The 144,179-nt window shown below is 40.5% G+C and overlaps 2 protein-coding genes across 2 annotated transcripts; one reads left to right on the top strand and one right to left on the bottom strand.

Moving 5' to 3' along the window:
* The first annotated feature begins 15,425 nt into the window (after positions 1-15,425).
* Positions 15,426-43,904, top strand: ATF7IP (activating transcription factor 7 interacting protein). Its single transcript, XM_053469114.1, has 16 exons — positions 15,426-15,477; positions 26,336-27,714; positions 31,527-31,616; positions 32,053-32,198; positions 32,742-32,876; positions 34,109-34,174; positions 35,743-35,822; positions 36,363-36,448; positions 38,181-38,321; positions 39,218-39,820; positions 40,035-40,102; positions 40,301-40,370; positions 40,664-40,798; positions 41,448-41,636; positions 42,678-42,778; positions 42,977-43,904. Exons 1-16 carry the CDS (start codon positions 15,443-15,445, stop codon positions 43,391-43,393), a joined length of 3,741 nt encoding a protein of 1,246 aa, XP_053325089.1. The 5' UTR covers positions 15,426-15,442; the 3' UTR covers positions 43,394-43,904.
* Positions 43,905-48,483: 4,579 nt separating this feature from the next.
* On the bottom strand, positions 48,484-140,123 carry GUCY2C (guanylate cyclase 2C; the record flags this gene model as incomplete). The annotated part of the gene is made up of 25 exons (XM_053470278.1): positions 48,484-49,225; positions 54,941-55,017; positions 59,053-59,147; positions 59,400-59,498; positions 67,698-67,872; positions 73,426-73,618; positions 74,627-74,785; positions 77,568-77,659; positions 81,026-81,114; positions 83,465-83,602; positions 84,065-84,197; positions 87,963-88,049; positions 88,659-88,763; positions 93,045-93,113; positions 95,235-95,297; positions 95,694-95,799; positions 100,496-100,577; positions 101,405-101,516; positions 112,017-112,102; positions 119,273-119,408; positions 122,964-123,078; positions 130,962-131,052; positions 132,107-132,228; positions 134,128-134,343; positions 140,056-140,123. Coding segments are annotated over 25 exons (2,883 nt in total), but the record flags the coding sequence as incomplete, so codon positions are not given.
* Between the last annotated feature and the right edge of the window lie 4,056 nt (positions 140,124-144,179).

The raw sequence follows: 144,179 nt of genomic DNA, 5'->3' as shown, positions 1-144,179 counted from the left end.
GGTACAGCATGACTTATTGTTATAAGGTGATCCAGACACTAACGGGGTTACAATATAACGCCTATCATTATACCATGATCCTGACAGAGAGGGTGGTACAGTGTGATTCCTATTGTTACGCTGTACCACTGTCCGCATGACTCCTATATACACCGGTATAACTCCTATCATTATAGAGTGAGCCAGACACAGACTGGAAAACAGCATGACTCCCATCATTATATACTGAGCCTGACTGTCACTCCCTCGGTATCGGGTGCTCGCGTGCAGAGGACTGCTCGCGAGCAGTGGTTACAGGAGGTGACCGTTAACCCCTTCGATGCAGGCGGTCGGGTGTCCGACCGCCGGCGTCGAAGTCACAAAACAGTATCTGGGGACCTTGCTGCGGTCCAGCTTCATAATGCCTGACGGAGCATTGATCCCAAGTATTCTGTACTTACCTGCTCCCGGTCCAGCGGTGTTCCTCCTATCCTTTTAAATATCCTTCTTGTTCGACCAAAAAATATATATCTATGCAGTCCAGGCAACATATAGTTGCTAAAAGGGGGCACATATCCTAACCCTTATGCAACTATGAGCTACTGAGTCTCTTACCTTGGACTGGTCCGGAGGCGGGATCCTGGGAGACTGCCCAGAACTGCTGTGATGTGGTCAGGGGGCAGAGCTTGTAATGGGCACCGGATTAAAAACCCCGGAAATGCTCTATTCAGGACCCTGTTGTAATGTCACGCCCACGAACACCAAGGCACTCACCACAGAAGTTCTTCTGCCCAGAAGCCCACCACCAAGGGAGACCCCTAGTGACAGGGAACTAGGACTAGGATGATTCCAACAGTGAGGAGGCCTGGTGCCAGCGGATAGATAAAGGGCCAAGTTTAAATGCAAGGTGCAGGAATCACGACACCAAGAACCAGGAAAAAACACAGCAGAGCAGGGGTTAAATAAAACAGGATAGTCTGGATAGCCGGGTACACAAAAGCAGGTAGTCAGATGAGCCAGGCTGGTAACAGAGCGGGTAGTCAGACAAGCCAAAACTGGAAACCAGGAGATACAGGCAAATGTACAAAATCGCTAGGCAAAGAATGGCCAGACAGGCAAAGGGTCAAAAACTTGGTAACGAACTTCAGAGAATCACTCAGGCAATGAAGACCACAAGAGGGTACTGAATAGAGCATTTCCAGGGTTTTTAAATCCGGTGCTCATTACAAGCTCCACCCCCTGGACCGTATCACAGCAGTTCTGGGCAGTCTCCCAGGAGCCCGCCTCCGGACCAGTCCAACCGCGCCCCCTTCATCACAGAGAGGAGGAACACCGCTGGACCGGGAGCGGGTAAGTACAGAATACTTGGGATCAATGCTCAGTCGGGCATTATAATGCTGGACGGCAGCAAGGTCCCTAGATACTGTTTTCTGACTTCAACGCCGGCGGTCGGACACCCCGACCACCCGCATCCAAAGGGTTAACAGTCATCTCCGGTAACCGCTGCACGCGAGCAGTCCTCTGCACGCGAGCACCCAATACCGAGGGAGTGACACAGACACTGACGGCGGTACAGCATAACTCCCATCACTATATACTGAGCCAAGCGCTGATGGTGGTTCACCATAACTCCCCTCACTATATATTAAGACAGACATTGATGGTGGTATAGCATAACTCCCATAATCCTCCTTTTTGTTTGGAGTTCATTGCTTTTTCACTCTCAATCACTCTTACATACACTCATACCCACTCACTCACTGACACTCAAGCTCTCTCACACTCTTATTCTCTCACACTCTTACTCACAGTTTTCCACACTCTTGCTTACTCTCTCAGTCTTACTCTCATATGCTCTCTCTCAGTGCCTTCCTACCTTCTTCTCAAACTACTTTTACTTCCCTGTCTTCTTTCCGGCAGCTCTGTCTCTTCTCTTGCCTCTTGTTTTTCTTTGTCTTCTTTCTTTGTCCGCATCCCACCCAGTGACAGCTCTGGATCTCTTTCATATAAAGGCCTCCGTGCACCACGTGGACAGTCTTTCCCCTGTACCTCCGATCAATAGGCGTGGAGGCTCCGCCATTTTGAGGAAGCCTGCTCCCCAATCCCCTTGCCGCAAAAAGTACCAGGTTTGAATTGCTGTTATTTTGCTTATGCCGGTTACTGGCTGTCCTGGTAACTTCCCGGCCAGGTGACAACCCTATTTGTAGCTTTGGTACATAGGGTAAACTTTTCAGCAGTGTTTGAGAGTGTCTTCAAAATACTCCAGTCCTCACTGGTGGGTCCCTCAAACACAGAGACATTGTATTCTACATGGTGCAAATCTGGCAATCTCTGCAATCTGTATGAGATAATTACATATCTTGCATGACTGGTCTGTTGCTAAATCCCATGCTGTTTAACAAGGACTAAATCTTCTTATTGGGCTTCTATAGCCACTGCCCAACTGCTAGGACAATCTCACTCATTCCATGGAGGTGATGGAATGACTATGTCAACAGTCCCAAAGTAAAGTAGGGTCCCTGGGTCACTCGCTGTGCTTTTAATAAAATGGCTGCTTCTCCTCTGATTATTGAGGGTTTTTTTATCTTCATGTGGCTTTGTCTTTATACATATATCTGTTCCCAACAGACTTTAAATGACCTCTTAGCAGTGTTGTCACACAAAGTGTTTGACATAGCTGGGGTTCAGCTGGGGTGTGGTGTGTGTGTTTTGCACACACTTTAGTGCATATATTAAAAAGAACGGCACCCTTTTTTGTAATTTGTGAATGATCAGTACATTTGATTTAAGGCTAACCCAATAAATCACCAGGTCTGTCATTATAAATCATTTACATAACTTTAATTACTTATATCAATTATTTAACTGTGCAGTATAATTCACATAGCTAATTTTTGGCATTCTAAGGTTATTATTATTATTGATTGATTTACATAAAACAATCATATCCCACAATGCTGTACAATTGGTAAACAAGACATAGCAAATGGTGCATAACATAACAATTTTCACTTACAGAAACAAGTTAAGGGTCCTGGTCAAAAGGGTTTTGAGTCCAGAAGGAGTTAGGGTAAATTACATATTTGCTCAATTATGAGTTTTTTTTTCAGAAAAATTGGTCTGAAAAATGACCTTATCTTATAATGACCTCAGATCCACAGCACCACTGCACAGCCAACAGGGCCAGGGGGCTTGTCAGTCGCCCTCACTCATGCTCTTTTACACACGCTAACACTCTTTCATGCTCTCATTTACTCTCTTACACTCTCTCTCAATGTCTTTCTACTTTCTCCGATAACTGCTTCTGTGTCCCTGTGTCCTTTTCTTCTCTTGCCTCTTCTTGTTCTTTGTCACTTCTCCCCAGTATCAGCTAAATTATCCAGGTACTTCTGCAAAGGGGTAAATGGGGGGAGAGGATGTCCCCGTGGTGCATGCTGTGGCTCTGCCCTTTTGCACTACAAGATGCCAGAATATGGTAGATTTGCATAGATAGAGAAGCGTTTCTGCACCTCCATTTCTCTGTGAATCTGTCTAGTATCATTTAAGAGTAACAAAAGCTGTGCCACTAAGTGGTAGATTACACACACTCACAGACCGGGGCCACCGACTGCTGAAACATGTAGCTTGTAAAAACCATCCGCCTTCTGTAGCATCAATCACTACAGAGTTCCAAACAGTCTCTGGAAGCAACATCAGCATAAACACTGTGAGTCGGGAGCTTCATGAAATTGGTTTCCATGGCGGAGGAACTGCGCACAAGCCAAAGATTGCTATGTGCAATGCCAAGCATCGGCTGATGAATCGGAAAGCACACACCCACTGGACCCTGGAGCAGTGGAAACGTGTTCTCTGGAGAGATAAATCACCCTTCACGATCTGGAAGTCTGATGGACAAATTTGGGCTTGCCAGATGCCAGGAGAATACTTACCTACCGTAATTCATAGGGTCTACTGTGGAATCTGTTTTCCAGGGGTTGGGCTAGGCCCCTTAGTTTCAGTGAAGGTTAATGTTAATGGTACAGCATACAAATGGATTTTAGACAATACATGCTTCCAACTTTGTGGCACCAGTTTGGGGAAGGCTCGTATGGTTTATTAAGTTTAGTGTGGAGGAACTTGAGTGGCCTGCACAGATCCTTGACCATATCCCTACTGAACATCTTAGGGATAAACTGGAATGCTGATTTTGAGCCAGGGCTTCCCATCCAACTCCTTTTAATGAATAGGCACACATTCCCCCCTTCCCACAAAAGTGTAGGATTTTATAGTGACAAATGGAGGGGCTCCATATTAACGCCCATGGTTTTGAAATGGGATGTTCAACAACCACATATATGTTTGATGTTCAGGTGTCCATATACTTTTGATCATATAGCATAAGTGATGGAGAGGAAAAACGATCTGGTACAATATTTGAACATATTTAGCACCAGAATTCTTTATAAATGTTTCGTGGCCAATGTTTCAGCTTAAGTTAGTTATTTGGAAGCTGATAACATGACTTTACCACCTCAACGTTTATTTTGTGTTAGAATTGAAACAAAACTTAAACCTCATTATCCATAGTATTGAATTTCAAGAAGCTACTCAGAAATGGTTAACAAAGAAATGCTTTTTCTACCTCTAATAGAGCTAATATAGATACCCGTCCAATATATCTGGCTAATTGCTAATCATAATTCTAATATAATGTCTATATATTATTATACAGTCTTTTTTCAGTTACACATACATTTATTAAGAATTTACATTTTAATAGTATTGATTGTAGCTGCCCAATACTAATTACTTGCATAACATCTATTAAGCTGCACATTTATTTTCTGCACTGATTGTTTAGTATTTTTATAGCAGCATTTGTGAAATAGTGTCTTACATACAGTATGTTTGCTTCATATTAAGGGTTCATTCACTGATTTAAACATAAACAGGCCCACACCTGACTTTAATTTCTCACTGCAATCTAATAATTACCAACAGGCTTTACACACATTCCCCTGATTTGTAAACTGTGTGTAAGGTTAAATCTTTAGTCAACTAAATTCACATGGAAACCTAATAAATTATCCAGTTACTATAGCTTATGTTTCCTATCTTTTCATGAATAACCAGTGTATGGTGGAACGGTTTAGCAGTGCTTTTTTTTTTCTTCCTTTTTTCTTTCCTGTAAAGGTCAGTTTGCTCTTGCTTGCATGCCTGCCTGTGAGCCACACAGCTAGAGCTAACTACTGTGTGATCATATCCTCATTTAATCTGCAATAGATTGTTTTTGCCTTTTTGTGCTGCTCTGTGATGTGGGAGGTGCCTGACTGCACACAGTTGCTGCAGTACTCCTAGTTGGCAAGCAAAGAAAGCAGTACAAAGACCTCAGAGCCTATAACTACACTATATCGGTTAGTCGAATGCTTTTACCTTGGATTTTTCATCATTTGCCTTAACAGCACAGCTACATTCTACAGTCAAGCTTCATTTCTACGAATCGCAAGGTTGTACATATTTTTATTGTTAATTAGCAGATTACCATTATTTTAAATTAGAAAATGATCTTGGTACAAATAATTGCACTAGTGTATAGTTAATGCATGTTTTATTGTGCTGGTGTCTTGTCTCAATGGCGAACCGATTGATACCTTTGTCTTTCCAAGGTAAGATATGAAAGTTTTTGTCTTTTGATGTGAATCCACATTTAGTTTTGTGGATATGTGCGGGAATGACGCTGAAACATGGTTTAAAGCAGTGTATTGGTGTAACGCGAACGTTGAAAGTACCGAAAGAAAACCTATTCACCGATTGCAGATTACCAAACTTGCGCTACCTAATGCTGCATAGGCCTAAGTGACGGAGAGCGCCAGGATGTGATGTCATATACTGTGATAGTCCTTATTAAAGCACATATAGTGCGATATGGAAATTACATGCCGGCAAATGCACGGTTCTTCAACTTCCTGTCGGTTTACTTGAAGGAAGAGGCTATATCCTCCCATTTCCTTGTTTTGTGTGATGTCACATGCATATATCGCTAGGGCCTAGTGCACTAAATTAGCGGAAACCTCACACCTGCTAGTGTAATGTATATATTAGTACTTTTAATACTGTTACAGCTATGGTAACTTTCATCTAAGGGCTGCTATGTCTTTTATTAACTACCTTTTTTCCTTTTTTTTTTTTTTTTTTTAAAAAATCATGATAGATGATTATTTATGTTTTTTGTAAATCGACATGAGCCAATACAGACATTCTGTGTTTTCAGTAGCCTTTCTAAAATATTTTAGGAATATTTTAATGAAATTTCTGCATACATAAATCCAATTTAAATGCAATGGATGGATATTGGCTCTTTAATTCTTAATTACATTAATACATTAATTTTCTATTAATGTCTTAAGTACAGTGCAGTATATTTGCAGTACAATTTAATACACAGCTAAAAAAGAAAACAATTGTTGCACTTATTTTATCTTACTAATGTATACTGTAGCTTTGGTGTTGTCATTTTGCATGAAGAGCACACTCTAGTGTTTGAACTGTGCCTAACAAGATAGTTATGTCAGATGAACTGTGTGTAACAATAACATTCACATAATGAAATTAGGACTTTATGTAATGTCAGAACGATACCTAGATTACCTTATATCTAGGTCTATTTTGTATTTAACATAAAGAAATGATGCATACCCATTTTGCAATGCATGACATTTCGATTAGGTGTTTAATGTCAGCATAGAAGCTGCCCCTTGGCATTCTACTCTGCACCATGGTTGACTTAATTATGGGTTATAAGTTGGGTTGTCATATCAGCCATTTTTGTTCAGTTCACGCAGTTTTTACATTTTGCTTACCACCACCTATGAAGTAGTAGTATGTATAAACTGGACTATAGTTATTTTCCTTCTGTGAGTTTATACATACCACATACTGCAGGATAGTGGTATAACATTTATAAACATATAACATTTATAAATTAGATGTTCTAGAAAAAAGATACAGCAAACAAGTAACAGGGGACTTACAACCTGTTTTAAGACATTTGCCTGACCACTGACTCATGCTGTCAATTTGTTAAGTAATTGGTGTAGAATTGTTTCATCAATCTAGCATGGTTTAGCTCGCTATTGATTGTAATAGGAACGATAGAAGAAGGAACACTCCAGCCAACATATGCACTTTTATACATATAATAGCTGTATGGTCCCTTTAAATTTCCATGTGGTCCATTTTGCAAATGCTGAATGCACCTGTCTGCACGTGATATACTGTCCTTCTTTCGGCTCTTGTGCTTGCTCTGGAGAAGGCCGGGGTCTCTTAAGGGTGCATTTGTAAAGTCTTCTCACTGATTTAAATGGGAGCATATTCCTGCCACCGATTTGACAGCTTCAGGCAGCCAATAAACATCAAGAAATGTCAGATCATCAAAGAAAAATGTAACTCGCTGCAGCAGGTCTGTAAGTGTTATATTTTTTTTTCTGTCTTGGAAGAATGCATATTTAAGTACTCGCATAGTACATGCATTAATCTATAGTAGGGGTGTCGGGGACATTATACTGTCCCTTTTAAATTCCAGATTGCAAAAAATGCAACGCTTGCATGTTAAGTAAACAAATTAAATGTTAAAATCAGCAGTTCAATGTGATGCATGGCTATTGCGGTTTTCCTCCACGGATGGGTCCAACGAATGTACTAACTAGTATTACTGTGAAAACACTGCTGAAACACTCCATACCTGGTGCCTTCCCAATTGCTACAGGGCCAATGAAAGGACACAGCTAATGCACACTGGTAGGCTTGCCTTTATAATAATAATTATTAGACCAAATCAAGCATGTGTGTGAGCATCTTGGAAATTCCACCCTAGCACTGAATGAATCACATGTGAAATCTTGAGCAGGTAAGTATGCTAAATGCATAAGGAGGAAAAAAAACACATGTGTCGAGGAACACCCAGCTATTGTGCATATGAGGACTGGAGTGCACCATAAAGTTACATAAGGCTTATGGGTTTTATTATGTTTTTTCATGAATCAACGTAATTGCTTTTGGGATATTTGGTTTAAAAATACGGCAATATTTTACCTCTGAAAAGCAGTTTCATTGGTCTCAACACATCTATTATACACAATTTCCTTTTTCTTAACTCTGCCCATCTAAGCCTAGAGCCAGTAAGCATGCACCAAAGGCATAGACTAACTTAATGAGCAGACCAGAAACTTAAGCTTATTACTCACACTGGTATTTGTCCTGAAGAGCACTTACAATTACAGTAATGCAGTTTCAAAGTTTACATGTGAAAGCGGATACTTAGAGCAAATACGTATAAACATAAAGTGGGTTGTTAATACATTTACACTGCTTATCTTTAGTGAAAAGGAAAGCCACAGATTCACTTTAAACAGTCAATGCGTTTTCTGACAATACCATCTTTGATTGTGAATTAAAACAAAAAACAATTTTTAGGGAGCCCGGTGATGTCACTATGTTCCCTATTAGTGCTGGGAAAGTATGGAAATTCTATATGTATGAGGTATTTCTGAAATCAGGACACCTAAGTTGATAAATTTCCATCACTTTACCTAATTTTGTGAGGATTCGGAGGGTAAAATATATGTAAAAAAAAAAGGGGGGGTTCTCTAATTTTTGCTAGGTTTTTTCATCCTAAATTTTCAGCTAATTAACTATGGTATCAAAAGAAAGCCCTTGCTCTCGTTCAGAAAACAATATATAGCTTACATGGGTACACTATTCTCAGGAAAGGGGAACAATGGCTGAACCAACATGATGTATGCATTTCAAATATGGCGGTGCCCTGCTGCAGGAACAAGCTTATGAAGTGATCTATGATCGCTTCCTTCTCTTAGCCGGTGTTGTTAAAATGTCTTGATATCAAGGCATTCAGCTGCATAAAAAAACAAACAAACCCCAGAGTGATCACAAGCGCCATATTTAAGGACCGAGTAGCTTTTAAATATGGTGCTACACTTCTCTACACATTGGTGAGGATGTGAGCAATGATAGTTTTCCTCGCTCAGGTGATGTTGCCGCATCAGCAACATCCAATCAGGAACATCCAATGATTTTCATTGGAATATTAATTGACAAGGAAGGGGTTTATCATAGGCAGTGGTCTTGCAAAACAGCACTTTTTTAATGTCTGTGAATTCTTGGGTTTATTTTTTTTAATGTAATTTTTTAAAATTCATTGTTTTAAGATACGTTAATTGCGCATTTCAGTTTCAACTTGGAATTTCGATTTTGTCATCCTGCCCCAATGTCCTATTTGGGAAATCTTTGAAGCAGGCCAATTCAGTTTACCCCTGTCAAACCATATCTTTATGAAAACTAGACACCCCAAGGTATTTAAATTGGTGGTATTTTAACACCTTTCCATGCTCTAAATCTACCATCCAATTTGTGGTTGTAATTTGTTTAATGTTTTTTTTCCACACACATTGTACTTCAGGATGTTACAGCTCCTGGTATATCACTGGCAAACATACCAATATGCATTCAGCAATGTCTCTTGAGTACAGTGATACCACCCATGCATGGAATGTGTCATATTTTGGGGCTAAAAGGCCGCATTTGGGAGACGGGCATTTTTTAAAGTCTGACAAACATCAGTTACTTCAATGTGGGGCTTTTCCCTTCGCATGGATCAGCAGACAGGTTGAACGAGATGGACTTGTGTTGAACTACCATGTTGTCCATCGATTACTCAGAAGTCCATATGATTTACAATTGTGTTCCAGTGGTGGTAAGTAATACATACTTTGCACCATAAGTGAGTCGACCCCATTTTAGTAAACAATGAGTCTTAGTCGTTTCGCAAGCCAATGTGCTTGCACAAAACTAGCAGGACTGCAAACTAAGTGTGGTATCGCTGTTACTAAATAAAACTGACTTGGCTTGAGGTCGTTGGTATGCTTATGTGTGACATTACTATGTTGTTCTTTTCTAAACCCGGTCTGGGAGATAAAATATTTCAAAGGCACGCTGCTGCCTGTTGGATATACCGTATTTGCTCGATTATAAGATGACCCCCCTCCGATTTTTTTTTATAATTTAGGAAAAAAAGCCTGAATATGACTATCCTATAGGACAAATGTTTTACTACTAAATATTCACATGTAAACACTTTTTTTTCATATTTAGTAACAATGATTTAGAAAAATGCATTTATTGTGTTGGGTTTTTTGCCACTCTGCCCCCCCAGATGTAACTTATACCCCCTATATGCCACATCTCTGATATACCACTCTTGCCCCCCCCCCGACTTACCAATGCATCCCCAGACTTGCTCCCTGGTATCTCTCGGGGGCAGCCGGTGAAAATCTGCGGGATGCGCGGATCCTCCGCTTCCGCCGGGGGTTATGACTGATGAGTGGAAGGTCATGTCGCGTCACGCCGGTGCTCCGTCATAGCGGAGGTTGTCTGCGCGCATTGCACAGACATTTACCGGCTGTCAGAGGAGGATAGAGGTTGTCTGCAGCGCTGTGGGTGAGGTCCGAACATAAGACTACCATGAATATAAGATGACAGGTATTTTTAAGAGCATTTGCTCTGAAAAAAATCTTGTCTTATATACAAGCAAATACGGTAATTTTACATCAGCCGCTCAGGCCTGATGGTCAGTCCAGGCCTGTTCTGTACAGATATGTACCAAGGTTTATTGTATAGATTTCTAGCTGGGTTGTTTATTTAACTGGACCATACTCCAAATACAACCTTGTCTGCAGATAAAGCAGCCATGCAAAACAAAAACACCACTTGCTGCCCCTCCCCCATAAGGCACCACAGCATAACTATAATTACATCCCTGCCATTTGGGATCTACCATATTGTTAAAATCTTCATATACCAGGTAGTAACTTAGAGCGCAAGATGTGCTCCTTTTTAGTGCAGAAAGGCGTAAAACGTCATTGCTATGCTGTTGAATGTGCGCTAAAGTACTCCTAACAGGCATTATAGGGACTAATTTTCTTACTAATGTAGCTATTTCTCATCCAATCCATGATGTTAAGAGCCCCTACCGTGCAAATAACAGTATCACGTGCGCAGGGACGCACAATCACGACCAAGCATCAGCAAGATTAGTCCCTCCGCGGTGTTAAACTGCTACCGCTAGAGGACCTTGTGAATCAAGCACAGTCAGTCCGCCTAATGGCGGTAGCTTTGTAAAGGCCAGCGTAGTGTGCTCCTGGTTTAATAATAAAACAAAGCATAAGGAACCAAGGCTCCTCCGCGTTTTTTATTTTATTTTATTTATTTTATCATACGCGCTTGTACCTGAACTTACTTGAACTTGTCTGAGCCAAGCACATTTTTGGAAAAACGACATATTGGCTACAGCGACATTTCGGGGCCTACCGGCAGTGATTGCTCGATAGTTCGTTACAAGACACGGCAGTGCTGGCACTGTTTCTGTGAAGGGACTATCTTTCCCGCGCTCCATATTGTTGCGAAGCCTCTCTACCTCAGCAAAGACGGTAAGAGATTTGCCAGCCGAAAGATCGCACATCGCTGTTGTATGTTCACGTGGGTAGTCACTCGGGTACACATTTAAGTACGTTTTCAGGGGCCGGTACTTGCTGTCGGCGTGCAAATGTTTATATTTGTACCGTGTACTATAATTTTATTGTTCCGTATTCACTGACAACATTGACAGAGAACATCCTGGAAGCTTATTCGAGCCTCTAGAAAAGAGACATGAGGAGAGATTTTACTGCCGAAACCCAAAATCAGACTGTAACTTAAATGCTTTCTAGGGTGACTGTATCGGTATATTTTTCGAGGACACACTTTTTACGTATTGCTGAACAGCTCATGTAATACACTACCTTGCAGAATGTGGTGCTCAGTGGTTGTTGTTTTTCTCATGTACATGAAGCCTGGAAAACAAACTGGCAAACGTGGACAGCCTTTGTGGCTTAGGGTTTTACGCCCCTTAGTTGCCATAGCTTTTTTTTTTTTTTTTTTTTTTTTTGCATTTTTGCAGCATTTGTTCCATTTCCCGTGTTTAGTGTACCCACACAAATTTTATATATATATATTTTTTAGGACAGTTGGGATTTTCTCCTTAAACCACTTTAGTCTATTTAGCATGAGTACATTTTAAAAATGTTTTTGCAATTTTTATATGTTGGGTGCCTGATAAAATAAAACAAAAACATTTGTGTTAATATCCCCTGAGTAGAACAATACCCTACATGCATAGTATTTTTGTCTTTGGGGTTATTCTATTTTATACAAAAAAATGCTCCCTTACATACATTTTTTTTTTTTTTTAGGTCTCGGGTACTAATCTTGGAGGCAGATTGTACCCCTTTATTAATTTTCATTATATTTTTTTAATATTTTTATCCATTTCTAAAAATATTTTTGTTTACATTTTTCTTTTGACTTTTTTGATCCCTCTTCCTTTTGATTGCAGTGATCAACTCAATGGAAAAACTGTTAGCGGTAGAAAAGGTTCTCAGGAGGTTAATGTCTTGGTTAATCTGGTGTAACCGGCAATTAGCTAACCATATTGGCAGGAATCCGGTGATGGTGGCTCCTGCTGTCAGGCAGCCTGGGATGTCCCTTGTCGGATGTATCTTCCATGTATCAGTAAGAAAATGTCCCCGTCTGTACAAAACAATCTGACATACTATTATGTCCTTGGTCATCTAGGCCATGTTTTGCAGGACGTAATAGTACGTCATATTGTTGTGAAGGGGTTAAACTATTTGCTAAGAATTTTTTTTCTTTCTTATCATGGCACCTGTCCACTTGCTGCCTAATATATCCCTCCCCTGAACATTTCGTCCTCAAAGTTGATGTGTTAGAAGTTAGAAGCAGGACAAATTGAGGACCAGATTGTGATGCCTAGATGACTGGGTCAGAGCATCTCCAAAACTGCAGCTCTTGTGGGGTGTTTAACTGGCGAGCTACTGTGGCTCAAATTGCTGAAAAAGTTGATGCTGGTTCTGATAGAAACGTCTCAGAAGGCACAGTGCATCGCAGATTGTTGTGTAGTGATCACTGTGTTTTAACTTGTTAAACCTTCGTGACATTCCATGCTGTCATAAAAACATACTCCAGAAAACCTAGTGTGACTACGTTGAAGGTCATAATGCCCATAAGTTCTCATCTGCACACACCGCTACCCGACGGTTCCCCGTCTCCCCGAGGCTCCATTCACTTGGAATAACTGCTACTAATGGGTAGGAGAGTGAGGTGGTGAGGCATTTCAGCAACACCATTGAAGCTTGGGTTGATCGCTTCCTAAACCCTTTTAAGACGAGCAGGGTGTTGACTTAAGGGGCTAAAGACTAGAATTATTTTATTTTTGTCATGTGGCAGGATACCTCGGAAGAAGAAGCTGCTGTTCAAATTAACATTGCCAAAGACCGTCTTGACACTCCAACGCTACTGGGAAAATGTTTGTGGTCTGATGTAACTGTGGTTGAATTGTTAGGGAAGAACATGCTGCACTATGTGTTGCTTAATAGGGCACCATGTACCTACATTCATAGAGCCATTCACAACAGACATTCTAGAAAAATCCCTGAGCTTAAGCAGTTCTGAAAGGAAGATCTGCAGCTGCCAAAGGTGTTTCTACCATATAAAGCCAGAGGTTCACTTTTGCCACCAGCATTGTGAATGTTTAATGGATGTCTGGAGAAGCCCTCTTGGAAACTTTTTTTTTTTTTTTTTTTTTTTTTTTTTTTTTTTTTTAATCTTATTTATTTATAGCCTGCCTATGCCTCTGCCTATCCCAGGAAAACTAGGAAACGTGTTTATTTTTATTTAAAGAACGCCACCATCTTGCGAGAGGCAAAATCTCTTGCAGTGGCGCTTGTGATCGCTTTCTGGTGAATGCCTTGGTGGCGAGGTGTTTCAGCGACACCATTGAAGCTTGGGTTGATCGCTTCCTAAACAAGTAGGACTTTTTTGAAGTAATTGTATACGTAAACAATCATTTAGTATGAAAAAATTAAGAAAAAAAGCCAACTTTTCGCACTTTCGCCTATTAAAAACTACACCTAGCCAGTGCAAATAAAGAGAGAAAAAAAATATTTAGGTATTTGTCCTGATTTTGGAAACACTTCAAATGCCTGGTATTTCCGTTTATTTTGTTGGCTTTGAGGCTAAATATGAATGATGCACAATAGTGGCTAGAAAAAGCAAAATTGCTTAACAAAACTATTTTACTAGGGTAATTTTAACACTTTTTATTTAACCATTTTTGCTCTAATCTTTCCCAAACATTTTTAGAAATGAAAAAAGGTAAATTTTAACACACACACACACACGTCAGTACATTTCTTTCCCAGAATACGCACAAATACTGAAACATATTATTTGTATTATTTAACACCCCCTGAGCACAGCAATACCCCACATGCATGGGTAAGTCATGTTTCCCAGACATTGGGGACTCAAAAATGAAACTTACATTTAAGATTTCAAGCTTGGAATTTAGCCAGATTTAAACCCATATAATGGCACCAAATAAGTATTCTAGAAGCCCCACTGACCTTTGTAAATGGCCTACTGCAACCACAAAAAAATTAACGGGAACACACTTTTCTCCCTTTTTTGCCTTTCTGTCACGTTTTGGGATTAATGCCACCCTCAAGGCTACCTGGAACTTGAAAAAGCACTATTAAGTTCACGCTTTTTTACAGTTAAAGGAAAGTGCACCTCATGCTTTTGGGGGTAAAACTACCCCTAAACACTGAAATAACCCCAAAAACCTAGATCACCTGAGGATTTCAGATGCCCCACTTACCTTTCTAAGGCACCCACTGCAGAAATAAGCTGAATAGTAACACAACATTTTGGGGTGGTCCACCTTTTGACATGTCAGGAGTTTTTGGGATATATGCTGCACAACTGGGATACCAATGACGGCAAACAAAATGGAGGAAAAAAGTGCCCTCTTCTCCTGACCACATATGTGTGGTATGTCTTGTCTGTATCAGACGGTCACAAGACATCCCCAAATCATAAGTGCAAAGAGGTTTTTGCACACATGGACTGGGGGTAAAACCCCTGAACATCAAAATAACCCCTTATAAACTATAAATTCCCTGAAAGCAGAAAGCCCCAGACACAGTTGGACCTCCGCAACTGTGACATTTCACATGGTTTAAGGGGTGGTTTGCAGTGCTTCCCAAGGGGTGCAAGATGCAAGTTCAGAGGGTGTGATAAGAGTGGCTTGTGTCCTAACAACTGATTGTCAGTATTGCTGTGTTATAACTATTTCAAAAGCATCTGATGTAATCGTTGTATATTGTTTCATTTGTAGATTCACGATTGCGAGAGTTCATTAAGTGTTTCACCCCGCAGGGCCTCTCAACTCTCCCGTCGCCTCTGCTCACACACGCACACTGTGCCTTCCTCCTGTCACTTGAATTCACTCGGCCAACTCCGTGAATATCACCACTTTGTCCAGCCCTCGTTGCCACTGACTTCCCCATATATAATGCGAAGGACTGAGGAGCGCAGAGGAGACAGGAGGTAACACTTGTCCAAGCACACTCCATTCTACTGCTACCCGAGTCGAGAGACGTAAGCTCCTTTGTGTGAGTTTCTCTTCATGTTCTGGTAGCCAACACTAGTGAGATTGAACAACTACTACACAGTGTCATTCACTTGTCCAGAAGCTGCCCCCATGTAAATTTTAGCAATGATTGAGTGCCCCTTGACACAATGTTCATCACGAAACTCATCACTCAAAAGCTTTTTTTTTTTTTTTCCCCGAACGTGTTCACCTGCAGTATTATATGTAGTTCAATATATTAGAAATTAGACTTCATGTTCAAATGTGATATGGCTTTTGTGGGGGTGCAAATGTTAATGAAACATTTCCTAGGGGTGTGGGGCCTAGAAGAGCTTGAGAACCATTGTATTAATGGATCGTGAAAGTGTTATGTTGGCTTACAGTTTCAGTATAGTGTTAGTGATGGGGAGGATGATCAGTTGATCATGTTGTGATAATTACGGATAAAAAATGTTTTTCTCTCAGGTGGCTGTCATAATAATTTGATCACTCCCATTGGGCAGTTGTTATTTTATTGACAAAGGAAAGTATGAGTTGTCTTAGAGGTAGAGGTCTCGTGTTTTTATACTCGTTTTCTAAATTAGTCTTTATGAAGCGTTTACCTTTTATGGCAAGGTCATAGCTAATAGACTTTACCATAGCCTCATACCAGTCATCCTTAGAGCCCCTCTATCAGTGCACGTAGGATAAAACACATGTTCGTGTCACTCGTGTTTCACTTAAACCTAGTGTGAATATATATTCTTACATTTCCCCCCCCGAATATGGTTTCGTAGTACAATTAACTGTGTGTCCTGTACATTAACTCGTCGTATGTCTCACTTTAAATGCGTACAGGGAAATGTGTGCGCAAAAACGTTATAAAAGCGGATCTACAGAAGAGTTGTACAGCTTAATGTTTTTCTAAATAATATATCTCCCTGTTTTATGCTTGCCTGAATCTGTATACATTTTTTCTAACTTTGCATAACCAACATATTTGAAAAATCATTCATATACAAAAAAAAGATACAAATAAAACAATAACAAATGGCTCTAACAAAACATTTGTGGCGGTGGGGCCAACCGATGCAGTGGGACACCACCAAGACACATTTTAAAATCTACCCGCATCGATTGCTTGCAAAATGGTGCTACCTCTTAAATATTCAGTGTGAGAACATCAAAAGCAGGGCCCTCTTTATGTTATTTATAGGTTTGTATATTCTAGTTTCTTGAATATACAGTGGCACGAAAATGTAAATGAACCCTTTGGAATTACCAGCATTTATATATAAACTTGTCTTAAAAGATGATCTTCATCTAAGTTAGAATAATAAGGAAACAGAATCTGTTTTAACTAGCAACACACAAATGATTGTATTCTTGGCCATGTTGAATACATTGTTCTAACTTTCACAGCGTGGGTTGGAACAAATATGTGAACTCCTTGGCTAATCACTTCAACAAAAACTTGAAGTCGGCCATTAGCAAATCAATAAAAGGGGACTGGTAGTGTGTGTTAGAGCTACTTTGTCATTAAAAAAAAACAACCATTTTGATGTTGCTACTCAGGCAGCATCTGCTGATGTGAACCATGCCTCACAAAAAATAAATCTCAGAAGACCTACAATCAAGAATTGTTGATAGGCATAAAGCTGAAAATGGTTACAAAGTAACCCTTAACGTTTTACTCATTCATAAGTCCACAATTAGACATTGTTTGGAGATGTCACCAATTTAGTACTAGGGTTACTCTACCTAGAACTGGATGCCAAGTCATGATGACTCCAAGTCACAGTAACAGCTTGAAGGAATTGCGGGAACTGGTTAAAATCTCATGAGTCTATCGTATGCTTTGAGCATGCATGAAGTACATGGCAGGACACCTCGGAAGAAGAGGCTGCTGTTCAGTTTAACATTGCTCTTTGCCAAAGACCATCTTGACACTCCAAAGCTAATGGGAAAATGTTTGTGGTCTGATGAAACTATGGTTGAATTGTTTCAGAAGAACACACAGCGCTACGTATTGCTTAAAAGCGAACCATGTACCTACATGAAAACAACATCCCATTGGCGAAGTATGGTGAATGGAGCATCGTGATTTAGGGCTATTTTGCTTCCAGGGTATCATTATAGGATAGTGCCTGGATGGCTGTCTGTCTGAAGCTCAGTAGAAGTTTTGTAATGCAGTAGGATAATGGCCCTAAGCATCAAAGAAAATGTACTACAGAACATTTGAAGAATATATAAATGCCTTTTGGAGTTCCATAATCAGAGCCCAAACCCTAACTCATTAGAAATGTTGTGGAATGCCATCAAAAAAGCCATTCACAACAGACATTCTAGAAAAATGTCTGATCTTAAGCTGTTCTGAAAGGAAGAACAGTCTAAATTTCTTCCTAAACGTTATGCAGGTCTGATCTGCAGCTGCCAAAGGAGGTTCAACCATATAAAGCCAGGGGTTTCATTTTGCCACCAGCACTGTGAATGTTTAATGGATGTGTTTTTAAATGACAAAATGAATACAGAAAACCAGGTAATTCCTAAGGGTTCACTTACTTTTTCTTTCTACTGTATGTATTGTAAGAATGTAAACTGCTATGTAAATTGTTGCCACTATATTAATAAAAGGCGATACCTGTGACAAAAGAATCATGCCTATGTAGGGTAACTAGCCATGAGCTGTGGTCTTGGTGTGCTTGAAGTAAGGAAGATGTATATCAGGAGCAGTTATCTATATGTAACTGAGGTAATGTAGGTTCTGATCAGAAGGGAAGATTTTGTTTAGCCTTTGTGTTTGATTTATATTCATATCAATAAAATTCTGAGGTCTTTCAGAAATTAGCATTTCCTAAGAGTAATCTGTGTTGCTGACATGCCTTGATATCAAGGCATTCAGCAATACAACCCCTCTACCCCGATTACCTTGTGGTTGCTCCGAAGAGTAACCACAAGCGCCATCAGTGAATGGTATGGCTACCACTCACAAGATGGCAGCGCCAACTGTCAGATCAATGAGTTCAGTGTGTCTATCTCCTACAGGCTGATACAGGTACTGCATTCAACCATGCAAGTGAATGGAGCCCAGCTTACTAATCACAACGTAATTGGTAAAATAAAAAACAACTGTTAACATGTAAAAAAAAAAAATAAAAAAAATTCCCCACTGTCACCATAAAAAGTTATATATATACACACACAAATACTATGGCAAACTGCAACAAAGGCTGGTGGTAAAATGTGTGCATGGAAAAAGTTCCAGCATTTGAATCTCCAAGGGGTGTATATCTTTTCAAAAATATATGGTTTGATGGGGTAAATTGTTTTTTTAGTTGATTAAAATCTGCTGGAGATTTAGTCGACTAAATTCTACTGGAGAAGAGATCTAGTCGACTAAATCTACTGGAGATTTATTCGCCTAAAACTAAAACAATTCAGATGACTAAAATCCAAGTAAAACTCAAATGGCATTTTAGTCAAAAGACTGACTAAAATGAAATCGACATTTCCCATCAAAATTAACCTGGTCTGAAACTAATTCAGCGAATGCAAAGGCAGCAAGGCAGGTAAATCCTAGGGCAACTAAGGGGAAATAAGCATACATGCTCATCTTGATGGTTTTTGTACAGCCAGAAATGTCTCTGGTACACACAACAGTAGAATTTACAAGAGTAGGTGTATGGAAGTCCTAAGTGACTGTTTTACAGGGACATTCTATTTTTATATTGCTTTTCCTTCTTTAATATTGTAGATCATGCGTCTCTTGTGCGTCGTAAGTCCATAGCTAGCAATGATCAACAGTAACGTGTTTCCATGATATATTCTAAAAATCTTAGGCTCTTTATGCCATCTTTAAATTAACCTAATATTACCACAATGCTGTTATTCCAACTATGTTAAAATGGGACTTGTTTACAGGTCAGGTCTAAGTATTTTTTATTTTTCCCATGTTATTTCTGTTGCTGGGCAGACCTCAGCATTCCCTCCTCCTTTATGCATTGAGCTCTCGGAGTGCCTCATGATTGGCTTGCATAATATGGAGCTCTGCATCCAATGGTAAGGAGCATGCAAATTGTTAACTCGGTTAACATCAGGCAGGTTTTGTGTAGTTTTGTTTGCCGGGAAAGCAGATCTTTGATGACACCATGGCTGCAGGGGGCTGTCTTCCTGGTATGTGTCTGGTTTAAAATATTTCTGAATTACTTCTGTGAGCATTAATCTTCAGTAACCTGCAGAATGATTTCCAGAGTATTGTTAGTTGTGTGTGTATATATTTTATATAAGTGTGTGTATAAATAGTCAAACATAAATTTGTGGTATACATATTTAAGAATATAAATGTGTGTTTATAACCACCATAAATGTGGATATAACAGAATTGTTCAGTTTCATCACTGTTATAATATGCACTAATTTACAGTGTGGATTTCACACAATAAACTGGTAAAAGTTATACTAAAATGTATGTAAAACATTGGTCTCCTTATTTTCTAGGCGGAAAGTTGTCATCCTGCTTTTCTCTCGTTAGAAATGCTGCTGACATCATTGAGGGATCTTGATTTTATTCTAGTTTCACACAGCCCTCACCACTGCACCAATGAGTGTTTTGTTTGATTGTTCCCCACCTCGCTGACGATTTTTTTTGGCGCTACCTCCTAAAATGGTTTTGTTTTGACCAGTGTATATTTGATTGGTGCGCTAGTGGTGGGCGTGAGGTAATCCTGTCTCTGCATTGGACAGAAAAAAACGGGGGGTGAAACATATTTTCAATTTTAATTGAAATGCATTTTATTTTAATGTTTTCGCTAAACATAAATTGTATCGACACTGTTATATTTAATGCATTTTATCTACGTTTATTTGAGGCTGTTGGTACAATGAAACAAAATTTAAACTCTATCCAGCATTTTTTATACAGATAAATGGTGTTTGGCGTGGGGTATTTTTATTTCAAAAGAGAATGGGGGGCTTCCGGCAGCCATTTTTTAAATAAACTAGTATTATGAGAATCTGCTAATGGCTTTTACTGTAACTTAAAAGAAAAAATACACCTATTGTTTATAACACATCCGTTTGCACGCTCAGAGACCACTTGTTAGCAGCTTTAAAAAATTTTTTTTTTTAAAAGATGCAGTTCAATATGCTAAGATCATAACATAATCCCTACTAAATATCTATTGAGACTTCCTTAACATAGGTATCACCCTACATTTGAGCCACTATATGAAGTAGGAATTTTCTATGTTCTCTCTAGATAATACAAGGAACTAATATGTTTTATATACTTATTTGCAAGGTGCCTTCCATGCGCAACCGTTTTTTTAAGAAGTATTTTTATCCAAATAACACAAACTCCTAGGTACAAAAGATACTTTAATGTTGGATTAGCATTTTTTACCCCTTGTATAACAGTTTAGCTGTGGTTTCTGTTACAGTTGCACGTGGTAACGTGTTTTTATTTTAATTTTATGTGAGATGTTCAGGTTCCCCAACAAGTTTATCATTGTTTGGGGTATTTTGATGCTCTTTATAAAATTGTAGGAGAACCTGAACTTTGCCTGTAAAAAAAAAAATAAATAATAATAATTAAATAAACGCATACAATGAGTTCTCATAAAAAAGGGCAAATTGAATATAAAATTGTTTACTTGTATCGTATTTTTTTGTGATCTTTATAAAGTAAAAATGTCTAAAATGTTTTAACAATTTGCCCTTTGTTACGATGACTAAAAACTCATGTCAATGTTACCTTTCAAATATGTTAAGGTACTGCCTATAAGGCTCCTTGCAAACCTATTCCACTATCTTTGTGTACCAGTTATCGAAGGATGCTAGTAATTGTATTGTTTCAGTATAAAGAAATACAATGGTTTCCATGCTGGTCTTTACACAGTGTGATATGCCACAGATATAAGTGTATACGTTACGTGGTACCAACAAGATATGGCATGGACACTGATGTATTTTGAGTGCAAGTGCACATATGGCCTTAAAGGCCAGACTAAGCAGTGAAACATTCTTCTAATTAAGTTGAATTTTTGTAAGTGTGTATACACACACACACACACACACACACACTATATGGACAAAAGTATTGGAACACACCTCTTAATTAAATTTAGGTCTTTCAATCAGACACATTGCCACAGATGCATGAAATCAAGCACCTAGACCTAGAAGAGCTCAGTGAAGAGCTCACGCATGGTACTGTGATAGGATTCCACCTTTGTAATAAGTCACTTAGTGAAATTTAATCTATGCTTGATATTCCACGGTCAACTGTAAGTGGTATAGGATCAGCAGCAACTCGGCCAGGAAACAGAAGTCCGTGTAAAGAGACAGAGCGGGATCGACAAGTGCTGAGTTTCATGGTGTGTAAAAGTCACCAACGCTGGTGTTAATGTCGGCACAGAAACTGTGCTGCTGGAGCATCATGGAATGGGTTTCCATGGCTGAACAGCTCCATCAAGTCTCCCATCTCCATGTACGATGTCAAGCGTTGAATCGAGTGGTGTAAAGCATGCCGCCACAGGACTCTGGAGCAGTGGAAATGTGTTCTGTAAAGTAGTGAATCACACTTCTGTTTGGCAGTCTGATGGGCAAATCTGGATTTAGTTGATGCCAGGAGAACAACGTTGCCTGCCTGTCTGTATTGCGCCAACTGTAAGGTTTGGTGGAGGTGGGATCATGGTATGTTGCTGTTTTTCAGGAGTTGGCCTGGGCCCCTTTCTTCCAGTGAATGGAAATCATAATGCTTCAGCGTACCAAGGCATTTTGGACAATGCTATGCTGTTTGCCTCAGTGCTCAAAGCAAGGTTTAAAAAATACATGGTTTGATGAGTTTGACCTCACCCCATTGAATATTTTTTGGATGAACTGGGACCAACATAGGTGCCTGAACTCACAAATGCTCTACTGGATGAATGGTCAAAATTCCCACAGAAACCCACCAAAATCTTTTGGAAAGCTTTCCCAGAAGAGTGGAATTCGTTATAGCTGCAAAGTGGGGACCAAATACATTTTAATGTGTATGGATTTAGAATGCAATGTCATCAAAGTCCCTGTTGGTGTAATGGTCAGCTGTCCCATATTGTCCACATAGTGTGTGTATATATAATTTATTAATTGTGGGTGAAAATTTGCCTGTGTGATATAAGCGAAATACTCTAATGCTCACGTTCACCAGCGTAGGTTGTAGTACCCCTGGGGCTTTATAATCTTTCCCTTTTCTTCATCCCACCTATCGGCAACACAATAGGAATGGTAATGTAATGAGAAATAATCATGCAGATCCTCTGAACAACAAGTTAAGATAGATGGCCCATGGAATACTCATAAAATGAATTGTATAGTGACTGAATGTAGGATTTGGGAAAAGTGTCTGAACCACATTAAAATTTGTCATATTGCTTCCGTGCTTTACATGTGCTGAGCAGTCCTACAAATTTTCCTTTAGTTTGCAAGTGGAGGTAAACCATAATATATTTTTCCTGCAATAACATGGTTGAGTACTGTACAAGTTATTTAGTTATCCATTACAGGCTGCTACTTTTATCTTTTTTTTTATTATTTTTTTTTTTTGTCTTTTCAGCTAGTGTCTTGTTAACTATAAGTATAAATATTGTGTCTGCTAGAACACATCAAAAATATGGTCATAAAATTGCTGCAATATGCTGACTGTTTCTGACATCAAATCCGAAGTGGGGAAGGTTTGAGACCCTGGGTGTCTGTATGATGTATTTTGCACTCTTCAGTATCAAACGGCAAAAATTCAGAGTAGTGCGACATTATTTATTTTTGCTGTTGAATTAGGTTGAATTTGTTTTATCAGCATAATTTGGAATACTTGGAAACTTCATTAAAACAATAAATGTGTGCCTGTATTTGTGTGTATATACTAATGCATTTTTCCTGAATTGTTTGTTTTTTAATCTCTATACTAAAAAAAAAAATCTTTGCACATGAATTAAGATTATATTGGGTTTCATATACATATGTTACTTCAGACTTGTCATCCTTCATGCATTGATTTACATTTAGGCATTGTTTACATTATAGAACTGTATTGGTCTATGCAACTCGTGATTTGGTTTTCTTTACACATTAGCAATGCTATTGTATGGATTGTTTTTTATATATATATGTGTGTGTGTGTGTATATATATATATGTGTGTGTATATATTACGTGTCCTTGTCTACACAGCATCTAAGCCTTCCCTTGCATATCATTGTTGCTAGGCAAGCTTCTACAGTCAGACGTCTGGTTGGTTAACTTTCTGTGGAGCTCATATGAGCAGACACATCCAAGCCTATAGGGGGCCTGTATGCAAATGTTTCCCATTGCTGGTCACTGATTGAAAAGCCTCAACTGAGAAATGTCAAATTTGGCGGAGGGGACAAGGAAGCCCTTGGTTCCTCTTAATAAATCGGTAATTCATATTTGTAAGCTGCTCTGTTAAATAGTGTATCGTTGAAAAGGTACAGACATATGTTTTGAACATATATTGTTTTGGGTTTTTCTGTTTTGTAGGCTTCCACTCTACTCATTCTAATTCATTTAGCTTTGCTGTTAATGAATGTGGCTTAACTGTGACAACAAATAACATGTTAATACCATATGGCAACCAGATTTACCTAAAGGCTTGTAGGTTCATCATAAAATATATATTAATGGCGTATTTGTAATCTGCATCACACAATTACATTTCATGTATGCTTTGAGTACTAGAAAGCTTCACCGTTTCTAGGCTATTAAACTCGCTGATCTTAACCTATGAATAAGAGTAAAAAAGAAAATCACAATGCTTATTGATGCAAAGCACAGGAGGCACATTATTGGCTTGCACAGTTGTGAGCAGTCCCTTCTGTCCCCTCATGTAATTCTACTGTCTGCTTTTGGTTCTGCCTTCCTCCCGCATTCATGTTCAGTTGCTGCTGCAGGGAGCTCTCTTGTGGATATGACTGGAAATTCTTCCTGTTGTGGGCCATATTTGAGCAGTTTGCTAAATGTCACTTGCATTGCAAGGTTTGTGCTTAAAAGAATAGGGACTTTGTTTTGTCTGTATTTATATTTCTTTTTGATTTGGCCTAGCTTTGTTATAGGATCTAACAATGTTTGATGCTTTTGTGTAAAGTGCTCTAGGTCGCGCAAACAAATCTCTCCGGTTCTTCAAGAATCGGCCTCTGAATGTATTTTTTATGATTAGTTGCTCCTCTTTGGATTCTGAGATTTTAAAATGCTTAATTCATTGAGTGGACCATACGTGTGTGCCCTTGGATCATAACAGCTTGGTTAAAAGCTCTAATTTTAAGCAATAGTAAAATCATACTTTATCCACATAAGTGATTTTTTTAAAAATGTGTTAGGAGATATGATCTTTGCAGTGAATGCTAGGGACTTAGTTCATATTTTAATTATCAGCGGTTGTGCTCTTTATTTTTCATTCGGATCTCAGGTTAAATTTTAATGTCTTGTGGTTTTTCTTTTTTATAAATAAATTGGTTAACATACTTTAAGATTCTAAACTTTTATTTACATTGGTGTATTTTTAACCCCTTCTTTACTGATGAGTGTTTTGTGCCCAAAAAGCTGAGACTTTTTCAGCATTTTTACAGTTTCATTAATCACTTTCCGTGCACCCACAACATTTAGTATGGCTAAGACACTCAAATTAAAAAAAACAAACAAAAAACCCACAAAAACACGTTTTCTAATATTTTCCAGTTCAGTTGACCAAAATACCACAAATTATATTAATATAAGTTTCTTGAATCGGGGGGAAAAAGCTATTTTATATGGCCGTTCGCTTTTCGAAACATGAAATTTTCATTTTCTGAAGCCTATGTCTCGTTTCACGGTTAAGCAGCCCGCCAGCTCAAAAATACTACTTTTGGAGTAAAGTCAACCCAGGGTATTTCGCTTAGCGCATATAGACACTTATCATGCAACCAGTTGGCCACTAATCCTAGGCAAAGGGAGTCGCAACTTTAATTTTAAATAGAAGAAGGCTCCAGGCACGCAGGGGTTCCATCAGACAGATTTATTGTAGGAAACAGACAACAACGTTTCGACCTCACAATGAGGTCTTTATCAAGTTGATAACAACGTTTCGACCTCACAATGAGGTCTTTATCAACTTGATAAAGACCTCATTGTGAGGTCGAAACGTTGTTGTCTGTTTCCTACAATAAATCTGTCTGATGGAACCCCTGCGTGCCTGGAGCCTTCTTCTATTTTTGATTAACTGGGGAGCTGGCCCTTCCTGGCACAGCTAAGCACCTGAGTTCCTGTGGGGAGTGAGTGCAGATTCCTAATTCTGGTGACTTGCAACTTTAATTTTAGTCACTTTTTTTTCACACTTTTTTGCCCAGATTACATATAACTACAGAAACCCACCAACATTGTGTTCAGCTGCATGAGTGTTTTAAGGGGTTGAGGAAGTGATCCATATTCCCTGTATTCCAATTGGATATCTGCTTGTACTTAATTTAAGATGCTACACCTGCTCCAATTTAGTGTGTGTGTGTGTGTGTGCGCTCATGTACATGAGTGCACAAACTGTTATTTTGGTAATACCTTTTTGTTTGACAAATGGCAACAAGAATGGTTTTAAACTTTCTCGTGTGCGTGGTTCTTAAATGCATCAGTATGTTTAATATGATTTATTATTGTAAATCATTTCGTTCTTGTTTTCTGATCTTGCTACACTTGTGCTGATTGCCACCACCTTATGTCTAAAGAGTTGCTTTTAAAGGAAACTATAGTTAAGAAACGTTGAATGGTGTTCATATATTAATGTAAATGTGAACCTGCTTTGTTTGCTCTGTTTTAGGTTTAAGATGGAGACTTCAGAAGAACCTCAAAAAAAGGTATTTAAAGCACGCAAAACCATGAAAGCTAGTGACCGACAACAATTGGAAGCAGTGCACAAGGCCAAAGAAGACCATCTGAAACCCACAGAACTGAAATTACTTAATGGAAACCATGAAAACGGAGACTCGGACATTAACTCTTCCTACCGTGGTCTAGATTACGTGGAGGAGAAAAAGGAACTAAATGGCATGATAGTTATAAACTCTGATCCCCGTGAAGTTCCTGTTGTCAAACTTTCTGACATAAAAGGAAGTTTGAGAAATACTGACCAAGTAAGAGACTTGAAATTAAAACTTGATCTGCAACCCTCTGATAGCATTACTTGTAAAGAAAATGAAAGTGGTGAGGATATGAGTAAGCCAGATGGCCAGGCCTACACAGATTCAAATGAACAATGTAAAGAAAAGAGTTTTCTTGGAGTGGACCAAAACGACTTGGCTAAAATGCCAGTAGAGGAAGAGGATATGTCATGTGACACTGAAATCTCAATGAGACAACCAAAGTTAAGTGTTTCAGATGAAGAAGAAAGTCACATAGTTTTGGAAGGAATACATGAACTGGAAGATGAAAGTCCAGAGGAGGATGATGCTGAACGAGAACAGGACAATATAGAATTGTTACCTGATAAAGAAGTCAGTGATAATAAAATAGTGGGGGGTAATGTAGAGGGTATTTTAGATTCACCTAGTGGAGATTTTGACAATGTAGATAGAAAACAGGATATTCTGAAGGAAGAACTGCAAAATAAGTTTGATGACAAAGAGGAAAATAAATTTGTAAAAACTGAGGTCTGTGAAGAAGAGATGTCTGGAAAGCAAATAAGTGACTTGTTAGATGAGGCAAATGAGGCAAAAATATCAGAGAATGTTGTAGCACAGGAGAATATTTTTTCAGAGAAAAATAAAGAAATATCAGACACGGCATTGGATCGGGATACTGTTGAAGAGGCCATAACGAGTAGTATGGAGGTTGATCAGAATTTCAAGGCTGAAGGGCAGAAATCCACTTCTGCAACAGAGATTGGCTTTGAGAGAACCCTTTCAGAATTGCAGACTGGTTCTGGTTTAGAAAGTCTAGACAATATGGAGACTGATGAAATTATCCCAATTCTTGAAAAACTGGCTCCAGTGGAAGATGAACTACAGTGCTTTTCAAAATCTGTTGTGAATACTGAAAGTGACCTAAGTATAGATGAAGATAAGGCTGAACATGGTAACACCTCTCCAAGCAAACAAGAAAGTAGTGAAACCCTACCAAGTGAAGCTTTTTTAGTGCTCTCTGATGAAGAAGAACCTTGTGATATTCCAGCAGCTGAAGAAAAAGCAACAGCCCTACCTGGTAATTACCCCTTTTTGATTTTTCTGTGTACTTATAGTTGCTGTCTACTCCAGGGAAGTAATGTTAGGTATTTTAAAAGATTTGGTAAAGGTGCAAGGTGGGAACTTTTCCTTCAGAATTAAATGTGTGGTAACTAATGCTTTGGAAGCTGAGGGGGTCTGAAGGAGAAGAACCTAACAATTTTCAGCTTCACCTCCTCTCTCTGCCCCACCTACCTTCACTCCCAGCAATCTCTCTGTTCACTCAAGTGCCATTCTCACCTTCTCTCACTCTCTCCTCTTCTAGCAGCTAGGGATATTTCCCCAAATCCTGGCCACTTCTGAAGCTTCAATAATCTTGTCCACATACCTTGTCACTTCTCCTACACCCTTTTACCTTTGCACTCTGGAACAAACACTCTGTGTGTAACAAACTAACAGCCTTACACGACTACTTTGCCTCTAGTTCCCTGCATCTTCTCGCTCTAACTGAAACCTGGCTAACCTCTTGTAAGTCTTCTCCTATGTGGCCTCCACCTCACTCACACTCCCAAACCCGATGACACAAAGGGTGGTAGTGTAGGCTTCCTACTCTCCCCTACTTGTACTTTTCAACCCTCTGCTCCATCACTCTTTCTCCTCATTTGAAGTCCATGCTATCAGACTATTTAATCCCTACACATTGCTGTTTATATACCGCCCCCCTGGCCCGGCTAACATCTTTCTTGACCACTTCTCATGGCTTCCTCTGATGTTCCTTCTGTCATCCTTGGGGACTTCAACATCCCAGTTGACACCAGATTGTCTCCCATGGCTTCAAAATGTATTTCTATTAGCGCCTCTTTTGATCTTACACAACACGATGATGGTCACACCCTGGACCTAATTTTTTTCTAGCATATGCTCTCTCACTAACTTCTCTAATTCCCTTTTTCCATTATCTTACCACCACTTTCTATCCTGCTGTCTAACCTTGCCTCCTACTTGCTCCCTTGCACCCCAACCTAGCCTAACCAGAGACCTTACCTCTGTTAAGCTTCGGAAATTCAACAACTCTTTAGTACTTTAAATTCCCTTTTTCATACTACCCATTCAACTAATCTTAATACCTCTGACTTTGCCGCATACTTCAACAATAAAATCTCTGCACAGTCACCACCCTGCCCGCACCCTCCTTCTATGCGCCCTCCTACCCACTGACCTCTTCTTCCTTTGCTACCTTAAAGCAAATCTCTGCTGTCACTGAAGAGTATGTCCATGTTCTTCTTCTCTCCTCTTCTCCAACCACATGTCCCCTTGACCTGATCCCATCACATCTTACCCAGTCTCTTTCGTCCACTCTTGAAAAAGCCCTCCTGGGACCCGACTGATCTGTCCAATTACCGTCCCATCTCACTACTTCCTCTCACCTCCAAGCTTCCTGAAAGAGTTGCTTATACCCAACTAACTAGGTTGCTTGATTCCAACTCCTTACTTGAACCTCTTCAATCTGGTTTTCGCACTCGACAATCTTCTGAGACTGCCCTTACTAAATCCTGACTCTTGATTTCAAAGCCCTTCGCAACGGTTCCCTTACATTCATCTCATCACTCTTCTCTAAGTACACGCCTAACTGCTCTCTCCGCTCATCCAATGATCTCCTTCTATCCTCTCCTCTGATTTATAGGTCTTATGTGCGCTTACAATATTTACAGACTTCCAGATTATTTTTACACACTTCACCACTCGGCGTCTGTGCTTTGTGAGTGGTCTGCCGCTCTGTGGCTGAGCTGTGCTTCCACTTCACAACGGTAGCATTAACAGTGGCCCGGGGCAGAAAATTTGTTATTAGTGACTTGTGGCATCCTATGACTGAGCCATGTTTAAAGTCACTGAGCTCTTCAGTATCGCCCATTCTCCTGCCAGTGTTTTGTGGATGGATATGTCATTCTGTGCTTGATTTTACAACAATCTAGCAATCTGTTATCAATTGGTGTCACGTATTTTTGGTCATGTACTGTTATATAATTTCCTTCCTGAAGAATATGTGATAATTATGGGTTGAAAACAAAACATTATTTTTGAAGATATGTGGAAAAGTTCTCTTCTAGGGCTGCAACTAACGATTATTTTCATAATCGATTAGTTGGCCGATTATTTTTTCGATTAATCGGATAAAAAAATGAATGTACATTTTTCATTTATTTAAAATAATTTAATAAACAAATGATGTTAAATACAAACAGCAGAATAAAAAAAACTTTTATAAAATGCATTTCTTGTCTTTATTTCCCAACCAGCCCCCCCAATTTATGCACATTTGAGCCCAGGCTTGCCACGCTGCCTCCCACATATGCCACTCCACGCTGCCTCCCACATATGCCACTCCACGCTGCCTCCCACATATGCCACTCCACGCTGCCTCCCACATATACCACTCCACGCTGCCTCCCACATATACCACTCCACGCTGCCTCCCACATATGCTACTGTGCCTGATATGCCTTATACCCCCTGATACACCACTCCATCCTCCCCAGACATGCCACACTGCCTCCCAGACATGCCACCCTGCCCTCCCCACATATGCCTTATATAACGTATATGCCTTATACCCCCAGATATGTCACTCCATCCTCCCCAGATATGCCTTATACCCCCCCAGATATCTCATAGTGCCCTCATAGTCACAGACCTGTTCACAGCACACTGACACCATACTTTTATAAAGAATCTTCACTGCCCCCAGGATTTAGATTCCCTTTAGTCTGTCCCCCTTTACCTCTAACTGCACCTTAAGTTAACTTTATTAAATTAATTAAATTAACCCTCAGTCCTCATCATTAAATTAACCCTAAACACCCCATTAACCATAACTACCCCTAAATTAACTCTAAATACCCCATCAAACACAACTACCCTAAATTAACCCTAAACACACCATTAACCACAGCATCCCCTAAATTAACCCTAAAGACCCCATTAACCACAACAGCCCCTAAATTAACCCTAAACACCTCATTAACCACAACTGCCTCAAATTAACCCCAAACACCCCATTAACCACAGCTGCTCCTATATTAACCCTAAACACCCCATTAACCATAGCTTCCCCTAAATTAACCCTAAACACCCCATTAACCATAACTGCCCCTAAATTAACCCCCACCTCCCCTAACTTTCAGCAGCCCAAATATTAATTTTATACTTAGTTAGATGAGTGTCACAGCCATGTGGTTCTGGCCTTCTGGGAGAAGGAAGGGGCGGGGCCAGTTGTCACAGTGATTACAGGGAGGGACTGGTAAGTAGGAGCTGCTGCTGTGAGTCAGACTAAACGGATTATATAATGAGGGGTGTTTTCAGAGCGTTTGCTCTGAAAAAGCCTCATTTTATAATCGATAAAAATCGATTCAACTAATCGATAATGAAATTTGTTGGCAACGATTTTCATTATCTATTATTATCGATTTTTATCGATTAGTTGTTGCAGCCCTAATCTCTTCTGAATTCTTTTTACCTTATCCTTAACAAGAATGCCTCCAAAGGGGAGTAGTAACTTTACAAAGGGGAGGGAAATCTAGCAGGTAGGCACAATCCTCCACATTTTGTGGCAAGAAGATGGTTGATCTCATTGTATGTAAATCATTTGCATCTCCAACACATACATATGCTTTTTATTGAGCATACCAAGTGTGCTCGTAAGTGATTATTTTCCCTATTTGTAGAATTTTCAATCCGGATCGAAATTAACAAAATTTTTGTTTTCTTCATTTAAGGACACTTGGGTGGTTGTCTATTGCCTGGTGTATCATGACCTGTATGGAGAATATTCTTAAAAAACATTATTTATTTTAGATACAAGCATGGAAAAAATAGAAGAGCCATCGGAAAAGGAGACAGGACAAAAAAAGGAAGCAGAAGAAGATGAACAGGAGGTTGAAAAAAGTTAGTTGTAGCTCACGTTTTTGCTTTTATCCAGAGAAAATTGTGAATTGCAGTATTTTTAAACTAATAAATCAAACTATTTACCTTTAAGCAAATAATATATGAAATGTCTGAATACCAAAACTATAGATTGGAATAGTGACATATTGTTAGCTTTGTGTGCTTAGTGAGTTAGCAGTGCTACTGTTCTTGTCTTCTAATAACTTGTAAAAGTATGTATGTAAAATCTATAACAGCTATTTTTCCTGCTTTTGAGGAAATCTCCTCATTTGTAGCATTTTTGGGCATGGTTAAACTTGATGGACTTTTTTTTTTTTTTCCAGCCAAAATTACAGGTTTGGTGTTTGAGACATTTCCCATTGACCTCTGTTTACTGGATTAATATTTATGAACATGCAGAATCCAGTAACATAAGACATATATTTTTTTCTAACAGGTGATGTGTCCCGACGAAAACGGTCTAAATCTGAAGACTTGGATTGTCACACTACTAAGAAGCGCCGTTACGAGGGGGATGAATACGAAGCAGAGCTACAAGTGAAGATTACAGCAGGAGATGATCTTAACAAGAAATTGCAGAAGGTGTTACTTGTTAAACTAGTGATACATTTATTTAGTTTTCTTTTCTACACAGTTGTGTAATTTATTAGCTGTATTTCAGTCATCGTATGCACAATTCCTTATGTGTGACATTTCCAAAATCATGGTGTGGTTTTGCAGAGCCCTCCTTACGAATTTGCCAACCCCCCCTAGCATGTTTTCCATGCAGGAGATGTTTGGCCAATCACATCTCATCTCGCCTGACATACTTATCCATTCAATCCCAACACTGAAACTGCACCAATTGCTTGTAAAGGAAGCACTTTCCTGCCACTGATTGGATGCTTCAAGCATCTGATCAGTGGCAAGAATAGCTAGACCATGAACAGTAAACCTGTTAATTTAAGCAAAACAATACTTATTAAATGCAATAACATATTTAAGGTAAAAAGCTTTTTAAGCTAGGGTTTTAGTGTAAAGTTTTTTGTGTTTAGCTTTTATCTTGGTATGGTGTATGTACATGATTGTGGAAGTGATCTATTCTGAGATGTGTACTAATACATCTGCTGAATGCTTTGTTTTCAGGTTATTGAAAAGATGTTGGATGAAAAGCTTACAGTGTTGCAGTGTGCGGTTTTTGACAAAACCCTAGCTGACTTGAAGACTAGAGTAGAGAAACTAGAGTGCAAGAAACATGAAAACGTTTTGCATGCTATACAGGTAACAATCTGATATTGAGGGAATTATGTTTAAAGGGGAACCCCAGCATTTTTTATTACTAGTATCAGATGAAAATATGTTTTGAAAAATATTGTGCTATTCTTTTTTTTTTTTTTAAATGGTAAATTGGTACCTTTTTGAAAATGTTTTCAAGCAACTGCACATTAGCCAATCACTAGCTGTTATCATAGCCCAATCTCTATTATACTATCTCTAGAACATCTACCCCAGATAATCTGATTAATGAAAGCATCGCCCTAAACAATCTGCTCATTGTGGTATTTGAGCAGGAAAAAGGAACCCAGAATATCACATGACTGACAATGGCCCCAGATAAAAGGTCTTTATTGGAACAAACTAAAATGAGACTAGGTTTTTGTCAGTGCTAACATACATTACTGTATTTTATGCTCAAGGAAAAAATTATAAATGCCTTTTAACCACTTTGGATATTTCCCTGCCAGTGCACTTAGGGTATCTTCCTGCTGACTGATATGGTGTAATATCTGAGAAGGCTGTATCAGTCCTGAAAATGAAAAGGTTCCCAGAGGGTCTATCCAGACCCTCCTGAAACCTCTGATGGCAGTGCAATCAGCAACAGTTGAGATCAAAGTGAAAATATGGAGGAACTGTGTTTCTCCTTCTTCAGAAGAGAATAGACATTAAAAAATGGAAGAAATGTAAAAATAGTTGCCCAAATACCTCTTACTCTTCCCACTAGAAATATGCATTTAAAATACCCCCTTTTGCCTTTCTCCCAATCCAATGCTCAAAATTAATTAAAATCATGTAAATAGAGAATTTTGCTGTCTTTATAAAATAAAAAACCTTTGCTCGACATAAATTGTGGGGGTGTTTTATTTGTGGAAATCCTAGGTAAAGTTGGAAAAATTGCTTACTGTGTGTTTGCAATGAAAGATTGGACAAAAAATATTGGTATATATATAATGTGTGTGGGTACATTGAAAATGGGAATTAAGGTTGGGAAAACACAGATATGGCAAAATTGGCAAATACTCATGTGCATTTCCCATGGTAATATGAACTGTATTTTATTAAGACTAAATCACTATTCTGTCTGGCTTTTCTTTTTTCATTTTAGTTTAGCATTGATTTTAAATGCCCTTTTCAATGCCTAATCAGTCTTTGTAGATAATTTGCCTAATTATGATTGTCAATAGTATATTACTATTTTTTTCTTAAATTATCTCATCTTTCTTAAATGCTTATAGGCTAAAATTTCCAGACTAACCAAGCGTTTTGGTGCAGCAAAAGAAGATTTAAAGAAAAGGCCTGAGGTAATTAAAACAGAACAGCCACAGCAAACTTTGTATTTGAACGATCAATAAAATTTGTCCCCAAAATAGTGAAAATACTATATTTGAAAGTGTTTTTTAATATAAGATGAAAAATGTTTGTCATGCGGTTTAAGTAATTTTAAAATTCATATAGTTAAATCTATTAAAGTTGTTCCCCCAAAAATATGCAAGAAAATAAGTATATGTGTAAAATTAATATGCATGGCATGCTGTTTTGTATTTGTGTATAATGCATACCCACTAATACTCAAATAAAACATGATTTAAAAGTGTGTATGTAGTAAGCATATGCAAACAATCAAAAGGTGACATACCTCTCTGTCTGCATAGAATGTTTTAATCTCATTAACAAACTAATATTTTGGGTATTTGTGTATTATTCGTATGTACAGTATCTCACAAAAGTGAGTACACCCCTCACATTTTTGTAAATATTTTATTATATCTGAAAAAAATGACACTCTGCTTCAATGTAAATTAGTGAGTGTACAGCCTGTATAACAGTGTAAGTTTGGTTTTCCCCTCAAAACAACTCAACACACAGCCATTCATGTCTAAACCTTGGCAACAAATGTGAGTACACCCCTTAAGTGGAAATGTCCTAATTGGGCCCAGTGTGTCAATATTTTGTGAAGCCACCATTATTTTTCAGCACTGCCTTAACCCTCTTGGGCATGGAGTTCACCAGAGCTTCACAGGTTGCCACTGGAGTTCTCTTCCACTCCTCCATGACGACATCACGGAGCTGGTGGATGTTAGAGACCCCCACCTTCCGTTTGAGGATGCCCCACAGATGCTCAATAGGGTTTAGGTCTGGAGACATGCTTGGCCAGTCCATCACCTTTACCCTCAGCTTCTTTAGCAAGGCAGTGGTCATCTTGGAGGTGTGTTTGGGGTCGTTATCATGTAGGAATACTGCCCTGCGGCCCAGTCTCCGAATGGAGGGGATCATGCTCTGCTTCAATATGTCACAGTACATGCTGAGCACATGCACTCAACTTTTTTGGTCGACCATGGCGAGGCCTGTTCTGAGTGGAACCTGTCCTATGAAATCGCTGTATGGTCTTGCCCACCGTGCTGCAGCTCAGGTCATCGCCTAGGCCATCTTTATGTAGAGCAACAATTCTTTTTTCAGATCCTCAGAGAGTTCTTTGCCATGAGGTGCCATGTTGAACTTCCAGTGACCAGTATGAGAGTGTGAGAGCGATAACACCAAATTTACCACACCTTTCACATGACACCAGGGAGGGGAAATGGCTAATGTGGCCCAACTTGGACATTTCCACATAGAGGTGTACTCTCTTTTGTTGCCAAGGTTTAGACATTATTGGCTGTGTGTTCTTATTTTGAGGGGACAGCAAATTATACAGGCTGTACACTCATTACTTTACATTGTAGCAGAGTGTCCATTTCTTCAGTGTTGTCACATGAAAATATATAATAAAAGATTTACAAAAATGTGAGGGGTGTACTCACTTTTGTGAGATACTGTATGTATGATGTGTGTATGCAAAAATAATAAGATTTTTTTCGTTGTTTTAACAAAGCAAACTACAGCCACACAGCCTTCATCTCCCAGAAAATCTTCAAATGATGTCACACCAAGCAGTAACACTGCGGCACACAGGTGAGCTGAAATGATCTGTTTGTATTTTATATACTCCTTTTAATGTGAAGTGGATATGATCATGATCGGTTCATGATCAATATTTTAAAGCTACTGTTCATACCCATGTATATTTATTCTGGTAGTGCATGTAGATAAAAGCAATGACAGACATGGTTCAGTTTGCATTAATCTAGTTATTTAAACAAAAACATACCGCAATCGTACAGCACGCGCAATTTAATGCATGTGATCAATTCCACAGATTGTCCACTGTTGTGATGCTTTAACATATTTGAAAACCCTTCACAAATTGGTTTGTGTTGACATATAGTCTGTGTTCCAGGTTGTTAAATAGTAGCTGAACCAAGCAATAACATTAAATTCATAATTTTGGTCATTTCTGGGCCAGTTTGGTTCTTCTTTTTGTAGGTGAGGTAAATTGTCCTTAGGACTATTCGGTGTTGTGGTGGTTGACCTTTTCTCCATTCGTGTACTAAACACTCGACTCCATATGCACCCTTTATTTTTTTTTATGTTTTTATTTTGCCTTTTTTATAGAAACTCTGGGACAGTAAGACAAATGTTGGAATCAAAGCGAAATGTGGGTGAGACCACTACATCTACTTTCCAGTCTTCAACTGCTGGTAAATCTTGAAAAAACATGCTCCTGTCTGATAGCAAACATTGTTTTGTGTCCAGTGGGTGATTTTTATAAAACATGGAAACTTATGGAAGCCATTTTAAATCTTTTCTGTTAAACAGCATTTTGTCAACCATGTATATATGGTGCCACTTAAGGGTCTCCATATTCACAGCACTCCTGCTTTAAATGTTCAGTGCCTCAATGCATTCAAATAGCATTGAAATATTCACCAATAATTCAAAGCACCCATCATCGTATCAATAATAAGAAATATTTTATTTGCATCAAAAAAAGACATTTATAAAGGATAAGGTTAAAATGCATGTAAGCCGGGGCTTGACAAATTTGTTGTGAATCTAGGCGCCAGCTAAAAAAGTTAGTTTTAAAACAATCCTGGCTCCTAACAGTTGGTCAGGAGTGATCTGATCATCATCATCAGCCCACTTATTAAACTCACAGCATTTGACCTGGAAGCACCCTGGACTTTCAGGTCAGTGCTGTTTTTTGGGGGGGTTTTAATTATTTTTTTTGATAAATTATTTTCCATTGGAGCACAGTATTGACTGATATTTAGTCCACAAGCTTGGGGGGACAAATGTTAACCCCTGCAATGCCACGAACGTGTCATACACAATTGTGGCATTGAAGGGGTTAACACTGCACTGTCGCTCTCATGCAGCGGTCAGGCAGCAGGGGAGGGTTGGGGCTGGTCTCCACACCAAAGAACCCTCTCCCCCTGTCCCTGAAGCTGCCTCTATAGACCAGCCATTGCAGGGAGGAGTCTCTTTGATGTCTGCTGTAGGCTTCCATGCCTACAGGAGTCATCAAAGGGCTTGTGGGGGCTCGTTTTTGCTGTTGCTGGTCTGCCGGGCGATCGCGGCATTGAAGGGGTTAACGCTGCACTGTCACTCTCATGGAGCGATCAGGCAGCAGGGGGTGTTGTGTCAGGTCCCCACACTTGGGGACCCAATCAAAACTCAACCCCCTTTCCTGAAGCTGCCTGTGGCAGCTGAAAACGCGATTGCAGGTTTTCCTGCAATCGCGGTTTCAGCCTACAGAATCACTCTGGGAGTGATCACAGGCTCGACTATGGCGATGTGGGGGCATTTTTTATGGATTTAACAGGCTGACAAACACCTAGACACCAGGACAAAATTCTCTGGTGCCTGGGATTTGTCGAGCCCTGATGTAAGCTGTTTTTTTGTTTTTGTTTTTTTTATCCCCAGCCAAATAACCACAAGGCAATCACCCACCATGCACCTGTGCCTACCTGCCCAGCTTAACCCATCTTTTGCATGTTTAACTCCATACATGCTGGATGTTAAATGTAATTGTATTGCTTAATTTCTAAACAGTGTTATTTTTACCCTAAATTATTTTGCACTTGTAAACAATAACCATAGTATTAAATAGAATATGTTTGCAGTAATGCTATATTTATATTACCTTTAAGGTAACAGATTCTATTTAATAATTTAATTCTCTGTCATGACTAAATCATAGGGGCCATTTATATATAAATTAGAAATATGTGGTAGTTGTATTGACTATACCTTTTCAGTCAAGTCCCCAAAGTACACAATAATCCTATAAAACTATAGCAGAACTACTAAAATGTGCTGGGAAAAATGTATGCCATCCTTCAAAGGGTTAATTAGAAATATGATCTAGGTGTTAAATACTAAATCAAACTAGACAGTTCTGTTTTATAAAACATATATATTTGTTTTTAGTTCAGCCTTCACTCCCGAGTCCATCCAGTATTTCACTGCGCAGTCCTAGCACCACTACACAAATATCTGCAAATCAGTCACCTGCAAATACAAGTCTTCAGGGGCGAACACCACCTGACTGGAAACTGATTCAGCAAAAAAGTAAGTTAAGAAGCTGCTGCATGTTATGCTGATACATTGTATGGGATGTTTATGAGGAAGCGAAGAATGGGTTTTTAACCAGGATAAATCTTTTTAATGTAATTTTGCTCTACAGTATTTTGCTACAGAAGTGTACATTTGCTGATACCCCCCCCCCAAATGCCACTTAAATATTAAACAATTTAATTATGGGGAATAATAAAATAGAAACCTGTTTAACCAACCCTTATTAGCCAGGATTTGTCAATGGGTCAAAATCACCTCTAGTAGTCCAAAAACAGTCTACAAAATCATGAATTCATACCAAAGAAGTATGAAGAACAGTCCTGCCTTTGTTACGCTCTATATAGTATTTAAGATTTGCATTTCTATACAGCCAGACAATCGATCAAGCTATCTTTCAATGCTGTGATGTATTTGGTTGAAGTTCTGATATGTGGGACATAATATCCCTGCTGTTGACCAATAGAGATAGACATAAGAGAATAAATATACCATATGATCAATGTGGGGGTAGGCATCAAGGGAGGTGTAGCTATTGAGATTAGTGTGAAAATAAGCGTCTGCAGTATTTTTTATTTTATTTTAAGGAGCATGGCTTCCATGTTCCTGAAACATATCTGGCCCTGATGATTAGACAGTTTATTTTTTATTCTCACCATTAATTGTAGTATAGAGATTTTGTAATATTAACTAACAGTGAGTTGTGACTGTGGGTGAGATGATTAACTTTGCATTCTGAAAGACCAAATTGTCCCTTTTCTCAGTAGAAATGTTTGCGCTTTTATATTGCATGGTTTAATGGGATATTTTTGCCTAATCAGTTCTTTAGTTTAGTGAATAAATCACTGAAGATTGTCAAGTTTGATCATTTGTTTTTTCCCCTTCCTCCTCAGTTAATGCTTCAAGTATAGGTGGATCGCAAACCTCTCTAACTAGCCAGTCCAAACCCTCTGCTTCTGTCACTTCTACTCCAGTGATGACTTCTGTGATTCCAGCACCTAGTAGTGCAACGGTTGTTGGGAACACCCAGGTGTCTGCAAGCAGCACTCAATCAATGTCTGTCTCTCTTCAGTCCCTTCCAGTCATTTTGCATGTCCCTGTAGCCATGCCTTCTCAATCACAAATTCTACAAGGTACAACAGGGACCTTAGTAACCAACCAGCAGTCTGGGAATGTTGAATTCATCTCTGTTCAAAATCAGACCGCAGTCAGTAGCCTCACAAAAACAACTCCTGTTTCCCTGGCTGCAAACAAACCTATCAACAGCCCCTCAATGCCTAGCCCAGGTATTCAGCGGAATTCACCAGCTAGCTCTGTTGCATCAACTCTAGCAGTACAAGCAGTACAAACGCATTCTGTTGCACAGTTATCCAGACAGTCATTGCCACCATTGGGAACCTCTGGCATATACAGTCAAGCAAACAGTCGGGCATCTTTGCAGCTCAAGGCGGGTTTTAGCAGTCCTTCAACTGAGTCACCTACTCTTTCAAGAACAGGTATTTTCAGGCATATGGAGCCCATTTTATTAACTCTACACGTAATTTTTATGTGCACATTAAAGATCAAAATGACTATTGTGATTTGCCTTTGAATAACGCATTTGTTAACCATGTACAGATATAAACTTGTACATTTGTTGCTGTATCAGTATTTAGCAGAGCTACACAATCTGACGTTTTTGTCAGTAACCCTTACAATGTAATTTAACAGAACTACAAACCAGCCGAACACCAGTAGCAGAGACTTCAAGCAAACGTGCACCTGAGACTACAACTCTGGTAGGTTATGTGTTAAACAAAAGATAAGGTACAATTATGCAGTACTCTATACAATCTATTTTGTGACCTGTATTTAATATAAAAAAAAATGTGAATCTGCAAGACAGTATCAGAATTATTACTTGGCTACTGCAGTGAAAAGTCAATGTCCAAACATATTGTGTGTGTGCATGTATAAAATTAAACTTCTTTCTTCAGAGTGGAAAACCTGGAGGTGGAGTTATTGACCTTACATTAGATGATGAAGATATGGAGACAACCTCTCAAGGTGGGTGGTGGTGCAAATCCATATTTGGTTTCTTTGTATTAAATTATAGGTTATCAAATTATATTGGCCAGTGCAAAAGATGTACTTGACATATTAGGTGTGTGAGGGTGGTATAAATGTGTAACTGCATACACGGAAAGAACGTTCAATCTGCAAAAATTTAAATGATGACCTAATGTCTTCAATATATTGTAACTGCAATACTATGGCATATATATATATATGGGATATTATGTTATGAATGCCAAGCTCTTTTATTTCCCTCTTCTGCATCTAACTTGTATTCATTTTAGATCCCAGAAGAAGTTTGTCAGGAACTATTCAGTCTTCCCAAATTACAGGCCGCACCTTGCAACAGCCCAACACTCAGCAGATACAATCACCCACAGCACTTTCCTCTCAAGCCACTATACATGTGTTACCAACAGGTAATTTACCCATATGAAAACATTAAATGTTCTGGTTGCAGATGCAGAGATGTTCTTAGGTTTGTGTTTTTTAAATGCATGGTTACATTGTTAATGTAATACCAGTTTTTAAGATTTTAAAATTATATTCTGTGGCAAAGTGTCCATTAAAATTAGTTTCATATTGTACAAATAATTACTGTTTTTTTTTTTAGAATGCAACTGCTGTGAAGCTGCAGTGCTGATAGAACAGTGTTTTATAGTAGTTCCCTTTGTCTAATGTGCCATGTCAGAAGGGTCTGTTTTGAAGTCCCCATTTTTCTGATTTATGATGCCATCAAATATGTATGGAACTAATGATGGTTAAGAGGAGAAAACCTCTATGTTCTGACTTTAAAGCATTTTTTTGTAGTCAAGTAAACAGAAAAAAAGAAAACAAAAATTAGCTGTTTACCGTATGATTTTAAATGAACACATCTAATTATATATATATATATATATATATATATATATATATATATATATATACATATATATACATACACTAGTTCATGTGAGGTTTAAGAAAAAAATCATGCATTGGCAAGTCAATGATGTAGGCATTTTGCTTAGTTTATGGAAGACGGTAAAGGAGTATTTATGCGTTTTATCATTTTGCTTTTAAATACAGCACAGACAACTGTTAACGTAACCCAACGACCAGGGACTCTAGCTACAACAAGGGCTCCAGCACCCAGACTTCCAAACAATCAACAGATGGTCTACACTACAAGCCTCCCTACTGTCCCAGGTCAAACAACAGTGCGTAACACTCTTATGCAGAACCAGAATCTTCGGCAAGTCAGCCCACAAACTGGAGGTAATAATAAAATGAAAAAAAAATATTTAAATAGTCATTCTATTACGGATTTTTTATAACAGCATAAATGGTTGATTGACGCAACAGTTTAGAAATACTCTGTAGGTGCTTCCATCCATCTTCATCCTAATTCTACCTGGTTTTGTTGTAACTAAATAATGAGAAACCATCCATTGAACCAGGGCTTGACAAATTCTGTTTGGCTCTTAAACCTGAAGATCTAAATCCCAATAAGCTAATAAATTGATACGATAAACTATTCGTAAATCAAGTTAGTAACTTAATAAATATTTAGTTGCTAAATTATTAAAACTTGATAAATGCATTAGTATGTTATTAAACATAATGGAAGCAACCTTAATATACTGGGATTGGAGCCCCTTCTCCCTAGCCTGTGAGTCGGTCAACAGGCAGTATGTGATAAACCCCAATCGCTGTAATATGAAAGGACACTAACGAGTGCGTTAATCACCGGACGTTTTGTTAAAGACCAAGGCACGTTGATTGATATATAGGTAGTTGTCTCTTTCAAAATGAATCCTAAATTAGAGACTCCACAACAAGAGTTGACCGGTAATTGGTTTTAGAACTTCAAACTATAGATAGGAGCACTTCTGGCTGTTAAGCACAGTTGCTGCCTGGATCAGTTTCCCCCCCCCATGTCCTGCAAAACCCATGACGCCAAGTGATTTCTTGACACCACGGCGATCTGGCACCTGGGGATTGTTGAGTCCTGCCCTAAATGAGGTACTTTAGTGAGGCTAGATTTTCCATGTGTTTGGCAAAATCCTAACAAGATTTTTTTTCTTCTTAAAACAATGCATTTCTTAAATTCCTGCCATGTGGAATATTTTGAGTTTTGATTTTGGTCACTTGGTTATTCCTCTGACCTTTTTTTTGTACGTTTTTTTGTATGTTTCTTCAGGTTTCAGTAAATTTAAGATACAGCCAAGTAATTTGAACAATGATATCTACAAGTTTCAAATGGTTATAAACAATCTGATCCACTGATAACATTTTGTTCAATCCTGCAAATTTTAGGGTTACCTGTACGGATGCCCCAAACTACTGCGTATGTGGTTAATAATGGGATGTCCGTAGGTGCAGGACCCCAGCTGACTGTTCATCATCGTCCACCACAAGTAAGTGTAAATGCTTATATATATATATATATATATATTTTATTTTTTTTGGAGCAGTAACTATTGAGTATGTTTCCATGAAATTGAGTAATAGAGTTGAGTTTAAATCTATAGAAAAAAATAAGATTCTCTTTTTCAGTAGAGCAAAACTATTTCCCCCAAAATATACTGTTCCATAAATCTTTTCATTACAAATAGGAACCAGCAAGACCAATTCACCCAGCTCCTCTTCCAGAAGCTCCTCAACCCCAACGCCTTCCTCCTGAAGCTTCTGCAACTTCTCTTCCTCAAAAGCCTCACCTCAAATTGGCTAGGGTACAAAGCCAAAACGGAATTGTTCTTTCCTGGAGTGTGTTGGAAGTAGATCGCACTTGTGCCGTTGTTGACAGCTACCACCTGTATGCGTATCACGAAGATCCAACTGCAACATCTCCTTCTCAGTGGAAGAAGATTGGAGAAGTAAAGGCATTGCCACTCCCCATGGCTTGCACTCTTACACAATTTGTATCAGGCAGCAAGTACTATTTTGCTGTACGCGCTAAAGATGTTTATGGTCGTTTTGGTCCGTTTTGTGATCCACAGTCCACAGATGTCATCTCCACTCAGAACAATTAAAACACTAGGATATTTTTTTCTTTTGTATTTTTCCCCTTTTTGTTTTCACGTTGTAAACCTGAAGATGAAAGTAATTGTTAAATATTACACACACTGTTGGATATTTCTGGGATCAGTGTACATCAGTCTGCTCAGATGGACCAGTCTTCTTCAGCATGGATGAAACTATCCTCTTTCGATTAATTGCACTGACTTTATTAAGAGTGTACTGTTGTGGAAGTCATGATTCACCATCCAGACGCTGCGCTGTGTATGTCAGTGGATATAAGTACCTGTTCACTGGATGGCTGACAGTAAAACAAAAAAAGTTAGACCATTTGGTTTAGATGTAAAAGTAAACCATATTTCTCAATGGAAAACAATGGCAATTATAGCTGTTAGAGAGGATAAGTATTACAGACGAAATAGTGGTGCATGGGTAGCTTTTACACAAAGACTCATCCACATGATCTCCACTGGATGGGGATTCTCACACAGGGCAATTATATGTACTTTTGAGCAAGAAAAATAATTTAGCTTTTTTTTTCTTTTGTGCCTTAACTTAAAAAATTAATTTTTAACCATCTTATATTTCGAGAAGCGTTATGGAATGCAGTTAGTCCATGTCTCAACGCTAAAGGAGTTGCTTTTAAACGCCAAAATGTTTTTAATTTTTTTTTCTTCTTTGTAAATATGTTTATTTTGTATTGTACTAATTAATTCCTAGAATGAAAGAATAAAGTATATGAGCAGGGCCTAGGCAGTGTTTTGTTCTTTTTTGTTTGCCAGACAAATTGGTATCCACCTCCATCTGTACTGTATTTTGTGTGTATTATATATATATATATGTGTGTGTGTGTGTGTGTATACACACACACACATTCTAATTTTGGTTTTATAACTTGATCGTGCCTCCCTACAGATGACATATATTTGGAAATACATGCATGTATTATTTCATATGAACAGCTTATCCTCACACTTTCTTAAGAGGATAATATTTTTGTATTAGTATAGTTTCTTGACACAAACTTTGGCAATGCCAACATGGGAGGGATAGTTTTGCTTGCTACAACTCAGAGAAGTCTGTTTTGGTGCAATGCAAGACTTGTTGTAAACTTCTGGGTTGTGTGGTTTTTTTTTTTGTTTTTATGTTGTAAACTTGTTAACATTAAATTTGCAACTGTGGCACAAGCCTAGATAGTAGATTGAGACAACCCAAACCTGAAATTAAGCAGCTACGAGTTATTCTTCCATTGAGTTATAACCTTCACTCTACCAGCTATCAACTGTAGATTGGAGCAAGACTGTATTAGGCAACGGGGAAATGCTTTGCTTGAAAGAAATATTGTTGCATTATATGTAAATAAATAAATTTTTTTTACAAGCCTGTAGTGTTGTTGTTTCCCTAACCTAAATGTGATTGATACAAATGAAATGTTTTATAAAATGGTATATAGTTATAGTTCAGAGATTATAGGTCATTGTTGTAGACTACAACAATTAATCTGAATATGGGGTTTGGCATTCCTTAGTAAATGAATCACATCTACCCATGCATTTATATAATTTATGGGCCATAATTAAGGTTTAAGGCATTTGTGCAATTAAAATTGTTTGGTTCTCTGCACCATAGATTGTAGAGTATTTTACTGTTCTGTTAATTACAGAGAGGTGTCTAATATAACAGCGTATCCTCCAAAACAAGCATAATGCATCTAACAGTGTTTTTGTTTGTAGCATAGTTTGGCTGTATTTTAACTCCTTTACGACCTAGAATGGGCTATGTCTGGCCCCTCTCCGGGGCGTTAACGTCCGCCATACACTGTATGGCGTTGGACACCTGTTTTAAAAAACGATCACCTCCTAAGTTTCAATGGTGTCGCTGAAATGCCTCAGCGACACTGAGCACCCACCCTAGGACGCACTGTGACCACTTCTTGTGTATGGCCACATGATTTATAATGTTTGAAATACACTTTTCTAGTGGCTTATTTGCTCTGCGCAAGTTTTTATTTAAAAGTACAGTCAAATTGAATTTACAAAAATGAGTTCATGGAAAGGTTGTCTAATTTCTCATTTAAATTATGCTTCAGAATATTTTGTGTTTAACTGTGTTTTAGATGTATTTATTCATAGTGACAGAATGTGGTCAAGAATGATTTTCATTCTAATGCATAGCATGTAGATTTCTTGTGACATGAAGGTTCAGTTGTGCCTCTTCACCTTGAAAGTCTCCATAAGTAATGGCCAGTTACAACAGAAAAATTTAAAGGAGAGTCATTTATTATCTCTAGTATAGCCTGCTATTTGTTATAAAGGCAGAAACTGTAAAACGTGTAGATTATCTTATCTGTTTTGTGCATTATATAAATGTTTATACTGTCTAATCGTATACAGTTTGGATTGTACATTTTTAGGTACTGTGTTATCAGTTTACTTCTTCTGCTACCACACTGCTTTATGATATGCATACTATTTAGCGCACTGCAGATTGTTTGTATTCATATAATTGATAATTTTCTTACAGAAATACCGTATGTTTTAAGTGCCTGGCCTTAGGTCAGGAGCATAATCCTGCCTTATTTGTTTCTAACTGGTGTGCAGTGAGGACAATTTGTCCATGAAAAGGGCCAGCAAAATCTATATGAAAACGGGACCATGGTGACCTAGTCACTTCCCATGGGGGGTGTACCGGGGCTTTAGGTGGAGCATGATGTGTGGATTGACATGGTGCGCAGTTCTTTACCCACTTCTCAATTAGTTCATCCATTTTAGGCCACCAAACATAACTTCTGGCTAAAGCGTTCATGCAAACTATTCCAGGATGTCCCTCATGGAGGGCATGTAAAACTTTAGCTTGTCCTGCATTTGGAATTACCACTCTGTTTCCCCGTAAAAGACAACCTTTATAGGCAGATAGTTCATGTTGGCGCACTACAAATGGCTTGAACTTGTCTTCAACTTTTGCTTTTGGCCACCCCCTCCAAACCCAGTTGAGCACACGGGAGAGCAATGGATCCTTGGCCGACATGCGCGCAATATCATTTGCATGTAAAGAAGGGTTTGAAACAGATTCCAACATTAGAACCTCGGACATAGGAGGAACAAGGAAATCAGGAGAAGGCAAAGGTAACTGGCTTAACCCATCAGCATGTCCTTACCAGGACGATACTTGAACTCACAATTATAAGCATTCAACATAAGGGACCACCTGAGCATTATGGGGAAATAATTTGAGGAGTGGGAGTATTGCTGGTGAACAGACCCAGTAAAGGTTTATAATCTGTTACAATAGTAAACCTCCGCCCATACAAATAGTCATGAAACTGTTTTACCCCGAACACAATAGGTAACACCTCCTTGTCAATTTGGGCATAATGCCTCTGTTGTAGATAAGGTCCGTGAATAAAATCCCCTAATACCGTTTCTCAAAATGTGACTCAAAACAGCTCCGATGCAGTAAGGAGACGCATCGCAGGTAAGGTTGAGCGGTTTATCTAAATCATAGTGTACAAGGACACTGTCAGAAAACAACAGCTTCTTTGCAGCATTGAATGCTTTAGTATGAATGTCAGTCCACCTCTATGGAGGGTCTTCATCAAGTAGACGATGCAGAGGTTCAGCAACAGTGGCTTTGTCAGACAGGAATGAAAGGTAAAAATTAAGCAACCCTAGGAATGCTTGCAGTTCTTGTTTGTTGGTTGGAATTGGAGCCCTATGGATAGCTTCAACCTTGGAATCACTTGGATGAATGTCATGTGCGTCAATTCTGTAACCAAGGCAATCCACACTGCTTACCTCCAAAACACACTTTTCTTTTTTAAGTTTTAGACCAGCGTCAAGGAAACGTTTCAAAACAAGTTGTAGCTGTGCAGCCAATGACTGTGGACAATCTGCTCCAATAAGAAAGTCATCAAAATAAGGAATTTACCCGGAAGTCCAGATAAGAGGGCCTCCATTAGTTTCTGAAAACTGCTCCAAACAGCTCCAAACTGCAAAAGTTTTGCTCGGAAAGCTCCTTTGTGTTATGACTGTTTGTGCATCAGCAGCCTCATCATTCACATGTAACTGCTGGTAGGCTTGAGCCATATCTAATTTGGCAAATACCTTCCCTTTTGCCAAAGTAGTAAGAATTTGATTAACAGCTGGAATTTGATAAGGATGCTCTTGCAATGCTTTGTTGATTGTACATTTGTAATCCGCACAGATTCTGACATCACCATTTGGTTTCATCACTGGAACTATGGGTGTACACCACTTAGGATGTGTCACAGGTTCAAGTATACCTTGTTCTACAAGACGTGTAATCTCAGGATCTATTTTGGGTCTGAGAGCTAATGAAACTTTGCAAGGCTTCATACAAACTGCAGGTACTGTAGGATCTAATACAAAAGAAACAGGAGGACCTTTATACATGCCCAGACCTTCCTCGAAAACTGCACTAAAGTCATCAACCACATTCTGTAGTGTATTTGTGGATACATTATGAACTCTAGTTAATGTGATTCCTAGGGGTTCAATCCACTCTCTACCCAGCAAGCTTGCTCTTTGTCCCTTAGTAATTATTAAACGTAACTGTCCTCTGAATTTACCATATTTGACTGGTATAAAGCAAGCACCCTTGACATCCACAGCTTGTATGAGGCCATAACAAGGCAAATGTCTCCTCTGAAATCAAAGAATATGCGCACCAGGAATCTACTTCCATTTTGCAACGAACATCTTGGAGCACAATCTCAGTGTAAATCTTAGGCCCTGATGGTGAATTTTCCACTTTATTTACATTTGAGTAAACACCTGTAGTCATTTCACTACCCCAAACGGCATGTGGAATATTAACAGAGTGTGCTGCGGTTGGCATTGTACTTGCATTTTTATATTGGTGAGTGACACTATCAAAGAAAAAGCTGAGCTTTTACCAAAGAAAAAACATTCTCTGTAGTAAATTAACAGATTTATAAACAAAAATTAAGGAACAAGTCAGTTAGTAGCCGTTTGGATCTGTTTTGGAAAGAGATGAATGTTGCACAATATACAGTTTCTGTTATGTGGTTTTCTTGTAATACTATGCAACAGAAGCATGAAATTATCATACTACGTCTTGTACATTACTTTTATAATTATTTATTACCAAGGCAAAAAGTGACAGGTCTGATCATTAAGTCAGAATAAGCCAGTAAGCACAAGGGTGACAAAATTTACTCAGGTATAGAGTTTTATTTAGGTAGCCCTAACAGATATACTTAGAGCTTCAAAGTTTATATTATAATAACTGCGAGGTACAATAAGTACAGTTGTATAAGAAATACAGACATTGATTGGTGTACAGGTATGTATAAAATAAGGAAAATTAGGTACTGCATTGTTCATGGTTAAGGGAAATACATCTTACATGTTTTTAGAATGATATGGGACCAAACACGGGGTCATTCAATCACATTGTTTACTGTTTACTTATATTGTAATTATAGACATTTTACACCAACTGAAGGACTGCTACCCTTAAGGACTGACAAACGCTAATTTTCAATTTTTCATTCTGCACTATACAATAATAAAATGTTTGGGGGGGGTTTGGCAGAAAAAGGGAAACATGTGTAAGGTATAGTTTTTGAATACAATCATGTATATTAAAATTCTTGTATCCTACACCTGAATGTTCAGAAATATCTCTGTTACAGGTATGTGCTGGGTGGACTGCTGGTTGCTAATTGAAGGTATTCCAAAGTTCCATTCCTGTAGCTCGCCACACGTGTCAGCTGCCTGTCCTTAAACCCCTCAGTTTCTCTCATTTTTAGTGACTTCTTTATCATCTCAGCAAAGTCAGACTGCAGACGCTGCTGGTTCTCCCTGTTTGACATAACACAAATTGTCCGATATTTTAGGCTGGAAAATCTATATATCATATTACACACCACACAAAAACGACATGGAATCAGAGCGCTGAGTGCTTAATCTGTTTGTTTTTAGGTCTAATTACACTTATGGCCCAGTTACTCCAGTCAGGAGGAATTTGCGAGTACAAACGGTTTTTCTTAATGAATGTTGTAAAATGTTGAATGTGAACTTCATAGACTGGTTTTTCACTAAACATCTGGAACTAATTGCTGATTATGTAGGTATTACCGTAGTTACGTACCGTAGTTGCGCGATTATAAGACGACACGCATTATAAGATGACCCCCCAAATTTGAATATTAATTTAGAAAAAAAAGAAAAAGCCTGAATATAAGACTACCCTATAGGGAAAAAAAGTTACTAGTAAATATTAATTCACATGTAAACTTGAATAAACTATGAGAATATTTTTTTTGTTTTTATTTCCTTATATTTGTCAACCTGCTTATATGCCACTCTGCCCCCAGATATGCCTTATACCCCTATATGCCACTCCGCCTCCCAGATATGCCTTTTAACCCCCTACTTGCCACTCTGCCCCAGATATGCCTTATATACTCATTTATGCCACTCTCCCTGATATGCCTTATTTGACAGTCAGCATTTGGTATGCAAGCTTCGTCTGTAGTTATTGAATATCCAGGGTGCCCAAACTTCTTGCGGGTCTTCCATGTTCCCAATTTGAATAGCATGAGTTTTGCAGTCGACACTCACAAATTGCAATAAATAAAAAATAGAAAAAAATACAAAAAACTTCTATTGGTGGTCCATGGGCTCCTTAAAAACATCCATATAAAGCATGACAGAAAAAACACTACCTAACGCTTAGCCTTGCTGAGGGGGACTATGTGTTTTCTGTTTTTTTTTTCTATCATGCTTTATATGGATGTTTTTAACGAGTACACGGACCATGAAGCTCTTCCAATTAGGACATGTGGGCAGAATTTTCAACATGTGAAAACTCCAATTTAAAAAATGCACACTTCCCAAATGTGGCCTTTTAGCCCCAACAAACCCATGCATAGGATTATCACACATATGCACATACACACACACCAGCTTGCAAAGATACACCTGTCCATAGACACACCCACCCACCCACCCATACCCATTGCCCTTACACCCCCTTCCCCCCATCTCATCTTCCATCCTGTTTTGGGAGCGTGAGGTCCATCACTTCAGACCTCGGCTGCCATGCTCTCTCATCACTATGCGCTGGCTATTGATGCAGAGCGTGGGGATGATGTCATTTCCCAGCACTCTGCATCATTTGCCGGCGCATAGTGATTAGGGAGCAGTAAAGCGAAGTGAAGTGACAGCCCTTGTGCTCCCTTATGTTGAGCCAACTAGAGGGAGATTGTGATCTCCCAACTAGTCCTGCAGGATGCAGCTGCTGATCAGGCAGCTGTGCGCCCCCTCGCAGCTGAGCCCAAGGCGAGTGTCTCTCTCGCCTTACTCTTCCAACGGCCCTGTTCTCTGCCTGCAGAGGTAGTTTTATCAGAGTCTGTACAGACGTTTAAACAGCAACTGGAGCAATACTTGCAAAAACATAATATTCACGGATATAATTTTTAAATTATGGGGAAATAAGTTGATCCAAGGAGAGATCTCTAGCAAAATTAGAAAGAGATTTTTTTGCCTTCTTTTGGATCAACAGCAACAGCAATTAACAGATGTGGGAAAGGCATGGAACTTGATGGACACATGTCTTTTTTCTGCCTATGTAACTGTGTAGCTTCGAATTACCATATTTGAAAAAAAAAATGGTTTTGAGATAGCAATATGCTACTTTGCGTGTTGACGACATCGGGAGGAGGAGTAGCATTACGGAAGTGGATCAGAGGACTAAGACGGCGTCTCTTTGTGGTAGCGCTGCTACGAAGTTTGAAGCCTGGACTCTGTGACATCCGAAACGGAGGACAACAAGTTTTCCTTTCTTTTATACATTAAAATTATCGTTTTTACCTACTCCCCTCCGCTGCCTACCTTCTTTATCTACAAGTACCAGTGTGGGATAAAGAAATTCCTAAGGAGATCATCACACTCTATGTATGGGCATATTTATGCCCTTTAAATTGTAAGGGTCCGATCTGCTTAATAGCGTTTTTTTAAAAAAGTACTTTGATATACTACACCATAATTTTTCTTTTTTTCTCTTCCTTTTATATATGAACCTTTTGGATACTGTGTGTGGGAACTCTCGCTGGAAGGGTATTTTTGTACATATTATTTTTGTGTTGCACATATAATTTACTCACTTATTATTTGGGTGCGCAGACACTTGTGTGGTTTTGATTGTATTTAATTTGGAACATTTTGGGGAGTTTGTTCCTGTGTTTTTGCAGCACCACTTCACCAGAAGGTGTAACATTTATATTTAATTAGAATATTGCGCTTCACTTTTTTTGTATTTTGAATATGCTACTTGCATGTATTACCCTATAACGTATAAAAAAAAGTTAAAAACATAACGTTGGCTATATCTAAACTCAGGACAAATAGAATCTAGCAGGATTTTCCATTAGCTTTTGTAGATAAATAAAATATTTTTTAAGTAAAAGTCCTTTTCACCATATTTTATACTTTTTGTATAGTAAATTATAGGATAAAGAAAGCCCTTCTCGTCCTGAGAGAACAATCTATAACTTGTGTGGTTACAGTAAATGAGAAAAAAAAATATAGCTAAAAACATTTTCACGAAGGCTACAAAAAATCAAATCAGCAATTGTCAAGAAGGGTTAAGGAAATGTTCCTGTTTTCGTGTGTTCATATGAATCTCTGATAATGACATGGGTCCTCAACGAAACTGCTGAAAATTTTTTACAAAAGCAACAAAATTTCATTAAGATTTGTCATTACTATTTAGTCACGTTTAGCCACCGCCCTTACAAGCTGTATTGGTGCAATTACAAGCTGTTTTCTCGCAATTACAAGACATTTTGGTGCTGCTTGGTGCTGCTTGAAGCGGGAAGGGACTCTGTGTAGGAGTGTACATATGACTGATAGGTAGAAGCAATAAAAAAAAACAGGGGGTGGACTCATTGATGGTTATGGCTGTGATTGGCGGATCCAACAGCCTGTGGGCTTTTTTGTTTACATTTTCACTTCCTCAAATTAGGACTTACAAGAGGAAGGGACAAGCAGTAGATTTATAGTAGGGTAGTGTGCTGATGCCATTTAACTTGTCAGTAGGGCTTACATACTGATGAGTGTTGGAGTGTGAGGCAGTGAGTGACTTAATTAGCTAAGTAGAGTCTGAGATTGATGCTCATTGCTCATCTACTGCACTGCAAGTTAATTAATAATTGTTTAATTAAGTCCAGAAAATGTACTGGTGTGGGGTGTATTGGAGAAGCTGTAGTGTATATAAGTTATATACACGTATACTAAGACTACACCAGACATTCTTTCCACAGTTATTTTAGGGCTTTTTTTCTCTTTAAACATTAAATATGGCAAAAAATATTTGTGACAAAATTAGGCATTTGACTGTGCTTGCACACAGTGTGTTTTAGTTTTTTTAATTAAATATGTATACTGTTCCCGAGTAGAGTTTAGTTTAAGCCACCAGCCAAATGTCTAATTTGTGAACAACTTTTTTTTTTAATTATCTTTATATCTTAAGATATTCAATTCATTTATAAATAATGGTGACAAAACCAGGTATGTTACCTGGCTTGCACACACCGTGACTGTGTTTAAGACTAGTTATTGCTAAATATTGTTGACTGAATCTGCCATTTGACTGTGTGAAATTTCTGAGTAAGTATACAATTTTTTCCCATTTTTATCGGCAAGTGCTGTAAGAAGGGAGAAATGTCTTTAAGAAGGGGGCATGTATGAAAAAAAGTAGTATACCAGTCCCAGGTAGGCAGATGCCCTCTTGCTTGGAGTCAGAAGTTAAAATACCACGAGCTGCATGCAGCAACATTACCGAAAAATTCTCAATCTTCTACCTGTGCTAAAATCTTGTCCACCCCACCTACCAAAGTAAGGCACAGTTTTTGTTACAACCAATGGACCCACTACTGCTCCTGGCGCTAAACACTACTGTCCCTGGTCCTAACACAACCGCAAGCACTGTCAGCGTTCCCCAGAGCAAAGATGGACAAGGGTCTGTACATGCCTCTCAACCCCCCCCCCCCGTGACTGCCTGCGCAGGCCACTTGCTCTTATACTGCTGCTGCTCCTCTCTGACCTTCCTTACTTTCATTTTTTTTTTTAATATTGAGGACATTCAGTCCTGATCCTGGATGTGGTTGGATGTGTCTACACCTGTCAGTGCCCTACCACTGCTCCTCCTCTCTCACTGTCCTTACTCAGTGGGATACTTTTTCTAACATTTCTATAATATTTCTAACATTTGGTCCTGCAAAAAGGGGCTGCATGTATCACTGCCTGCCTGCCCTGTCCTCCTCCTACTACTACTGCTGCTTCTCTCTCACTTTCTTTACTTTGGTGGGGTCGTTTTGTTTTCATTTTTCAAATTTTGGTGAAGTTCAGTCCTGTACCAAGTGGCTGGATGTGTGTTACTGCCAGTACCTTATCAGGCCCAGTGCTGATCAGGCAGCTGTGCGCCCCCATAGGTAGGTACATGGCACATCACATGCTGCTTCTGCTCCTCACTCTCCTTCCCAAACCTGGGGTGGTCATTGGTCAACTTTTTTGGGGGAAAACAGTTTGGGGGAAATTCAGTTGGGGAAAGTAGCTGGGTATGTCTGTCAGTGCCTGGCCTGATCTGTGCCCTGCACCTCAATGCCCTTCCTTACTCTGGGGAGTCAATTCTTATGTTTTCTAATACTTGGAGGGGTTAGTCATGTAGCTAGATGTGTCGGTCTGCCAGTGCCTGGTCTGGCATGTGCCCTGCCCTGCACCTCAATGCTCTTCCTTATACTGAGGGATCAATTATTGTTTTTTTTTTTTAATATGGAATGGGAATGAGTCTTGTCCAAGCCTGTACAGTCTGGCTGTCTCTGTCTTTGGCAGAGCTTGCCTTGCCCTGTCCTGCATCTGCTGTTGCTGTGGTGGCTCGGTCTCCTTCCCTACTTTGAAGAATCAAAGTGGTAAAACAAAGACAGAAAGCTGCAGGAGTGGTAAGAGTGTTTGTATATATGTAAGCGTGGATGTGTAATTGTATGTGTGAGCATAGATGTGTAATTGTGTGTGAACATGGATGTGTAATTTTGTGTGTGTTTGAGCATGGATGTGTAATTGTATGAGCATGAATGTGTTATCGTGTGTGTGTCTGTATGAGCATGGATGTGTTTTGTGTGCGAGCATGGATGTGTAATTGTGTGTGTGCATGGATGTGCAATTTTCGCATCAGGGCCCTGTGGCTTCTGGTTATGCCCCTGTTTAGGAGATCAGTCATTCATACGGTTTTTACTGCCTATGACAAGGAATAATTGTGCATTGCCCCCTCTGACAAAATTAAGCAATGCCAAAAAAATAAAATACACTTATATGTAACCCAATTATATGAGGTGAATAACACTGAAATACGATTGCATTTTTAGCAAATAATATGTATGGGTGTAGAAGTTTCTAAACTTTAGAATAGGGTAGGTCAAGATTACAGGAAAAAGACTCCGTAGACAAAAAGCAAAACCAAGTATCATGCTGACAATATAAATATCAGGACTATTGTTAAATCAAACTAAAACTTACACAGATGGGGGTGTGGGGATGTTGTATTTCTGTTCCTTCTCTCCTGTCAACCAGTAGGTAATTTCAGTACCCTTACCCTAAAACATAGAAATAAACATTACTACAGTAATGGAAGGATATTAAACATGTAAATAAGCATCAAGCATAGTAAGATTCTCAAATTCCAGGAAAGCTATAATTTTGTTGCAGTCTGTAAATGTACTAGACAAAAGGAGACATTATATTATTTGAGAATTTGATTGTGGCCCATTTATGCCCATTCCTCTAGCCTCCCAAGCCAAAGCTCTGTTGATATTCTTTAAGCCCCTGTCTACACAGGTTTCACGGAAGCACCTTAACAACACAGCAACAGGTGCAGCAACCACTAACCGCCGCCTTGCTGGCTGTCACCGTGATGTTAAAAGGGGAGACGTGGGTGTGAAGGGTTCATGGTAAAAACCAGCCGCTCTCCCTGCAGGGCCCAGAGTAACTACACCTTAGCCACAAACCTGTTCAACCCACAACCCCCAAACTTTATTCAGTGCCATCAAGTTCTGTTTAAGGCTTTTAAAATACCTAAGGCAGCTTTGGTAACCCCCTGAACTCCTCTATAAAAACCCAATTTAGTTTAAAAAAAAAAAAGTAAAACTTCCCAAACTGAGTTCAAAATTAAAGCACAAAGACAGAACTGATTAATTTATATTTAATCTGAAAAAAATAAACACAGTGCTTGATAAGAAAATAATGGTAAGTGAAAAAATACAAAAATCACAATACAAAACAGTATACAAATAAGCAAGGATGGGACTCAGAAGACGTACATAAAACAAAAGTAAAATAATCCGTGGGAATCTTCAGAATTGGAAATTCTAATTCTCATGTTCCCATTTTTACAGGAATCAGACGTCAGTGGGCAGTCCTGGCCACGTCCCGCAAGGGAAGGCTCCGGGTAGCTGAAGGCCAAAAGTTCCCAGGTATGCCAATTGCTATTTCCGAGGCCTTGTTTAAACTCCTACTGTCATGTTTCATATTCTTTTGGAGGCCACACTGTCACCACAGAACATCTTCATGTTATGATTCTGTCATGGAAACCTAACCATAATTCTCATATCATAACTCTGAAGATGCTAGGTGCTGCATTCCCTATGTGACACCAGTGTCTGTAAGATTTTATGGCATACAGGACAGGACATCTTTTTTAATGCAAGATACCTTATTAACCCTTAATGTAAGCATTTTGCATGACAACAGGCCACACGGGTCTCTTTAACAGACACCAGGATTCCATAACCTCATAACCTCAAAGAGTAAGACATTTAGCCAAACTATTGGAATGTTTTGATACAACATGTTCTTGTTCCTGATATTCAAAGTTTTTACTAACTGATTTTATAGGGGGTATAATATTCTGCTGAGCTGCACAGTGGGTAACGGGACATCACATGACACTTTGGACCTATAGAAACAAAAGGTTTGTATGCCCTGTAACCTTACTATCTAAATGGTTACTGCCCATTGCTGATCATAGGACTGAGCACTGACCCTGACCTTTGTTGTTGACTCCTAGACTCTCTGATGTTAATTGTTCCTTGCATTCTGTAATTTCCAGGTACAGATGTGAATCTGAGGTAGCCTTCTACCAAGAAGAGTTTTTACCTACAACATACCTACCATCTTTCCTCAAAGGTTCTATTTGAAAGGGCAAGGGTACACAGAAGCTGTGGGTCATGTTATAACACAGTACCCAATATTATGTATCTGCAGTTTTTAGCAACTGCCATTGGCGTGCCTTCTGAGCTCTGGTTACCTTGCAGGACGTGGCCAGGACTGCCCAATGATGTCAGCGGTCCTACTGATGTTGGGGCGTTTCCGCTGATGTCAGAAGGCGTTCCTGCTGACACCGCGGGAAACACCCCCATGTAAACGGAAAATGGGCAGGTAGTGGGACGTGTCAGGACCCCGCTCCAGCGACCCGGAGGATTCAGGTGTTGACCCGGAGAACCAGAGAAGGGGTGCTTCACCTGGAGTTCTCCAGGTCAAACACGGAAAGTTCCCAGGTATGGTGGAAGTGTCTTAAAACTTCCCATCTTTCCACAGAGTTTGTATTCATCTGCAGAGGATGTGGCTACCTACTGATGGTAAGTACTAAAGAGTAATGAAAGCACAGGCCATAATCAAACACAAAGAGCAAAAGCAACAGCCTTGTGAGTATTAAACCATAGTCTAGTACATATAATTCACTAATGAGTCATGAACAAGTCATTGGCCAGTACATGGGGAAAAACTGTTGTCATGGACAAGCCATAGGTAGGTACATGGCACATCACAATATGAGAAACACCCAGGGAACATGCATTTTCCTTGACGGAGCAAGAGGTACACTATACTGTATGATATGAGACATGCCCAGGGAGCACACCTTCTCCTTGAATGACCAGTATGTACACTATATATTTAGGACTAATCCGTAAGCTGAAATGTCATGACTTGTGGCTAAAGTTCTATGACGGTGCCATATTTAAAGTCACTGAGCTCTGTAATATGACTCATTCTACTGCCACTGTTTGTTTATGAAAATAGAGATGTGCTATATTTTATACACATGTTAGCAATAGGTGGGGCTGAAACACCTAAGCGAAATAATTAGGTGTCCATGTAATTTGGCCATATAAGGCATTGAAACATTGATTTTGATGTCAAATAAGAACCTTTTGCCCCAACTAGTCTGTCCCTTTTTCCTGATATGGAGAATCAGGTCTTAATTAGTCTTAAATATATAGTGTACATACAGCTCATTCAAGGAAAACATGGGTTTCCTGCATGTGTCTCATATTATACAGTACATATATACACAAACAGCCACTCTTAATCACTTTTAGGGATCCTAAGCATGTTCCTCTAGGGCAATAAGGCCAAGGAACACCGATTTGCATTAAAGTTGTGTTATTTATTTGCAAGTGCACAAATCAAACACCCAAAACTGCCTCTCTGCCCTCACTAGCATTATGCATTACAGAGTGTCCATGTCAAGCGACAGCACACAAGTGGAAGATCACTAAAGCTCTGGAGCAGTGGAAATGTATGCTATAAGTCTGATGGATGAATCTGTTTTTTTCAGATGTCAGAAGAATACTACCTACCACAACGTATAGTGTCTACGGTAATGTTTGGGGGATGAGGGATGATGGTTTGGGGCTGTTTTTCAGGGTTTGGACTAAGCCCCTTAGTTCCAGCGAATAGCAATATTAATACTACGACATGCAAAGACATTTTAGACAATGTGTATGTTTCCAACTTTGTTATACTTGTTTTGAGAAGGCCCCTTCCTGTTCCAACATCACTGTGGCAGTGTGCACAAAGCAAGGTCCATAAATTCATGGTTTGACGAGTTTGGTGTGCAGGAGCTCGAGTAGCCTGCACAGAGCCGTGACCTAACTCCACTGAATAACTTTGGGATGAATTGAAACGCCTGACCTCATGCTCTTTTGGCTGAATGGGCACAAATTCCTACATACATGCTCCAAACTCTTGTGGAAAGCTTCCCAGATGAGTAGTTTTTCTGTGTCATGTGACAATATTTTACTATCATGTGGTGCTGTGTGATATAAGGAGGGAAAACCACCTTTTATGTGAGCCATGCAAATTACTATATGACTTTAGCCCCAGAGTAGGAACTCCCCTGAAGACAACAATAAATAGGGATGATTTCACAATATGCAGGGTAAGTGTATTATGTGAATTCATTTTGGGCCATTAGTCAGTATGCATAGATTTACATTCTATGCTTGCTTATGGATGGTAACTGCATTTTGAGGCATGAATTCTTACACTGCCTCCTACTTAGGTCAGGGTAATATCACAGTGCTTAAACATCAGCGTACACCACCTTTAGATCATGTTAATAATGTGTGTGTGTGTGTGTCTTTTGGGCTCTTCTCAAGCTGTTTAGAAATTAAGATTGTGATGTTAATTTGGACCATCTCAAGTGGCATAATTTATTTTCTTTTATTGATTCCGGAAGATAATTTATGTTATTGAATTTTGTGATACACGTGTCAATTTCCTTTTCCCTTTGTGTACTGTTCATTTACATTAAGTTAACATATTGCACGTGCAAACCATATGTTTCATACCTTGAGATAGGTTTCCCCTCTTACTTCATACTGGAAATCACAATCTGTCCTTTTCAGAATGGATACAGTTGATTTACTTACATGAATTCTTAAAGCTGTCAATGATATGAAAGGATAAATCCAACATTTATATAAATTCATATCCAAATAATACATAAGGTAACAACAAATAATAATTACAATGATCATCATTCCGTTGTTATTAAGAAAATCATATCTCACATATTTTAAATGCAGATATCCAAATGGGACTTTTTCAAAACAATTTTGACATTAGTGTAAAATACCAGCCCTGCCTTTATAGCATTCATATGTAATATACCACTATATACTGCTATGATTCTTACGCAGACCAGTAGACTCCATTCGTGATGCTGTATTCACAGTGTCTCCAAAAAGGCAGTATCTTGGCATTTTAATCCCAACAACACCAGCCGCACATGACCCTGTGAAGATCAAGTTAAAATATTATTGTAATATTACTCAAGCTCTGGTCAATTAGCAAAATATTCTATAACCTGATAATAATATTAAAATAAAATATTTCTGAAAATAAGAATAAATGAATATTCCTCAGCATAATTTATTTTTTTCACGTCTAATGCCCAGGGGCAGATTGGCCCAGGGGCAGATTGGACCAGGGGCAGGGGGGACAAAGAGCAGATCCTAAATTGTTTTCAAAGGGTCGGTCCAACCTGGACAACTTTCTCTTTTGTTTCTTTCATCCCAGGTTATCTTTGTCTCTTTCAGGTATTTGTCCATCCATTTGGAATATTTTTATACTGAATCTTGCAAGTACCTAGCATTTTGGCTTGGCCATATGACACTCTGGGCAAATGTTCTGTGGAACGGTGGACTTATGGGTCATAATGTTTCAATAAGTTTGATCCAGCTGTATATTGGTCCTGCAGTGTGGGACCAATGGCTGGATATGTGCAGTTGCAAGCACATCCAGCTAATGGCCGCATGTACATTAAACTACCAGGGGTCTTTAGTCATTTCCAGTCCAGCCCTGAAGCATTTCTCTATACATTTGTACATCAGCTCCAGGGATGTATGGTAGTTGCTACAGACCCTTGCTTCTTCTGAATGACCTCTTTGGTGTTTTTGTGATTTATTTCATGCTGTATTTTCATACAAGTTTTAATTGAAAAACACTTTATAATGATTGGGGTGATTTATAATCGCATTGCTAGCCCAAATTTGAGCTTGTGACAAGTCATAACAATAAAGTCTGACAGAGACGGCAGGTCAATGATAAATGCACCAATCTTTTAAATCTGTTTGATTTTTGAGCTGTGGTATCAAAATTCAGATCCAGACGTATGAAGGCCCCACCTATAGTTCCCATGATCCCATCTAGATGATTTCTAAAGCAGTGGTACTGAATATCATAGCATACCAGGGAACTTATGGGCTCTGGCTACCTGGCAGTCCCACTGACATCAGGGGCGTTCGTGCTGGCCACAGTGGACATTCCCGCTGACCTCAGTGGATGTTTCTGCTGATATCGTGGGAACACAGGAAGGGGAAATTAGTGGGAAGTGGGGCATGTCAGGACCCCACTCCCAAGACCCCGATGATACAGGTGTTGACCAGAAGAAGCTGAGAAGTTTCCAGGTATGCATATTAGTGGGTCAAAACATTCATTATTTTGTTAAAAAAATGTCTACTGTAGGTAACAGGCAACAATTACTGACATTGAAACCTTTTTTTTAAAGCCATATGAGTGATAGCAGCATATTTCCTACATTATATACTAGGTCAGTGATAGCGAATGTTGAGTGCCCAGCTCCCTGCATAAAACCAAGTTGCAGACCTCAGAGTGCTAAGACTGCATGCTGGTACCTACCCCTTGTGCGGTGCAGTGTTGTTTTGCTTCCCAGACACACAAAAGCATTTACCCACATTTATGTATAAACATACACAGACAATCTGGGTTATGTTCACTTTGCAACACAGCTGTTAAATATATACCTGAAAATACCCACCCACAGGACCTGCCATGGCACCCACAGGACTTGAGATTGCCATGAATACTTTAGGCACCTTTACATGCTTAACCGGCTAATCAAGGGGCAGGCCCAGGCCAAGAAAGGCTCTTTTTTGATTTTTCAAAGGTCAGCTCTCATGCTTTTGTCAGCACCCCATCAGGCCCAGGGAGACGGATTTCAGATGTTAGCTGCGTGTGCAGCAGTGCTGGATGATGCTGCGCGCCCAACACATCTTCTTCTCTGCTACCAGGAGGATGTCAGCTCTGCATGCGCCCAATGATGTCACCATGCCCAGGAACATTTTAACACTAGCTTTCCCTTCAGTGCCTTGCTTGGTGTATTTGATCTCAGTTCTCATATTGTTGTTTGCTATTCTTGTTGCCATTTTGAATTGTTCCACGGATTGCTGCTGCTATTATAGTGTCCCTGACCATGGTTTGTTGCACGGATTACTGCTATTATTCTGGTGCCCCTGACCACGGTTTGTTCCCCAGACTGCTGCTGTGGTATACAGTATGTATTAGACTTGTTTTGTCATATAACAGGGGTGTCCAAGTTTTTTCTGCAGTGGGCCACTTCATCAGAAAGCTATGTGTGCGTGGGCCGCACTCATTTTTCACTGAGAGAAAATATGGCCTTTTAGCTTTATAATGCATATTAATACAGGGTTATTTTGGCAAAAACACCGGAAATAATCATCCGCAGGGGACCTGCCGCTTCCCTCTGTGTTGCTCGGCAGCGTCTCTTGCAGGGTACGCTGGAGACGCAGGAACCCAGCGGAGTCACGTAAATGTGCATCACCTGACGTGACTCCGCTCCGTTCCTGTTCCCCTGGGCAGGTCAAGGGAAGTTCAAACAGACTGCGCGCAACGCAGATGGAGACAGCACCCCTGCGTAAGTCTGTGAGCGGCACCGGAAGATCTGCATGCGTTTTTTTTTTAATTATTTTTGTGACAGATATTTGGAAAGCAAATAGCGTTTGGGAGACACCGGAAATGCCAAGGTGGAGCCGGGTCCCCTGAAAAGGTGGGGTTTTTCTGGTGAAGAGGCAAGTTAGGTAGCGGGTTTGAGCAGCCCTCCTCTACTGATTATTTCAGTGGTCCCAAACCTTGCAGGGAGGGACCGACAGGATATGGCCCTCCTGCAGGCCTTTCTTCAGAGCGGAGCCACTTATACACAGCTGGAAGCTGAACTGTGTCCTGTTGGAGAAGCCAGATTTTGTTGATGAGCTGTGATCTTTTTATGTGAACTGTGTCAGTACTAAGTGCCTATTCCCCACTGTAGCCCAGTGGTAGAAGTTCACCAAAGTAAAACTGTGTTCTTTCTTTCAAGCCAAAGGCAGAATCCAGAGGGAAGAGGAACTTCAGACAACTGCAATGCAAGCTGCAGTCCCTGTTGGGCCATGTACAGATGGGACATTGACGAGGAGCTGGAGGAGACCAAAGGGGGCCAGAAAATCCACTTTGAGGACGAATCCTAGCAAATTGTATTCTATTCCAAGGTGGAGAATCTGGAGAAGGGTGAGAAAATGAAACTTGTCGGCCCGGACCTCCTTCACCTGTACAAGGAGACGGTGGTAGAGGGCAGGATGCCCCGCACTCTGAGAGAATGATCACAATCCTGTATAAACAGAAGGGGGAGAGATGTGAAAAATTGGCGTCCCATCTCTCTCCTGAATATGGACTACAAGATCCTTGCCAAGGTACTAGCAACCAGGTTAAGGAAGGTCATCGGGCAGATTGTATATCCAGACCAGACCTGCGGCATCCCAGGGAGCCGAAATCACAGACAGCCTGGCCCTTATCAGAGACAAGATACACTACATCAAGGACGGTCACACCCATGCCGCTCTGGTCACCATGGATAAAGCAAAAGCATGTGATCTCATGGTTTTATGAGTCAGGTCATGCAGGGGTTTGGGTTGGGGGATATGTTCTGTTCCTATGCTAACCTGATGTACCATGATATTTGCAGCAGGGTGCTGGTGAATGGCTGGCTGGAAGACTGACCCCTTCCCAGTTCTCTCTGGGGTCAGACAAGGCTGTCCTCTTTCACCTCTTTTTGTCTGTTGTATACAGCTCTTCACCAAATGCAGCAGACGGAATCCGGAGATCAGAGGGATCACCGCACCAGGCAGAGATAAGAAAGAGATAAATCGTGATCATCTTCTGCGCAAAGGTCAACTGCAGGAAGTCGGAGATCATTCTGTACGGCCAGTGGGACCTAACTTCCAAACCGTTCCTGGGAGTCTGGTTCAGTAGAGAAGGCGCGGCTCTGAAGAGCTGGGAGGAGAGACTTAGTAAAAGTAAAGCAGGAATTTGGATTGTGCTGCCTCAGAGACCTTACCATTGAAGGGAAAGTGCTGGTGCTGCTCAACGAGATTCTTCCCATTCTGTAGTATGTGGCTCAGGCCTGGCCCTTGCTGGTCACTATCCACCGAGCCATCAACAAGGCAATCTTCTACTTCACGTGGGACTCAGAGTAAAGTACGCAGTGATGTACAAGGAGGCTCGTAAGGGAGGCAAAGGAGTGCCTGACATTCCTACCATGCCAAGGACCTTCTTTGCATGTAATTGTGTATGCAGGGCTCTCAGAGATGCAGTGAAAGGCTCTGCTGAAAAGTCAATGTCTCGCTTCAACATTTGCAAGCTGACTAACAGGCAAAAATACATTGCATGGATGGCCCCTAAGGACATTTATGCATGCTAGGGGGCTGTGGACTACCCACAGTGCATTGTGGCAGAGAAAATTGCCCTTCACTTGTTCTGGCAGTGCCAATTTCCACAGGTTTGTTAAGAGCTGTGGGGTAGGAACTCAAGGACTTTATCAAGAGAAAGTACATGTCCTACCCCTCTGTACTACAGACTTTTACCAGGAACACACACTGAGGGCACCATTGATGATGCTTGGCATCTCATATTCTATTGAGGAGGGAGCAGGCCACAGTCTGTGACTGACACGGGCTTATCCACAACCTCATGAGAGACTACTTTCTTATGGACAGTTTCAGTAGCATTTTTTAATGAAGATCAAGACTGCTTTGGAAGACTACAACCAGCTTGTTTTAACTTGAAAAACATTAATGGTGACCTTTATTATGCTGGGATGCCACCATTTTGCAGGCAGTGTGGTCAATATGAGCACAACAAAGAAAAATGTACAGACTTTTTTTGTAATCATTGTGGAAGCCATGAACACACAACAAATGACTGTAAAACCCCCACATTATGCAGACTGTGCCTAAAGATTGGCGACATCTATGCTATTTGTCCAAGTAGAGTCAGACCAAAACCAGCCCAACACCAATCTCCAACAAAACACTCAGCCTCAACAAGAGCAAACAAAACAACAGCGTGAGAATCAAATGGAGGCAAATATCTGCTTTTCAGAATCTGATGAGTCAGAAAGGCAGATTGAATCTACATATTCAGAACTGTTTCAGCCATATCAGCTATAGGAAGTATTTATACTAAGTAAACCCAATGCAAAGCAAAGAGGAAAAAAGTGGAGACATCCTGAAAAATGCTGAAGGAGACACCTATAAGCCTAATACCCTAAACACTGCAAAAGGTAAGGACATACCAGAGGCAGAAACCAAACAAGGAACCACTGGCCATGGCTGACAACACCAGCAGAAAAAGAGGACACCAGCAGAAAAAGAGGGCACCCAAACAGAAATCCAAGTCAGAGGCTAAAATCACAAAAGAGAAAGCCTCTGCAATGATAGTGAACAAGGAGCATGTTGTAAGTTCTTCTGATCTACCTAGTATACCTTCCTATTCTACATTAAGGGGGAATTTAAACTCCCCTGTGACATCTTCTCAACAACAGGAAGACTCCTATTTAAGTTCGGATGGTGAACAGGAAGTAGAAAGCTTTTTTCGGTTTTTATTTCAATGCCATTTTACATGGTCTGTCTTTTAGTGTAAGGAGTGTTTTTAGCAATGTAAGAAGGGATACATGTTTTAACATTTCATCTGTGTTAACATGTACAGTCTTCTTTTTGCAAGAATGTCGCAGACCACATAGCCAATGCTATGAAAGGTATGAAAAGACTAGGCATTTGGGCCATCTGTATGGTCTGGCTCTAATAAAAATAGGTCTGCAGGAGTAACCATTCTTTTTAAGGGTAATGTTCTTAACCCCTTAATGACAAAGCCCGTACATGTACGGGCTCAACATGCATTGTTTTCAATGGGTTTAAGGACCGCCCATTGTCCTTAAGGGGTTAAATTGATTTTAACCAAGAAATGTTACCAGGCAGAGTTTAATTTGTCAGTGCTTTTAATAATGGCTTTAAGTGGCATTTGCCTCCTGGGTCTCCTCGGAAAATCACCCTTGATTTTAGAAGGTGATTTTAATAGTGTAGTCTGTGGTCATGCAAGGCAATATACTGTTTTAAAGCGGCACTCTGGAGGTCATGGAACAATATCCTTTTTAAAAAAGAGGTTTTAACTAGACTTGTGCATTCTTATTCAGGAGAACATGAAAACAAACACGAATGGTGTGTTTTCGTTGTTAAAACCGAATACCGAAACTAATATGGTGGTGGGTACACGAAGACAAAGAAGGACAACAGGAAGAATCCTCGTGTTCATCTTCGTTAATATCTCCTAGCTAAACTCCCTGGTCTCTTCCCACTGCCTCTACCCTACCTTATCTATGTAGCATTGCAGGGGTTAATAGAAATGAGAATCCATAGAATCGCACCAGGAGTTAAAGGTCCATAAGAGTGACTGTCGCAGACAGGGAGCTCCTCTGGTATCAACCAATAAGGGCAGCTGCCCTTCATTGATTGATGCCAGAGGAGGCCCCTGCCAGCCTTTGTTGCCAAGGTTTAGACATTAATGTTGAGTTATTTTGAGGGGACAGCAAATTTACAGTGCTATACAGGCTGTAAACTCACTACTTTATAGCAGAGTGTAATTTTCTTCATGAAAAGATATAATAAAATATTTAAACGTGACAATACTCTGGTAGGCTGTCACATTGAAAGGATGCTCAATTGGGACCCAGTGTGCCAAGAAAATGTCCCCCGCACCATTACACCACATCAGCCTGAACCGTTGATACAAGGCACATCCTGCCAATCCATGCTTTCATGTTGTTTACTCCGAAGTCTGACCCTGTCATCTGAATGTTGCAGCTGGAAACGACACTCATCAGGCCAGTTAACATCCTTCCAGTCTTCCATTGCCCAATTTTTGTGAGCCTGTGCCAATTGTAGCCTCAGTTTCCTGTTCTTAGCTGACAGGAATGGCACCGGTGTGGTCTTCTGCTGCTGTAGCCCATCTGCTTCAAGGTCCAACGTGTTGTGCATTCAGAGATGGTATTCTGCATACATTGGTTGTGACGAGTGGTTATTTGATTTACTGTTGCCTCTCTGTCATCTTGAACCAGTCTGACCATTCTTTTCTGACCTCTGACTTCAACAAGGCATTTTTGTCCACACAACTGCCGCTCACTGGATATTTTCTCTTTTTTGGACCATTCTCTATAGACTATAGAGATGGTTGTGCGTGAAAATCCCAGAAGTACCCAGACCAGCCCGTCTGGCACCAACAACCATGCCACGTTCAAAGTCACTTAAATACTCTTCCCCATTCTGATGCTCGGTTTAAACTTCAGAAAGTTGTCTTACCACGTCTACATGCCTAAATGCATTGAGTTACTGCCATGTGATTGGCTGATTTGTGTTAAAAAGCAATTGAACAGGTGTACCTAATACAGTGACCATTGAGTGTACATTGGCCTTACGAAAGCCTCCTCATACACACACTACCTTAGAAAGACCAGCCCATATATATATATATATATATATATATATATATATATTCACATGCACATTCACACTTGCTCTTGCAGGCCCAAAAATACAAATACTCTCACTCTTTCTTCACATTTCTTACCTTTCTCCCTATCTCTTACATTTCTCCCTCTGCTTTCTTCTTAAAGTCCTGTGCCACAGGCTGTGGTGGGAGTGGGAGATCTGTTCCATGAGACTTCTGCTTCAGCTGTGCATGAAGCTTCCATGCTGAGCGCCCGCATATTACATCATATCCAGACGCTCAGCATCAATCATCAGCACACAGTGTAAGGGAGAGCTGAAGCAGAGGTCTGAAGGAACAGATTTTGGGCCAGTTTTGTGATCTCCCCAACCAGCCCTGCACTCCCAACTCCTGATTTCCCGAGACATGTCACAGGACACTGAATTACCAGGAAAGGCTTCCAAATCCGGGACTGTCTTGGGAAAATTGGAACAGTCAGCAAGTATGCTATGATAGAAGCGCGAGGTCTGTTCTCTATTTTAGTGCTCGAACACGGTGCGCAAAACTTCAAAGCTGAGCTTCGCGATATGACATTATATCCTGGTGCTCAGCAACAATAGCCAGCACACTTTGTGAGGAAGCAGTGGAACAAACAAACCTCATGCTCCCTTTATTTTGGATCAATTTTAAAAAAATTACCTGTCAGTCAACAACCTGAGGTTGACATCGTTGTCCTGTTTTTATATTAATAAAATGTTATAACTACAAATGACAGTAACCAGTAACACAAGGAAGAGGCACTTAACTATCTTGCCAACGTCTTATTAAGACCATATTTTGACACAACCACTCCAAGATATAGATATGTCTCAGAAGATACTACCTGAATGAATTCCAATCCTTATCCAGACAGGTAAGCCTGGCAAATGCCTTAGTTCAAATGAGCCCATGAAGCTGAGGATATCCAAAGCCATCCTACATATATCTACAGCATGCCTATTTCCATTTCGATTTGGCAAGCCACTGACCACCATGTATGCATCTCCAATTGTTTCCACCTACAGAAAGGAAAATACAAATGTTAATATACACCCAGAAAGTGACAGCGATCAGTTTTGTGTTATAACTGGACTACAGGAACAAGTTTCAGTTTACTGTTCTGTTTTTTTTTGTAAATTAAAGTTAATTTGTTAAGGTTATTCGTTTTCTGGATATGGTATATACCATATGGTATAGTAGAAAATGAAAACAGTGAAAAATATATCCAAATACAAAAAAAACTACCCAGTTAAGCTTAAAAACATGTTCTTCAATTCCTGTAGAAAACTGGAAGGAGTAACCAGATCCCAAAGGGCAAAAGAAAAAAGGAGGAGGAGATGGAACAGAGATAAAGGGCCTGGAAAGGGGAGACCTTAAAAAGACAAGGCAAGGGGTAGGCAGGGGTGAATCAGGGACCCCCCCACACACACACACACTGGGTGACCCAACTACCCTAGCAGCCTTTTAATAGTCTCAGAGCCGATGAACTCCAGCCAGGTAATCCAAGTCGCAGTATTTTCTTGCATCTGATCCGAGTAGGAGTGTATCAGTTGCTTTATCACCTTTACTTCCTTCACCATATTAATATATGCCTTATAGGAGGGAACAGAAGTACTTTCTTATATTTACTATGCCTTCCTCTCAGGGCTTTATTCTTTAAAGGATGAATTTTCAGGAGAGTAGTGGTTTAAATTCCTCACTTTACTTTTCATTATGAAGAGCAAAGACTTTCAAGTTTCTTCAGCCAAAAAAGTTAATCTGACCCTGCATAGAAACATAGAAACTGACGGCAGATAAGAACTAGAGCCCTGCACGGGACTGCTTTTTTAATCCCGCTCCCGCTGTTTTGAATCCCGCTCCCGCTGTTTTGAATCCCGCTCCCGCAATGTGGGTGTTCCGCTCCCACCCGCTCCCGTCACATTTGTGGCCAATCACGCCCGCCTCCTTACCTGATTTCCCGGGCAGTCCCGCAAGGCTGCCCTTGTGTTGTTCCCTCACAGCGTCTCTTTTCTTGCTCCGCCCAGGAACAAGGTGAAGTCACAGGAAGTGACATCACATCATGTGACTCCGCCTTGTTCCTGGGAGGAGCAAAAAGGAGACACTGTAATGGAGCAGCGAGAAGGCATCCTTGCCGGGATTACCGGGACCCGCAGGTACAGTGCCTGACCGCCCGCTCCCCCCGCAGCCCCAGAAAGATCGCCCGCGATCCAATGCAGTCCTCTAATTAGAACCATTCGGCCCATCCAGTCTGCTCAACCTCTGAATAGTACCTGGCCTTATCCTATATCTATCTTAGGTTTATGCCTATCCAATGCTTGCTTAAATGTCTTCGCTGTATCAACATCTACTACTTGTGTTGGAAGACTATACCCATGCATCCATTACCCTTTCCATAAAGTAATATTTCCTGATGTTACCTTTAAACCTTTGCCCCTTTAGCTTATGACTATGTCCTCTTGTTGTGGTAGTATTTCTCATTTTAAATAAACTATTTTCCTTTATCTTGTTGATTGCCTTTACGTATTTAAATGTTTCTGATAATACCTCTCCCTATACAACCAAGCATTCTGCTAGCATTTCCTGCTGCTCTATTGCATTGTCTAATAATATGCATAATGCATAAACCAATGGATCAGGAGAAGTATCACTGATTTAAGTATGATTTATATGGGGCAGCCAAAGCTCTTCCTACAGAAAAAGCTTACAAGACTTTGACCCAGAGACATGTTCTGTCCGAGGCCGATACGTTCTAGGCCTAGGAAGGAATTTAAAGTGGGGCTGCAGTCCCCAGTCCCAAATGCAGGGGGCAGATTCCAGTGAGGACACCTGCCGCACAGGGAAGGCTGTGGACCAGGCTTGGGGCAGTACTCAAGGTAAATGCACCACTGGTTGGATCTTCACAATGTATAATAAAGTCAAATAAATTGCTCTCACGCATAGTGTGCCAGACCTTGTAATGCTCAGCCTGAGAGCATTGCAAGGTGGTCATCTAGCAGCTGCAATGAAGATCTGTGCTGCAAAACCACATAACTCCATTGATTTTACAACTTCCTGGATCTTCGCAACTGGCTCATGATGCCCACTGTTTACAAAATTGGGACATTGGGGCAGCTACCTGGGACAGAGCTCAAAAAATGTCCTGGGAAAACAGGAAAGGTTGCAAAGCATGCGGGTATACTTCTAGGCTTCATACAAGTGGAAACGGTAAGATTTTATTGTGTCTTTGAAAAACACAAGCTTTTTAGTCATTCTTCTAGATTAAAACAATAATGGCTTTTAATTGTTTTTCCCTCTTTAAAGTACCAAACTGTGTAAGGTTTGATTGTGACTTATTTCAGATCTCACATGTTTGGAACTTTGTAGTTTTTTCACATTATCAGTTTTTATGCGTTTATGCAACTATATGTGGTTTGAGACACTGCCATGCTACTGGGAGTTTCCATTTTAATGCTATCCCTGGCAGCACAGGCAAGGTAGTCTCCTCCTATCTGAGGTATGCAAAGTTATAAAGAAAGACCTTCCCTCTCGCATAACCCTCTCTCAGTACTTGCTCTATGGGGAGCTTTTTTGGGGAGGGACATCTCAGCTTACATTCAGAATTCCCGGGTGGGCTGTCTTCAGTGGCAAATCTAGGAACAATATATAAGGGGAGGCACATAAGATACCACCGTCAAAACTGGGGGGCCACTAATAAGTTTCACCACCGAATCATGTCACCAAAAAAACTAAATAAATATATAGAAATCAGTATGTAGTGATACCTTTTTATTGGATTAACATATTACTTAAAAGACAAGCTTTAAAAAAAATTCTTCTCTTCCTCAGTTATTGCTCCCTCAGCTTTTTTTTTTAAAGAGGTTATTTTACTGACACTCCCCTTACACATACCTGGCCATAAACATATACATACACTGCCATTACACACGACTGCCGTTACACGATGCCTTTACACATACCTGCCCATAAAGGTACTGCCATTACACACGACTTCGTACACACACTGCCTTTACACACATATACACATACACTGCCCCTACACACTGCCTTTACACATACCTGCCCATAAACACACATATACACATACATTGCCCTCACACACATACCCATGAGCACATATTTACATATACTGCCCTTACACACTGCTTTTACCAACACCTGCCCAAACACACACACATATACACACAGGGCCAGCCCTACCATGGAGCAGAGTGGCGGCACTTTGCCACCCCAAGCCCTTTTTTTTTTTTTAAAGTAGAGGAAAGAGAGTGGTTTTCGCTTACCCGCTCGGCGCCCCTCTCCTCTGCAAACCCTCTAGCTCGGTCTCGGTGCCGGCTTGTAATGCTGAGTGCCGGAAGATGACGTCATTTCCGGCGCTCAGCATTACAATCCGGCACCGAGACCGAGCAGGGAGACTGGCCGCAGGACTGCAGAAAGGTAAGTACAAATGGGGGGGGTAGATAATAGGGAGGGAGAGGAAGGGTAGATAATGGGGGGAGGCGGCAGAGGAAGGGTAGATAATGGGGGGTGCGGCACGTTAAACTTCGCCCCAGGCAGCATTATGCCTTGGACTGGCCTTGTATACACATACACTGCCCTCACACACCCTTGCCTTTACACATATTTATACACATACACACACACCAGCTTACAAACAGACATTTACCTACACTGCTCTTACACACACCTGTCCTTACACACATCAGCCTACACACACATATATACACATAAATATACATATATACACATAAACTGCCCTTACACCACTTTCTCCCCATTTCTTACCTTTCTCATCGTCTATCATCTTTCATCTTCTATCTTCCATCCAGTTGTGGGAGCGCGGGGTCTGTCATATCAGACCTCTGCTTTAGTGCTCCCTCATCACTTTGTGCTGGCTATTGATGCAGAGCGCTGGGATAAGACGTCAAATCCCGGCGCTCGGCATCAATTGTCGGCGCGTAGTAATTAGGGAGCACGGAAGCCGAGGCCTGAAGTGACAGACCTCGCGCTCCCTAATGTTGGGCCAGTTAGAGAGAGATTATGATCTCCCCAACCATCCCTGCTCATCGGGCGCCCCCTGGTAAGGGAGATCACAATATTGCAGCTGCCTCAGCATGGCCCAGAAGACCGGCCCAGGGGAGGCAGCCTCTCCGCTTGGTTCGTGGGGGGGGCAAGGAATAATCTAGGGGGACAATTGCCCCCCCTGCCCGTGTAGCGACGCTTATGGCTATCTTCTTCTTGGGTCCCTGTGGGACCACCCAGGATTTTGGATCATTTCTGGGCTAGGCCCGAGCACCAGGCAGCTGGTGGGGCCTTTGTCGGCTTCAGGCATTCACGGGCAGATTAGTCTCCAACGTGCGTGGCCAGCATTTTTTGCCAACCACAGATGTTATAAGTATGTGCATTCTGTTTTTTGGCCTCTGGATGCATCCACAATTCATTGTTTTTTCCTGCCATCTTCTGATTTTGGTTTTCTGTCTGTTTGGCTATGCTTTGCTTGTCCTGTCCCTTTTGCCCATGCATGACCCTTTTTTCATTCATTCATTTTTATTTTTGGTTTTAGTTTGTTCTCAGACAAAACTGCTGACCCTCTTGTAATGGATCCTAAGAAAGCAGTGACCAAGACTAAAGACCTTGCATGCGTTTGGTTGTCTGAGTCCGACTCTTGATCTTAACTTAGATCTTGGATGATTCATTAATTGCAGTTCATTTGAATATTTACGCTGAATATTTCAAGCTACAATACTTCCTCTGACAAGGAGGGTGAGATCTCTGAGAAGGGCTATATGTTCCTAATTGAGGAGGTTGGCTTCCTGATTTTGGGGGTCATACTTGCTCTAGACATGGAGGAGCAAGCAGAAGACAATCTCTTTCATGGCTACAAAAGACTTTGCCAGCTTATGACGTTTCCCCCCCACATCATTATGGAGGCGTAGCTGCACCGTGAGAAGAAACTCAGTACATACTAGGAAAATGTTTCCCGTTGGGATTTTGCAGTTGGGCACCATAGTTTCTAAAGCCACCCGCTGCTACCTGGAAGAAGCTTCTATTTCCTACGCCATTTGTCCATCAGATTTGAGGTATACCTCAGGCGAATTAAATGGATTTAACTTCTGGAATGACTATCCAGAAGGCAATTGCCTTTGAACTTGGCATTTTTATTATTCCATATAGATATAGGTTTGAATTAAGAAAGAGTTTTGCACACCCGAAACATCTGCAGGACCCACCTGTCTGCTATCTAATGTATTAAACACATGGATTTTCACTTTTGCATACAATCCCTGAGCGCTGTGTTTTTTTCTGATTCTTGTTCTGTTATGCTGCACATCATTTGGAGCAGTGGTGTTTGGAGCTATAGCTGGACGGGACTACACACTTTGTTTACACAGGTACATTATGTACATGCCATACAACTACAATTTTAGGCTATTCCATTCTGGGGAATATTCCTTTTTTAGAAATGTAAATTGCTTTGATTTCATCTGTCAAGTACAACCTGAAATCTATAGTTACAAGATGCAACTTACAACACTTATGTTTAGTATATTGAAAAACATTCATTGGATACATACCTTGTACACATCATGATGATCCAGAATATGATCAAAGTTCTTATACATATCATTCAGCATGTCCACAACTTCCATTGGTGTGCTGTACTTGCAGATTGTGGTGAAACCAACTATGTCACTGAAGTAAATGGTGACCTCTTCAAAATATTCAGGTTCCACACGGCCTGTCTCTTTAAGGGATTTTACTACTGGCCTGCAACAAGGGTCACATTACTGCATTATTTATGTTGACATCTTATAAATGTATTTAAAAAAAAATGTAGCCCCTAATCCACATCCTACAGCACAGGGGATGGGAAAAGGGCACTGAGAAGGCCCCATCACAGTAAAAACGACCTCATTGCCCCATAAAGGAATAATTAATATTACTCTGACTCTCAGAATGATGATACATATAAGTTGTATTAATATGCAACTTATAGAACTGACAAATCCAGGGTCTGGGGACAGTGAAATACGTTTTATACCTGACTACCTCTGACTCCTACGAAACTCCCCAAAAAAGTGAAACGTATGAAACACAACTAGGCTGCCTTAGAGATTTATTTGATTTAGGAATATACAACATTTAGTTTTTTGTCTTCCTGAGTCCATGCCTATGTTGTCAGACAGAAATATCACAGTGATCACCGCTTCAGTGTCACTGTCTCTTTTTCCGCAGCTCTGATTCTTCTCTTCTGTCTACTTTCATCTGTCTTCTTTCTTTGTCCACTTCTCCCTGGTATCAGCCTCCACACACATCCTCTTCCTCAATTGGAAGAACGCGGTAGAGACTATCCTCACACCTAGACACACACAATTACCCAGGCCAGGTAAAGGTGAAGTGCATGTGGCATGCACACATTCCAGGACAAGAGTTGCTGCTGCTGAATACACGAGACAATGCTCAGGTGCACTTCTCCTCCAGGTAAGTATGGAGGAAGACATCTTGTCAGGGAAACCATCCTTACACCCCTGTTCCAACCTGCGGAGAGGAAATGTCCACGGCTCTGTTCTTTTGTGAAAGTGATCCAAGAGGCCAGGTTAATGGAGCTGACACCAGGGAGAAGCCAACTAAGAAAGAAGACAGAAGAACAAGAAGAGGCAAGAGAAAAAGGAGACAGAGACATGGAGAAGATAGAGAGACATTAAAAGAGTGTGAGTAAGAGTGCGTGAATTAATTCCTTACTTGGCACACACTTGAAGAAATAAAAAAACTCACCCTGGAAGCAACATGAAATTTAGTTGGTCAGCACGATCTCTTTCTGCTTTATAAAGCTGGGTTCGCTCCTCCACCAGGTGCTCCAGGTTTTTGGAGTAGAGTTGCAGTCGGCGTATAAGAGTGTCCATGTAACTCTCATTTGTCTGGTTATGAAAGTTACTGCCATGAAGACAAATGGACCAATTTGTAATCGGTTTTAGTATAGCAATCAAGTAAAGTTAACAATGACATTGAAAATGTAAATGGTCAAATAAGTTGAATGTATGAGACCAACATGATATGTGCATTTTATTTAATATATGAAATTCCATTACACTTGCGAGTGTGTGTTTTTTCCCCCTAAATGTATTAAATTATTTTTTGTACCATATATATATATATATATATGCCGAATTTGGAATAATTTGGAATATATATATATATAATCGCAATGCGACTTTAAATCCCGTCTTTTTTTTTTAATTTTTTTTTTAATGCGGAGGAGAGAGAGGGGTGCCTAGCAACCGCTCGGCGCCCCCCATTCTCCTCCACGAGGCCTCTACCTCCGTCGCGGTGCCGGCATTTCATGCCGAGCGCCGAAATATGACGTCATATTTCGGCGCTCAGCAGTGAAGCAGCGGCCACCGCAGCAGAGAAGGAAGACTGAAGCCTCATGCTCCCGTTGCTGAACCTAAAGGTGAGAAAACTACAAAGGGGGAGGGTAGATAGTGAGTAGGGAGGGGGGTTAGAAAGTGATAAGGGAGGGAGAGGGGATAGAAAGTGATAAGGGAGGGAGAGGGGATAGAAAGTGATAAGGGAGGGAGAGGGGGTAGAAAGTAATAAGGCAGGGGCGTCCAACATGCGGGCCAAATGCGGCAGCCAGGGCAACCGATCTTACGCGGGCCGCACCTCGAGCATGTACTGGCTGACTTGGCATGATAGGAGTGTGATTGCTAGGTTCCAGCACTTACACATCCAACCAGTAAATGCTGGAACCTAGGCATGATGGGACTGGCATGCTGTTAGCAATCACACTCCTATCATGCCAAGTCAGCCAGTACATGCTGAAAACTAGCTAGCTGCCCCCCTTGTGTATTGATACTGCCAGCAGTATGGAGTCTGCACATCACTTACAGCCACCCTGTACCAGCATGTACTGGCTGACTTGGCATGATAGGAGTGTGATTGCTAACAGCAATCAGAGCAAGCACAGTCCCATCATGCCTAGGTACCAGCATTTACTGGTTGCCTGGGTATGATAGGAGTGTGATTGCTGTGTGGGCAGTGTGGATGCCAGGGCTGGCTTTGGGGTGTGCAACCTGTGATCTATGCCTGTAATTTAGGGGGTTTTAAATATACCTTTTAATGACGTGTTTTTATGTGAATTCCAATTGATCTGTACCTGCAAAGCTGGGTTTTTGCGTTATTCAGTAGATCCATATCTATATATTTCCATACATTATTTATGTATACCTGCAAATACAATGTTTGTATGTCTTATTCAGTTGATTAATACCTGCAATGCTGTTTCCATGTATTTATTTGATCTATACCTGCAGTGCTACGTTTCATATACTATTGTATACCTGCAAATACAGGATTTGTATGTCTGATTCTGTTTATTTGATATATACCTTCAGTGCTGAGATCACAAGTGAATTTCAGTTGATCTATACATGCAAAGCTTGGTTTGTGTGTTAATGTGTTGATCTATACCTGCTATCGGCAACTGGGGCTAATAATATTGGTTGGTGTGGCAGAGCCTGTCCTGGTGTGTGTGTTCGGTTGTCAGTGTGGCAGAACCTGTCCTAGGGTGTGTGTTTGGGTGTCACTGTGTCAGAGCCTGTCCTGGTGTGTGTGTGTGTGTGTTTGGATGTGGGTGTGGCAGAGCCTGTCCAAATGTGTGTGGGTGTCTGTGTGGCAGAGCCTGTCCTGGTGTGTGTGTGTGTGTTTGGTTGTCGGTGTGACAGAGCCTGTCCCGGTGTGTGTGTCTGGGTGTCGGTGTGACAGAGCCTGTGTTGGTGTGTGTGTTTGGTCATCTGTTTCCTGGCACTTAACTTACAGTAGGAATTATTTAATTTATATTTATCCAGAGATAAAATGCCCTCCTGAAGTTGTAGTGACTTCAGGGGACAAAACGTTCAAGGCCCTGAAATCATTTAGTGGAAACGTTAGTTATTGTGTTATAATATTTATTTCAAGGATTAGTCGCACTCAATTGTGGCTTCAGGCTTCCCATGTTGAATGATCAAGTATTATTTTAGCCCAATAACAAAAGTATAATTCCATAGCACATTACTTTTGGAAATTATGAATGCCCCCCCAGTTTGACTGTGGTATCTTGTGTGCCCCCCCCCTATATATTGTTTGTAGAGTCGCCACTGCATGGGATATACAAGCCTTGAAGGTAATTAATTCCTTGATTCTTACTTAACCAAGTGTATACTTATGTTACATAGTTACATAGTTATATAGGCTGAAAAAAGACATGCGTCCATCAAGTTCAGCCTTTCCTATATCTGTTAATTTGTTGCTGTTATACATATATCACACAACACCCCAGGCAGTCTGTTATGTCTTGCACATGAATGTTTCAATGTAGTGTTAAAATATAAATCTTAAGTAGATGAAAGTTGGCTACTGTTTACCTATTCTGCATTGACAATTAAATGGAAATTGAGCTGATATAGAAAAATGATAAGATGTCACGGACAGATGCAGGTCTGGAAAAGGAAGGACAGACTGGGTGGGAGTGAAATACAACTTGTGTTGAACAAAAGAGACGAAGAGGAAAGCATAATTAGGGGGAGGTGGGAGCTGATATCAAAAGAGGTGTGAAGACAGCACACTAGCAATAAGGGGGACTGGTATGATCAAGCAACAACCCTCTACTTTTTTCCATTTGGTGCTGCAAACTGTATATATCACCATTAAATGCTATGTGAAAATTGCAGGACTTTACCTAAATATCTTCCCAAGTGTGTTTTCAATTTTCTTAAAATCTGGTCTCTTTTCAGGATCTTCCTCCCAACAATTTTTTACTAACACATAGACCTAAAGTAAGAACAAGCTGAGTCACAACAGTATCAGAATATGAATATATAATCTATATATATAAAAGATAATATATATATATATAAAAGATATAATAAGATAATATATAATTAATATATATTATCTTTTATTTATATAGTGCCAACAAGTTACGCAGCGCTTCTTACAATACAGTATACCGTATTTGCTCGAAAAAATACTCCTTGTCTTATATTCGAGGCCGTCTTATAATCAGACCACAAATAGAGGTCTCATCACAAGACTAAGATCCAGATCCCCCGAAGCACTGCAGGGGACCTGGATCTTCCTCTCTGGCAGCCGGTGAACATCTGTGCTATGCGCGCAGACAACTTGCCCGCACTTCTGCTGGGGCTTCTATGATGGAGCACTGGCATGACATGACCTTCCGGTGCTCAGTCATAGAAGCCCCGGCGGAAGTACCGTCCAGCAGCAGCGGAGGTTGTTTGTGCGAATTGCACAAACCTCCACCAGCTGCCTCCACTAGACAGCAGGGAATCTGAAGCATGGGGGACAAGTCTACGGATGCACTGGTAAGTCGGGGGGGGGGGGTATAAGGGTTTTCTGGCAGAAGTGTGGCATATAGGGGATTAAAAAGCATATCAGGGAGGAAATGCGGCATATAGGGGGTTAAAAGGCATATCAGGAAGGCAGAGTGGCATATATGGCTGTATAAGGCATATCTGGGGCAGAGTGACAAATAGGGGGTTAAAAGGCATATGTGGGGGGGCAGGTTGACAAATAAAAGGAAATAAAAAACAAAAACTTAATTGTTCTCATTGTTGTTATTAAATATGAAAAAAAAGTTTACATGTGAAATAATATTTACTAGTAAAACTTTTTTCTTATAGGGTAGTCTTATATTCAGGCTTTTTCTTTTTTTACCCTAAATTAATATTCAAATAATAGAGAAAGGTGAGAGGTAGCGTGAGAGCTGTATCAGTGACAGTGAAGTTCTAGCAACTAAGATGGTATGCTTCTCTAAAGAAGTGGGGTTTCAGATTTTTCTTGAATGTTGGGAGAGAGTCTGAATGCTGAAGGTTCAGTGGAACTAGGTTCCAGAGGTATGGGGCAGGGTAAATTGGAGAATCTGTAGTGACTACTGTAGTGTATTACAGGGACTGCAGCAGACACTTTTTCCCTGTTCCTGAGTAGAGTTTAGTTGTTTAGACAGTTGCCCATTTATGCTACTAGCCAAATTTGTCCACAAGTTAAATTTCTTTATTATCATATCATCTATTATTCTTCATTGCTAAATCAATATCTGTGACAAAACCAAGTGTTATAATATATAATTTTGGGGGAAATTCAGTCCTGCTCCACAGGGTTGCATCTACTACTATTACTGCTGCTGCACCTCTTTGACTTTCCTTAAACTGGGGGAATTTCTTTTAAACAAATGTCTATAATATTGGGGAAATCCAGTCCTGCTCCATGGGGCTGTGTGTGCCTATGATGTGCAAGTGTGCTCTACTACTACTACTACCTACTACTACTACTACTACTACTACTACTACTACTACTACTACTACCTACTACTACTACTACTACTACTACTAATGCTGCTGCACCTCTTTGACCATCCTAACTCTAATGGAACCTTTTTTTAAAAAAAACAGATTTCAATAATATTGAGGAAATCCAGTCCGGCTCCATGGGGCTGCATGTGCCTATGATGTGCTAGTGTCTGCCTGCCCAGGCCCAGTTTTCTGCTACTACTGCTGCTGCATCTCTTTCACTGTCCTTACTCTAGGAGATTCTTTTTTTTTTTTTTTTTTTTTTTTATTCTATAATATTTAGCCCTGCTCCATGGGGTTACATGTGCCTACACCTATGATGTGCCAGTGTCTGCCTGACCATGCCTAGTGCTCTGGGGAACCTTTTACATTTCTATAATGAAAGGTGTGTCCAGAAGGTGTCAGAGATTTCCCACTTTTGGGAAGGTCCCCCAAATGTTGTTTTGTATTAACAAAAAAGACCTCCAAATTTCATTTGAAACAAAAAGCCGGGAAAAGTAATTTATTGCCCAAAAATAAATGGAGCAAAAACAAAACAAAAATTTTGCCAATGTGATTTTGCTTGCCCTGCATATGTCAGTACTTAATGGTGTTTATTGAGAGGAAGGACTCTCAAGGAGAATGGTAAAAGATTTAAGTAAATTAGAGTGTAACAGCTGGAGTTAAATGTTAATAAATGTGAAATTATCATATCACTAGCTATTTGGGACATAAAAATCCCAAAGCAGGATAAATATACCGTATTGGCCTGATTAAAGGGCGCACCCTTAAAGTTTGGTGCTATTTTAAACAAAAAAATATTTTTAAAGAAAAAATACACATCAGGGGGATAGTAAAACAGTAACAACAGAAAACAATAGCCATTTTAAAGTCCCCGCCTTAATTCATAATCCACCTTACTTATAGATATGCCACTCTGCCCCCCAGATAAGCCACTCTTCTCCCCAGATATGCTTAATGCCCCCAGATATGCCACTCTGCTCCCCAGATATGCGTTATACACCCAGATATGCCTTATACCCATATATGCCACTCTGCCCCCCAGACTTACCTATGCATCCTTAGACTTGCTGCCAGTGCTCCAGACTCCCTTGTGTCTACCGCAGGTGGACGTCTGCGCGATGCACACACACAAGTTGTCTGCGTGCGCCACGCAGGCGTCCACCGGCTGCCAGAGAAGAGGATCCAGATCCTTTTAATAATTATTATTATTAATAATTATTAGGAAAAACTAATAGAGGCAAGTTTATTTGAGAGAAGGGGCAACGGCTTAGGTCAAAAGCTTAGCTGTAATGCAAGGAAGTTCTATTTGACTGAGACAATAGCAGATAAATGGAAGAATCTACCAGCAAAGGGGTGGAGGCTAATGCAGTGAGGTGATTTAAACATGCATGAAATAGACATAAAGCAATCCTCACTATGGGACCAGGCCAAGAACTGATAAGGTTTAAATCTCTTATACCAAGAAAAAATTGGGAAGACTTGATGGGCAGAATGGTTCTTTTCTGTTGTATGTTTCAAATTCTGTTTGGGAGTGAATTTACAAACCTATGAACTACTGCTGTGAACAATATAAAGGACAGGTTCAAAGTCTCATTTAACATTTCTGAAAGTTTCCCCTCATATTGAAGCTCTCAGTTAGGTATATTTAGTGAGACTGATAACTTGACAGAACCCAGTCAGTTTGATCACCAGTAATGTTGAGTTCATGTGCTATATTTGCACAGTGAGATTTTGCATTACTAGTCAGCTCTCAGGGTAGTATAATCACCATTCTGCGACAAGATAAACACCAAAATGCACACAACTTTTAAGATTACATTTTTCTCACCTCAATTTCCCATTCATCGGCTGTATCAAAGTTCAAATCTGGTCGGAAGGGACAATCTCCTTTGCACTTCAGGAGTCTGGAAATTTTTTCTTGAAGGTAAAGGAACAGAAAATCAATTCAACATCCACCAGAATGATGTCTGTAGGGCATTGTAATGCAATATTTGCAACATAGTTGACATATATATACTCAGTGGCCACTTTATTAGGTACACCAGTTCAATTGCTTGTTAACACAAATAGCTAATCAGTTAATCACATGGCAGCAACTCAATGCATTTAGGCATGTAGACGTATTCAAGGTAACTTGCTGAAGTTCAAACTGAGCATCAGAATTGGGAAGAAAGGGGATTTAAGTGACTTTGAACTTGCCATGGTTGTTGGAGCCAGATGGGCTGGTCTGAGTATTTCAGAAACTGCTGATCTACTGTGGTCACAAGCGCCAGTGTGCAAGATTTCCAAGAGGGTCTCTCCAGACCCTCCAGAGAACTCTTGGCTCCTCTTGCAGCTTGAATACAGGTGCAGAGTATTTCAAATTCTGGTATTTTAACCTTTTCCATGCCAGGATTTTGTGGGACTATACAGCACAAATCTTTGGTCATAATTTTTTTTAATTCATTTTTTGGATATATTTTCTTGGAACTGAATGATTCCCCTTATGACACCATGGTGACTTCACTGGGGTATTTTCTATTTTATTACAAACACAATTACACATCCGTGCTCACACACACTTAATTATACATCCATGCGCACACACACAATTACAAATCCAAGCTCACATACACACAATTACACATCCATGCTGTGACACACACAATTACACATCTATACATATTTACAAACACATAAACCTACATCCCACCTTCCTCCTGTTGTTTGCTGTCCAGCTGCTCACACACTGAGTAGCCTCGGTTTCACCGCAGAGTCACGTGACGCAACGTGACCCAATATGTTTCTGTATCTGAGTGCCGGCTCAAAATAGTTTCGAAATGGCCCTTCTAACTTGGACCACCTTTTCTAAACAATTTTGAACCGGTAGGAGGAGGCAGGAACAAGGGGTCGCAGGGGTCACCCGGGCCCCTTAGAGGCATGGGCCCCGTTGAACCTGCAATCCCTGCAGCTACACCGCTGCCTGTTGCCATACAGGGAACTTAAAACGGATTTGGTAAAGTTTTTTCTGTGTATTCGTGTAAGAAGTTTCACTTTTTTTCTAACATCACATTTCTCCTCCTACTTCATAGTGTTGTTTTGTCCTTTTTTCTCTGCACATTGACAAGGTTATGAATTTGCCTTTATTAGCCTTGTTTGAATTTGCCAATTATTTGTTGTCTTTGGCATACATTCATTGTGACAAAAAAACTGTGATTCAATACCCATATTGTGAGAAGGCTTTATTGTATCAGAAAAGTTACATATTGCAGGCTGCATTTCCAACCAAGAAAACCATTCTTTCATGTACAGTAACTTATTATTTTGCCTGAAATGGCATCATTTTTTGTAGCGATACATTTTCCTGGTAGGAGGCTTCCTTGTTTTTTTCTGGCTGCATATTTCCACGCATGTGTACTTGTCATAAGCTGGGCTTCAGATGTACATGGTCATAGGGTCACCACATTTTATTTCAACCATTCAGGGACACATCTACTGCCTATATCTCACATACACACTGATTCACATATACACTATTATTAGGATACCATGGGAACCATGTGGATTTCAGATTTTATAATATATTATAATATACATATAATCAATACAGACATGAGCAGTTTCAGATAATTAACTTCTCTATTACCAGAAATGAACAGATTCAGAGAATTAAACCCTCTATTACAAGACGTTACACAGGAAAGGCTTCTGAACTCTCTGCCAATCATTGTTAAGAAGTCTCTCCTGATTGGTTGAGACCTCCTTCATTCTCATTCCGGGACAATGCATTGTCCCGGATTGAGCCTGCAGGGACCCAAGACTTAAAGTCCTATTGCGGGACTGTCCTGGGCAATCCCGGACATGTAGTCAACTCTACATGGTAAGCCATTAGTAACATATGAAAATACAGTTCATGAATCCACCCTACTACTATTTCATTCTGGTCTTGTATTCTAACTTCAGTCCTACAAGCTAAGTTTTTCTCAACATTCTTGGAAAAGCTAATTAAACTATATGGACACAATAAGAACAAAATATTTTTCAGATAAAGATAAGTACACAAGGAACAACAAAACTGCACAGATTATTTGTTTACTGTACTGTATTGTTTTATTTTGTTTACTCTATTAGATTTTCCTTGTTTGTTCTTGAATCTACTTGCAGTATATTTCAACATTTTAATCATATTATATTGTATATTTACATTCATATAAAATGTGATTTGCTGTAAATTCTGTATATTTATTTTTGTGTCTACTTTTACAAGACATAATGTTTTTACACTTACCTTTAGGGTCATGGCACTGCTCAGTGTAGAATGTCTCTTTTCTGAGAACAATTTCTTGAGCTATGATCCCATAGCTATAGACATCGCCTTTCTGAGACACCCCATCATGACGTAGATGCTCAGGGGATGTCCACAAGTCTTTTGACAAAATAATGATAATTATTTTTAGAACAGTAAAGTCAACTTTTTATGTAGATGCATTTATTTGTGCAGCACAAAGATGCCCCCGCAGAGCATCACCTTCCATCTTACTTCTGTTTCTTTTTTTAATTCTCCCTTTTTTATGGTTTTAATTCAATTCCTGTGTCACTGACTTAATGGAGGCAGGTCATAGGTAATATATAAAATATGTTACTTTCTGTTGTTTGCTTTGTAATCACCCAAACAAAACAAGAAGCAGTCTGTATATAGCATTTATATTTGACTCACATTTCCATTTAGCACATTTACCCTTAATGACAAAAAGTTAATGTTATCCATGATAGAAAAAAATTTGCCATATCATTTGCATGCTTATTAAAGTACATGGTGGCCCACTGGCTTATAACACATGGCTTCACATATAATGAAAACAGTTTAGATATTTGCCATACATCTTACCTTTTTTAGGGCTGAGAACACATTTACCAACAAAATCGGTGATTTTTACCACCATACGGCTGTCCACAACACAGTTTGTTGACTTCAGGCGTCCGTGAACTTCAGTTTTACTTGAGTGCAGATAAGACATACCCTGCCATGTAAATATGATTTAAAATGTACTATTATAGTAATGGAACTGCTACAAGAAACATAAAATATCAAAGCCTAGCTTCAAGTTATCCAAATTTAGTTTTTTTTTTGTTACAGTCTATTCTGTTGTAAATGAGTTATATATAGTTGAGTGATTATGTAAAGAGTTGAACCTTAAAATTATGGTCATGTTTAATTTATTTTAGATCTTAATTTAGAAAAAAAAACATTTGGACAAAGAACACATACATTACATAGCTGTTAGACAAGACATGTATTCCGCTGTCTGAGTCAGCGTGCTTGGACTGAGAAGCTGATGGTGAGGGCTTTGTCAGTAGCTGTGCTTAACAGAGACAGCTGGGTGAATCTGAATCCCAGGATATGAAATCATTTCCCAGTGCCAAGACATAGGCAGCCTATAAGGACCGCAAGGGAGAGGGTTGACAGACCCTTTACCTCCCACTGGTTCCCAAGGAATGAGCCTTCTGCTGAGCCTACAAAGGTAGGTAAGATGGGAGTGTCCCAAAAGTACAAGTGTGTGAGGATGGAGTGAATTTGTATATGTTAGTGTCTACATGTGTAAGTATCAGTATACGTGAGTGTGGAAATATGTAAGTCTGTGTGTGTTTAAGATTGTAGAATTAACATGTGAAGCTGAAGTTATGGGTGTGCATATTATACACAAGTACTTATTTTGTTACCTATAAAATTGTAAAGTTATTTCTCTGTACAGATGCATATTATACCCAAGTTGTTACAGTTAGCCTTGCTTGATTGAAACTTGTTAGAGGAGGACTCTCTGAGCCCTCTGTACTAAAATGACAGGGTGCAAGGCCCCTTCCAGTAGATGCCTCCATTGTTCTAAAGCCAGTTTAAGGGCCAGCAACACTCTCTCTCCTACACAATAGTTTCTTTCTGCAGGAGAAAGGATCCGTGAGGAATAAACTACGGGGTAAAGTTGTCCATCAGTCTCCTGCCCTTGTGATAGAACGGGACCTACTGCGGTGTCGGAAGCGTCTACTTCGAGGGTGAATGGGTTGTGGGGGTTAGGTAGCTGGAGAATAGGAGCAGAGACAAATTTGTCTTTTAAAAACTGAAAAGTCTTTTGAGCAGCCTCTGTCCAGACGAACTTGTTGTGTGTAGAAGTGAGAGCTGAGAGGGGTTGTATGTGCTTCGAAAAATCTCTGATAAACTTTCGATAATAATTAGCGAAGCCAATGAATCTTTGTATCCCCTTCCGGTCTGTGGGTGACGGCCAGTTGAGAATAGCCTCCACTTTTTTTGGGTCCATTTGGATGCTAGTTGGAGACAGTACATACCCCAAGAACTCGATGCTTTGGACCTCGAACATACATTTTTCTAGTTTAGCATTTAGTCCGTTAACATGGTTAACATGTGTCCGATGGAGCTCTATAAAAAAAAATCAATATCGTTCAAGTATACTGTGACAAAGTGATCCAGGATGTCGCGGAAGACGTCGTTGATAAAATGTTGAAATGTGGCAGGGGCGTTGCACAGCCCAAATGGCATCACTAGATATTCATAGTGACCGTAGCGACATCGGAACGCTGTCTTCCATTCGTCTCCTTTACGGATCCTTACTAAGTTGTAAGCTCCTCATAAATCGATTTTGGTAAAATATTTGGCAGAACGGGCATGTTTGAGTCGTTCAGAAACCAACGGAAGGGGATATCTGTTCTTCTTACGGTAATGTTGTTGAGCTCTCTATAATCAATGCAGGGTCGTAGGCCTCCGTCTATTTTATGTACAAAGATGACTGCACCGGCTGGGGATGTAGAATGGTGTATGAAGCCTCTAGCGAGGTTGTTGTCGAGATATTCTTTCAAAGTAGTCAACTCAGGTTTGGAGAGGGGGTAGATCCTACCGAACGGAATAGACGCCCCAGGATACAGTTCAATAGGGCAATCGGATGGCCTGGAAGGTGGTAGGTTCTCGGCGGTAGGTTCTCAAAGGCGTCAGCATACTGTCTGTACTAGTCAGGTAAGAAGGTAGTGGTATGCGTAAGACAGACCGTTGTATGCCGTAATGATGTGAGGTGAATAGGAAAATTCCCATCTCCCAGTTGATGTAGGGATTGTACAGGCGTAGCCATGGAAGACCGAGAATAAGCGGAGAGATGGGAGATGGTACAACATCAAAGCTGAGTGACTCCACATGTTTGTCGGCAATCTTGAGGTGCAGGGTGGAGGTCTCATAGATGATAGGCCCAGTCTTCAAGGGGCTACCATCCACAAGCAGGATAGACACAGGATGTCTCTTGCAGTGTGGGGATGGAGAGGGACTGTACATACCCTGATTCCACTGCAAAGATACGGAGAGGGATAGGTGAGCTGGAGTACTTGACATAGGATTAGAGCGAATGTGCAGGTGTGCTATAGGTCTCTTACCCTTGGCAGGGCAGGCCCTACAGTCCTGGAAAGCATGGCCCGCCTTACCGCAATAGAGACACAGTCCTAGGGTATGACATCGCTCCTTTTCCGCTGCGGACAGGGGCCCCCGAACAATCCCAATCTGCATGGGTTCTTCTTGTGGTGAAGACGGCAGAGATGTGGAGGAGGATCTGATCGGTGTCCAGGGAGGATTGGTGGACAACTGTTCTCTTCGTCTCTCCCGGAGCCAGTGGTCAATCTGGGTGGCTAGTGAGATGAGTTCTTCCAAGCCTGAGGAATGGTGGTACGAGAGAGCTCATCCTTCACGGTCTCCGAAAGTCCCCAACGGAACTGATCATACCAGGAAGAGTCAAGAGCCAGATGCCTGAACTCCATAATGTAATCTTCAACCTGCCGTTTACCTTGTTTAAGCGTTCTCAGGTAGTAGCAGAGGAGATACTGAAGGGGTCATCATAGAGAGCGTCGGATACTTGGTGAAATGATGACCATGAGTCCAAAAGTGGGCTGCGGGTGTGAATGAGATTGTGAGCCCATGCCTGGGGCTCATCCGACAGGAGAGAAATGAGTGGGGTAAGTCCTAGGTTTCAAAGTAAAAAGGATCTGGCAAGATGCGATAAATGCAGGGTTAGGGTTAGGGTTTACAGAACTTTACAGACAAAAAATTGCCCTTTACACTGGAATTCTTACTACTAAACCATACCTGCCCTTTGATCTCATAATACAAAAAACATCTCCTTACAGCAGCCAACGCCTTTATCCCTTTACACTGGGGTGCACCAAACCTTCTTCCTTTAGACTTCATTGGTTGGAATACATGGAATAATGTTGTACACTGTTTCATTGTTTCTATCTGACATCTGTGTTATGCCTTTTAGTGTTATACACTTGATTATTGATACTATTTGAAAGATACATTATGGCTATTAACGTTGGACACTGGATGATTGTTTGATGATTGACAACTGCAGTATCCTTATCAATGTTCTACACCAGATTATTGTTACTTTCAGACAGCAGTATCATGCTTAGTTTGTAAAATCAATGCTGTTCTTTCTCAACTTCTATAAAAACAGAGAAACATTGATGTACCTTTAATGATTACTGAAGAATATGATATATTAATTATTACAGATTTGGTTTGAAGAAAAATACATTACAGTGATATGACTTTATGAGGAACCTGTTTCACCATAAATAAAAAAGATTCACTGTAGGCATTTTAAAAGAATTACAAGATCCACAAAAAGTCAAGAGAGACAGAACTAATAACAGATAACAGATAATTATATGGGAAGTACTTTACACCAGTGCCTTCTGTTTGAAAAATGCACTGTTTTATCCTAGGATATTCTTACCTTAGCTATATCATACATCACTGATATTTTAAATTCCCAGTCCATAAATGTGCCATCAGGGTAAGATATCTTATCATTTAGAACATCCTATGAATTAAAATAAAGCAAACTGTTTATTGTTCAAGTATTCTTGATCATACATTTCAGACACTGCAGTGAATTACATTAAAAATAATTATTGTGATAGACCTTTATGTCTATGGACAGCTCCCCGATTGTGCATCATAGGGCAGTTTTAAAGATATTTACAATAAAGAGATTTCTAGTGATATTGATAGTTTAATTAAAAATAAGAATGAAAATCAAAATCTGTCAACTGGTATTCAGGGGAATATTTTTATGCAATTCTATCTATTTATTTCATCGCACTTGGCACAACTGAGAATGCTCTAGGTTTCACCCAGACTTTCAGAGCAAAGCACTGCATCCTTGGGTCACTCTGATCTTTCTCTGGGATGTGGGAGCTGAATTTGGCCACACTCACTCCCCAATTCCCCTTCCATCCCCATACCATTTTATGTTATGTGGGGCTAGCCATAGCTATATAGACAGCTAGGAAGTTCATAGGCATGAAAATTGGCCAAAGAAATAGAGAGAGGGGGGTATGATTTCTGTCCTTATATTCTTGAATGAAAACAGATTTGTGTGTAGAGCAGGCTAGAGAAGTATTATAAGTAAAGTAATGGATATACTTACACGAAGTGAGCCTCTTTCACAGTATTCAATCACAGCATATATCATTGTATTGATCTTCACTGTACCATAGAACTTTGTCAGGTTGTAATAATCTATTTGTAGAAGCTGTTGGATAATAGTCTACATTTACTTGATGGCTTTGAAACATTTGTGGCTTGGTATATTAAATTATTTCTCACTACATTTTTGTTAAGTAAATAAAAAATGTAAAATGTGCTAAGTTTATTTTTAATTAGAAAACAGTATGTGATGTGCACACAGAAAATAATCAGTTAATTTTGTAAATAAATAGTATTCATAAATTTTAATTCACAAGGAGTTTGGAATAGTCCTGGTTGTTCGAAGAGATTAACTAATGTTTACATTTTATGCTGAGTCAATTTGCATATGTACACACTAAGTTAATTCTAATAGGGTATGTTTATCCACATGTAACTTTTTCATGTTACAAATTAGTTAAGAGACAAATTTCCTATCTCCCGCTTTAACCATGGGCATAATCCCTAGGTTTATCTTAATGCCTTCTTTGGCTTTTCGGTATTTCAAGTTCCTCCTCTCTCATTTAGTTTAACCACACAAATTATATATTTTTTCAGGACAATTAGGCATTTCATTTGAAACATTATGCATACATAAATATATAAACTATCATCAAAACAATTAGGAAAAATTATGAGTTTATTGGTTTCACCTATACAAACAACACTTAAATATTGCAAATGAAGACACAAAATATATTGAGGTCCTGAGCTTGGAGACACCTCAAAGTATTTTTATTGTTATTTATTTGTTAGCTGCAAGGCTAACTATGAAAGATGTACAACCCTTTTCCCAAACATAAAACACCTAATATGCTTTGAATTGGGCCCTACTAGTGGTTAGAAAAACCTTAATGGCTGAAAAATAAAAGAATACATATTTTTTGAAAGTTGGCAAAGTATTTTACACTTTTTATTCAACCATTTTCCTGCCAAACTGTGTCAAATAGTGTAGTAACATTAGTTATTGCAACTATCAACCATAACAGTATGACTAATATTGAGTAAGGGCCCCCTTTTGTCGCCAAAACAGCTCTGACCCATTGAGGCATGGACTCCACTAGACCTCTGAAGGTGTGCTGTGGTATCTGGCACCAAGACATTAGCAGCAGATCCTTTAAGTCCTGTAAGTTGCGAGGTGAGACTTCCATGGATGTATATATTCTCTATATGTTCTCCAGGTTAATGACGCACATGTACCTGGCCATCCACATGATGTAAAAAAAAAACGTCATTCATCAGACAATGCCATATTCTTCCATTGTTCCGTGGTCCAATTCTCTGTGTGTTCTGACTCCTTTATATCAGAGCCAGCATTAACTAAAAAACAGCAATTTGAGCTACACTAGCTTGTCTGTTGGATTTGACCACACGAGCCAGCCCCTTCGTCCCCCACGTGCATCAAATAGCATTGGCGGCCCATGACCACTTTTCCTTCCTAGGACCACTATTGATAGATCTGCAATTTTGGAGATGCTAGCCATAACAATTTGGCCCTTTGAAGATTTCAAAGACACCCTTACTTAACTTTTCTATGTGGCCCACCACAAACATAAATCTAATGAGAATTTTTTTTTCTGTACCTCTTCCCGTCAGGCATGTTTTGGGATGGATGCTGCATGATGGGAAACTCGGATAAAGAAAGAAGCCAGAAAAAAATAAATTCCACTTCTCCTGGTCACATAGATACCACATGTGTGTGGTATGTAAGCATTACACAGTCAAAAGAGGCCCCCAAAACAAAAAGGTCTCCACTTTTTTAAAGTTGAACCAGGAAGGTGCACATCATGATGTTTCTTGGGAGGGGTAAATTTACCCCTAAACATTAAATTAATCCCCATTAATCTTTATATTCTCTGAAAGTATATTGCCCGAAGACCTCGAAGACACCCCACTTCAAGTTGTGAACTGCCATAAATCTAACTTCTAGCTTCCAACCTTTCACGTTTCTTGCACATATTAGGATGTAAGCTTTATGTTAGAGTCTTTCCATTCCTGGATTTTGGTGTAATTTTAAAAATGTTTTTACTGTCTCTTCTTCTCTGGGTTTGGGAGCAATAGTGTAATTCTTTGTTGTCACTCCCCTGGGTTGGGGGTACTTTATTGTGTCTCAAACACAATTGATTACTTTAAAAGCTTAGTGAGTATATCTAGTTTTTAGGGGTTGGGGGATAGCATAAGGGGTGGCGCTAAGGTACTTTTAGTGATAGTGTTAGTTGTGGTTAGATGTCTGGTCTAGGTTACAGTTAATGTATAGTGTCAGTGATAAGTGATTAGATTAGGTCACAGATCAGCAAACTGAATCAGTGACCAGATAGCATTAAATTAGGTTGCAAAATGTTAAAACTTAAATATTGTAAAACTAAGAAAAATCAGATCACTTGTAAGTGACAAGTCTTTTTCAATGACATCTGTCCTATTGGTCCCAACAAGTCTATGGGGACAGAAGAAGCAAGAGTTAACCCCTTCGACTCCACAATCATGTCATAAATGCTATTGGAGCATTACAAGGGTTAATGCTGCATGATCACATTCATGGAGCAATTGTGCAGCAGGGGAGGGTCAGGGTCAAGATATCATAATTAAAGTCCTTAAAGCTTCCTATGGCAGCTGGGAAGCGATCACTGGTTTAAGCCTATATGATTGCTCCTGTAGGGATGATCACAGGCTCGGGGGGGCTCTGCCGGCCTGTAGCTGATCTGCTTGGACTTCTATTACATTATCTGCTACATTCAACAATCGCAGTGAACAATCGCAGGTGCTGTCTGCCCAGAAGTCCAGTTGGACCAGCAACATCGGTTCCCCTGTCAAAAAGTCACCCCTACTTTTTTGAGTCTATAATAGATTCCACCTTTCTAAGAAGGCTTTCCACATCATTTTGGAGTGTGTATGTGAGATAGTATGTCTATTATAGCAAAAAGAGCATTTTTGAGGTCAGGCACTGATGTTGGGTGAAAAGGCTTGGCCCAGAATCACCATTCAAAATTCATGCTAAAGGTATGCAGACCACTCGAGTTTCTTCACACACATTTGTCAAACCTTGCCTTATGGACCTTGCTTTGTGGACAGGGCAATAAAGTTGGACGCATACAACTGTGTAAAAATATCTGCTGTAATATTACCCTTCAGTGGAACTAAGGGGGCTAGCTCAAACCCTGAAAAACAGCCCAAGACCATTATCCTTCCTCCATCAAACTTTACAGTAGGCACTATGCAGTCTGATCAATCTATCAGACTTACAGATAGTAAAGCATGAGTCATCACTCCAGAGAACACGCTTTCACCACTCTAGAGTCCAGTGGTGGTGGGCTTTACACCACTCAAGCTGATGTTTATCATCATGATCTTTAGCTTTTGTGCATTTGCTCTCCACGAAAACACATTTCATGAAGCTCCTGACGCACAGTGCTTTTGCTGATGTTGCTCCTAAAGACAGTTTGGAACTCAGTAGTGAGTGATGCTACAGAGGAAAAACAAGTTTTATGTGCTACCACTTTGTAGCTGAGCTGTTGTTACTCTTCCACTTCACAATAACAACACTTGCAGTGGCCTGGGACAGATCTAACATGGCAGAAATTTCACAAACTCACTGTTTGGCATGCCTATTTGCTTAATTTTATACACATGTTAGCAATGTGCGTTAGCAGTCTAAATTAGGAAAGGACTTCACATACTTTTGATCATATAGTTCTTATATGTGTTGTGGTAAAGTGTATGGGAAAGTGGTGGATGGGGTGTATATCTCACCTGGTTTTCTCAACCAGGCACGGTAGCAGACATCCAGGAGGATACATGCTGCTTTAGCAGGGCGTAGTCTGCTAGGGCTCTTTTGTTTAAAGGTACATGGGCTGGATTACTTGGATAAGTGGGAGAGCTCCAGTCCACACCCCTAGTCCACTACGGGTTTTCCTTACTCCCAGGAGTCCTCAGATGAGGCTTCCTATGCTTATTACTGGGGAGGAATCCTTAAAAGAGAGGGCTGTTAGGTTTGCAAGAGATAGGAGAGACTGAGTCAAGGAGCAGCTCCAGCCAGCGCTGCAGCCCACCAGGTATGAAGCTTTCCCTACGGACAACTTGTTGTTTTGCTTGGTGCTAGACCTTAGGCTTGTAGTGGGATAGTGAGGTATCCTGATGTTTAGTTAGAGCAGGACAGGCTTAGAGTTTGTTTTGTTTGCAAGGTGCTCTATGCCTACATAATTTAAATAAACACCCTCTTGAACTTTTGAAACCTGCTGCCAGTGTGAATACTGTAATTGCCGCCCCATGTGTGAGCTGATCCCTACAGTGTATGTGTATATATATATATATATATATATATATATATATGTGTGTGTGTGTTCTTACTTACTTTGTTGAGCTCCATTTTCTGTTTTTCCGTAAAGTTTCCATCATGTTTCAGGTCTTTGAGAATTATGATCTGTAACAATGAAAAATGGACACAAAAGAGAAGGTTGGTTCTGTAGATGGAAGAAGAAAACTCAGATGTGCCAAAACCATATCTGACACTAAACCTTTTTCTATGTTGGCCCAGTACAAGGTATCACCGTTGACCAAAGATATGATTTATAAGGAAAAGTTAATTTCTGTTAAAGTTGTCTGCCAAGCTAAGTTAAAAAATGTATGCACAGTTATAAAGTGAAGCTTGAAATTGATATGTAAGGTTTCTTTTTGGGTGTGTATGAATATATACACATATCAAGGGCAGAACAACTGCTGATGCAGCACACAGGAATTTAGGGTACAGTGGGACTATAGCCTGCACAAGGAAATTCAGGTTAACATTATTCCACATTGTCTGTTGGTGTTGAAAAATAGAAACCTCCCGGAGATCCATATATCAATCTTGAAAATGTATTGTAATCAATGTAAAGACATGTTTATATATTTACATTATTTCTAGGTTAATGTCCTTTCCAGTTTCTCTCAAGTGGCACCCAAACTGGTTAAAGGCATTTGTATGCCATATTTATTGCATGGCATTATAAAAGTGTGATGATATTGTTTGTATGGGTATGAACAACTTTTAAATGTAATTTTGTTTTCACAATTGTTACTTTATGATAGGATCCACAGCTTGGTCTAAAGAATGCCATAACCGCTTAGGCCTAGACCTGGCTTATCCCAAAGTAGCCACCAACTCTCCAACCCCTAAACAGCCTTTTGCAGCTTTGTTAATGATGGCTGTTGTCTTTATACCAGCAGATGGTTCTTAGTCACTAGAGTAATTGGTCCCAGCCCAGAGAATGCCAAAAGCCTCCCATCAGATATGGTTCCCTAAACCTGTGGAGACAGATCATCCAGCTAATGCAACCTAATACTCCTGCACATGGCCATACAGTGATAGCCTTAGACCAGCAGTTGACTTCTCACCATTTCAACTACAAGTCTGGAGAGTGCCATAAGCTGCCCGCAAAACACCCCAATTTCGATGGGAGATCAATAGAATAACTTGGCTCAGTGCCGTCAGTGGGAACATCTCTGCCACCACAGCCCCAATCACAGCGTGCATAAGGATGGTGATGTGCATATCTCCACACAGCAAGCACTACCTGATTGCAATCCCTTGTTAAAATATCCAGCCTAATATGCCTCAATTGCTTCTCACCATCCCTCATGATATCACTGTTATCACCCTACAGCTTCCTATGCCTAATAGCCACTGCCCCTATATGAATTATGAACCACACAGTTACATCGATCTTCAAAGTCCTTGAAATCCTTAGGGTTTTTTCAAATTCTTCCATATGGCAGACGAGACCACCACAAAAGAAACTAATGTTTACTTCAAGCACCTAGCTATATTCAGCAACTTCATCTTTAACTATGCTAAGAAAACGCCCAATTACGCACTAGCTAACCCTTTCCCAGTATTATGAACCCCGCAATTAGATATGTATGATGCAGGAATGGTCTTTGAAGGTCAAGGGTTTCCTAGAATCCTTCTAATCATATGGATTTACCCACCCCACAACGCTATATGCATGAGTCGACGGGGCTGATATGTAAGCAGGCAAGGGGCCTAGAAATCCCGCCATTCCTCTTGCTGCACCTTGCTCCTTCTGCAAGTTCATTAGAAGAGGGGAGAAACATTGCTATTCCTCACTAGGTGCTTATTTAACTTTAACGCCACATGAGCCACTTTAGCCTTCCAAAGCTTTCCTTTTTCATTTTCATGCTGCACTAAGGAAACAAGCAAGTCAAAGTAAGATTCCAAATACAGTCCCAACACTGCAATAAAACTGCACTCCCAAGTGACATACAAACACTTCAGCCAGCAGTCATGCTTCCTTACCTTCTTACTCCAGAAGGCATCTTTCCTTTCAGATATTTACTGGAAAGTGGAGAGAGTGGAGTCTCCACTTTCATGAATGTGAACTAATAATGTAATTTCCAAGTTTAACAGAATGATACTGAATTTCTAACTTACCACAATTTTAGGATGTCACGTGTATTTGTATATAAGTGCAATGAACAGTGTGTAACTAACTTGACAAAATATGTTAATTTCACTTCTTTACAGTTGAAAATATAGTGTTACCTTTTTATCATATTTTGCTCGGCGTAACCTTGGTCCTGAATCACGCCTTTTATCTTCGTCAATCTAAAAAATAGGAAATAAACTATTATTAAACTATAGATATATTATAACTCAGTCCTCTTACTACCACTGTGTTATGGCTATAGTTAAAGGCAAGGCAATGTTCTGATTGATGATGAGAGCTTATCTCATTTTATTAAGAGCATATGCGCAGATTTGAATGCCGGCTACAATTGATACATAATGTAATAAATTATTCACAGTTTAAAAGAGAAACAGGACAGTTATAAGCATGTAGATGAGTATCAAACACATCATAAATGTGGAAAACTACCTGTTTTGAGTACCTGTCCTATTTTTCTGTTGGTTTCTAAATCTTTTAATAGCTATTTTCTGTGATTAGACTTTTTCAAGTAAAATAACTTATGTTTTGTTTTTGGTATAGTTTTGAAGAATTACCTTTAGGCTGACATGACAAGTCTCATTGTTGTCCAAGGGAAGTATTTTTTCTGGAGGGATATGGCACCATCGTTTTTGTTGGAGTTCGTTTTCTTTACGGTATTTTCTATGCATTAAAAAATAAATAAATGACATTGCACAATCTTCCAAAACATGCAGTTGAAAGATATGACATGTTTCTCAGTTAATGTCATTTGGAACCAGATATCAAGATATAACATTTTAGAATGTAGATATGTTGCGTTTTGAATATCTTCTGGGATGGATTTGCCTTTATCACCATTTTAGTTACACTACATGAACAAAAGTACTGGGACACCTGACCATTACACCAAACAGGGACTTTTATGACATCACACTCTAAATACACAGACATAAATATGTAGTTGATCCCCCCGTTCGCAGCTATAACAGCTTCCCACAAGGTCTTGGAGTGTTTCTGCTGGAATTTGTGCCCATTTATCCATTAGGCACTGATGTTGGACGAGAAGGCCTGGCTCGCAATCTTCGCTCCAGTACATTTAGGTGTTCAGGTTGAGGTGAGGGCTCTGTGTGGGTCAGTCACGTTTTCCCACACCAAATTCATCCAACCATGTCTTTATGGACTTTGCTTTGTGCACTGGGGTACAGCCAAACTGGAATAGAAAATGGCCTTCCCCAAACCGTTCGCACAAAGTTGGAAGCATAGCATTGTCCAAAATGTCTTGGTATGTTTAAGCGTTATGATCAGTGCAACTACGACGGTGGCCTGGGATGACCCCTGCGACCACATGTTCTTGTCTCTTCATGCCAACTCAAAATAGTTTAGAAAGGGCCTTTCCATCTTGAACCGGTCCGGCCCAGGTTGGAAGGGCTTATTTTAAACTATTTTGAACTGGCACAAGGAGACAGAAATGTATCGGGGTCACGTTACGTCATGTGATCCTGTGTTGAAACCGAGCTTGCCCGCACAGTGTGCAAGCAGGTGGACACAAAGCTGCCCGAGATGTAAGAGGTGAGCGGGTGCTGGAGGGTAGGAGGGATGGAGTATGTATTTCTTTTTATGTATGGGGGCATGTGAGCATGGATGTCTATGTACAAGTGTATGTGAGCGTGGATGACTATGTACAAGTGCTTTGAGCATGTATGTCTATGTAGAAGTGTATAATATAAATTAGATATTACAGATACAGTATTTATACCAAGAGGGGAGGATATTTGTGTAGATGGAAGGGTGGTTAATGGGGTTAAAGATAGTAGTAGCATAAAGAATACGGTTGCACCTGATGCAGATTGTTTTCATGAGAAAATACCGGATGACAAACTAAATTGTCTACTAGCTAATGCAAGAAGCCTGACTAACAAAATGGGAGAATTAGAGGTACTTGCATATGAGGAATATTTTTATATAATTGGCATTACGGAAACTTAGTGGGAGGAATCCATTATACACTGTATGGGGGTGGACGCCTGTTTTAAAAAAGATTTTAGGAGGCGATCAACAATAGCGAGGCATCCGGAGAGCGGCCACAACCGCCACTGCGAGATGGCGGCACAGCCTTTAAAAAATAAAGAAGTTGCCAAAGTTTCCAAGAGGGTCTCTCCAGACCCTCCTGAGAATTCTGGCTCCACTTGCAGGTTGAATACATGTACTGCATTCAATCATGCAAGTCAGTGGGGCTCAGTCTTCTAATCACAATGATTAGTAAAATAAATGAAAACAAAAAATAATAAAAATAAAAAAAGTTAAGCAAAAAAACCCTTGTCTTCTGTAAAGCAGACAACCCAGACTATCCTATCAGGGGTATTTGGGCACTCTTCATGCAGCTATTTGGCCACCAATCACAGTTAAGGGTGGCCGCAGAAAATATTTCCTGTGCCTTTTTTCACCAACACTTCTGCGTTGCTTAGATTTTTTCGCACGCCCAGGGTATGTGTTACAGCACACATTTCCTGATTATGGAAATATACCACATCCTTAAAAGACAGGTATTGGTGGTGCAACCCACCAACAGTGAGCGGAGCGACAGAAGTAAATATAAATGTAACTCACCCTCATCCCAATGGGTTATATAGAATAATAATTTATTTTATTTTTTTGTATTCTTTTTTTAAATATGCAGTATGGTTAGAGGTCCTCTTAGGGACCTCTTGAACATGTTATTAATACCAGTGATGTCACAATGCTCACTTTATTGTTTATTTTTTAATTTATTGTACTATTTTTGTGATTTTTTTCTTATTGTTAAAGAAAATCACTAACAATTTCTTTTTTTTGTTTATCTTTTTAGCTTCTCGATGCGATCCCCCTGCACCAATGACACTGTGATCTCCATGCAAGTCTCCATAGACCTGCATGGAGATCAGTGCCTGTGGTCAGTGCGTCATCTGAGCGACCCTGCAGGTCATATCCTGTGCTTTGATGACCTTCCAGGTGATGTCAGCAGTGACGCAACACGGAAGGGAATGCCCGATCGCACAATCAAGCATTTTAACTGTAACAGCTTTCTGGCGCTCGCGCTGGCAGCTGTTACAGGAGATCGGGCAGCAGAAAGCCAGCTATGCTTGCTTCTGCTGACAGGGAGGAGTCCAGGCTGTAAAAAGAAAGTCGGGTTGCACCGGTACATCTATAAGGGTATGTTGCGATCAATGTTCCCTCTAATTTTTCTTGGGTGGTGTGCGCAGAAAATTTCAGTTGTACAAAATTTTTCTTAGAGCTAAAATTTAGTGCGTACAATATGCTTCTACAGTCCATATAAAGTGATGTTGAAAAAAAAAATCACATTGCAAGGGGGGTGTAGCTATATATTTCCAATCCTTTTGACTCCATGGTCTATTTTAATTATGAGCGAATCACGAGCTGGGGCTCCGGGCTGCATAAAGGATCAATATATATGTGTGTGTGTGTGTGTGTGTGTGTGTGTGTGTGTGTGTGTGTGTGTATATATATAATTATTTTTTTTATTGGGAAAAACTGCATAGCTTCTGTTGTTAGGCAACCATTGACAGGGGTACAGCATAACACCTATCACTATATACTGAGGCAGGTATTGACAGTGGTGCAGCATAACTGGTATTATATACTGAGCCACTCATTGACGGTGGTACAGCATAACTGCTATCATTATATACTGAGGCAAACATTGACGGTGGGGCAGCTTAACACCTATCACTATATACTGAGGCACAGCACAACACCTATCACTATACATTGAGCCAGACATTGCCAATAATGTAGCATAACCTCTATCACTATATTCTAAGCCAAACATTGATGTGGTGTAGGCCTACCGCTTCAGTGTCTGGCTTAGTATATAGGGATGCACCGAAATCAAAATTCTGGACCGAAAATTCAGCATTCACTTGACCGAAACTGAAAATGACCCCCCCTTTAAAAAAAAACAAAACCTACTTTATTAAAAATAACACACCAAAAAAACCCAACAACAATATTATATATATATATATATATAATTGCTAACAGCAATCACACTCCTATCATGCCCAGGCAGCCAGTACATGCTGAAACCTGGGCATCATATTAATGTGATTACAGCCTCCCTATGCCATGCTATCCCCCCCCTTACACATCCATGCTATCACACACTCACACACTCATTCACAAACATTCAGCATAAACTACAGCATAACACCCATCACTCTCACACACTTACTAATCCACTTAATGTTTTCCTACCTTTCCTTTGTTGCCACGCGCATTGCAAGGGAGCAGGATCAGAGGTCTGCATTAACAGACCTCCCGCTCCCTTGATTGATTTTAAGCCTGTTGGAGGGAGATCCTCCCCAACCGAGCTTGCTCCTCCAGCGGCGGACATTACTGTCCGTCTCTGGAGGAGTACCAGCGTCACCCTGGACGGACTGCCCGCCCCCCCAGCTCCCCGTTAGGTACTGTGCGCACAATTTTAGGACATGTGCGCTCTCTCAAAAAGTTATGTGTGCGCAAACAAGCGCACAGCTTAGAGGGAACACTGGTTGCGATACCATACCGGTATGACCATAGGGGACTGAAGGGATTAAACAATGTCAAGTCAAGGTTTTCATGAAGACCGGTATTAGATTTATTTAGTTAATTTCAGTTGCTTTTGATTAATTTGGTTGCTTTCGAAGATCACTGCATTTACTATTCATGATAGGCTCTTAGGGTCAGCCCATTTAGAAAGTTCACAGGTATGCACATCACCCAGCAAAACAAGTACTGAATTCATGCCGTGCAGTGTAGGAAAATGTATAAATTACACTACAGAAAGAAAGAAGCAAGTGGTGGCCCCTTGCCAGTGGGGACTCTGTGCCAAATGTAATCAAACGCTTGTGATAACTGCCAATGAGTCTTTTACATAAGTGTGTAAGCATGAGGTTGTAAGTGTGTGTTAATGAGAATGTGTGTGCATGTGTGTTAGCGTTAGTGTGTACCTGGGGGGCAAAGTGCCAGTGGGGGGTAGGATCGGCCCCAGGTGCCAAATATTCTAGATACACCCCTGTATTTAATTAATGTTTAGATTCAACAGGATTGGCAGTAATCATGCCTCATGTGTCCAATGAAATTGAACTCAATTAATCAATTACATTTTAATTGACTGATTTAGTAACTAAGGGAGCAACAACTTTTTCACATAAGGCCAGGTGGGATTGCTTAGCTTGTTTTCCCTTATAAACATACCATTATCATTAAAAAACGGAACTATGTGTTTGCTTTTTCACAGCACCTGGTCCCACAGTGTAAAATAACCCTGGTCCCGAAAAATAAAGCCTAAAGAGCATGTGCTTCAGATCCTTTCCATATTGGAACTGTGTAAGAGACTTACCTGAATACAAGAAGTGCAATGATCAGCACAAGTATAACAGCTATTGTGAGAGTAAATATTGCTATGGTCAAGATATGAGGTCCTGAAAAACAAACAAAAGAGGCACTGCAATAATTTCTCAATCAGTACCAGGGTCACCTGTGCTGCTGGTGATACATGAATATCCAACCATAATATATTTACATTAACTTTAATAAAACACAGCATGACAACTATACAAAATGTGAAATGTACAAAGATGCAAAAGGAAATGCAAAATATTATAAATCCCTTTGATCAGATGAACTATTATATTATACAGTATAATATACAGTACTTCCTCAGTCTGCAAATTATAGACCTGTTAATAATAATAATAATAATAATAATAATATTATCTTTTATCTATATAGCGCCAACAATTTATGTAGCACTTCTTACAATGCATATATTCAAGGTGTATGACAAGACTAGAATTAACAGACTATGACAAACCGATACCTGTTAAGTTAAACCATAAAGCAACATTACTATTAGAGGGAATCCTATGGGTCTTTTACTTAACAAATCTCTCTCCTCTTTTACATTGTGTAGCTTTATAGGTCTGAATGGCGTTTAACAGAAACAGGAAAGAAGGAAAAATAGACCCCTACAATGGATTTAGTTATTAAAAAAATAAAAGTGGAATTTAAATATTAAGATATTTTCTATGTACTGGTATTATACAAATGTTTTTGCAGATTGCCTTAAGCAACTGAAAACTTCTGTATTGAGCTGCAAAATGGTACTGGTATTCTACAAATGTTTTTGCAGATTGCCTTAAGCAACTGAAAACTTCTGTATTGAGCTGCAAAATTGTTCTACAAAAGGACAATGTAAGTGAACATGTTGAATATGCATTTCAAAATACATGAGAACTGTGAGACTCACCACTGCCAGGAACATCACTGGGAAGTTTGTGGTTTTTCCAGATGAAAGAAGGGCTGCTGTCTATCACTGTTGTGCTGTTGGTGCTCGTGTCAAACATAAGTAGCTCTGAATACTGCATGGTCAAAAATATATAACATTTTGGAATAGATAGATACACAGTATATTAGCAAGTCATTGCCTGCTCAGTTGGATCACTACGTTTCTTTTCTACAATTCTGGAATGTAGAACAGCACAATTCACATTTGTAAATGTGTGTGAGCATGGATGTAACAAGTACCCATAATATGAGACAATATAACATATTTAAATTTTTCATTGATGCTGCTCCTATCCTTGAATTGTTACACATACATGCATACACATTGACATATACAGATATGTTTAATAGGCATAGCCACATAAATACATACACGTGTCTCTACAAATATCCCTGCTACATCAGAAGTGTCCCTTATATCAAGAGGACCCCCATATGGGCCCCAACATTATTAAACCTGGGAACTCTCAGGGTTTCTGTCCCAACTATAGTGTCTCAGATGCAGATTCCCAGGGTATGTTATGATTGATATATTTGATTGAATGCAGGTAACTGATTTAAGTGTATCTATATAATGTCAAGGTTTCCATGAAGACTAGTATTACAGTCATTTGGTTAACACATTTGGCAAGTTACTACATTCAGTCTTCATGCTGGGCTATTAAAATGTTAATATCTTAAGATCTCAGGATCCGCTCATTTAGAAAGTTCCCAGGCATGTACATCACCCAGCAAAACAGGTACTGAATTGATGTTGTGCAGTGTAGGCAAATGCATAAATTACACACAGTAGGGACCCTGGACCAAATACCCCATTGCTACACCGCACCTTCCTATCTTTGATTTCTTCCTCTGTCCAAATACTGAAGGTATCAGTGGGCTTACTTTATACAGGGTTTTTAAGAAATATTTGCCCCTTCCCAATTTCTTCTATTTTTTCTTATTTGCAATATTTAAATGTCCAAATAATCTAAATATGGGACAACATGAGTAAACATGAGTAAACACAAAATTCAGCTTTTAAATGATCATTTCATTTATTAAAGTTAAAGAGATAATTAAAACTTATATAACCAATGTGAAAAATCAAATTGCCCCCTTAAACCTAATAACTGATAGTACCACCCTTGGCACCAACAAATGTAATCAAACATTTGTGATAACTGCCAGAAATTTTTGTTTGAATGAGTATGTGTGATTGAGGGAATGAATCTGTGAATGAATGGGTATATGAATGAGTGTGTGATAGCATGGATTTGTAAGTGGGGGGGCATGGTACAGAGTGGCTGTAAGTGATGTGCAAACCCCATACTGCTGGCAGCATCAATACACAAGGGGGGGCAGCTAGCCAGGTTTCAGCATGTAGTGGCTGACTTGGCATGATAGGAGCGTGATTGCTAACAGGTTCCAGCATTTACTGGTTGCCTGGGTATGATAGGAGTACGATTGCTATTTCATTTTTGCTTATCCAGAATCCTGAATTTGTAGTCACAAAACTTTCTAGGCCCAGAAATCAGTGAGAGGAAAATTAAAGGTTTTGTGTCATTTACTTTATTTTAATCTGCATATGTTATTAAAGGCCATATTTTCTTTAAGTGAAAAATGAGTGCGGCCCTCGCACGTATACAATTCTGATGAAGTGGCCCACTGCAGAAAAAAACTTGGACACCCCTGTTTTAAATTAGATAATTTACTATAGTAATCTGCGAAAGCATTGGAGATATCTCTAGGAATCATTACTTTTTTGCCCACTGTTAATTATAATACATGATACCTTTGCTCTATTTGCCTGCACAATTTGCTTGTAATGAATCTGCCAAAAAAGGCATACGACAGGCACTCTTTAAATCCTCGTAATTTTTATTTGCAATCCAACAGTGGGAACATCAATAGTGCAAAAGCCCCTACAGGAACAAAGTAATGGGCACCAAACAAGCACAAGATTTACCCTTTTGCCCCTTAATCTGTAGTTTACTCATAAGACCTCATCATTTTATGAGTAAGAACTTAAATACACAATGTTTCTCTGGAGTCCCTTAGACAGATACACTTAAAGTTTCTTAAGACCTCTTGGTGAGCCAGCCATACATTAATGAGATAAACTTCAAGCGTGAAATGTGACGCTGGCACTTCTTCAAAGAAGTGATGAACAAGTGGTATTTCATTAAAAGTTGTTATAGATCAATATTCAGGTCTGTGGTTCTGTAGTGATACAAATTCCAAAAACACAATAATAAACATACCAGACGGTGGAAACCGCTGATACCGCAGTGAACTGAACCTGCTTAACTTGTTTCACGCTGAAAGGTGCTTTGTTAAAAGCTGAGACGTTGAAAATCATGAGAAACATCACTTTGATTACCAAATGTTAGCCACAACTGCTGCAAAACTACATACTTGACACAATCTGAACCAAATAAGTTTATCTTGGTCTCATTGGACCCAGTAATCCCTGTCCTTAGTCTCCTTAGTCTACACATACATATATACCGTAGTTGCTCAATTATAAGATGACCCTGATTATAAGACGACCCCCCAAAATCTAAATATTAGTTTATGAAAAAAAGAAAAAGCCTGAATATAAGACAACCCTATAGGAAAAAAGTTTTACCAGTAAATGGTAATTCATGTAAACTCTGTGAACAAAAGCTACGATTGAGAAAAATATTTTGTTTTTATTTCCTTTTTTTTCAACCTGCCCCCCCAGTTATGCACATCTGCCCCCTGGCTTGCCACTCTGCCCCAGAAATGCCTTATACCCCCTATATGCCATTGTGCCCCATGATATGCCTTTTAACCCTCTAAATGCCACTGTGCCCCATGATATGCCTTTTGACCCCCTATGTGCCACTCTGCCTCCAGAATTGCCTTATACCCCTATATGCCACTCTGGCATTTAGGGGGTTAATGGGCATATTATGGGCCAGAGTGGCATATAGGGAGCGATAAGGCATTTCAGGAGGCAGAGTGGCATATAGAGGGTTAAAAGGCATTTCTGGAGGCAGAGTGGCATTAAGGGGGTTAAAAGGCATTTCATAGACCACTCTGCCTCCAGAAATGCCTTATGCCCACCATTTAACACTCCCTCCTCCAAACTTACCGGTGCGTAGTCCGGGCAGCGTGTAGAGCGCTACACGATTCGCCTAGACAACTTACGCTGCAGCCGGGAGGAGGTGCGGTTAGCAGCGGGGGTTGTCTGCGTCCATCGCGCAGACCTTCCCTGGCTGCCAGAGTCCGGGCAGCGTGTAGAGCTCTACACGAATGGCGTAGAGCTTAGTGCGGGCAGCGTGTAGAGCTCTACACGCTGCCCGGACTAAGCACCGGGGACTCAGAAGTACCGGTAAGTGGGGGGGCAGGAGGATCCAGGTCCCCTGCATCGCTGCGGGGATCTGGATCTTAGTCTCATAGTCAGACCTAGTTGAGGTCTGATTATAAGACGACCCCGATTATAAGACGAGGGGTCTTTTTCAGAGCATTTGCTCTGGAAAAAACCTCGTCTTATAATCGAGCAAATACGGTATGTGTATATATATATATATATATATATATATATATATATATATATATCGTATTGGCTCGAATATAGGCCACACCCGAATATAAGTTTGGTGCTAATTTAAAGTAAAAAATATTTTTAAAGAAAACCAATAGCCATTTTAAGCCCCCCCCTTAATTTATAATGCACCTTAGATATGTCACTCTCCCCCCCAGATATGCCACTCTGCCCCTAATATGCTTTATAACCCCGATATGCTTTATGCCCCCTAGATATGCCACTCTGACCCCCAGATATGCCCATCTGCCCCCTAGAAATACCCTCCTGCCCCCAGATATGTTTTATGCCCCCCTAGAATTGCCACTCCCCCTCCGACTTACCAATGCACCCCCAGATTCCCTGGTGTCTAGCGGGGCCGGCTGGTGGACATCTGTGCGATGCGCGCAGACAACCTCCGCGGCCGGCACTTTCGCCGGGGCTTCTATGGTGAAGCGCCTGAAGGTTATGCCACGCCGGTGCTCCACCATAGAAGCCCTGGTGGAAGTGCGGGGAACGGAGGTTGTCTACGCGCATTGCACAGACGTCCACGGCTGCTGGTTAGGAGGATCCAGGTCCCCTGCAGCGCTACGGGGGATCTGGATCCTAACCCTGCTGCTTACCATGTCCCGGGCGATACGAACTGCGTATCCCTGCGTTAAACCCCCAATATAGGCCTATATTTGGGCCAATACGACATATATACTTCTAAATAAAATGTAGTATAAAAAAAAATGTAGTATAATAATAGCTTGCTGCTGGCTGCGTCGTCCTAAAGCATTTCTTGGGGCGGCAAAGTGCCGCCTCTTCAAAAGTGCCGCCTGGGGCCGGCCCTGACTGTTCAGCGATACAAATGGCTGTAACACTGTTGTATAGTTCAGGTCCACTTGTCCACACCAGAAATAAATTGTCAATGTAAAACACTAAACAAATTTCCGACTATTGTAAAAAAAAATATTGGCATACCTAGGCACACATTGCTGTTCTCTAATTTGGTAAAAATATTGGCTGGTAAACAATACCCAGTAGATCCATAAAAAAAAACTACATAAGTCTTAGGAAAAACACCATCATGTTCTAAAAGGTAGCAAGACCTTTAAATTGCATAATCATGTGCAATGTTCCCCACATCCTTCTCCCCCCTCCCTGTTTTACTCACTATCTCCAGCATATCTGTTGCCCTTTGATCTTTCTGTGCATCTGCAGAGAACACACTGACAGAACTGTGGAGTAGGTGGAGTGTCCATGAAAGAGTGTGTTATAGGTAGACTTGTGCATTCGTCTTCGGGCGAACATGAAAACGAACACGAAGAGTCGTTCAGAAGAAACGTAGAAGAGAATACAGTGCCGGTAAAACGCAGGTGAAGACAAAGACACACACACGAAGAATCTTCGTGATCGTCTTCGTCTTCGTCTACTAATCTCCCCAGTCCCTTCCCCATCTAGCCTACCTTATCTTCATGGCATCGCAGGAGTTGATTGAAGCGGAAATCCGCAGGCTCGCTGTCAGGGGTTACAGGGCAGTGCGAGTGAGCCTATTGGTCACCTGCAGGGTCTTCCTCTGGCATCAACCAATTGGTTGATGCCAGAGGAAGACCCTGCAGGTGACCAATAGGCTCACTCTCACTGCCTTTTTAACTCCTGATTTCCGCTCCTATTAACCCCTGTGATGCTGCGTTGGATAACGGGAGCAGAAATCCGTAGGTTAAAGGGCCGTGCAAGCTACCAATAGACTCACTCGCACGGCCCCTTACCACTAGTTGCTATGCAGAAAAAAAAAAAACTGGGACCCTGCTGCAACAGTTTAAAGTCGGTGCCAGCGACCAACAAAGTCGCTGGTACGGACATTTAACTGACACAGCGGGGACACCGCTGGTCTCCCCATTGTGTTAGTTAAATGTCCGTGGCAGCGACCAACAAAGTCGCTGGTACGGACATTAAACTTAGTGTAACCCAGTGCAGTTATTTTGTCTAATAACATTGCTGCTGGGTTGTCATGGATACTGACCTTTCCTTCCAGCACCAGGTCACTTGTCTCCTTTGAGCCAATCAGTATCTCTATGGGACATATGTCAGTTTTCCTGAGCTAGGGAAATGTTTCTCAGCCTATCAGAGGAGAGGATCTAGAAAGAAACTTCTGGAAGAGCAGAGCTAAGCAGGGGAGTGACGAAGGAAGAGACACAGACTGCCCTCCTTGTAAGCAGGCCTGAAGTAAACCTGTTGCCTTTAGTGTGTGTGCTGCTGACATCCAAGCAGTACACTGAAGTTGGAGTAGAAGTGTGCAGAAAATACAGCATGGTGCTGTATGTTCCTGAGTGAGTGTGAGAGACTGCAAGTACCCAGAGCGTCCAAGTCCTGGATCCTGTACCAGTGAGGTGAAAGCAGAGCTGCAGACAGACATCTGTGTGGGAAGACAGTTATTACTCTCAGCCAGGAGGTTAAAGGGGCAGCATCCCAGAGTTGCCTGAAGACACTAAAGAGAGGTACTTCACTAATATATATCTATCCAGGGGCGGGCTGGGCCAGGGGGCAGGAGGGCGAAGACGAACATTCATGTTAAAAACTAAGCGGCTGCCACCGGGACTGGCCGCCTCCAAAAACAGTGCGCACGGCAACTGTGGCTGTGCGTCGGGACTTGATGTCAAATCCCGGCGCACAACACTGAAGCCACGCCCACCGTCTTCCGCGCACCGGAAGGACAGGACACAGAACAGGAAGAAGAGGAACAATGAAGACTAGGAGGAAAAGTGACAGTGCCAGAGGAAAGGTAGGAAAATATTAGTAAGTGTGTGAGAGTGATGGGTGTTGTGCTGTAGTTTATGATGAATGTTTGTGAATGAGGGTTTCAGATTGCATGGAAGTGTGGGGGGATAGCATGGCATAGGGAGGCTGTCTAGGCGTGATAGGAGTGTGATTGCTGTTATCAAATTTTTTTTTTTCGGCCAATAATTCAATAACAGTATTAATAGATATATATGGTTGCAAACAGCAATCACACGCCTATCATGCTAAGTCAGCAGTACATGCTAGAACTTGGGCATGATAGGATTGTGATTGCTGTTAATTATATGTGTATATATATATATATATATATTAATATTGTTGATTTTTTTTTTGTCTAATTTTGGTGTGTTACTTTTAATAAAGTATTTTAAACTTTTTTTTTCGGTTTTGGCCAAATGAATGCTGAATTTTCAGTTTCGGTCCAGAATTTTCATTTCGGTGCATCCCTACTATATACTAAGCCAGTCACTGAAGTGTTAGGCCTACACCACATCAATGTTTGGCTTAGTATATAGTGATAGGGGTTGTACTGCAGTATTGTCATTGTCTGGCTCAAAGTATAGGCACACATTGACGGTGGTACAGCGTAATCACTAAGTATATAATGATAACAGTTATGCTGTACCACCGTCAATGTGTGCCTCAGTATATAATGATAACAATTTTGCTGTACCCCTGTCAATGTTTGCCTAACCATAGAAACTATGCAATTTTAAAGTGTGTGTGTGGGGGGGTGCCACATACAGGATCTGCCACAGGTGCCAAATACTCTAGGTACGCCCCTGCATCATGCAGCAGTCAGACCCAATGGCCATTCCTCAGCTCTTCGTCCCAGGTCTTAAAAGGGGTGGGATAAAGAGCTGAGGCACGGCTATTGGGCGGCGCGGTGCGTGCACACCGGCCGCTTTAACTTCATTAGGCGCCAGTGGAGTGACTGCTATCAATGTCGCTCGCAGCCGCTTTGGTGGCGCAATGGGCCACTTGACTAGACTTGCCCCCCAGGCCTTAGGCTGCCAGCCCTCCCCTGTATATATCAACATAAATATATCCTTGTCTCCCCGGGTAGCGCTACCTACATCAAGGGCCCCAACAGTGTACCAACACTGGGACATCTGGGTGAGAAGAACACCTACATTCTGGGTGGGGGAGCTGGTGTTGGCAGTTATCTGTGTTATATATATATTCTCAGGACTGTGCACCCACTGCTAGAACTGAACTGCATAGACACAGCAGCTGGGTCCTTATATTATAATACCTGTTTATTTCAATATATTTTATAAATAATTAGCATTTCAGTTGTGTGTATTATTTTCTTGTGTGAAAGGGGCCTTTTCTCAGTGGGTGGGTTCCCCTACTCAACATAGTACAAATCACTGCGTGGAGGCACTGTGTAAAGAAAGATGTCCCGATCTCCCAGCAATTGCGGAGGATCAAGTTTCCTTTCACCAGCGTCACTGAAATATGTAACTACCAGCCTGGCAGCGGAGCAAGGTAAAAAAAGGGTTACATTAGCATAACTTATTATAACGTCGGACACAATGCTGCCCTCTGTTGGTAAGATACAGTGAGTAGCATATGGGGGACCTATCTATTCTATATTGGTCTTCTCAATTTCAATGGTAATGTATTTAATTTAAAGAGTTCAGCAGAGCATGGAAGGGTACACCTATTTGATGGCAGAGCAGTTACACAATTTACATTTCTTAGGTAGTGGCAGGTGCAGTTTGTCCATTGCTAGGCCAATGTGTATAGACTGGTCTGGTGCATGTTTCTTAGTTATACCAGCAGATCTGGAATCTAGGAGTTAGGGCTTATCGGCACGACCGTTGATTATGTGGAGCTTTAGGGGAAGGGTAACATCACCTCCATAGGTTTGTTCTGTGAGACTTTATCCTGGAGGCATTGGAAGGGTCTCTTCCAGAGTCTCTAGTTTTATTATTATTATGGTTTTGATTTTGTGATTCAAGTATTTGTTATTAAAAGTTTTTTTTATCTTTTTTGGGGAATACTATATTTAGTATTCTATTATAGTGATTATGGTCATCCCCTGAGGTTTATCTCTATGTTGGGAACTTTTATACCTTTAAACAGTCCAACGTTTGCACAATGGAAGCAAGAGCCTACACAACTGAAGGCAAATATATATGACAAAATCTTTGTACATAGACAAGATCCTATTCAGACTTCTTCTGAGGGAGAGTGATATAGGCCTATCCATGTCAGGTCATCAGGTTGTATCCAAACAAAACAAGAAGAGACAGTGTGCTCATGCAATCATTCCGTCACTACTCTAGTCACATCTCACAAGCTTCATCCTTGGATATGGATAATATAGCACCCTCTCCATGTTTAATTTTTAAAATATTACATATTAATACATTTGTATTATTTGAGCCTGTGACTAGCTTAGCGCACCGACATTTTTTCTTTTCCCCATTTTTAAAATATGTAGATATCTTATGTGTGTCTTCTGATTCCACTGTTTTCCTTGTCCAATTTACTGCTTAGGACGCATTGTGTCCAGATGTCCATGATTACTGTTCTCCACTTTTTCCTGAGAGGAGGCATATCTGTACCCAGTCCTCCAAAAGTAGAGACCTCTTTAAGTAGGCCCTACTGGCATACAAGCTGTAAGTCATCTTCGAGAGTTGCTATGGATCTTGTTGTGCTGTTTCTTAAAATGATCAAACTAACTGGGAATTCCCATTCATTTATGATATTCCATGCCTTTGGAGCACAGCTTTTACTTAACAAAACTCTCTCCTATTTTACATTGTGTAGCTTTATAGGTCTTAGAAGAACTGTGGGTTGTGGAATCTGGGTGTCCCTACTATTTCTGAGATCTAACAACCCTATAACTAGATCTTTATGATAAAAAAAAATTAAATCAGAGAATAACATCCTGGGGTTTCTCGTCTGCTATTTCCTTTGCTCTCTGCAATTGAAAATATTGATACATTATCCCATCTCTTATCCCATCTCATCTCGACAATGCAAAGCATTGTAACAGCTCCACATGATAGGCCTCCACAGTAAGCCCTTAAGGCTGAAGACATATGGTGGTAGGTTTGAGTTTGGGGGGGGGGGCTGTGACTAATTCATGGGGAGACTCCTTGCATGCTTGCTCAGTCCCCTCTTATGTCACCCTGTGCTCAGGCTACGGGGCTCTACATGGCTGGAAACGCTTCATGGACCTGACCAAGACAAACATATAGACTCTGTGGAACTCCCAAGTGGATTGGAACTTTGCCAAAACGCGCTGGAACTTTAACAAGTGTAGCTGGAAGCTCCTTTGCCGGATCACGGCGCTTTTTAGAACGTTAACAGAGGGAGTCCAGAGCTTTCCGGTGACACCGAGCTTCACAGGGAAATGGGTTCAATCTCCCTGGAGCTCCTCGCTGGGTGCTTTTCCATCTGCACCCTGTAAATCTTTAAAGGGATGTTACTTAGGGCCCTAACACCCAATTAGGACCATAATTGGACTAGAGACAGTGGGGGACCTGAGGTATCGAATGACATGCTGGTTGTGGGCGAGCCCCCTTGAGGGGGCCCAGAGTGGCGTGTTTTATGTTCCCCTGGGGGTCCAATAGTCAGGTGCCAGGGGAAAATCCTATCCCAATGTTTTGTTTGTTTGTGCATTCCCCTTGCTGAACCTGAAGGAGGACTTTGTGTATTTTTCTGTTCCATTGTATGTTAGTTACATTTACTGTGTATAAATGCCTATATATGTGTCTAATAAAGTCAGTTTTATTCTCACCTCAACATTGGTTTTGTCTGATGTTTGGGGTGGGCTGCTAAGCTACAACTAGCTACAGCGCCAACGCAGCTTCATCCCCTTCTTCTCTACAATGCTGGCTCTATCTGGCGCTGAAGGGGTTAACCGCTGGCGCCTCGGTGGAACGAAGCACAGCTTGGCGGGAGCACCAAGCCAGGGTACATGTCATCCTCTCACAAGCTCCTTACCAGGTATTTCTCTGCCATTGTCCCTCGCAGTACAGTCAGCTCTTCTTCCATTACCTGATATTGCATGATCTACTTTACATGCAAGCCTCACTTAGACACATCCTTTCTGACATTCTCCTTGGCTTTTATGTCGTTACGTGTGCAGTGTTAGTTAAGTTTTCCCAACGAATGCCCGTTGCAAGGTTGCCTTTTTTAGATGGAGCTCAGGATTAAGTCTACACATTGTTCTCTGCTAGCCATGTCCCCTCACTAATTAATTTTCTATATGTATATTGTGCTGATAGAATTTGCTTACCTTATTAGTGATCACTGAGGTGTAGAGCAGAGTAAGGTTTAGATCACGATCACCAATATCATCCAGTATAATTGGACCTGAGGAACCTATAAAAGAAAGATAATGTCACTTAGGGCCACTAAAATCATACATTATGTGTGAACATCTTAACCCCTTCAGGACCAGGGTTTTTTTTCACCTTGTTTGCACTAAATGACCAGAGCAGTTTTTGTGCTTTAGATATGTCTTTATTCAACTGTGATTCCCCACTAACTCGTCTAGTGCACCCACACACAGGGCAATTGCCCCCCAGGCCACCCTGAATCTAAATTAAAACGGCCGCAGCACCCACGGTGGGCCGGCTAGTCCATGGGCCGACACGACGAGATGCTATTGCAGCCGATGCGGCTGCGAATTTTAAAGCTGCGGTAAGACGTGTCTGCACCATGCAGCCCGGTGGCTCAGTGAGACTCTTTGTCCCTTTCTAGACACGACGTGCCGCTCAAGGGAGCGGGCTCACAGGGAACAGCTCCTCGTGACAGGGAGAAGAACATGTCGGAGGAGAGCAGTCTGCAGGAAAGCAGAAAAAAAAAGTAAGTATTAAAAAAAATAGTTGGGGTGATAGGTGGAAGGCGACCCATATTCAAAGGGGGGCTGCACAACAATTAAATACAAAAAGGGGGTATAAGTACACAACAGGGTGGTTGGGGCATCACATAAATCAATACACAAAGGGGGGTGGGTGGCTGGGGCAATACACAAGGTTACATTAACCAGTACAAAAGGGGTCATCAATATACAAGAGAGGGGGGCTGGCTGGGGACATCACATAAATCAATACATAAGGGTGTTGGGGCATAAATACACAAAGGGGACTGGCTGGGGGCACAAATGCACATGGGGCAATACACAAGGGTGTGGGGGTGTAAGAAATCATTTTTATACTTTTATTTTGTTCTGCACATTTTAGGCCTGAATGCAGCTTGAGTGCTAGGAACATATGGTATCAATTAAGTGACGTAGTTTAGAGGGTCTTCTGTGGAATGCCGGTGTATCATATTACTGTTCCAATAGGATTCCTTTACGTATACCATAACCAAATGTAAAGGGGTATAAATTGGCATGACGACAAGGATAAGGTCTCATTCCACGCTCTCATCTTCATCTCACCAAGATACTACGCCTACAGTACCTTTTATCAACATTTGTTCCAGCATTGGTATTGTATGAATTGATATTGTCATCGAATAAACCTAATTAATAGACTTTGAAGCTGTGGTCTTGATGTTTGATCACTGGAGAAGCTTAGATATTCAAGACAAAGAATATTCTAACAGGGGGTAATACATTAAAACCAATGGGGGGCCTGGCTGCGGCATCAATACACAAGGGGCTAAACACACCAAAAACAAACCAGTGTGGAAAGCATTTTTTATGCTATGTGTAGAATAACCCGTACTGATGCGGGTGTCGGTGTGGCAGAGCCTGTATTGGTGTGTGTGTGTTAGGTGTGTGTGTTAGGTGTGTCAGTGTGGCAAGCCTGTCCTGGTGTGTGTGTTGGGGTGTTGGTGTGGCAAAGCCTGTCCTGGTGTGTGTTTGGTGTGTCGGAGTTGCAGAGCCTGTACTGGTGTGTGTGTTTAGTGTGTCGTTGTGGCAGAGCCTGTCCTAGTGTGTGTGTGTGTTTGGTGTGCCGGTGTGGCAGAGCCTGTCCTGGTGTGTGTGTTTGGTTGTCGGTGTGGCATAGCCTGTCCTGGTGTGTGCTTGGCTGGCGGTGTGGCAGAGCCTGTCCTGGTGTGTGTGTTAGGTGTGGCAGAGCCTGTCCTGGTGTGTGTGTTTGGCTGTCAGTGTGGCAGAGCGTGTCCTGGTGTGTGTGTGTTGGGGTGTTGGTGTGGCGGAGCCTGTCCTGGTGTGTGTTTGGTGTGTCGGTGTTGCAGAGCCTGTACTGGTGTGTGTGTGTTTGGTGTGTCGGTGTGGCAGAGCCTGTCCTAGTGTGTGTGTTTGGTGTGCCGGTGTGGCAGAGCCTGTCCTGGTGTGTGTGTTTGGTTGTCGGTGTGGCAGAGTTTGTCCTGGTGTGTGTGTGCTTGGCTGTCGGTGTGGCAGAGCATGTCCTGGTGTATGTGTTTGGCTGTCGGTGTGGCAGAGTCCGTCCTGGTGTGTATTTGGCCATCTGTTTCCTGGCACTTTACTTTCTGTAGAAATAAATGTAACTATTTAACACCCTCCTGAATTTGTAGTCATTGAGCCCACTTGAGGAAGCCCACGGACGAAACATGTATCGGAGGATTCACAGAGACACTTAAATTGAGTATACTTTATGATAGTATTGTAATTTATGTAATAAAGCATTTATTCTACATTTTACATCACTTTTTATATTATATTTATATACATATACTCCATACACTCTGCTGGATCCACTCTGCTGTCCATCGCCTTAAAGGGGGAGTACTGCCCTAAATCAGTACAGTGTTCTTTATCCCTGGAGCCAGGTTACAGGCTCTAGGCAAGGTGAGACGCTACCTGCAGCCACCTTTTTCTGTTCCATTTCTGATGTGTTGCTATACTGCTCTATGTGATTTTATCCATTTGTAGATATATCCATTCAAGTACAGTAGGGTGTGTGATCCCTAAACACAACAGGCGTTGATGATTTGAGTCAGTCTTTGTCTGACTCATCAGAATACTTTTATTTTTTTATTTTTTTCTTGTCATTTTTTTTATGTCATTTATTCTACATAACCCAATGGGGTGAGTTACGTTTATATTTACTTCTCTAGCTCCGCTCACTGTTGGTGGGTTGCACCACCAATATCTGTCTTTTATCTTGTTGAAGTGTGGAAGAGTGGGATTCCCACAGTGTTGTAACGCATGTACACTTTTACCTATTGTTTTTTCAGTTTTGTATGCCAGCCCTCCCCTGCCTACACATATTATATATTGTTTTTTTCAGCACAAGCTGTATAGTGTGGTGGTTTTTTTAAAAAGACTGTTCTAGTTTTACATAATATAATGTTTTAGACAGTTGCTTATTTGTATAGGTTCCAGCTTGATTGTCCTAGTCCAATCCACTAGACAAACAACAGATCATATGGCCTTGTAGTAACCATAGAGTGTTTCAGTTATAAATCATCCAGACACTGACACTTTTACTAATGAGAGTCTAGAGAATGTTTAATTAGACAAACTGTAGTTCCTTAGCACAATCAGCTCAATGTGGTGATTGAACAGGAAAATCACCTATATCATGCCTACCTACAAAGGCAGCCTCCAGGTCTGCAGATAAAGGAAGCATATTAGAACAAAATTAAATAAACTTAAGGTTTCTGCAGCGATAAATTACAATACTCTATACATCATTTAATCTCATTCTGCCAAGTTTTGTTTTAGAATATTCAATCATTCAGCAACACAAAAATAAATATTATTATAATAGTTTTAAAGAGCGTAACTGTAATGTCTGGGTTATTCTGGCTTGTATGTCAACAGACTATTGCATGCACAGGTGCTCATTTGTACAATTTAACTATCACATGTGTTTGTAATACTTTGTCTATATAATTTATAACATATAAGATGTTTTACTTCTGTAGACTATGGAATCAAGTAAGCTGATCAATAGACACAAAGACAATGCATGGATGGCCATACAGGGAGACCTCCCACTAATGACATTAATGCATGCTAAGGGGCTGTGCAGATACACACACTGCCCACTGTCTCTGTCGTTTGGCACAGGTTTACTCACCTGATCCTGACTAGTGAATAGGTCACTGTCTGAGACTATCACAGGCTGATGATGCCCAAGGAGTCTGAATAGAATAGAAGGGGCCTTGATAGGGATGCAGAGCAGGGCTAGGTCAGGTGGTCAAAGAAAGTTCAGTGGGAGGAGGAGGAAGTGAGGGGGTATATAAGGTTGGGGCATAGGGAGTTCTGGGTTTTTTGTCGTGCCAGCTTACCCTATTTTTTCTTAATTTTGTTCTAGGATTTTGTCACAGCCGGGGACAGTAGGTTGCCAAGGGATGTTATGTGGTTATTGCCACTGGTGTTAAAGTGTCGGTGGGAGGTTTCTGGCTGGGCGTGTTGCTGGAACCTCGGGTGGGGCATCATGGGATGCCTTCCCATAAGGTGATGATTATGGTTCGGTCCTGGCAAGCTTAGGAGTGTTCTGTTGTATTTGGGTCATTGCCATGTTAATGCACCTTTTATGTTCACAGGTTGCGTGGCAATGATGTTAATAAATAGTCTGTGGCCTTTTCATCCCACATTTGGTGTCTGTGTTTCATTTGGGGGGTTATTTGAGATGACATAGCCCAAGAGTCGAGGCTACCCCTGTCATCAAACACCACCTCTCTCTCTCTTGGCAACCTCAACCCCAGGATTATTGTGAAATGCTTTTCCACCTACCCATACTTCATCCCCATGTGTCATTCTTGCCATAATACTACTTTTTTGTGCCTCTTGAACTTTTTACTGTTTTTGCTGCTGTTCTGATTACTGTTGCTTCTTTATACTATGTTTCACATCCATGTGTGAATGATTGCTGCGACATAGTATTGTACTTCAACATTTTTGTGATAGTGTTTTGTCATTTAAGATATACTATTTTTATTTACAGTACACATGTAATGCATGTTCATATTTGATACAGCTGTTACTGTTTATGTTCTGCGGTGCATTCCACCATACCTTATATTATGTATGTATCTATGTATGTATGTATGTACAAACACTTTAAGGAATTGGAGGCAGTTTTGTTTTAATTTAAAATGATCTGGTGGGTTTCAATGTATTCAAGAGAAGTCCATCTTAGATGAAATTGATTGAATCCTGAATAACAATTATTTTTGGTTTGAAGAACAATATTTTTACATCAGAGAAGAATGGTGATAGATACTAGGTTGGCTCCCAGTTATGCCAATTTATTTATGGCATATTGGGAACTGTTTTTTGTGTTTTCCAAACATAATTGGGAGATGAACATGGTAACCTATTGCTGTTATACAGACAATATTTTTTTGATATGGGATGGTTCTGTACAAATATAATTTCTCATTTGAATTTAAATAGTTGGGTAATTATATTAACATCCGAACACTCAGGCATACATTAATATATACATTAATAAATCAATTTTTATTGAATACATTAATGCATATGCATACCTGAGAACTTCTTCACTCCGGCTTCCCGGAGCCTTCCCTTGCTGGACACGGCCAGGACTGCCCACCGACTTCAGTGGGCGGTCCCGTTTATGTGGGTGGACGGTCCCGCTGACATCGGTGGGAGTTCCCGCTGATGTCAGGGGCGTTCCCGCTGATGTCAGCGGAAACACCCCCATTTAAAGGGAAAATGGGCGGGGAGCGGGGTGTGTCAAGACCCGGAGGATTCTGGTCTTGACCCGGAGAACCAGACAGTATGTGCATATGGCACTATAATGCATAAAGAAAAATATTTGTTTTCCATTGGACTTTCTCTTTAAAAGGCATGTCCCAGACCTGCAGATTCATCTCTTAAAAGACAAAGCAGTGATGTTTACACATTTATCTGTTTTAATTAGTCTGATTTAAGTAATTATATTGGCAGGTGGTGATGTGATAGCTGAATTATCCATTAAAAAACACCCCCCCACACACACACACACGCAGAGACACTAGACGTGCAAATATGCCAAAAACGATTCGGACAATTTTTTAGTTTTTTTTGGCCCATTCATTTTCAGGCAACAAGTTTTGTTCCCCGCCCATTTGGTTTAGATGAAAATCGAGGGGGCATTTTTTATTCACTCTCTCACACTCTTTCTCACAATGTTTCCCAACCTTCTCTGTTAACCGTATCTTCTTGTTCTTCATGTTCTACTTTCTGTCTTTCATCTTTTCTCCTTTAACTTTTATCCTCATTCACATCTCCATGAACACAACGTGGCAGGAACGATTTTGCCCTAAGGTGAACTTCCACCAAAACGTTGCTTCTTACGCTGACATCCTCTCCCTGGATCTTCCAATCGTATCAAAGTGATGCAATTTATGCAAAACGGGAAGGGCAAAACGGGAGTATCAAGGGAGAGGGTGTCACTGGAAGCACCACCATTTAAATGGAGGTTCGTGCCAGGTTATGTCTGCAGGGATGAGGATGAAGATGGAAGATACAGAACAAGAAGATGCAGAAGGTGTTCAGCAGAAGCAGAAGTGGTCGGTAGAGAAGGTAGGGAAACACTTAGAGAGCGTAAAAGAGAGAGAGAGTGCACCACAATGAGTGTAAGGGAAAGAGCCCATGAATTTTGGACATAAATTCTGAGCTTTTTGCTTTGTTTTTGTCCGCTTAATGGGTCTGGCCTTGTTTTTGTTTATAAATGAATCCCCAAATTTGCAAAAATTCTGTACATTTGCAATTCGTCCTAATTCTAAGAGGCACATACCTAGTGTGCCTAATACATAACCACGTACAGACATATTAAAAATGCATCACTTCATTTAATTTTGGATAATTTGTAATTTATTATAATAGCTCACCTAATAAATGTATCTACTTATAAGTATGTAATGATAAATTATACTTCTGTACATAACGCCGCCACACAAATTTCAACTTCTTATATAAAGGATGGATATTAACGAGAAAATGATCAAACATTTAAGTGTCCGTCTCATTTGATGAAAGGCAACCTTTCCTAAAAATTCTGCACCTCAGTTAGTGATTATGAGTTGGGATGGTACCAACAAGTGGTCATCAGACAATCAGATGGCATACAATGCAATGATTTGGTAAATAGCTTTTACACAGACTGCATTGCTTACTGAAATATGTCAAAACTAAATCTCCTTTCATCCACTAGTAGCCAGGCCTACCAGTGAATCACTGCAAAACCATTGTACTCTATGGAATTTGATAGTTGCTGAGAATAGAAAACTACCCACCCTGTCTTATAGCTCCAAAGAAATGTCATTTTTGTCTTGAGCGTTTGCTACTGTCTCCTGTTTCATACGTGCAAACTTGTTATGCAACTATCCTCTTGCACGTTTCAAGAAGCAGAAGATATTGATCTTCTATTTGAAATATATATCGGAGATAAATCAATTACAGGTAATAGAATAACAACCATCTCACCATCAGTTTGCCAAACGGAAGCAAGGAAGGCAAAATGTGTTCTTTTATATACAGTAGAATTATGTAATTGTCATCAATAAATACACACTGCTTTAGAATCATATACAAAATAGGAAATATCTACTTATAAGAAAGAAAGGTTTTTCAGTAAATAGAATTTTTTATTGACTAACCTGTCATAGAAACATTCCGAAACTGATCAATAAAGGAATAGGGCTCCTTAATTTCTGGAGATGTAAGAAATTTCTTAAGGACATGCCCAAATAGAAGAACACCATCCAAGTATCCTGCAGCATAATCATTCTTCAGCTAAAATGAAGACAGATATTATTCAGAAAACATCAATAGATGGAGTCAACCTATGTGGTTTAATTATACATATATTGCTGCATGCTGTGTGATACAGAGTGTGCACAGAGCCAGTGCTAGAGCTATCTAGCGGTAAATATATCCTGTAAATGGAGATGTGTTTCACAAAGCATTTCTGAATACTGCTTTTACAATCAGCAATCTCAGTGCTACGCATTACCACTTGCATTGTGGAGTATTATTTTAATATAAAAATTTTAATAAAAATACTTGCCATATCTACATTTCAGCAGAGCCTCCTATTCCTGTCTGCACTGCTCAACCTGCCCATCTCTGACATTACAGAAAGGATGTTAGCTTTAAGGTCTTCTAGTTTAAAGGGACCTCATTCCTTCATATTTATCTCACAAAACAACTCAGACCCTCACACCTATCATACATTACTCCCATCACACAAAAAACCTCAATCCCTCACACCTCTTATACAAAACACCTCACACGTATCACACATCACCTCATCACACAAAATACCTTAGACCTATCTCACTTTTTTAATGTTTTACATTTTTAAATAATTGTATTAATTGGGGTTGGAATTACTTTCAGGGAAAATCATGTACTGAATTTAGGGTTAGGGTTACTTAGGGAATTTTAGTGTTAAGGTTATTGAGTGGGGAATTTTAGGGTTACCTTTTTTTAGCTACTAAATTGTGTGGGTGATTTGGGAGTCATTAGCCTAAGTTTTGTTAGTGGGGAATTTAAATGTTCGTTAACTTTATTATTTTTTTTTTACATGATTGGTGGACATTAAGTGTGAGTAATTTTAGTTTACTCACTAATAGTATTTGGGGGATTATATGAAATTAAGTGAATATCTACCCTTCCTCTCCCTACCTTCTCATTATCTACCCTTCCTCTCCCTACCTTCTCATTATCTACCCTATCCCCCCCCCTTGTACTTCAGTTACCTTCCAGCAGTTCTGTGGCGAGAATCTCCCTTCTCTGCTGCGGCGCGCGTGTCTTCATTGCTGAGCGCCGGAAATTACGTCATATTTTGGCGCTCAGCATTACAAGTCAGCACCGAGACCGAGCTAGAGGGCGCACAGAGGACAGAGAAGGGTGCCGAGCGGTGCCCCTCTCTCTCCTCCGCTTAAAAATAATAAAAAAAAACCGCTTGGGGCGGCAAAGCGCCTCTTCAAAAGTACCGCCTGGGGCAATTGCCCCACTCTGCTCCGTGGCAGGACCGGCCCTGGTTGAACAAATGTAATAAATTCACCCAATGTGATAAAATAAAAATATATATGCCAACAGCAATCACAATCCTATCATGCCCAGGCAACCAGTACATGCTAGAACCTGGGCATGATATTAGTGTGATTGCTGTCAGCAATCACACTCCTATAATGCTAAGTCAGCCAGTACATGCTGGAATCTGGGTATGCCTGGGCATAATAGGATTGTGCTTGCTGTTAACAAAATTAGTTTTGTCTAATTTTGGTGAGATATTTTAAATAAGTGTTTTTTTGTTTGTTTGTTTTTTAAATGTTGGGGGCATTATTTTCGGTTTTGGCCAAGTGAATGCTGAATTTTTGGTTCGGTCCAGAATTTTCATTTCGGTGCATCCCTATATAACTGACACTGAAGTAATAGGCCTACACTATATCACTGTTTGGCTTAGTCTATAGTGATAGGTGTTATGCTGCATTATTGTCAATGTTTGGCTCAATGTATAGTGATGGGGATTATGCTGTACCACCGTCAATGTGTGCCTCAGTATATTGTGATAGGTGTTATGCTGTACCACCGTCAATGTGTGCCTCTGTATATAGTGATAGGTGTAATGCTGTACCCCCGTCAATGTTTCCTCAGTATATAGTGATAGGTGTTATGCTGTACCACTGTCAGTGTTTGCCTCAGTATATAGTGATAGGTGTTATGCTGTACCCCCGTCAATGTGTGCCTCAGTATATAGTGATAGGTGTTAGGCTGTACCCCTGTCAGTGTTTGCCTCAGTATATAGTGACAGGTGTTATGCTGTACCCCCGTCAATGTGTGCCTCAGTATATAGTGATAGGTGTTAGGCTGTACCCCTGTCAGTGTTTGCCTCAGTATATAGTGACAGGTGTTATGCTGTACCCCCGTCAATGTTTGCCTCAGTATATCGTGATAGGTGTTATGCTGTACCACCGTCAGTGCGTGCCTCAGTATATAATGATAACAGTTATGCTGTACCACCATCAATGTTTTCCTCAGTATATAATAACAGTTATGCCGTACCACCATCAATGTTTGCCTCAGTATATTATGATAGCAGTTATGCTCTTCCACCGTCAATGTTTGCCTCAGTATATAATGATTGTGGTTATGCTGTACCACAGTCAATGTTTGCCTCAGTATATAATAATAACAGTTATGCTGTACCACCGTCAATGTTTGCCTCAGTATATAATGATAGCAGTTATGCTGCACCACTGTCAATATTTGCTTCAGTATATAATGATAGCGGTTATGCTGTACCCCCGTCAATGTCTGCCTCAGTATATAATGATAACAGTTATATTGTACCCCTGTCAATGTCTGCCTCAGTATATAATGATAATGGTTATGCTGTACCACCATCAATGTTTGCCTCAGTGTATATAATGTGTTTTTTTGCGTCAATGTGGCAGAGCCTGTTCTGGTGTGTGTGTTTGGGCATCTGTGTGGCATAGCTTGTCCTGGTGTGTGTGTGTGTGTGTGTGACAGAGCCTGTCCTGGTGTGTGTGTGTTTGGCTGTCGTGTGGCAGAGCCTGTCCTGGTGTGTGTGTGTGTTTGAGGGTCAGTGTGGCAGAGCCTTTCCTGGTGTGTGTGTGTTTGGTGTGTCTGTGTGGCAGAGTTTGTCCTGGTGTGTGTATATTTGGGGGTCGGTTTGGCAGCGCCTGACTTGTGTGTGTGTATATATTTGGGGGGTCGGTTTGGCAGAGCCTGACTTGTGTGTGTGTTTAGTTGTTGGTGTGGTAGAGCCTGTCCTGGTGTGTGTGTTTGGGTGTCAGTGTGGTAGAGCCTGTTCTGGTGTGTGTGTTTGGGTGTCGGTGTGGTAGAGCCTGTCCTGGTGTGTGTGTTTGGTCATCTTTTTCCTGGCACTTTACTTCTGAATTTGTAGTCACTTCAGAGGACAAAACTTTCTAGGCCCAGAAATCAGTTAGAGGAAAAGTAAAGGTTTTGTGTTATTTACTCTATTTCAATCTGCATATTTTATTGAAAAGGATTAGTGGCACTAAATTGTGGCTTCAGGTGTATCATGACCTTTTTAGTGTATGGATGTACTCCCAATCCCATCACATAAAAGTCTATCTCATACATCTGGCTTAGATAGTGTGGCGTGTGGGCACAAGGGCGAGGAGTTATGATTCTGCCTATTTTATTTATTTCCATAAAAAGGCCCACCAAAATCCTCAGCACCAGGCCCATTATGATCTTAATCCAGCCCTGTGCATAGTCCACAGAATACCCAGTTGTCACATTTTAATTTTCACTATTTAGTAGCATTTCATACAGTGTTAGATGATAACTTACTAGTTGGGTTGTTTGTGAGTTGTTAGATATTCTGCTGAAATTGGACGGCGGTAATGTCAGCACCAGTACATTTTGCATGTACTCTTCAGCATAGCTATTCTCATAATACACAGGGCTGTGGGAATAAGTGAATTTAGTTTTGTTAGTTAAAAGCAGTTTTACATAAAGCAGTAGCTAGTATTATTCGTTTCTGTAAGGACTATGTCAATAAATAAAAAAACTAAGCATGATATGTTATTATATACATACATTGTATAGCAGTAATCAGAATTATCTTTTTTTTTCTATTTTAGTAAGTTATTAATTATGTTGAATATGCAGGATTTTTCTATAAACATGATCTAGTGGGTGCATAAAAGATTAACAGGTTTACAGGATTTGGTGTAGAAGTGGAAGAATTTTAATGACTCACAGGTTTGTTATTTTATCACCAGTAGATTCCCCAAAACTAGGGTGACCAGATGTCCCTGGATTGAGGACACTGTCCTTGGAAAAAATATGTCCCCAGATATGTCCCCGGATGCAGGGCCAGATTATCCTTGACTTCTGCAGGGGCCGCTGCTTCCCTCTGCGTGCGAACAACTTCTCTTCAAGCGCCCAGGGTAAGCAGGAAACTAGTGGAGTCGGGTCAATTTACGTCACATCACATGACTCTGCTCCATTTCCTGCTTCCCCTGGGCGGTACAAGAGAAGTTGTTTGCACAGAGTTTCGAGCAACAGAGAGGGAAGCAGCCGCCCCTGCGAAAGTCTGCGAGCGGCACGAGATCTGCAGTTCAGGTAAGGGGGTGGAGAGGGGTGTATGACCGAGTATGCGTGATTGAGGGAATGAATATTTGTGAATGAGGGAATGTTGTATCTGAGAATGAATGAGTATCTGTAAATTAGTATATGAATGAGTGAATGAATGTTTGTTAATATGTAAATGAATATGTGTGTAATAGCATGGATGTGTAACTAGTGGTGGGGGGCATGCCACATGGAGGCTGTTTGAGGCTAGGATGCCAAAGGCAGGCTGTTTGGGTGGCAAGTCCTGTCCTTCTAATCTGGGTGTTAGGCAGGTCCTGTGCATGCAATATGGGTGCCAGAGCTGACATGATAGTAAAGGGGGGGCAATATGCAAGGGTGCTGGCTGGGAGCATCACATAAGTCAATACTAAAGGGGGTGGGGGTGGGATAAATATACAATGTTGGGCTAGCTGAGGGCAATACACAAGGGTGTGGGGTCATTAGGGTGACCACATCGGCCATGTTTTCCAGAACATGTATAACTTTTATATATTGCTGACCAGCCCATATAAAATGCTGTCAGATATACATCCCCCATACTGCAGGGCAGCATTTTATCTGTGCTGGCGGCATCAATACACAAGGGGGGACAGTGGGGCCATTGAATAAATCAATACTAAAGGGATGGGCAGGATGGGTGCATAAATACACATAGTGCTGGCTGGGGGCGACACACAAGGGGGCAAAAACACAATAGGGGGTAAATAACAAAGCAGTGTAAAAAATACTTTTTTAATAGTATTGTTGTAGCTTAACCTGTCTGGATGTGGGTGTTTGGGTGTCGGTGTGGCATAGCCTGTCCTGGTGTGTGTGTTTGGGTGCTGTTGTGGCAGAGCCTGTTCTGATGTGTGCGTGCTTGGAAAGTTATATATATGTGACATGTTTAGAGCCATGTACACAAACGATTGCTGTTTAGGGAATACAACCCCTGATCTTATTGCAATTATAACAAGTAAGGTCATTGATTTAGTGGTAATTACAGAGACCTGATACCATACACCAACTGGAGATGACTAAATGGCCCCACACTTTAACGCCAGCTGCTGCTAAATTATGTAAGTGCAGCTGCCTGCTGCATATGTGCACCTGCACGTTACAATGTTATGCTCAGGTAGCGTGCAGCCACAGGTATCCAGTCCTATCGGCCACTGGTCCCCTGGGCACTTGCCCAGTGTATCAGATGGCCAGTCTGGGCATACCAGATACAATAAAAAACAAATAACTAAAATGTAATATGAAGGTATTCTCTAAACACAAAATATAGAAAAAGCAATAGGGTTGCCCTTTATATAAAAAAATTATAAATAAAATTATTAAGTTAAGCATGAAGGGAGAGAGCAGTATTGTAAAAAGAGCACATAACAAGATGAAAAATGCCAAGTCAAAAAATTGATGTAAACAAGTGTACAACTTGCCATGTCTCAGCAGTAATAGTGATATGTTGTTCTCAATTCAATAAAATTGGAAGAGAACATATTATTATTATTATTATTTGTATTACCTTTTATGGATATAGCACCAACACTGTATGTATCGCCTCTTACAATACATATTTTCAAAGGATATCACAAAAGTAGAATTGTGGGTTCTGCTTTCAAGCTCACATTCTAGATGGAATGTGGTATAGAGAAACTAAAGGTATTGAGGAAAGGGAGAGATAGTGCCTTAAATAGATGTGGGAGTTGTATTGGTGACAAATAAGTTCTAGCTGCAAATAATGTCCGCCTCTCTGAAAAAGCAGGTTTTGAGATTTGTCTTGAATGTTGAGAAGGAAGGCGAAAGCTAAAGGTATGGTGGAGGTGAGTTCCATAGGTATGGGACAGCATGAATTAAGGCTTGTAAACTGGTAAAGGAGGAATTGAAAAGCAAGAAGGAAAACCTCAGCACATGGGAATAATGTAAGGATTAAGTAGGAAATGATTTTGTTATAAGGACAGAAATGTATACGGGATCAGTATTATCAAAGGCTTTATATATTAGTATAAGGATTTTAAATTTAATTCTTATGTTAATAACAGACTTTTGCATCCAGGTTCATAGGATCTGTAATTTTCACACAATTTACCAATTTCGTTAATTTCTAAGAATGTCCAAAAATGAGGAGGAACTCCAACAAAACAAATGAAAATTAAGCAGAGAGCTCTGAATTTTCTTTGCATTTAGATTTTTTTTTTTTTTACTCTCAATCTCTCTTATTCATGCTCTCTCATTCTCCCTTAAATTAATAATGGTTAGTGACGATGAATTTAATTTCCTAATGTAAAAAGCCCTTCAGAAACGAAATGGCAGGACATTTGTTGTCGGACAACAAACAGACCCAAAACAAAATGAAAAATTGGTCTAAATCGTGTGTTAACAAGTCTAGTTAATAGGGAGCCAGTGGAGGGCTTCACAGAGCGGAGAAACAAAATGCGATGTCTGGAGCAGCAGCATTTTGGATAGATTGCAGAGGAGAAAGTTGAGATAGAGGGATGCCAACCAAAACATTTTTGCAATAGTCGAGGCAGGAGATAAGGGAATAAAGGTTTTGTGGCTGCTTGGGTGAAGAATAGGCAGATGTGAGAGATTTTTTTAAGTGCAAGTGGCAGGATCTGGTGTAGGATTAAATGTGAGGGATGAAGGCAAGGGCTAAATCTCTTCACTGGCTGCCTGTGCGCTTCAGGATTCATTTCATAATCCTCACTCTTACTTTCAAAGCACTTCACAACGGTTCCCCTCCCAGGAGCTCCTCACTCATCTCTAAATACACTCCTAACCGGTCTCTCTGCTCATCCAATGATCTCCTTCTATCCTTTCCTCTGATTTCTAGCTCTCATGTCCGCTTGCAAGATTTGTCAAGGGCTGCTCCTATCCTCTGGAATGCTCTCCCCCGGTCTATCCGTCTCTCCCCCTGCCTTTATTCCTTCAAAAAATCCCTCGACCCACTTCTTTAAGGATGCTTACAACATAGCACACGAACGTCCTCCCATATTCCTTTACCACACCTTTCCTAGTCTCTCTCCTGCAATACTTTTACTAGTGTGGCTGGTCTATCCCTAACAATGGCACTTTTACCTATTGTGTAATACACCCTAACTCCCTCTAGACTGTAAGCTCATTTGAGCAGGGCCCTCCTCACCTGTTGTCTCTGTTAGTCAATTTTTATGTTACATACTACTTGTTATGTCGTGTCTACCCATTGTACAGCGCTATGGAATTTGATGGCGCTATATAAAACAATAAATAATAATAATAACAATAATCTTCATAATAATTATATATTATTATTGTTACTGATTTTTTGGTGTGTTAACCACACTTTTATTAAAAGTAAGTAACGCACCAAAATTGGACAGAAAAATTCAATAACAATATTAATGTATGTATATGATTGCTAACAGCCAGGCAACCAGTACATGCTAGAACCTGGGCACGATAGGAGTGTGATTGCTGTCAGCCAAGTCAAGTCAGCCAGTACATGCTCGAATCTGGGTATGCCTGGGCATGATATGATTGTGATTGCTGTTAACATTCATATATATGTATATTAATATTGTTTTTACATTTTTTTTGTCCAATTTTGGTGTGTTACTTACTTTCAATAAAAGTGTGTTTTTTTTGTTTTTGTGGGGGGGGGTCTACACCACATCAATGTTTGGCTTAGTATAGGGGTTATGAAATGGGTTATTAGTGATAGGGTTATGCTCCATTATTGTCAATGTCTGGCTCAATGTATAGTGATGGGGATTACGCTGTAACCCCTTCAATGTCTGCCTCAGTATATAATGATAACAGTTATGCTGTACCACCATCAATGTCTGCCTCAGTATATAGTGACAGGTGTTATGCTGTACCCCCGTCAATTTTTGCCTCAGCATATAGTGATAGGTGTTATGCTGTACCACGTCAATGTTTGCCTCAGTATATAGCGATAGGTGTTCTTATTCTGTACCACCGTCAGTGCGTGCCTCAGTATATAATTATAACAGTTATGCTGTACCACCATCAATGTTTGCCTCAGTATATAATGATAACAGTTATGCTGCACCACCGTCAATGATTGCCTAACGATAGAAGCTATGCAGTTTTAAAGTGTGTGTGTGGGGTGCCACATACAGGATCCGCCCCAGGTGCCAAATACCTTAGGTACGCCCCTGGATGAAATGTTGTCAGAGCCACACAAACAGCACCTCCGTCGCCCTGTAACAAACCCTGCTTGCGATTTGGCACATCTCGCAAAAATGAGGTGCATGGTTGTCAACCTTACCATTCCTTGCATCCCGCCATGTAAATTTCTCCACTGGCAGTGTGTCCACTTGCCAGCTCCTCGCTTACCTCTAGGATGGGTGCACAAGCATTGTCCCGTACATCCTACAGCAACAGCTACTGGGTAAGCCTACATGTACGTGTTTCCATACACACCCCTTAAAGAGACATTACCACTTTGCACCTGGTGAGGTAATCTGGTCTTTTTCCTATATAAGGTGGCAAGCCTTATACACCTAGTTTGCTACCTAGAGTGCGTGTTTTGCTTATCCGGCCTGCTTTCCTGCCTTTGACCCTTGCTTGAACTACCGCTCGTGTACCTTGTTGGGTAACCACATGTCCCGGATTGCCCGTGACCGTGCTGCAATGGGACTTTAAGTCCCGGGTCCCTGGCAGCCTCAGTCTGGGACAATGCATTGTCCCGGGATCAGTGGCGCTGGCAGGGGGAGCCGAGGGAGCATTGATTGGCGTGAAGCCCTCATGCTCGTTCGCTGTGCCAGCATTTCATGCTAAGCACCAGAATATGACATCATATGCCAGCACTCAGCAGTGAAACAGCGCGCACCGCGGCAGAGCAGCAAGACAGAGGCCTTGCGCTCCCACCGCAGGACCTCTACAAGGTAAGTGAACAAAGGGGGAGGGGAGTAGATAGTAAGAAGGGGGAGAGGGGGTAGATAGTAAGAAAGGGGGAAGAGGTGGTAGATAGTGAGAAAGGGGGGTGGAAAGAATATTCAAATAAATAAAAAGTGAGAATGAGTGAGAGAATGAAAGAATTAATCTGTGTATGAATTATCTGAAGGAGTGAGAGTACGAATTAATGTGTGGATGAATTGTGTTAATGAGTGAGAGAATTAATGAATTTGTGAGAATGCATTAATGAATATGTGTAAATGATTTGTGTGAAATATACCCTTTATACCCTCAGTGCTGAGTTTACATGTGATTTCCAGTTGATCTATACCTGCAATGCTATGTTTCCATTTATTATTGTATACCTGCAAATACAGGATTTGTATGTATGATTCTGTTTATTTGATCTATACCATCAGTGCTGAGTTCACATGTGAATTTCAATTGTTAATGTGTTGATCTATACCTGCTATGCTATGTTTCCATACATTATTTATGTATACCTGCAAATATAGGGTTTGTATGTCTTATTCAGTTGATCTATACATGCAAGTGTTGTTTATTTGATCTATACCTGAACTACAGGGAGTAAGTAAAAGATAGGTATGGGTTAGTAAATTAGGGGACAAAGGGACTCTGGGGATGATTACGGGGGGGGAGAGGACCTCTCAATGTCACGGTAGAGTCCGAAGGAGGGAAGACTGCACCGACTCTCACAGTCTTCCCTTAGTTTGTGGCCAGTGTGGCAAATATATGTCATGTTGTGTATATGTGAATCAGTGTGTGTGTATATATATATATATATATATATTAGAGTAGAGGTTGAAGCCGTATTAGTCCAGTGGTGTCAATATCAAATAACAGATGGAATAAGTATCTTGTGATAATACCTTTTTTATTGGACTAACAGAATTTTGGAATGACAAGCTTTCGGGAGCTCTTCTCCCTTTCTCAAGTCTAAAACATTTCTGAGCAAAACGACACATAGAATTCAATGTTGTGTGGCGGGGAGGGGGGCTTACTAGATCTGATAAGGGAGGGTGAGATGTTGTAAAAGTATGTGTCCCTCCAGAGGGTCATAAATGTTATTTGATATATATATATATATATATATATATACACACCTCATGCACTTCTTAGTGTGTCCCATAATGGCAGAAATAAAATGTGGTACTTTGACACCTGCCCTTGACCTTTTGCTTGCTTGAATACGAGATTGTATCCTCCCCTGGTACCTTGCAACCAGCCTAACTGCATTTTGGACTTCTTCTCCTAGTAAGCCTTACACATGTAAAGAAAGAAGAGCAGAGGGCCAAGGACTAATCATTGAGTGAAACCAAAAAGAAAGTGGAAGAGATGAAAATGTCTTCCCAGAGAAGCTGACAAGAAAGATAAATAAATTACGAGATCCAGGAGTGAGTTGGATCTTGTATTGCCATAGAAGAAAGCGAGTCAGGAAGAAGGTGGTAATCAACAGTATTAAAAACAGCATAGAGGGGTTTTGAGTAAATGCAGTAACTGGGTATAAAATGGTCACTCATATACGTGCTCTTGATTGTTTCCTCTGGTAAAGCTAAGGAGTTTGATCAGTAAATAACAAAGTTGATAATGAATGGAGTTATCAGTATGGCGTACTTTAATGTTACAAAAAAGGACTATAAAAAATTGTGGGCCAGCCAAGTCTTAAATTCAGGTTAGCTTTATGCCTTTCCCATGCATGTTTAAATTCCCTCGCTGTATCAGCATCTACTACCTCTGATGCGAGGCTGTTCCTCTTATCTACCACTCTTTTGGTAAAACTTCCTAACATTAGTAGCTGAAATTTTAAACCACTTGTATATTTTTTAACTCATTAGTAGCTTGCAAAGTTGTAAGCGCAAGTTGGACCTTAAGTTAAAAAGCCGTATCAAACAACAAACCTATGTTGTTTTTGTTGTGTAGGTTGCTAGCCCTATTGGGTTGAATATCTAAATGCTTTAAGACCCTGGAAGGAGGGTAAATGAGCGGCAGTAGAAACAGGGAGTATATATTCACTGTAGATATTCAGTGTAGATGGTGACAGGGAAGCCTGCGGAAAAATAACGCCTGTTACCCAGTATGGTGATACAAACACCAGCTCACATAAGTCATAGACAGATTCACATTTTAAGACACAGAACTGAGTAGGAGAGAGACTCTCTGAATTTCATCCCAACTGAAAGGGCAGGAAACTAAATTTATTATCTGAAAATCAATGCCCCAAAAGTGAAATGAAAATGTTTTTCATTTTCTGTCAATTCTATGCGTCTAAGTTACTAATAAAAAAAAAGATGAAAATCAGATGCAATAAACACTTACTTAAATATATCAATAAGTATGATGATCATGTCTGAAGGAATTTTTTCCCGTAGCATCTGAACATCACTGGGTGATCCGCATATAAGGAAAACTAGACAAAATAATTACATTTTAAATATTAGATTCAGATATAATGAGGCACTAGTATATAATACTTTGACCAACCTGCATATTAAAAAAAAAAATTTTTCAGAAAGATTCTGTTTGACATACTTATCATCAGTCCTAGCATTGTTGACTGCCCAAACTCTTCCCAAAAATAATTATTAACCCCTTCATGACAAAGAGCATACATGTACGGGCTTACACTGCATTGTCCTTGATGTGTTTAAGGAGAACCCGTTGTCCTTAAGGGGTTAAATCAGGTAAAAGTTTGTCTCATTCATAATTTTTCCTGTGAGCACTTGCTATGTGACATAAAAGCAGGCAGTGATAGGTTGGTGTCATATAAACTGAAAATAAATTGAGGCTGCTCAAACAGAATGTGCGAGCAGCTATAAACAAGGTAAAAGGGGTAAGGGACTGAGGGGGTAAGGGAGGCATGAAGAAAGAGAGAACAAGAGAGAAGGGTAAGGGAGGAAGGGAGTATGTACATATGTATCTATGTATGTTAGGAGTGTGTATGTGTAAGCATGAGTGTGCATGTGTTAGCATGAGTGTGTATATCTGTGTGTGTTAGCATAAGTGTGTATGTGAAAGTGTGCATGAAAGTATGTATGTACAGTGTGTGCCAGCATGACTGTGTATGTGTGCATGCTATCACATATGTGTAAATGTGTGTTAGAGTGTAAGCTAGTGTGAAAGTAAGTATGTGTAAATGTTTATATAAATGTAACTTTGTCTATAGTAAGTCTATATTTGTGCGAGTGGGTATGTTAGCTACTGGTGGGGCAAGGGGCCAATGAGGCCATTTGGCTTTACCTGTCCTCCGGTCTAGAAGATGCCAGCCCTCCCCTGACTTAAACTATTAAATATAACACCCTAATTATTATTTAGGGGACAAGTGGACAAGCCAGTAAAGACAAGGACATCATGAGACAAAACAAAAATTATTATTTAGGGGACACGTGGACAAGCCAGTAAAGACAAGGACATCATAAGACAAAACAAAAAAAGAGGTGGGCATATTTAAGGTGTGTTCATACCATTACTTTTTCGGCTCTGTTCATGTAAAAACTTTTGAATGTCGCCTTCTGTTCTGAGGACTTCTTTGAAATTCAGAATTGTATTGAAGTGGGAGACACTGGAATCCAGTGCATTAATATACCTTGCAGACAGATCAGACAAAATTATACATAATGGTCATAGAGCAAGTCCACAAAAGGCAAAGGCGATTACTAAAATGCAAATGAACACAATACTGTTCTAAAAAGACAGATTTATTAAATTAATGCAATAGTAAAATATGCTAGCTTTGCACTGATTATTGAATGCACACCATAAGGGTAACTTGATATTAGTTTAAAATATACACATACATAAATTCCCTGCTTCTAGTTTGAACTAAATGTTTTCATATTTGCTTTATTTGTGCATTGATCATGGATAATTTTTGGTATCTCAACCTCCTTGCTATTACTGAACCTGGCTTTCATTTTGCTGATACTACCTGCTGCTCTTTCTTATGGTGGCCTACATTTCAGCTTTACTCGCAGACCTAAAGACAGATTGTTGGTATTATCTCATCCCACGCCTATCAGTGTTTGCAACCTAATTCCTCTCTCTCTTTTCCTTTTATCATGTATTGATTTATTTTGCATCATCATAATCCATAGCGCTGTACACTTGCCATGTGTGTGTCCTAAATCCTAATTTCTTCCTCGCTTTACTGTTAATCACAATTACTGGCATTTTCTCTAGTGTGACCGTCACCACACTTATCCTGGGTGACATTTAATATACCTATTAACAATACGTTATGCCCCTGCTACTTCCAAACTGTTATCTCTCACCACCTCCTTTGTTCTTTAACATTGGACCATCTTCCCCACATATTGTGATATTCACAAAATTGACCACCTCCAAACTTGCTGTAACACTAACACCTCAACCACCTTAAAGACCTCCATGAACCTATAGCCCTTAATGGCCTTGACCAACTACAATACACTTCTACCTCTCCTATTGCAACATTTATACCTCTTCCTGTCCCGATTTTGCAACAGCACAATACAACCATACACTGTGAAGCACATAATTATAATGCAAATTATTAATTATTATAGTATCCCCTTTACTGGCTCAAACCCTACCTGTCTAATTGCGCCTTTAGTATCTCTGTCTCTGGCACTTATATCCCCTATATCTTTTTTGTTGGAGCACTGCACGTCTTATTTGTTGGTCCTTTACAAATCTACATCTTCTATCTTGGAAAGCTAGCTTGTTCTTATCGATAACAGCACTATCTCTATGCTGATGACACATAATCTACCTTTACCCTCAAGCCTTTACCAACCTGTCTGGATTGCATAAAGTTGAACATCTCCAAGACTGAGCTTCTGCGTATTGACCCATATCCTATATTCCTACTTCCTGATATCTCCATCATTACTGAGAACTTCACTGAAGAAGTTTTTGCTCTCTTCTTCACCCCTTATATCCAGTCACTCATCAAGACCTGCCAAAAAAGCTCTCTAATTTGTCCTTTGTTTCTTACCTTTCATGACTCCAATCTATTTAAAACGCTTCTGCCAGATGATTTTTTTTATCTCATCACTCTATATCTTTTGTCTCTTTATGCCAGTCTTTCCACTGGTTCCCCATAGCCTCTAGAATTAAATAAAAAATAAAAAAACTCCTGATCCCTACTTACCGAGCATTTAACAATACAGTGCCTCTTCTACCTTTGCTCTGAATAATCCCCTTACTTATTCTAACTCTAAGCACTGACTAAAAACTCCTCTGTTCAGAATAGTAAAGTATCCTTTTTATACCCACAACCTAACTTTTGAAAGAAACCATCTGTTCCCCAAATGGCTCTTAGCTTATATCTTATTTCCCTACAACCTCCTAACAGTCTGTAAGCTAGAGTGGGGTCTTCTTCTCCATCTTTACCTGTAGGTCATAATATGTGTCAATGTTATGGTAAATATTGTATAGTTTATGTTAATTTGTACAATACTCTCCCCTATTGTAATAATGTTATGTGGCTTTCAGGCATGTTTACCAGTAACAGGATTCTGTGTTGTTATCCTTTTTGTAGATGTAGACAGACTGCCACTTGTCTGATTTGATCGGGGATGCCTTAAATTTCCAAAATTCGTAAAAGAAATATGTAATTTTCCTGGCTGGAAGTAAAATGCGGGTCAGATATTTTTTGTAGTCACATGAAAGACCAAAGCTCCCAGCTGAAATCAGTGGCACACCAAAAGTACTTTTCAGGCTAAAAAAAAAGTAAGCATAAAATTTGTTAACAATTGTTGGAAACCTCTATTATAATCAATGGCACATAAAATCTAACTATATGCCTCAAGTGGTGATGAAACCAACCAAGCATATGGCCTAGTTTACCTTGTCATTTTGAATAATGTAGACATAGAAACATAGAAAGTGACAGCAGATAAGATCCATTCAGCCCATCTAGGCCTTATGTTATATCTAGCTTAGCCTTATGCCTATCCCATGCTAGTTAAATGCCTTCACAATATCGAGGCACTTCAGCGACACTAGTGTTTTTAAAACAGGTGTCCGCTGCCAGTGTGTGGCGGACGTTGGCGCCCCGAGGAGGGGTCACACGGTTTTCCTGAATGCCTCCTCATTGAGGCATTACAGCAACACCGCTTAAGCAAAGAAAGTGATCACAGAACGCTTTCTAAGCCTGTTTAATGCCATAATGTGCCAGGCACGTCATTGGTCGTTAACTGACTGTTTTTGCGTGTAGCGTCTGGCATGTCATTGGTCATTAAGGGGTTAAATGTTTCTATCATATCCCCCCCATCACGTCTTTCTTCCAGGCTATGGATGTTAAGATCCTTTAACCTTTCCTAGTGAGCTTTATCCTGTAATCCAGGAACCGTTTTAGTAGCCCTTCTCTGAACTTTCTCCAACATATCTATATCCTTCTGGACATATGGTCTCTAGTACTGTATATAATACTCCAATTGAGGTCTCACCAGGGCTCTGTACAACAGCATGAACACTTTCCTCGCTCTACTGCTAATACCTCTCCCGGGGTCGGATTAAGGGCATAATGGGCCTGGTGCCAAGGATTTTGGTGGGCCTTTTTATGGAAATAAATAAAATGGACAGAATTTTAACTCCTTGGCATGCATGTGTACTGGATAAAGATGACATCAGTGCTAGGCAGATAATACAAGATAGAATCTTATGTGATGGGAGTACATCAGTACGCTAAACACCAATTTATGTCACAATTAGTAGAGACCCCAACTAGAATGGATGCCTGTCTGGATCTGGTAACTAACAATGAGGGACTTTTCTCAAACATCAAAGTAAGAGAACACTTGGGGAATTTTGACCATAACATGGTTTCGTTTGAGATTAATTCCAGAAAGCAAATGGGTACCTACTATACCAAAACACTCAATTTCAGAAGGGCAACCTTTGATGAGCTAAGGTAAACTATGGATTGTATGGATGGATTGTTCTAAACACAGAGGACAAATGGAATACCTTTAAGCACACATTGCAAAATTACACATCCCAATAAATACCTATGGGAAACAAATACAAAAGAAGCAAATCAAAACCTTACCAGGACAGTAAAACAGGAAATAAGAAATAAACCAATGGCATTTAAGCATTATAAAAGCGAGAGATCAACAGTATCATTTATGGCATACAAAGATGCCAAAAAAGCCTGCAAAAAGGCCATTAAAATGGCTAAATTGGAAAATGAGAAACTAATTGCCAAGGAGAGTAAAACTAATCTCAAGAAATGTTTGTATGTAAATGGAAAAAATTAAAGCAACTTATTAGCATTCTATGAAGAAATTAATAAAAATATAGACCTGGGTGTGGCTGTACATGTGATTTATCTTGACTTTGCTAAGGCATTTGATACGGTACCACATAAAAGGTTACTCTACCTTCTTAACAGAAATAAGCTTAGGAGCAAATGTCTGTATTTCTATAGACAATTGGCTAAAAGATAGAATGCAGAGAGTTGTTGTGAATGGGTCTGTCCTGGGTCCTCTTTTTTTTTTATTTGATTATAAATGATCTCCCAAACTGCATTGAGAGTCAGGTCGCAGTTTTTGCTGATGACACAAAATTAGGCAAGTAATTCAGACTAATGTTGATGTTTCTTTGCAGGAGGATTTAGACAGAGTTGGGGACTAGGCGTGCAAGTGGCAGACGAGGTTCAATGCAAAGTTATGTATTATGGTAAAAATAATAAAAATGCAACCTATACTATGAATGGAATATCCCTGGGGAAAACTACCAATGAGAAGGACTTAGGAAAAATGATAGACAATAGACTTGTCAACAGTGTGCAATGCCAGCAAGCAGCTGCAAGAGCCAATAAGGTTTTGGCATGCATAAACAAGGTAATGATTCATGAGAGGAGGATATCATGTTTCCTTTTTAGAGGTCAATGGTAAGACCTCACCTTCAATATGTGGTACAATTTTGGGCCATTATGGAACTAGAAAAAGTGCAAAGGAGGGCTACAAAATTAATAAGGGGATTGGAATATACTAGTAATGAAGAAAGACAAAAAAAAAGTTAAAATTATATACAGTGGAAGAACGGCGTCTTAGAGGGGTTATGATAACATTATATAAATATATACAGGGCCAATATAAAGAGCTCTTCAATGACCTGTTCATGGGCAGAAATGTACAAAGAACAAGAGGTCACCCTCTGAGACTGGAAGAGCGGATATTTCATAGACAACAAAAGAAGGGATCCTTTACAGTAACGACAATAAAGATATGGAATTCACTGCCAAGGGAGGTGGTGTTATCAAAAACATTAGATGCCTTCAAAAGGGGTCTGGGTTTTTTTTTTTTGAAAGGCATGACATACAGGGCTATAAATAAAATTTATATTTTAGAGCTTCTTGATCCAAGGAGAAACCTGATTGCCTTTTGGAGTTAAGAAGGATTTTTTCCCCCTGATGGCATAATTCGAAGTAGCTTAATTGGGTTTTTTTGCCTTCTTTTGGAATAAGAGTAGCTTCGAAGGCTAGGTAGAAGGATACCAGGGCCCGGTAGTTTCTAGTTATATCCCTGACAGCAAGGGTCATAAAACCATGGAATACCCTACATATGGAGGTGGGGGCAAGTACTCTAGAAGCTAAGAAAAATCTGGATTGCTTCTTGGATTCAAAGTTACACATAGTTACTTAAAAGTTGTTCCCATGGAGTGATGAATTGGTCTCTTTTGTTGCCTTCATCCAGAGAGTTATTAGGCATACAATAAAATTGTAAGAATGAAATATAATATAAAAACAGGGTACTTAGCTTTTTAACCCTATTCATTCATCGAAACACATATGTGGTAGCTTCCCCAAGGACTCTTCCTTCAAAAAGCCCCTTACAACAGATATATGGAAAAACAGAACCCCTTCTGGGGATACAGCTTTAAAAGTACTCTGTAAAAAGAATAAAAACACAAATGGTGCGATAACGTTTAAAAGGTTTAAAACAACCCCCACTAGTTGTGCCACACTCACAAGATTGTAGTAGGTACTGCGCCTTTAAGATAGCCTGTATCTTAGGAATCCTGGGGGTTTGCAGGAATTTTTAAATCCACCTCAAAGTTTTAAAAACCGGTCATCTGCTGAATACAAACAAATGGCAAGCAGGGTATCTTCCAAAAGTTATTTATTTACAATAGCCCATTAAAAACACTTAATGCTTTAAGAAACTAAGTCCAACGCATTTCGTCATATACTGACTTCATCAGGGACTAGTTATAATGCATAATGAAACATAAGCTAACACAAAATAAACCTTTTATTTTGTGTAAGCTTATGTTTCTTGATGCATTATAACTAGTCCCTGATGCATCAAGAAACATAAGCTAACAAAAAATAAACCTTTTATTTTGTGTTGGCTTATGTTTCTTGATGCATTATAACTAGTCCCTGATGAAGTCAGTATATGACGAAACGTGTTGGACTTAGTTTCTTAAAGCATGAAGTGTTTTTAATGGGTTATTGTACTGCCTGCCTTTTGTTTGTAGCCAGCAGATGACCGTTTTTTAAAACTTTGAGGTGGTTTTAAAAGTTCCAGCAAACCTCCAGGATTCCTAAGATACAGGTTATCTTAAAGTCGCAGTACCTACTACAATCTTGTGAGTGTGGCACAACTAGTGGGGCTGTACTTCTTTTTACAGAGTACTTTTAAAGCTGTATCCCCAGAATTTGTTCTGTTTTTACATAGTTCATGTATTTGTTAAAGCCTTACAAGCAGTGGCAAGAACATGCTGCCTTTGAAATCAATGTGAACATTTTCTATGCATGTGCAAAGGGGTTTGAGTAGACCCCCACCTGTAGAATTGACCAAACCAGAGCTGGAGTTGACTGGCGTTCAACTAATGGAAAATTTCAGGGGATGGGAAAACTGGTAAATAAGTATGGGGAGGTCTGAAAAATCACACATGCATTTGCAAAAGGGATAAATCATACTTTTAAAAAGATCTCTCAGACTGCATTAAAGTGCATATGGTGCATGGAGTGTCCCTTTAAAAAGAATACAGGGGCAGACACATACAATGTAAATATGCAACTGATACATTGTAACATTGTGCACAGCTAACTGACTATGCACAAATATCTGCCTTTTTAATAAACTTGTGTGTGAAGTGCAAAACGTCCATATTTGCCAGAGGAAAAGTGTGAAACTTCTGTGTGTGCAGAATCCTCAATTCTGGATTGCAAATATTTGTGAATTTGATGGCACAGTCTAAACAATGTGCCCACTCATCACATCAGCTCACAACACAGTGGAATCTTCACTGATTTACCAGGGGTGGATTCAAGACCCACACTAGCACCCACCCATACAAACACACACATCCAGACACTCACAATTACAAACACACATCCAGACAACACACACAGACACTCTCACCAACACAACTAGACATTCAACACTAACACACACATTAACATTACCGAGACACACTCTAACATAATCAAAGACACATGTTCACACACTAACATACCAAGAAAATACACATACCCAGACAAGGACACTATCATACGCACACACACACAAACATACCCAGATAAAAACACACATTCGCACAGACATACCCAAAAACACATGTTCACACATACCCCCCACACACATACTCACAAAACCAGATACACACTAACAATACCAGACAAAGAGACAGTTCGCCTGATGAGCTACCTCGCTACTCCTGCAGGGGTCACACAGGTGTCAGGATTTACCTCTTTATCCCTACCCCTAAAGCATGCCAGTGTCTATCTCGGGCGGGGGGGGTGTTTAATTGCCCCATTGCCCCTCCTGGGTCTGCCAATGTGATTTACTGATGTCGGTGTCACTTACTATACCTCTTCTCCCGCTTACTGGATGCAGACGTAGGTTGGAATGCACATCGTGCACTTCCTTTCTTAAATTCCAGGGCATGACATGGGCACAGAAGAGGGATGCTGAAGATATGTGTCAGCTTCATCAAGGAACTGTTCTGAGCAATCTAGGACATGTGGTCACCCTAAGTATTCCTTGTATCCACTTCCTTCACTTTCTTGTGGGCCTACATATGCCTTGTGTCCTAGCTATCAGTAGTATTACTCACACAATGCTAAATTATTTATTCACAGCTACTTAGAAATACAAAGATGAGGTAGAAGTGCTGTACTGCCATATTACCAAATATCCAAAAATGGCAGCACACATGAATAAAAGATTTTATTTGTGTGAAATACAGATAAAACATAAATACAAATTAAAAACCAAATAAACATTAATAGAAATGCTACATTTTGCTTGGTACTGTAAAAACAAAGCATATTTGCTTGAGAAAGCAGTACTAAACTGTAAATTGATGTGGAAATCAGTGATACCAAACTATCAGTGGGGCAGGAAAGAAGAATGACCAGCATTCTGTAAATGGAGGGTGTCAGCTACATAAATTCCCCTTGCTTAATACTTACGAAAGCATCTGGTAAGTGGCGTATGTACAAGTTGGTCCCAAGATAGCACAGCCAAGTATTCCTTGTGTCTGCCAAAATAATAAAGCTAAATTGAAATTATTTTTGGGGGGGAGTGGGTCCTCTTAGTTATTCTAATGGTTATGTATGACTTACATGAAGAAACTTGAGTTTTTCTACACCTTCGCAGCCACTTGATACACAGCCTGGGGTTGAGTAGAGATCTGTATTAAACACGTGATAATCAGCATTGAAGGTTACGTTCTTTTCTTCAAAAAAAAAGAAAGAAACAAAAAAGATTGGTCTTTACTACCACTTTATAAGGTCATACAGATAAAAAAGAAAATAACACTAGTTCAGAGGCACTCCATATCTTCTCCAGGCATGGTCTGTGGGTGAATTCTGGCATTGCAACATCGCCACAGATAATTATAATTGCAACTAATTAAGAGCCTACTTTTTAGCTCCTTACCTGTGAGTTTGGTTACAAAGGGGGGATTGACTCAATATACACTCGCTGGCCACTTTATTAGGTACACCTGTTCAATTGCTTGTTAACACAAATAGCTAATCAACCAATCACATGGCAGCAACTAAATGCATTTAGTCATGTAGACATGGTCAAGACAATTTGCTGAAGTTCAAATCGAGCAACTGAATGGAGAAGAAAGGGGATTTAAGTGACTTTGAACGTGGCATGTTTCTTGGTGCCAGATGGGCTGGTCTGAGTATTTCAGAAACTGCTGATCTACTGGGATTTTCATGCACAACTGTCTTTAGGGTTGACAGAGAATGGTCCGAAAAAGGAATAATTTCTAGTGAGCTGCATTTATGTGGATGAAAATGCCTTGTTGAGGTCAGAGGAGAATAGGCAGACTGATTTGAGTTGACAGAAAGGCAACAGTAACTAAAATAACCACTTGTTATACCCAAGGTATGCATAATACAACTCTGAACGCACAACAAGTCAAACCTTGAAGCAGATGGGCTACAGCAACAGAAGACCACACCGGGTACCACTCCTGCCAGCTAAGAACAGGAAACTGAGGCTACAATTCACACAGGCTCACCAAAATTGGACAATGGAAGACTGGAAGAACGTTGTCTAGTCTGATGAGTCTCGATTCCAACTGCGACATTCAGGTGGCAGGGTCAGACTTTGGCGCAAACAACATGAAAGCATGGATCCATCCTGTCTTGTAGGCTGGTGGTGGTGTAATGTTGTGGGGAGCATTTTCCTGGCACACTTTTGGCACCCTTGGTACCAATTCAGCATCCTTTAAACGTGACAGCCTACCTGAGTATTGTTGCTGACCATGTCCATCTCTTTATGACCACAGTGTACCCATCTTCTGATGGCTACTTCCAGCAGGATAATGGACCTTGTCACAAAGCTCACATCATCTCAAACTGGTTTCTTGAACATGAAAAAGAGTTCACTGTACTCCAATGGCATCGACAGTCACCAGTTCTCAATCCAATAGAGCACCTTTGGGATGTGGTCAAATGGTAGATTCGCATCATGGGTGTGCAGTCGACAAATCTGTAGTAACTGCGTGATTCCATCATGGACCAAAATCTCTGAGGAATGTTTCCAGCACCTTGTAGAAAGTATGGCACGAAGAATGAAGGCAGTTCTGGGGCAAAAGGGGGTCTAACGCGGTACTAGCAAGGTGTACCTAATAAAGTGGCCAGTGAGTGTGTTATATTTCATACACTAAATTTTTTTCTCTTTTCTTGAGGTCATTGGAAGAAACTAAGATAAGTGGCTTATCTATTTATCACTTTTGTTGGGCACTTTAACTTGATGGTTAAAAATAAGTGTCTAGAATTCCAGGGAACTTTTTTACACTAACACCAGTGGCGGAACTACCGGGGTCGCAGGGGTCGAGACTTTGACCGGGCCCTGGAGTTCTGTCAGGGGGCCCAAGGGGTGCCGAGCGGTCGTTTTCAGCAACCTTCTGTCTCCTCTGCCGCCGCCTGCCTCAGCGCTGCCCGACTGCAGTGGTGGGAGCGTGAGGAGTCTGTCTCAGGTGCCGGAGCTTCCCTCTGAGCGCCGGCATATGAGGTCATATGCTGGCACTCAGCAGTGAAGCCGTGCCCACCACGCCAGAGCAGTGAGACAGAGGCCTCGCGCCCCCACCACAGGACTGCACGGTAAGTGACCTACAAAGGGGGGTAGGGAGAGGGTAGATAGTCAGAAGGGGGGTAGAGAGAGGGTAGATAGTGAGAAGGGGGGTAGGGAGAGGGTAGATAATGAGAAGGGGGTAGGGAGAGGGTAGATATTGAGGAGGTTAGGGAGAGGGTAGATATTGAGGAGGTTAGGGAGAGGGTAGATAGTGAGAAGGGGGGTAGGGCAAGGGTAGATGTCACAGTCCCGGGTCCCGGCCGGCACAGGCAAGTTAAAGCCCGTACACTGCAAACTCCGGGATCCCTGGCAGACACAGGCAGGCTGATCCCTGTGAACGCCGGGCTCCGGAGTCGCGGGTCACTGTCTCGGATCCCGGCAGACACAGGCAAGCCGATGCCTGCGATCCACCGAGCTTCGGGTCGTATAGGGCTTGCTCCGGGGGTCATTCTACCACGCTGCAGCAGCCTGCCTGCAGCAGTGGAGACCCCCGGAGTCAGAGACTTACCCGAACTCGGTCCCTTCCTCGCGGCAGGAGCGTTTCGTTGCCACGCAACTGGAGGCGTGGTTTGGACGGCCGGCTGGAGCTTCAGCGGTGATGTCATCTTGGGGCGGGGTTAGGTTCTGGCGCCAGATTTAAAAGTCAGGAAGTGCTCTAGCTAGTTACCCTGTTGTGGTCTTTGCGCTCAGTTGTGTTTCAAGTTACTTCCAGTTATTTTTGACCCTTTGCTTGCCTGACCTCTTGTTGCCTGCCGATTTTGTACTGTTGCCTTGCTGATCCTATTGCTGAACCTTGATTGTCTGACTACCCTCTCTGGATCTCGACCACGGCTTGCCTGACTACCCTCTCTGGATCTCGACCACGGCTTGCCTGACTACCCTCTCTGGATCTCGACCACGGCTTGCCTGACTACTCTCTCTGGATCTCGACCACGGCTTACCTGACTACCCTCTCTGGATGTCGACCACGGCTTGTATAGTTCCTGTGTCCGTGTCCTGACTCGGCTATCCTGTCTTTGCTTAGCCTTTCACCTTGTACTGCCAACTCCGTTCCTACTACCTATACCTACCTTATCTGGCCTCCTTGCTGTTGGGATCATCTAAATCCTGGGGTGCTGCTGCCAGGGGCTCCTCCTTTGGTTGTAGTATTCCAGGTGGAATAACCTCCGCGGTGAGTGCCAGTGTAAGGGAGGTCGTGACAGTACAACAGGGTCATGGATCCATCGGAGTTGCACAAGGTTCCGTCATCTCATGATCAGCTGCTGGAATCTCATGAATCCAGATTTGAAACTATGCAAGATACCTTGGAGCAGATGACGCATGCTGTTCAAGTTCTGGTGTCCCGTTCTGATGCCAGTTCAGCTGGTACAGCTTCGGGGGGCGCTTCATCATCTACACCTGCTTCTGCGCCTCCTGTTGCGACGGCTGTTCCCATGTCGTCTCCTGTGAAGTTACCGGCTCCTAACAGATACAGTGGTGATCCTGAATCCTGTAGAGGCTTCTTGAATCAATGCTCCATCCAGTTCGAAATATCTCCGCATATGTTCCCTTCTGAAAAATCCAAAGTAGGATATTTGATTTCTTTACTCACCGGTAAAGCCCTGGCCTGGGCTTCTCCTTTATGGGAAAAGGACTCTCCCATGATTTATAACTGCAGTTCGTTTATATCTGCCTTTCATAAAACTTTTGATGTCCCAGGCAAGGCCGCTACAGCTTCCTTATCTCTGCTACATTCCGTTCAGGGAGCTCGTTCTGTGGCTGAATATGCCATTGAGTTCAAAACTATCGCGGCAGAGGTTAATTGGTCTAATGAAGCTCTGATTGCGGCTTTCTATGATGGACTTTCTGAGAGATTAAAGGATGAGTTATCCACTAGAGACCATCCTGATGAATTGGAAGATTTTGTTTCCCTGGCTCTCAAGCTTGATAACAGAATGAGAGAAAGACAATCACAAAGAGCCAGAAGATGGGAGAAGAATTCCTATCGGTTGCCTCAAGT

The sequence above is a fragment of the Spea bombifrons genome, chromosome 6, assembly GCF_027358695.1.
Source record: "Spea bombifrons isolate aSpeBom1 chromosome 6, aSpeBom1.2.pri, whole genome shotgun sequence".
NCBI lineage: Eukaryota > Metazoa > Chordata > Amphibia > Anura > Pelobatidae > Spea > Spea bombifrons.
Note: the sequence above shows the minus strand (reverse complement) of the source record. Positions and strands in the feature narration are given on the sequence as shown.

What these genes read in the sequence shown, in the direction of transcription:
- ATF7IP (XM_053469114.1), top strand. Translation starts at nt 15,443, where the DNA reads ATGCGAAGGACTGAGGAGCGCAGAGGAGACAGGAG. An exon ending in TGAACAGGAGGTTGAAAAAA is followed by an intron (nt 31,617 to 32,052) that starts GTTAGTTGTAGC and finishes TTTTTCTAACAG; the next exon opens with GTGATGTGTCCCGACGAAAA. An exon ending in TTCATCATCGTCCACCACAA is followed by an intron (nt 42,779 to 42,976) that starts GTAAGTGTAAAT and finishes CATTACAAATAG; the next exon opens with GAACCAGCAAGACCAATTCA.